At 45.1% G+C, this 127143-nt stretch overlaps 8 protein-coding genes and 2 long non-coding RNA genes across 12 annotated transcripts; 4 read left to right on the top strand and 6 right to left on the bottom strand.

The window, feature by feature from the left end:
• Nucleotides 1–8434: 8434 nt before the first annotated feature.
• LOC118725681 (olfactory receptor 145-like) lies at nucleotides 8435–9365 on the bottom strand. Its single transcript, XM_036449709.1, is given in 2 exon segments — nucleotides 8435–9341; nucleotides 9343–9365. Coding segments are annotated over 2 exon segments (930 nt in total).
• Nucleotides 9366–21578: 12213 nt separating this feature from the next.
• On the bottom strand, nucleotides 21579–22525 carry LOC118725680 (olfactory receptor 8B12-like). Its single transcript, XM_036449708.2, is given in 2 exon segments — nucleotides 21579–21910; nucleotides 21913–22525. Coding segments are annotated over 2 exon segments (945 nt in total).
• Nucleotides 22526–30401: 7876 nt separating this feature from the next.
• On the bottom strand, nucleotides 30402–31367 carry LOC118725679 (olfactory receptor 8B12). The gene has a single exon (XM_036449707.2). The coding sequence runs from the start codon at nucleotides 31356–31358 to the stop codon at nucleotides 30402–30404; it is 957 nt and encodes a 318-aa protein (XP_036305600.1). The 5' UTR covers nucleotides 31359–31367.
• A 6989-nt stretch (nucleotides 31368–38356) lies between these two features.
• LOC123652820 lies at nucleotides 38357–52785 on the bottom strand. Its single transcript, XR_006742319.1, has 4 exons — nucleotides 52547–52785; nucleotides 48191–48195; nucleotides 42131–42137; nucleotides 38357–38367 (listed from the first exon to the last, which is right to left on the bottom strand). It is a non-coding gene; the product is annotated as an uncharacterized LOC123652820 (long non-coding RNA).
• On the top strand, nucleotides 44652–45587 carry LOC118725360 (olfactory receptor 8A1). Its single transcript, XM_036449071.1, has one exon. The coding sequence runs from the start codon at nucleotides 44655–44657 to the stop codon at nucleotides 45585–45587; it is 933 nt and encodes a 310-aa protein (XP_036304964.1). The 5' UTR covers nucleotides 44652–44654.
• Nucleotides 52786–56694: 3909 nt separating the features above from the next.
• PANX3 (pannexin 3) lies at nucleotides 56695–63401 on the top strand. The gene is made up of 4 exons (XM_036449070.2): nucleotides 56695–56972; nucleotides 58971–59113; nucleotides 59848–60062; nucleotides 62718–63401. The coding sequence occupies exons 1-4, from the start codon at nucleotides 56792–56794 to the stop codon at nucleotides 63355–63357; spliced, it is 1179 nt and encodes a 392-aa protein (XP_036304963.1). The 5' UTR covers nucleotides 56695–56791; the 3' UTR covers nucleotides 63358–63401.
• A 1766-nt stretch (nucleotides 63402–65167) lies between these two features.
• TBRG1 (transforming growth factor beta regulator 1) lies at nucleotides 65168–71646 on the top strand. The gene is made up of 9 exons (XM_036449069.2): nucleotides 65168–65510; nucleotides 66812–66882; nucleotides 67424–67656; nucleotides 68436–68572; nucleotides 68853–68999; nucleotides 69533–69630; nucleotides 69879–69989; nucleotides 70399–70541; nucleotides 71322–71646. The coding sequence occupies exons 1-9, from the start codon at nucleotides 65379–65381 to the stop codon at nucleotides 71462–71464; spliced, it is 1215 nt and encodes a 404-aa protein (XP_036304962.1). The 5' UTR covers nucleotides 65168–65378; the 3' UTR covers nucleotides 71465–71646.
• A 949-nt stretch (nucleotides 71647–72595) lies between these two features.
• Nucleotides 72596–73734, bottom strand: LOC118725361. The gene is made up of 2 exons (XR_004989979.2): nucleotides 73066–73734; nucleotides 72596–72830 (listed from the first exon to the last, which is right to left on the bottom strand). It is a non-coding gene; the product is annotated as an uncharacterized LOC118725361 (long non-coding RNA).
• Nucleotides 73735–76230: 2496 nt separating this feature from the next.
• SIAE (sialic acid acetylesterase) lies at nucleotides 76231–113761 on the bottom strand. Of its 3 annotated transcripts, none has more exons than XM_045585480.1 (10): nucleotides 113633–113761; nucleotides 109806–110009; nucleotides 101329–101504; nucleotides 89424–89562; nucleotides 87221–87398; nucleotides 85860–85969; nucleotides 85191–85324; nucleotides 80067–80224; nucleotides 78330–78525; nucleotides 76231–76528 (listed from the first exon to the last, which is right to left on the bottom strand). In XM_045585480.1, exons 1-10 carry the CDS (start codon nucleotides 113697–113699, stop codon nucleotides 76277–76279), a joined length of 1614 nt encoding a protein of 537 aa, XP_045441436.1. In that variant the 5' UTR covers nucleotides 113700–113761; the 3' UTR covers nucleotides 76231–76276. The 3 variants fall into 3 exon arrangements, with proteins under 3 accessions (XP_045441436.1, XP_045441437.1, XP_036304961.2); XM_045585481.1 differs by having other exon boundaries at nucleotides 85860–85975; nucleotides 87221–87401; nucleotides 109806–109967; nucleotides 113633–113738; XM_036449068.2 differs by having other exon boundaries at nucleotides 109806–109967; nucleotides 113633–113737.
• A 76-nt stretch (nucleotides 113762–113837) lies between these two features.
• On the top strand, nucleotides 113838–125845 carry SPA17 (sperm autoantigenic protein 17). Its single transcript, XM_036449582.2, has 5 exons — nucleotides 113838–113993; nucleotides 115052–115232; nucleotides 121504–121574; nucleotides 123538–123606; nucleotides 125539–125845. The coding sequence occupies exons 2-5, from the start codon at nucleotides 115079–115081 to the stop codon at nucleotides 125680–125682; spliced, it is 438 nt and encodes a 145-aa protein (XP_036305475.1). The 5' UTR covers nucleotides 113838–113993; nucleotides 115052–115078; the 3' UTR covers nucleotides 125683–125845.
• The last annotated feature ends 1298 nt before the right edge of the window (nucleotides 125846–127143 follow it).

Raw genomic sequence — 127143 nt, 5'->3', positions numbered from 1 at the left:
TTTAAAAATCTTGCACGTTCCTCTCCCCGGCCCCACCCAGAAGGACCAGGACACAACCGGGACTTGAACACCAGGACCCTTGTTAGAAGCCAAGGCTCTGTTGTCCGGGAGGATCTGGTGTTGACATCCCTTTACCATACATGGCCGAGTTCCAATGAACACTGTCGCTCCAGCACTTCTGCACACCTGTGCCCCTCAGCCCTTAAAAAACCTTAACCTAGTCCAGCAAGCAAATGGATTGGAGGCACCCATAGGTCCCCCGCCTTCTTGGTTGGCACCTTTCCGATCAATAAACCTTTACTTCAAAGCCTGATGTTCTGAGTTTGGGCCTTTTGAAGCATCGGGGCCCTTGGACTTTGGGCGGGTAACGCTCTCTCACTTACGCCCCCAACGTGGCTATTCACAGCGTGCCTGTGACTATATCAGCTGCCCTGGGCTGATCATGAAGCTAGGCTAGAGATTCTTAGCGTGGGCAGCAAGAATTCGGTTCCCACCCCAGCTGGTTTGGCTCAGTGGATAGAGCATAGGCGTGTAGGCTGAAGGGTCCCTGGGTTCGATTCCAGTCAAGGGACACATGCCCGGGTTTGTGGGTTTGATCACCAGTAGGGGACGTGCAGAAGGCAGCTGATCAATGATGCTCTGTAATCACTGATGCTTCCATCTCTCTCTCTCCCTCTCCCTTCCTTTCTAAAATCAATAAAAAAATATTTTTTTAATAAAAAGAATTCTGTTCACCCTTGAGAGATGAGGAGATCAAATACCTGACTTGGCTGCCCAAGGACTCTCAGAAAGACACCCCAAGAGCCAGGCGTGCAACCCAAAGCCCACCGCTGTAGGATGTACGGGGAGCTCTTACGTCTCCCACTCTCTGCCTCCCTCTCCCAGCCAGACGTGGGGTCCTCTGTCCCCAGCTCACCTTCCTCCTAGAAGCCCCTTCGCTCCATCAAAGTCCGTGTTGGAGCAGGGGAAGGATCAGGACATCCTAGACCAGTTGGCTGTGGGTTGACAAGAAGCTCCTCTGGGAAGATGGGATTCAGACATTCTCCTTCCTTTCTCCTGGCTCCCTCAGTGCTGGGCCCTGGGCGTCTCTTTCTCTGTGAGCCTGGAGGAGAAGATGATGTCCGTGCCTAAAGCAGACAGCTCCAGGTATGGTCTTTTCCGATGCCCCTGGTGCTGAGGATCAGAGCTTCTAGAAACCCTGGTCTCCAGGAGCTCTAGAATAGACCAATAGTTGTGTGTGTGGATCTTCTCAGCTGGTCCACGTCTCCTTCAGGAGAAAAGAAATAGAACCCTCCGCTTCACCAGAACCCCGGCTACATATTAGGAAGAGCTTTGTGCTGCGGGATGGCCTCGGGAACCTCATTAGGCACCATCCCCCCTGGGAATTTCTCGGATGGTCCCTGCAGGGAAGGCTTGGCGCTCTTTGTTTATGGCTGGGATTATGGTGCTCACACAGCATCTTGGGACTCAGGTGTTGCGTTTGCACTTCCCTTTTACTTCAGGGACTTCCTGTGGAAGGTTGGGGGGGGGGGCTCACTTTTCCTCTCCTTCATTCATTCTAATACGTAATCTTTTTTAAAATGCATTTTATTGATTTTTTTTTTTTTTTTTTTTTTTACAGAGAAGAATAGAGTCAGAAACATGGATGAGAGAGAAACATCCACCAGCCGCCTCCTGCACACTCTCCTCTGGGTATGCGCCCACAACCAAGGTGCATGCCCTTGACAGGAATCGAACCCAGGATCCCCGAATCCGAAGGCTGATGCTCTATCCACTGAGCCAAACCGGTCAGGGCACTAATACCTAATTTTGACTTGAAGGAAGAGTGGTCCCAGACTTACGTTAGCCACTACTCGCAAGTTTTTTAAGGGAGTTTTGGGGATAATAACAAAACAACAACAAAAAAAAGAGTGAGATCAGAGTTGCAGGTGCTCCAGAGAGAGTATCTCAGAGGACGTGTTCCTAGCCCCATGAGCTGCTCAGAACAGGGGAGACACCACCACCACAAAGACCACCTGCACAGGCCTTTGCTCTGTCCGAGAAGATCAAAATGTTCCATGAATATAACACATTATACATGTAATAAAAAATTCCTCTCTAAAGAATACATTTTAAACCCAGATGTCAAAGAATGTTTTCCAGGTAAGCATACAAAGGTCATGAGCCCTTAATGGAAACCACTTAAGAAACACAAATTGGGCCACTGCGAATGAGAATTACCATGAAAGATGAACCACACGCTACAGAAACAGACCTGCAAATTTGCTAGGCTTATCAGGGACGGAATACAAATAAAAGCACTTAATCTGATCAAAGGAAAAAAAGGCAGGCTTTAAAAAAAACCAAATGTAACTTTTAGAATTGAAAACATGGTAGTTTAAAACTCTGTGAATGTGTTAAGCAGCCTATTAGACACAGGTGAAGAGAAAATAAGTAAACCGGAGGGTAGATCTAAGGAAATTACCCAGAAGCCAGCATCAGCTGAAGGGGGTGGGGAGGAAAGAGTGTGTAACTTAGAAATATAATTTAAGAAATATAATTTTTAAAATATAGAAATGGAGATGTTCCAACAGATATAAAGAGAGCATTTACCATATTCTGGGCCCTCTGCTTTGCTTTAAGAATAAAGTAACAAACCCTGACCAGTTTGGCTCAGTGGATAGAGCGTCATCCTGCGGACTGAAGGGTTCCAGGTTCGATTCCGGTCAAAGGCATGTACCTCGGATGCGGGCACATCCCCAGTAGGAAGTGTGCAGGAGGCAGCTGATTGATATTTCTCTCTCGTTGATGTTTCTAACTCTCTATCCCTTCCTCTCTGTAAAAAAAATCAATAAAATATATTTAAAATAAGAGAACAAAGCAACAATCAAAACCATTATACTCTTGCCTTTTCAAATATATGATCCAGATGGAGAAACCTAGAATAAACAGATACTTACACATAACTCATTACAAGTACAATACACATGCTAGCAAGAAGTTCTGGGAGGGCCTTGACACCATTTAACTGGGGTGTCCTACTGAGTCAGGAAACTCAGGGAAAACCCCCTGAGGAAGTGAAATTCAGGTTTAAAACTGAAAGGTAAGAAGGGGTACAAAGCCGAAACCGGTTTGGCTCAGTGGATAGAGCATCGGTCTGTGGACTGAAAGGTCCCAGGTTCGATTCCAGTCAAGGGCATGTACATTGGTTGCGCGCACATCCCAAGTGGGGGGTTTCTCTCTCATCGACGTTTCTAGCTCTCTATCTCTCTCCCTTCCTCTCTGTAAAAAAAATCAATAAAATAGATTAAAAAAGAAAAAAGAAAAAAGAAGGGGTACAAAGAGTTGCTTGTCCATGACTGTCCAGCACTGCACCTTCGTGTTTAGGGAGGAATACACATCCCTGGGAATGAACTCTTGTGTGAGCCTTGGGTGGAGCCAGGCCCAGGCCCGCTTCTGTGAAATCTCTCCAGAGAACACAAGACCTGGACTCAGCCAGTCCTGTTCCCGGCAGGACCAACGTGTGGGGCAAGTGATGCGAGTGTCCCCCCCACGTCTCACGTGGTTTAGGGTTCGGGTTCTGGAGGAGGCCATACACCAATGAAAGAGACTAGACAGGAAAATATATTTTTAAAATATATTTTTTTGTGTTTTTTTTTTTTTTTACAGAGAGGAAGGGAGAGGGATAGAGAGCCAGAAACATCGATGAGAGAGAATCATCAATCAGCTGCCTCCTGCACACCCCCCACCGGGGATGTGCCCGCAACCAAGGTACATGCCTTCGACAGGAATCGAACTTGGGACCCTTCAGTCTGCAGGCCGACGCTCCATCCACCAAGCCAAACCGGTTTTGGCTAGACAAGAAAATATGAATTTGGAAATTGGGGGCCAGGCGGGAGCCCAGAAGAAGACTATGCTTTGCTCTGGCCTTGCGATCCCTTTCATTCAGGCTTGGGATCCACCCATAGCTCTTAGGCAGGCGATTTCAGTAACAGCTCGATGATAGCCCAACAGCAAGGATTTACAAGGATGTACATGAGACTGAGAGGCGGAAGTTGCTTCAGCCACCATGGTCTCGACTAAACAGTTGGGCGTAAGGTTCTGACCCTTGCCAGAGCCTCAATGTTGACAAGCCTTCCAGACTCCTGTCCACCTCCTCCTGCCTGTGAAGGCGATGGGCAGCTTCCAACCAAGTGGCACAAAGAAACAGGAACATCTCATGTTGGCAAAGACAAAGACAACCTACCGATGGATGGCATATGCTGGCGCTGGTGGTGCCAGCAGGAGTGGGCAGCACGGACTGACCAGATGTCTCTGTGGTGTGACTTGGCTGCAATTCCACCCTCTGGCCTCCTGTCCATCCTTCCTGGCTCTAAGAGCTGGCTCCCCAGCTTGTTCTGAGAGCCTATGAACTGAGAGTGCCATTTCTTGCCAATTAACACTCTTATTTTTGGTCCCAAGTTAACCAGGACCTTCTCCTGCTGTTTGCAGTGAGCAACTCTGGATGGTATGATGGGGCGGGAGACGAAGGAGGCTGTGGGCAGGGAGTGGAGCCGGGCAACCTTCTCATGTCCCTCAGATGAAGGCAGACACACCTGTCAAAATCACCTTCTGAAAGGGGTGTAACAAACTCTCCCTAACCGGTCTGGCTCAGTGGATAGAGCGTTGGCCTGCAGACTGAGGGGTCCCAGGTTTGATTCCAGTCAAAGGCATGTACCTTAGTTGCGGGCACATCCCCAGTAGGGGATGTGCAGGAGGCAGCTAAACAATGTTTCTCTCTCATCAATGTTTTTAATTCTCTATCCCCCTCCCTTCCTCTCTATAAAAAAAAATCAATAAAAATATATTAAAAAAACCACAAAACTCTCCCTCAAAGTTTTGCTTTATTTTAAATGATCTTTCCCCTTCCAAGGACATGTTGTTCCGATGGGGTTTGGAGGATAAAATAGACGCAGATGTTAAATCTCAGAGACAATTGTTCATACTCCTGCACAACTGTTTTTAAAAAACAACATTCAATTCTTTGATGACTCCTCTTTGCTTTAATAAGCTAAATTACCCTGGTTAGCAGAACAAATAATAAGTTTCGATGCTGGATAAACAGAAATGCATTTAATGACTCATCTGGCTAGCTTTTTAAATGCAACGTAGGCTATACCAATAATAATAATGATGTTGAACATTTAAGGAACTAATGGCACAATAATTATTAAAAAGGTTTTTAATTTGTTTTGAGAGAGAGAGGAAGGGAGAGGGGGAGAGGAACATTGATGTGAGATCAGAACATCCACTGGCTGCCTCCTACATGCCCCCAACCATCTAAAAATATGCAACTCACAAGCAATTGGGCTGGGCACGGGGGAAGAGAAAGAAGGGCCAGAAAAGTGGAGTAAAAGGAGATGTTTCTCTCTTTGGAAATAACTGTAAATGAACATGCACTACTCAGTCAGCATCTATATGGGATGGACTGTAGAAATAATCTGATGGCGCATAATCATTTCCATAGAATCGGGCATGAGCGCAGAAGGAGAAAATGATTGTCTCAAGTTCAAACAATAAGTTTGTGGAAATGTCGGTAGCAGGAGGCAGAGGACCTGGCAGGGATGGGGAGAAAACTAACTGAGCACTTACCATTTCGTTGTCTTAGTAATTCTTAAAAAAAAAAAAAAAATTAAAGATAAAGGCGATGATGCTCAAAGACATCGAGTAACTTGGTTACGGTCTCATGGCTGCAGAGGAAGAGCTGAGAGTCCAAATCTGATTCTACCCTCCAGCTCCCAAGTCCTTGCTCTTTCTGTGTCTACATTCGTCTCCTTTCCCCACCACACTCACCGCATTCAGCGCTGCCCACAGATTCTGTGGTGCCTAAAGCCCTCTCGCTTCACTCTCATTCTATTTTTTTAAAAATATATCCCTATTGATTTCAGAGGGAAAGGGAGAGGGAGAGGGAGAGGGAGAGGGAGAGGGAGAGGGAGAGGGAGAGGGAGAGGGAGAGGGAGAGGGAGAGAAACATCACTGTTGAGAGAGAATCATTGACAGGCTGCCTTCTGCACACCCCACACTGGGGATTGAGCCCTCAACTGAGGCATGTGCCCTTGACCGGAATCAAACCTGAGACCCTTCAGTCCGCAGGCCGACGCTCTATCCACCGAGCCAAACCAGCGAGGGCCACTCTCATCCTTTTGAATTCATGTTTGCTAGGACTGACCTGTGCTATCCCAAAGGCAGAACTCTCTATCCATCCACACTTCATTTTTCCAGTCACAAGAGCATCTTCCCAACGAGAACCTGGTAAGTCGAGTATGTTCACAACATCTCACAGCAAGTGACCTTAGGTTTAAAACTGAAATGTAAGAAGGGGTAAAAAGAGCTGCTTGTCCATGACTGTCCAGCACTGAACCTACTTCGTGTTTAGGAAGGAATACACATCCCTGGGAATGTAGTCTTGTGTGAGGCCGGGTCCCAGGCCCAGGTCTGTTGGTGAGGAACAGAGTGACCTCAGGGAAGGTGCCCAGGGCGGTATCTCTTCTCAGAAACGTGAGGAAATGGAATGAAAAGATTCTTTAGGTCCTTGAAATGTATCCTATGGTCTTAAGAACATTTAAGAATTAATATCATTGCTTCACAAACATATCCACTGCGCCACCTGAGCTGTGATACAAGGCTCTCTGTGCTTCTGAAATCCTCTCCAGATCCTGAGCTGAACTGGGAGCGGTAGACTTCTCCCCCTCCCCCTCCTCCGACTTTACAAGCACAGCTTAAAATGGAGCAAAGAAATGATTGTGTGGCCGAAACCGGTTTGGCTCCGTGGATAGAGCGTTAGCCTGTGGACTGAAAGGTCCCAGGTTTGATTCCGGTCAAGGGCATGTACCTTGGTTGTGGGCACATCTCTGGTAGTGGGTGTGCAGGAGGCAGCTGATCAATGTTGCTCTCTCATAGATGTTTCTATCTCTCTCCCTTCCTCTCTGTAAAAAAATCAATAAAATATATATTTTTTTTTAAAAGAAAAGAAATGATTGTGTGGAAGTCATTCCCAAATCCTGTCCTTCATAACCTTGGCATATATTATGATAAGTGAAACAAAGCAGTCAGAGAAAGATAAATATCACATGGTCTCACTCATTTATGGAATATAACGAACAACATAAACTGATGAACAAGAATAGATCCAGAGACATAACCTTGGCATGCAGAAGGCCGTCCTCCCAGCACTGCCAAATCCCATCAGGTCCAAGTGCCCGGGCCGCACACCACAGTCTCAGGCGGTGCCATGAGTGACACTTGGTGAGTCCTGGCACCCCTGCCCCGCACACCCTGCAGGATCCTTCCGGAATGCGTCAGGTCATTTAGCCAAGACCGTCTCCACCAAATCCTGAGCCTCCTACTTCCTTGCAAAAATGGGATATTTAAAATTAGCCCTTGACTAATTTCTGTAGACAGGACTAGATTTCAGCATCGTCGCAGAGGAGCTCACGTTTGAAATGAGACCGCCTGGGGCTGAGGGAGAAAGAAAGGGAGCCAAAGCACGTGACCTTAGAAATCAAGAGCCTGGGTCCGAGGCCCAGGTCTGCTGGTGAGGAACGGAGTGACCGTAGGGAAGGTGCCCAGGCTGGTGTCTCTTCCCAGAAACGTGAGGGAACGGAATGAAAAGATTCCTCAGGTCTGCGAAATGTATCCTATGGTCTTCAGGATATTTAAGAATTAAAGGATGTTTAAAATGGGAAGGGTAGCCCGGCTGATGTGGTTCAGTGGTTGACTATTAACCTACGAACCAGGAGGTACGGTTTGACTCCGGGTCAGGGCACGTGCCCTGGTTGTGGGCTCGATCCCCAGCATGGGGCAGCCGATCAATGATCCTCTCTCATCATTGATGTTTCTCTCTCTCTCTTTCTCTCCCCCTTCCTCTCTGAAATCAATTAAAAATTTTATTTATTTATTTTATTTAAAATATATTTTATTGATTTTGTACAGAGAGGAAGGGAGAGGGATAGAGAGTTAGAAACATCGAGGAGAGAGAGTCATCGATCAGCTGCCTCTTGCACACCCCCACTGGGGATGTGCCCAGCAACCAAGGTACATGCCCTTGACCGGAATCGAACCCGGGTCCCTTCAGTCCCCAAGCCGATGCTCTATCCATTGAGCCAAACCGGTTTCGGCTATTTATTTATTTTTACTGATGCAAAATATTTATTCCAAGTTAGTTATTTTATGCAGTAGTTTCCCCCTCAAGACCTGGGATAACCACGTCTTTTAAATCTGTAAATAACATTATCAACATAATCTTAATCTTTGAAATCTCACACACACAAAAATATATATATTTAAAATAACAAAAACAAAATGGGAAAGAGTTGAAACGTCTCCCATGTAGCGAAGGAAACCTGGATCACGTATGGAAGGAAAACGGTCCCTTTCCTGCAGTCCCTATCGCCCCTTTGTCAGGAGAAAGGGTTGTTTATTTACTTTTTGTTTTGCTCCAGGTTTTTTTCAGAGCCGCTTTGACGTCCTTGTTCCTCAGGCTGTAGATTAAGGGGTTGAGCATGGGCACCACGCTGGTGTAGAACAAGGAGGACACCTTCCCCTGGCTCAGAGGCAAAAGGGAAGACGGCTTGAGGTACACGAAGGCCCCGGACCCGAAGAAGAGAGAGACCGCCGTGAGGTGGGAGCTGCAGGTGCTGAAGGCCTTGGACCTGCCCCTGGAGGACCGGATGCGGAGGATGCTGGAGAGGATGAGTGCGCACGAGACGAAGATGGTGAGGGTGGGCACCCCGATGTCGATGCCCACCACCACGTACACCACCAGCACGTTCACGCGGGTGCTGGTGCAGGAGAGCTCCAGGAGGGGGAGGATGTCGCACATGTAGTGGTCCACCAGGCTGCGGGCGCAGAAGGTCAGCCTGGCCATGCACGCGGTGTGGGCCGCGGCCCCGACCAGCCCCATGGCGTAGACGCCGGACGCGAGGAGCAGGCAGACCCGGGGGGACACGGTGGCGGCGTAGGCCAGCGGGTCACAGATGGCCACGTAGCGGTCGTAGGCCATGGCGGACAGGACAAAGGACTCCGAGACCACGAAGAAGAGGAAGAAGAAGAGCTGCGTCATGCACCCCGCGTACGAGATGGCATTCCTGTCCGAGACAAAGCCGGCCAGCATTTTGGGGGTGATGGCGGTGGAGTAGCAGAAGTCGATGAGGGACAGATGGTAGAGGAAGAAGTACATCGGGGTGTGCAGGTGGGCGCTCAGCCCGATCAGGGCCAGCAGGCCCAGGTTCCCGGCCGCCGTGACCACGTAGGAGCCCAGGAACAGGAGGAAGAGGGGCGCCTGCAGGCCCGGCTGGTGGGTCAGGCCTGCGAGGACAAACTGTCACAGAGGAATTCTCAGCCACCATCCTCCTTCAAGGCATGCTATGGGACAAAGGAGGAGCTGCTCAGAGGAACAGAGAGAGAGAGAGGGAGAGAGGGAGGGAGGGAGGGAGGAAGAAAGAGAGAGGGAGGGAGGGAGAGAGAGAGAGAGGGAGGGAGGGAGAGAGCGAGCGAGCGGGGGGGGGTAGATAGAGAGAGAGAGAGAGAGAGAGGGAGAGAGAGGGGGGAGGGGGGGGAGAGAAAGAGAGTAGGAGAGAGAGAGAGAGAAGGGGGAGGGGGGCTGCTGCCCTCCCAGTCACCTCCCCGGTCCTGAAAACTAGACCCGCTCAGACAGACACACTGAACCTCAACAGACAGGCTTTCTGGGGGCCTGGGGCCTGTTCTCCCAACATCCTGGACTCTGCCTCTGCAGGGGGGCCTGCCTCCGCAGTGAGAATCCCCAGAATGCAGGGGGGAGCCCCCAGATCTTTCCTTTGGTCCATTTATATTGTGTCCTTCCAGCTCTGGTTTCTGCCAGAGTTGGTCAACGCTGTGCTGTCTCTGCGGCGAGTCCTCTCGGGGGTCAGAGCCAGTCCCGCTGGCTGGAGCGGTCCCTCACGGCCAAGTTAGACGGCGGAAAGGAGAGGCGACCTTCCTTCAGGCCGTCGCCCCCTGAGGTGGGCGACTTCGGAAAAGTTCATCCCAGGTTGGTCACTCACCCGCCTTCAGCCTGCAGCTCAGCGGCGCACCTTCCCCTCAGCTGTTCAGACAGGTAACAAACCGGTCTCAGTGCCAACCCGGATGAAGGTACTGGGAAAGAAAAGAGCCACATGCTCACCTGACAAGCTCAGGGGAGGCCTGCGTGGCCGTCTTGCAGACTCAGAGACCTAAAATAACCACGAAAGATGGTTTGAAAATTAAATATCGAACTACAAACAGGTTATAGTGCGTAGTCATTGTCCTAGACCGATGTTTCACCTGACAAAGATCAACTTAGATCACATGTGTCAAACACAAGGCCCGAGGGCCAAATCCGTCCCGCCAGGCCTTGCAATGTGGCCAGCACCGCGCTGTCATCACTGCACTCCGCTGCGTTTCCATCACAATGACAGTTTATGACTGTTCAGTAAACCATTCGGCCCGCGATTTAGGCTGGATTTTAGATTTTGGCCCCTTCTCTGATTGAGTTCAACACCCCTAACTTAGATCTTCTTTCCTGAGCCCATCCCGCACTCCTGCCTCTAAGATAGCAAATCTGTGAGAAGTCTGGGTAACTTGTACAGTAACTTCCTTTTTACCCGGGACCCCTCAGGGCACAACCAATGGCCTCGAGACATTCCCTCATTGTTATGGTTATCAAGTTAATTGTCAACTGTTGATTACGTTAGAGTATCCTGTATCTGTCTCTGTAAGAGAAGCTCCATCATTTCACCTTGTACCCTATCCCAGAGGTTTCCCTGCTTTGCTCTGTCCCACCTCCCTAACCTACCACCATGAATTTCATGTAACTCATCTACGTCCCTTTCCTCTGATTGCAACGTATAAATAAAGAAACGTAACCCACCATTCTCCGGAGCATTATCTCAATCCGTTGAGGTTCTGCTTCCCGGCACATGTGGACAGTTTGGCTCAAATAAACTCACAAAAATTCTTTACAGGTTTCAATGGTTTAATCGTTAACAGTCCTAACAGCACCCCTTTAGCTTCTGTCCTGCTTGGGCTGACTTAGAATTCCTTCTGAGCTAAAGGAGCTAAAGAACGAGGTAGCTGTTTGAGGCTTTGCCCTGAGGCTTTTTCCAGCTTGGGGTGGAGAGGGAGGGAAGGGAGAGGGGGAAGCCGCATTCTCACCTGTGCTCAGTGCCAGCTGGGGACTGGGGACGGGAGAGAGCAGTTTTCTTCTGGGCTTAGAGATCTGGGGACCTGATTAGAAGCTGGATGCCAGAGGTTCCCCTGGGATCCCAGCCCCTGGAAACTAACTTTCAAAAGGAGGACTTTTTGCCAAGTCCCTTGGTAATACCCTGTTTCCCAGAAAATAAGACAATGTCTTATATTAATTTTTGCTCCCAAAGATGCGCTAGGTCTTATTTTCAGGGGATGTCTTATTTTTCCATGAAGAAGAATACGCTACACATTTATTGTTAAATGAAAATAAAGGAAATGTATTACCTGTATACGGTACGGTAGTACGGTAGTTGTCAACACAAACCAGACAAACTGTGAATCCTACAGTATCAAGAATTTCCTCATTTATTCAATGACAATCATGTCATCATCTTCTGGAACATCATCATAACAATTCAATTCCTGAATTTCCTGGTGAATTTCTTGTGACTCCATTTCTTTCAGAATCAGTGGACCAAATCTCTCATGTTTAGCAATAGCATTCTGAGACAGAGCCTAGGAGGGGACCTTATTTTCGGGGAGATGCCTTATATTCAGAAGGAGACCTGTAAGTAGGACTTATTTTCGGAGGATGTTTTATTTTCAGGGAAACACAGTATCTGAGCGGGGTTTTACGAACATTATTTGTTCAATGAACATCTGCTCGGTAAAATGCAAAACGCGATGCAAGAATAACCAGCTCTTGCTCGTTGCACACTTATATGCTCCCAGCATGCCTCCTGTCCTCACACTTAGATATTGACCTCAGCGTGCCGGGATCCATACCATTCTAATGTAATACTTCATTTTAACCCCTCCCCCTCAGTGCTGCTTGCCTGGTTTTTATCACTGCCATCTTAGAGGTGTAATTTAACAGATATGAAGCTAAATTCCAAATCAGGCATTCTTTTTTTCTTTTTAAAAAAATATATTTTATTGATTTTTTTACAGAGAGGAAGAGAGAGGGACAGAGAGCCAGAAACATGGATGAGAGAGAATCACCGATCAGCCGCCTCCTGCACACCCCCTGCCGGGGATGTGCCTGCAACCAATGTACATGCCCCTGACCGGAATCGAACCTGGGACCCTTCAGTCCGCAGGCTGATGCTCTATCCACTGAGCCAAACCGGTTTCGGCCAAATCAGCCCTTCTGAACAATGGCATTTAATGTCTCCCTGTGAGAAAGAATAGAATAGAACGTTGCCTTCAAGGCTCTGACATTCTCTTGGGAAAGATGAGAGAATACATAGAACTAAATATGAAAAAAAAAGTGTGAGATCTAGAAAGGGTAAAAATAAATGCTAGGTGAGTTCAAGGAGTGCACTGTCTGCACTGCGTACATTTCAGTGAATCCTAGGACTTGCCCGATCGGAAGAACCATCCCCATTCGTTAAGAACGGTTTCCCCCCAAACGGCTAAGTTTTGGGGATTCTCCTCCATGGGCCCCGCCCTCTAACCTCCCAGGACTCTCAGGGGACCCTCAGGGTGATGGACTTGTAGCTCCAGCAATGTTTGTTTCCCTGTCTTGCTTGCTTTGATCTGTTTCTAACTCCCCCTCTCCCATGGCGTATCCCTCTGTATCCCAGCCTTTTGGTCTTGGTTGAGCTCAGCACAGCTACATCACAGTTTTGGGGGCTTTGAGAAAAGAATTGCTAAGAGCTAGGTCATGCTGAGCAGGGCCAGAGGGAGGCTACTGTCAGCTGGGAGAGGAGCGCCGATAGAAGTTAGAGTTGCTCTGAAGTCATATCTTTTCTTTTTAAAAAAATATATTTTATTGATTTCACACAGAGAGGAATTGAGAGGGACAGAGAGTTAGAAACGTCGATGAGAGAGAAACACCGACCAGCTGCCTCTTGCACACCCCCCACTGGGGATGTGCCCGCAACCAAGGTACATGCCCTTGACCGGAATCGAACCCAGGACCCTTCAGTCCGCAGGCCAACGCTCTATCCACTGAGCCAAACCGATCCCAGCTTTTTTTTTTTTTTTTAATAAATCTTTATTGCTCAGATTATTACAATTGTTTCTCCTCCCCCAGCCCCCTATAGCTCCCTTCTACCCGGTTCCCTCCTCACCCTCTGCCCTTATCTTCTCCCACCCTCCTGCCATTGTCCTCATCCATAGGTGTACAATTTTATTATTTTTAAAAAATATATTTTATTGATTTTTTAGAGAGGAAGGGAGAGAGATAGAGAGCTAGAAATGTCAATGAGAGAGAAACATGGACCAGCTGCCCGCAACCAATGTACATGCCCCTGTCCGGAATTGAACCTGGAACCTTTTAGTCCGCAGACCGACGCTCTACCACTGAGCCAAACCGGTTTCGGCGATAGGGGTATGATTTTAATCCAGTCTCTTCCTGCACCCTCCACACCCCTTTTCCCCTGATAATTATCAATCCACTCCCTTTCTTTGCCCCTATTATAGTCACCAGTTTATTCTGTTCCTCAGATTTTTAATTCACTTGATTTTTAGATTCACTTGTTGATATATATGTATTTGTTGATCATAATTTTATCCCCCTTCTTCTTCTTCTTCTTCTTCTTCTTCTTCTTCTTCTTCTTCTTCTTCTTCTTCAAGTTCTGTCTTTTAGTTGTTGTTTTGAAATTGTTGTGCGAGGTGGCAGCTTAGGTGCTTACCTAGGCCGCCATCTTGGTTTCTCCTCTGAAAGTCATATCTTTTCTTCAGAACTGTATCTAAGGCCCATCTCTCCAGCATGCTTCATCCACAGTCAGGTTCATGGCCCTTGACTAGTTACCTTGTTCCTACTTCCTGTCCCACCGCCGACGCCCTATTTTTTTAAATAGCCACACTCTTCCATACCACCAAGGACAAACTACAAAGTCAGGAGAGGTTTCCTTGACTGTCTCCAAATCTCCTCTTTCTGTACCCATTTCTACTCTCAGTCAATGTTCCTCCTCCCCAAATACTCAAGAGTCCTGAACCCTGCTCTGCCTGTGATTCTCCAATAAAACCCGCTCTCAGGAAAAATATCTCACAAATTCATCAGCACAGCCTCATAAAGACTTGCCGAGGATCAGACACATTCCAGATGCTCTTCCATTCCTTAAAAAAGTGATAAAGAAGACAACATCTCTAACCCGCAAATAGATCTCTCCTGATGGAGTTTCACACTGCACCCGATTGATGAGTCAGGATGGGAGCGCTGAGCCATCATGAACAGGGTTGATAATTGAAGCCGTGTTGGCAGTGGCCTGCGCCACACGTGGAGAGATAATGACAACCCCTGTATCTGCCCTGGGCGTGTGCTGTATGTGAGCGTGTTGAGTGACACTTGCATGAACCCAGTGCTTGCCAGTCCCCCACACAGGGATCCTGCTTGGTCACTGCTCACCGGCAACAGGCCCAAAGCGGAAATCTGACCCTGAGGAATCTGCCACAGCCATGGTGATACCAATGCACCCCAACCCCTGCCGCCCAGTCACAAGGAAAGAAATCCTTATGACAGACCCACAGTAAGCCCCTAGGAAAAGGGCTCCCTGAGGTGCAGAGAGCAAAGAAGGCTCAAGCTTCATGACAAGTTGACTTTTCTCTCTGAAGCTTTGAAGGATCCTTGTTTGGATGACAGAACCACCAAGCAAAGTTCCTCTGGATTTATGTCACTTCAGAGCCCGTTGCCATGGGAACCGCATCTCCAAATCCTCTCCGCTGGGATTTTTTCACTCAAGTCATGTTCCCTAAAGAGCAGCCGAAGCCCAAGCAGGAAGCAGTGTGGGAAGCTCTATTCTTAACTGCGCTCCTTCAGCTACAGAACTGCCCTCTTTCAAAAAGTTGAATCTCTATATAGTGCTTCTCTGTTACTTATTTCCATCTCTTAAAAAAATGATGGTTTATTTATGTCATTGCACATGCAATGCATGGACATGCAACACCATGTCTCCCCTGCACAAGCGTTGACCCTCAGACTTCGGGTGGCCCAAGGTTGGCCTCAAGGGCATCGACCCGCGCTCACACCAGCTGGCCAAACAGAAGTGAGAACAGGCACAGACGTCGTTCCAAGGAGGAAAGATGGCAGCTGGGATGTCTTCCTTTGCAGTGGCCTCACTGTGCTCCAGAGAAAGCGTACATTAGGAGTTACGTGGTTCTGCATTATATTTCATCTCAATTGACTTTCAATAAACATTTTCTACTCCTTACCATACAAATCTATACATACATGATATATGTATTTAACATGGAATCCTAGAATTAGAAGGAATCTTGGAGGTCTACATTGGGGTGTAATGAACAGATAGTGAAGCCTATGCACCAAGCACTTTGCTGGTAGGTTTATGTAAATTACATGTATTATGTGTGTGTGTGTGTGTGTGTGTGTGTGTGTGTGTGTGTTTAAATATTTGTATTTATTTCAGAGAGAGATAGAAATATCAATGATGAAAGAAAATCATTGATCAGCTGCCTCCTGTATGCCCCCTACTGGGGATGGAGCTCACAACCCGGGCATGTTCACTCACTGGAGTTGAACCGTGACTTCCTGGTCGATGCTCAACCACTGAGCCACACCAGTTGGGCTTCCATGTCTCTTTTTATCCACTTGGTCAAATCCCTCCTTTGGCTTTTCACCTACCGTTTTGGGATTTGAAGTTCTCCAGCCCCAGCTATATTAAAAGTGAGTATGAGGCAGGATCGTAGGTTGAAATACTGTTTGACTTACACGCCTAATATGACACACCTAATACTGAACACAATGACACATGTGCAAACTGTTTATAGTACTTCCTAAGCTCAATAGAAAGAAATACAAATACGGTTCAATGAAAGCCCACCTTTGAAACCAGATAAATTCAGGGACACGTTTGCTTTTTATCTAATACTAAGGACTCCACCAGAGGTTTCCGATAAATAGCTATGTGGCAAACCCATTTCCAGGAGGTAAACAAATAATGTAGGGTTCCCCACATATGGTTTTACTGCAAAGATTTTTTTAAAAAATGTATTTTATTGACTTTTTACAGAGAGGAAGAGAGAGGGATAGAGAGTTAGAAACATCGATGAGAGAGAATCATCGATCAGCTGCCCCCTGCACACCCCTACTAGGGATGTGCCTACAACCAAGGTACATGCCCTTAACTGGAATCGAACCTGAAACCGTTCAGTCTGCAGGCCAACGCTCTATCCACTAAGCCAAGCTGGTTTCGGCCTACTACAAAGATTTTGGATGCCTGCAACATGCTAATGTTGACAGAAAACCGACAGTTGGTTAGAGGATGGCCCTTTTGGCTGTGACCTGCAGGGTGAAGAGATTTGGAGGCCAAGGACAGTCACCTGGTGTCAGAGAAAGCTGGACACCTTCCCACATCAGGAGCTGCCCAGAGCTCAGATTCATCGCAGCCCACAGTTTGGGGCTTTGAAAACAGGAATCCATTTCTAAGTGACATTTATCTAAGGTGTGTACATGCTATAAAAAGCACATTGCATTAACACCAGCAATACAAAATACGTGACTTCCAGGCATGTTAAGGGAATACCATGTTCTAAGTTTGTGCTGGAGGGAAAAAATGCCAAGAGGTGGTCTTACTTGAAGGCAATTTGATGGAAGGTAGGGTTATCCTAGGCCAGTGGTCAGCAAACGGCGGCTCGAGAGCCACATGCGACTCTTTGGCCCCTTGAGTGTGGCTCTTCCACAAAATACCACTGCCTGGGCGAGTCTGTTTTGAAGAAGTGGCGTTAGAAGAAGTTTAAGTTTTAAAAATGTGGCTCTCAAGAGAAATTTCAATCGCTGTGCTGTTGATATTTGGCTCTGTAGACTAATGAGTTTGCCAACCACTGTCCTAGGCAAAAGTGGGGATGTCTTCATTGACTTAAAAAAATTAATCCTAAAACTGCAGATTCACTAATCTTATTTTAAATAAATAAATAAATAAATAAATAAATAAATGAAGCAAAGAAGTTCCTTGCTGGACAAAGATGTCTCAGAAATCCTAACAGCAGGACGGTGAAGGCTCTGCTATTTTTTTCACATCTCTGCTGGTCAGGAAAGCCACGAACCCTCTGGAACGTGTTTTTATTTGGTCCTTTTCAAAGCTTTCTCTAGGGCTAAAGACTACTTTTCATCCCCAAGTCGTGCTGCAGTGGAAGTAACCAGGTTTAGGAGTCTACACATCTGGCTGTGGGACCTTGGGAAAGTAAACATGTTTTCAACCAGGTTTTCCTCTCTGCAAACAGGAGTATCCAACCTCCATCTGCCTCTAGATGGAGGGTGTAACACCCACCTGCTGCCTCCTGCACACCCCCTACTGGGGATCACATTTCAAGTGCTCGATACCATCTTATGACACAGTACACAGTACACAGTACACCCACCTCCCTCTTTCCTGCCCCCACTTGAAGTGCCTCACACTTCCAACCTCACCCTTCTCATCCCCTCAGCCCATGTAAATTCCCAGAGTAGTTCCATTCCTTCCTATGGTTTACCCATCCCCTATTGATGTGTTAATTGTGCATTAATTACCTTCAGTATTCCATTGCTGAAGAGACTCACACCTCCAACCTTTTATAGTCACAAGGAAAGGCTAAAGCAATGGCTGGAGGGAGTGTGCAAAGGGAGGAGTCCTCCTCAGGCCCAGGCTTCCTCGTCCTCCTGTCTTCAGGTCTGTTTCTTGGTGGGGGCGGGGGGGAGGGGGGGGACCCAAAATCTGCTCTGCTTCCCATGGGCTAGTATCATTTGCATCATCCACCCATGTGACCGGCATGAACTGGTGACACCCCCAGGCTCCACTGAAACCAGGTTCCATTATTATTTTTTATTTTTTATTTTATTATTTTTAAATATATATATTTTATTGATTTTTTTAAAAAATATTTTTTTCATTGATTTTGTACAGAGAGGAAGGGAGAGAGATAGAGAGTTAGAAACATCGATGAGAGAGAGTCATCGATCAGCTGCCTCTTGCACACCCCCTACTGGGGATGTGCCCACAACCAAGGTCCATGCCCTTGACTGGAATGGAACCCGGGACCCTTCAGTCCCCAAGCTGATGCTCTATCCATTGAGCCAAACCGGTCTCGGCTATTTTATTGATTTTTTACAGAGAGGAAGAGAGAGGGACAGAGAGTTAGAAACATGGATGAGAGAGAATCATCCATCAGCTGCCTCTTGCACACCCCCTACTGGGGATGTGCCTGCAACCAAGGTACATGCCCTTGACCGGAATCAAACCCGGAACCTTTCAGTCCGCAGGCTGACGCTCTATCCACTGAGCCAAACTGGTTTTGGCTAGTTATTATTTTTTATATGTTTTATTGAGTTTTTACAGAGAGGAAGGGAGAGGGATAGAGAGTTAGAAACATCAGTGAGAGAGAAACATCAATCAGCTGCCTCCCACACACGCCCTACTTGGGATGTGCCCACAACTAAGCTACGTGCCCTTGACCGGAATCGAACCTGGGACCCTTGAGTCTGCAGGCCGATGTGCTATCCACTGAGCCAAACTACTTAAGGCTATTATCAATTTATTATAACTCAATTATTAAATAACCATGCCAAACTCAAAGGCTAACGCGGGCCAAATAAACACGGTTTGGATGTATGTGGGCTACAAAAAAACATAAGCTTCCATTTTCATAGAAACATACGTTTATTTCAACAGAGATGCCGAATACAAAGAACTGAAATAAATAACTGTTCACATAAAATAATAGAACATTTTAATAAAAATCATTAACTTACCAGACACTGAATAACTGCATGAATTAATAAGCAGAACACAAAGGAACCCATTTTTCTTGTTCTCCGAAAGCAAAATATTTTCTGTTGTGCACACCATACAAGTCAGTCCCCGCTTCATCCGGAAGGTCCTCCGGAAGGATGTCCAGTCTAATTAGCATATTGCACTTTTTTATTATTAGAGAGTAGAGGTCCATTGCACAAAGATTCGTGCAATAGGCCTTCCTTCCCATGGCTGCAGGCACTGGCTTTCCTCCAGCACCTGGGACCCAGGCCTCTGCTCTGGCCACCACCTTCCATCTCCGCTCTGGCTGGAGCCTTCTGTTTACTCCAGCTGGAGCTTTCAGTGTTTACTCTAGCTGAGAGGGAAGCCCAGGTCTCGATCGCCAGAGTGGAGCTGGTGTCAACAGCCAGGGGAAGGAAGGTCTACTCTTTATTAAAAAAATATATTTTAATTGATTTTTTACAGAGAGGAAGGTAGAGGGATAGAGAGTTAGGAACATCAATGAGAGACATCAATCAGCTGCCTCCTGCACACCCCCTACTGGGGATGTGCCAGCAACCAAGGTACATGCCCTTGACCGGAATCGAACCTGGGACCTTTCACTCTGCAGGCCAATGCTCTATCCACTGAGCCAAACCGGTTTCGGCAAGGTCTTGCACTAATTTCATGCATCAGACCTATAGTTCTCTAAATAATTCTCTAAAAATAATCATCTTGGACCACAACCAAGATAACCCTTAAATGAGACTCTAAACTCTGTCTCAGCCTTGACCCTCGTGCACTGCTGGTGGGAATGCAGACTGGTGCAACCACTGTGGAGAACAGTGTGGAGTTTCCTCAAAAAACTGAAAATGGAACTCCCATTTGACCCAGTAATCCCACTCCTAGGAATATATCCCAAGAAACTAGAAACACCAATCAGAAAGGATATATGCACCCCTATGTTCATAGCAGCACAATCTACAATAGCCAGAATTTGGAAACAGCCTAGGTGCCCGTCAGCAGATGATTGGATCCAAAAACTATGGTACATCTACACAATGGAATACTATGCTGCCATAAAGAAGAAGGAATTCTCATCATTTGCAGCAACCTGGATGGAATTGGAGAACATCATGCTGAGTGAAATAAGCCAATCAATGAAAGAGAAACACCACATGACCTCACTCATTTGTGGATAATAAAGAGCATTATAAACTGATGAACCAAAAGATAGATATAGAGACAGTAAAGCAACAAGCAGATTGTCAAATTACAGCGGGGAGGGGAGGAGGATCTGGGGGAGATAATAGATCAACCGAAGGACTTGTATACATGCATATAAGTACAACCAATGGACATAAAACTATGGGGAGGGAGGGGATATGGGGGAGGGAGGGAGGGGGGCAAAAAAAATCATTAAAATATGTAAAAAAAAATAAATAAATAAATTTTAAAAAAAAGAAAAAAAAAAGAAAAAAAAAAAGAAAAGATGAAGGCATTAAGGAGGAGACAAACACCTCAGAGACACACGCATGATGGAGAGTGGGGGGAGGTGGGGGAAGGTAATGGTGGGTAAAGGATGGCGGAAGGAGCCTTGACGTGGGGTGGTGCACACACAATACAGAATGCGGATGATGTGTTATAGAATTTCACACCCGAAGCCTATATGTTATTAGCAAATGTCACCCCAATAAATTCAGTAAATCTAAGAAAATAAAAATGAAGAAATACAAAAGGAAAAAAAAAGAAAAAAAAAGAAAATACAACTCTGTCTTAGAATTAAGTTCCTTCTAGCAGAAGTTATGCGGTGCCCTGCGGGTTTGGCCAGAAGCTAAAGATTAACCTGCCGCTTAGCACGTCTTGCTCCGGAGGATCTCTGCAAAGTCCCTTTCCTGATCCTCCCCCATAGCTAGCCCAGGCCTTGGAATGTTACACCTTGGAATGTTACGCCACCCTGGCAGTTAGCCAATCCTGTGTTGTCAGATACCTTACCACCTTGTCACTCAGTGCCTAAACCAATTATACAGTGTCAAAGACCCCACTGCGTAGGCAACCCTGCCCCCCTTTGTTCCTGCTGTATATATACTGCCATTCCAAAAATAAAGTTTGAGGCTTGATCAGAAAAAAAACAAACAAAAAAAACAAAAAAAAACAAAACTCTGTCTCAGCCTTGATATGACACCTCTGCCAAGCATCTGTATACCCCATCAAACTCAATTTCTCTCCCCTGGAAGAAAGTAGCATGAGGTTACTGTTAATACGTTTGTAATTTGGACGTGCTAGGTCAACTTACATGTGAAATGAAATCTTCCAAGAAAGAGATGGGGAGAGAACACAGGACGAAAGGGAAAACAAATTGGCCTCGGATTCAAGCTGGAGAGTCAGTTCCACCTCTGCCACCAGAAAGCTTTATATCCCCGGACAACCTACAAATACTTAACTCTCCAAAGTGTGACGCATTATATAAAATTCTAGACTAAATGATTCTGAAGCACCATTCAATACTGGGTACTCTCTAATTGCTGAAACTATTTTCATAAAATAAAGAGGGAAGTTTTAGGGGATGAGAATGAGGGAGAATAAAACTATTTTGGAGAGTTAAAATGACCTTTACATATAGAATAGAAAAGCATGAAGCTTGAATTCCTTATCAAACATAAACATAGAAATACCAGCAGTCTAATTAAAAATCCCTCATCCATTGTCTCAATTCCTAATTTTTCTTTTCCAAAAGGATGTTATTCTGTCCAAGGATTTCTTCAGGGCCAATTTGACATCCTTATTCCTCAGGCTATAAATTAGTGGGTTCAACATGGGCACCACGATGGTGTAGAACAGAGAGGACACTTTGCCCTGGCCCAGGGGTAGAACAGAAGGTGGTTTGAGGTACATGAAAGCTCCCGACCCAAAGAAAAGAGAAACTGCCATGATGTGAGAGCTGCAGGTGCTGAAGGCTTTGGACCTGCCTTCCATGGAGCTAATGTGGAGAATGCTGGAGAGAATGAAGCCATAGGAGATAAAAATGGTAGCAATAGGCAGCCCACGGTCACGACAATAAAGACCACCAGCAAATTTACGTAAGAGCTGTTGCAGGCCAGCTCCAGGAAAGGAAGGATGTCACACATATAATGATTGACAAGATTGCCAGCACAAAAGGTTAGAGACATTATATTTCCTGTATGAGCGAAAGCCCCCCAAATCCCCATCCCATAGACACCCAGCAGAAGAGACAGGCACACCCGCGGAGACATGGTGACCGTGTACAACAGCGGCTTGCAGATGGCAGCATAGCGGTCATAGGCCATGGCTGAGAGGATGAAGGATTCAGAAAAAACAAAGAAGCAGAAGAAGAAGAACTGAGTCATACACCCTGCATAGGAGATGATGTTTTTTGAGACAAAACTCATCAGCATTTTGGGGATGATGGTAGTGGAGAAACTCAAATCTATGAAGGACAAGTTGAAGAGGAAAAAATACATGGGGATATGAAGGTGAGAGTTCAGCCCAATCAACGTGATCATGCCCAGGTTCCCCACCACAGTGACCAAGTAGAAACCTAGGAACAGAAAGAAGAGGGGGAGCTGGAGTCCTGGCCAGTCTGTCAAGCCCGAGAGGATAAACTCTGTCACCAAGGAGGCGTTCTCTGCAGCCATTCTCCTCTGGGAGGGTCTGGGAAGGAAAAGGAAAGGAATTGCTTAGAGAAAGAGAGGGGAAGAACCCCATTCTTGAGAACAGTATTCGAATAGTATTTGAACTTGAAAGAAGATGGCATTTTCTTGTACCTGCATCTGTCTTTATGGTCCCAAAGTGCCTTGAACCATGCTAGTAACTGTGGGTAAAATCTGCCTCCCAGATAAGGGTGAATCCAACTGAGGAGAAAGTCCACCGAGCCCCGCTGGGATGACCCTAAAGCCTGCCTCTTCCTTCCCTCTAAAGCCCTCACTCAAGTTCTGTAAGATCTTTTCTTGGGTGCTATTGAGAGGCTGAAGCAAGTTGGCCCTGCCTAGACCATCCACCTGCGGTCAGTGCTCATCAGAACAGAAAGATGAGGTCGTGTTGCCTCCTCTTTAGCTGGGATGGCTGTGGAATATTGTGGGAAAATAATACTGGAGTAGTATGGTAAAGTGATTAATTAAACCCAAGGAACACTGACCACACCATAACTCTGCCAGTGGCACTGTTTTAATGCTCTGGGGCGCTCTGATTAAACCCCTCTAACAGATGAAGACATTGGGCTTACCAGGAAGCTCCTTGCACAAGTCCCAGTCCTTCTAAGTGGCTCCCGGGGTTGGAGGTTAACCTCTCTGCTCCAGGACTCACCTGGCCAGGCAGGCACTCCCCTCCTTCTGCCTGGAGTCACAGTGCTGCACTGCGCTGGCTCCCACCCATTTCTCTCCTGGAGACTCAGATGGCCCTGGTGCAAAGGAGGTGACAATTCAGAGCTCAGACCCCTCTGCTTCTGCTTCCCTCCTTTAAAGATCAAAACCTCCAGGTGGCTTTGGTTCACCTCCAGAGCTGCAGAACACAATCCTGACCTGGTTTTTTCCTGAGCCTTCTGTCCAGCTTCTAGGAATGAGGCTGCACCTTGGCTTAACAGCGTTTTATCCAAGATAAGATGAGCATCTTATTCTGGAGCAGAGCCCGCAGTGACCTAGTTACAGAGGCTCCCTCAGGATCACTGCTCCCCAAGGAAGAAGGAGTGTTTTTTAGGCCCTTAATAATGCTTGCTGGGGCTTTTAATGGCCTAACCTGTCATTCAGGTTACATCTTTCCAAGTACAATTAAGAGCAGAGCTCTGTGGTCAAGATAATTCTTGGGCTTGTATTGAGCACTTACTATATACCTGGCACCCTCATCCAAAGGACTCAAAGCAATGCATAGATAATTTTACTGTGTTTATTCCTCACAACAGCCATATGTGTTAGGTCTATCAATCTCCACTTTAAAAGTGAGGGGCACAGAGAAACCAAGATGGCAGCATAGGTAAACAACTAAACTGCTGCCTTGCAAACCATATCAAAACTACAACTAAAAGACAAGACATGGAACACTGGTGCACTGCTGGTGGGAATATAGACTGGGGCAGCCACTGTGGAGAACAGTATGGAGTTTTCTCAAAAAACTGAAAATGGAACTTCCATTTGACCCAGTAATCCCATTCCTAGGAATATATCCTAAGAAACTGGAAACACCAATAAGAAAGGATATATGCTCCCCTATGTTTATAGCAGCACAATTTACAATAGCTAAGATTTGGAAACAGCCTAAGTGCCCATTAGCAGATGACTGGATCAGAAAACTATAGTACATCTACACAATGGAATACTATGTTGCCATAAAAAAGAAGGAATTCTTACCATTTGCAGCAACCTGGATGGAATTGGAGAACATCGTGCTAAGCGAAATAAGCCAGTCAATGAAAGAAAAATACCACAAGATCTCACTCATTTATGGATAATAAAGAAAATTATCAACTGTTGAACAAAAAGATAGATACAGAGACAGTAAAGCATCAAACAGAAAGTCAAATTACAGCGGGAAGGTTAGGGAGAGGTGGGGAAGATAAGAGATCAACCGAAAGACTTGTGTGTATGCATATAAGCATAACCAATGGACGCAAAACTATGGGGGTTTGAGCACATATATGGGAGTGGAGTGTGTGGGTGGGTGGGGGGGATGGTAAGATATGTACACATATAATACCTTAATAAAAGACAAAATGTGCACCATCCAGAACCACAGGAAAGCTGGCCGGGTGTAAATTATACAACTGTAAGAAAAGAGGAAAGCACATTGAGACTCAGAGGAGCTGCAGGAGGCAGAGGTCGGGAGACTTGCACGAGGAGAGGATGGTGGTGGCTGTGTGCACGGACAGCTGGCTTTCTAAAGCGGGAGGGAGAAGGAAGCTCCCAACTGCATTGAACTCCAGCCCCGGGTAAGACGCTGGAAAACCAGACTCACTTGGGGGAATCTGGACTGTCAGAGAAAGAGAAAGAACACTGAGACTCGGAAGCTGTGGAAGGCAGAGGTACGGAGGTGCGCGTGCACAGAGAGGACTGATTGCTGAATGCATGGGAGGCTGAGTGTGTGGCTGGCATTCTGAAGCAGGAGGGAGAAGGAAACTCCAGACTGTGCTGAACTCCAGTTCTGGGCAAGTTTCTGGGAACCCCAACTCATTCGGGGAGAAACTGGACTGTCTGGCAGCAGGTGAAACTCGGGCGGCTTTCTCCTAGAGGTACTTGTAGAGATTACCAAGGGACACTGAGACCCTGGGGCCTCCTAGGGCAGGGCTGATGGGAAACCAAGGCTGTCTGCTCTGTCCTGAAACCCCACCCCACCCAAGCTGAATACAGAGGCTTTTGCAATTTTGCAAGTCTTATCTCATAAGAGTGTCTCCAGCACAGTTCTCCCAATGTAGACACAGCTGATCCTCACAGCCAATTGGCCTGGAGGTCAATTCCTCCCAGTGATACCAACAATAATCAAGACTTAACTACAAGGCTGAGCACAGTCCACAAAGAGTCGCACCAAGAGTGTCCACCTCAGGTAACTGGGGAGGCTGAGCCACTGGGAGGACACCTACCACACAACGCAACTCTACCAACTCAGGAAGGCAGTGGAAATATGGAGATAAAGAAACCGATCACATACAAAATAAGTGGAGGAAAGCAAATGACTGGATATAGAGTTCAAAACCACAGTTATAAGGTTTTTCAAGAATTTCCTAGAAAAGGCTCATAAACTTAGTGAGACCCTTGAGGATATGAAAAAGGACCAACTAGAAATTAAACATACACTGATTGAAATAAAAAATATTATATATACAGAGACCTGTTATATATAACAGCAGACTAGGGTACCACAAGAATCAAGTCAAATGCTCGTCTGTCCAACTCTAAACATCACGGGGGCCAGGGGCCTTGCAGGGTTTCTTAGGCAAACACAGGCACTTGATGTGTGTTACTGACAGCACCCAATTTTGTCTCCAGGAAATAGTTCTGGCTACTGTGACCCGCACACATAGTCAACTGTCTAAGAGGGAAGTTCACTTATATAGGGACTAATACAGTTTAGTGTGGCAACTTTCAGTCTATACCCCTTACCTGGGTTTTATACATATTCAGGATGAAAGATTTAATATATATATATATATATATATATATATATATATATATATATATATATATATATTGAACTTAGAGAGAGAGGAAGGGAGAGGGAAAGATAGAAACACTGATGAGAGAAACAGCAATCGGCTGCCTCCTGCACACCCTCTGCTGGGGATCGAGCCTGTAATGGGGTATGTGCCCTGACTGGTGGGAATCGGATTGGTGACCTTTTAGTTCATGAGTCAACACTCAACCCCAGAGCCACACTGGTTGGGCAAGGATGACAGATTTTATAGCCAGTGGATTATATAGGTTCCATCCTACATTAATGGCAGAAGTCCCCTTGGGGAAGATAGGAAATCAAACCACAAAGGCAGAATCCATCTTCCTCCAGGCAAGTCCAACTAAAACCACTGCACACAGGCCTGTGTGTGTTTCTGAACGTGTGCAGGTGTAGCAGCGAGGACTTGCTCACCCCTAGATAAGACTCAGCAGTGATGGTGCCTCATCTGTCTATTTCCCCTGTTTTCACAGAGAATTGTCCACTACCCAGAGTAACTCTCATGGACCCCAATTTTTTTAAAAGTATATATTTTATTGATTTTTATATAGAGGAAGGGAGAGAGATAGAGACTTAGAAACATTGGTGAGGGAGAAACATCAATCAGTTGTCTCCTGCACACTCCATATTTGGGATATGCCCGCAAAAAAAGGTACATGCCCTTGTCCAGAATCAAACCTGGGACCCTTCAGCCCACAGGCCAATGCTCTATTCACTGAGCCAAACCGGTTAGGGCTAAGTTATGAAATTTTTATTAAGACATTTCTTACATACCATTACATTGTCTGGGCCACAAAAATACTCATTGTGGGATGCATGTGGCCCATGGGCCGTGAGTTTGACATGTTTGCCATACAATATTGGCCCAAACAGGTCAGGGACCCACGGTTATAAAACAACGTTTATCTTTACTAAATATATTCCATGGCATTGGAAGTGGTCGGCACAATTGATAGCTGCCAAATGCTTATGTCCAGCTCACACCTATGTCCTGCATTGTCAGCAGACTGTCAACAGACTGTCAGACAGACTGTCAGACATCCTCACCAGAATGTCTCTGAGACACCTAAGACTCAACCATGTGAAGTACAAGGATCCCTAAAATGTTCGTCTCCTGTGTTTGAATAAAGGCAAAGCACAAGATTAATAACTAAAATGAACACAATCTTTTTATTCTTGTGTGACTGACCTCTCCATCGATCCTGAAGTCATAGATGTTGATGATGGAGCTGAAACTTAACTTCTCAGCCTGTCACTCGTTCATTTGTTACCATAGGCAGAGCACAACTGCCTATTTGGCATGGATAATGAGAGACCACATCTTTGCCTCTTGGATCTTTTAACTTTCTTCTCTTTTTTTAATCTTTGAAAATTTTTAAAGTTTTTTTTTAAATTGATTTTTAGAAAGAGGGGAAGGAAGAGGGAGAGAAACAGCGATGTGAGAGCATAACATCCATCTGCTGTCTCCTGCATGCTCCCTACTGGGGATCGAGCCCACCACCCAGACATGTGCCTTGACTGGAATCAAACCTGCCACTTCTTAGTGTACAGGATGATGCTCCAACCAACTGAGCCACATCGGCCAGGGCAGTTGGGCAATATTTATAAGAGCTAAACATAAGCCTACCCTATGATCCAGCAGATCCACATCTAAGTGTAATGCTGAGTTCAATCAAAATACATGATCAAAATGGTTTCTAAAAGTGATAGAGATAGAATATTGGGAACCAGGTAGAATTGTAAGAAATATTAACCATGCTCTGTTAACCATGATTGTTTTGTTCTGATTAAAGAAGGCACATTCTCACCTGGTTGGCATGCGGGATCTGGGAGCTCACCTGGAAAGGCAGCCCATCCTCCCCTTTGCCTGTTCTCATGGAAAGATGAGCAGCCTTGTTACAGAACTCAGAATCGCCAGCCCTTCGAAGACCCCAGCCTGTGCATGTCACTAAGCCCTTTGAAGATCCCCCGGCCTCTGCTTACCTGTTAACTGCCCTTGGCATACCCTTTGGCTTACTTCCCATGTAATCTTTGTCCTTCTAGCCATTATAAGCAGCTGGCTTATGGGGGGCTGCAGAGCAGATTTTTGTGAGTGACCTGCTGCTCTCCCATGCTGCGGGCAGTATTGGGATAAATGCCAATATATGATTCAACTCTGTCTCTGCTAAATTGATTCAAGTAGTGACAGAAAGCACGAATCCATGTATTGTCCAGTTACAAACGCTGTATTCATAACAGGCAAAAAAAGTGAAAGCATTTCACTTTATTCACAGGCTAAGTAATTATATATAATGGAATACTACACAGCAATATAAAACAATAAATCTATTTATATATACTACAATAAAGGTGAATAACACAGGCTTTAGGCTTCCAAAATTCAGGGATCTATTCAATCTCATTTCAATGCTCCCTTTAGATGCTTATTCTTTTCTTTTTGGCAACATTAAGCAAAATCAAAGGGCAAAATTAAACAGTTAATCAAACTTCCTCTATTTCCCAACAGAAGTGAATATTCCTAAGGAGAAGTCCATCCATCAAAATATTTCCCAGCACTTCATTTGCCATTGCTTCTTAAAGAAACTTTTACCAATAATAGTTGAGTTTAGGAAAAAACTATCTCTAATAATAAAAAGTGCAATATGCTAATCAGACCAGACATCCTTCCGGACGACCTTCTGGATGAAGCCGAGGCTGCGAGGGAAGCCCAGGTCCCAGGTGCCAGAGGAGAGCTAGTGCCCTCAGCCAGGGGAAGGAAGGCCTACTCTTGCCTGAATTTTGTGCATCAGGCCTCTCATTCTCTAAATCACATGTGTCAAACACGAGGCCCGCGGGCCAAATCCGTCCCGCCAGGCCTTGCAATGTGGCCTGCACCACACTGTCATCACTGCACTCCACTGCGTTTCCATCACAATGACAGTTTATGACTGTTCAGTAAACCATTTGGCCCGCGATTTAGGCTGGATTTTAGATTTTGGCCCCTTCTCTGATTGAGTTCGACACCCCTACTCTAAATACTCTAAAAACAATGATTTTTTTTTTTTTAATATAAAGCTCCATTTTCTATTACTTAATATGGCAGGTTGATGACTTATCATGAGGTCACCATCTCTTACCCATATGCCTCATTATTACAATATCAAGGCTTCTTCAACCCCTGAAAATTCTACAGCAATTGCCTCTCCTAAGAAGCAACAGGTTGGTACCCACAGCCACCAAGGGCTGTGACATCCTCCAGACCGATGTCACCCATTGAAACAGAGTGCAAGCCACATATACAGTTCTGAACTTTCTAGTAGATACCTTAAAAGAAATAAACAGATAAGTTCATTTTAATTATCTATTTTATTTAACATAATATATCCAAAATGTTATCATTTCCACATGTAACCAAGTAAAAAGGTATCCATGAGATATTTTATATTATTTTTCATATTCTCCCAAGATTCAGTGTGTATTTTACATCTACTTTGCACACCTACAGAATGTCTCAATTTGGATGACCATATTTCAGGTGCTCAATACCATCATGACCCTACCAGATTAGGTATTGCAGTTTCCAATTGTCTTAGACCACAATCAAGATAGCCCTTGAAATGAGACTCTGAACTCTGATTCAGCCTTTATATGACACCTCGGCCAAGCACCTTTATACCCCATCAAACTCAATTTCTCTCCCCTGGAAGCCCTAGCTCAACTCACCGATGTCCCACTACTTCACCCACCAGTCCAGTGGTGGCCATACTTGCCTGTGAAACTTAACGCTCTTCCCACTTCCACACTACAGAATTTGCCAGGCCCTGATCTTGTCATCTTGCCAAGACTAACTCAACAAAAGTGTTCACTTCCCACTCTCTTGCAAAATGTGCTGTATTAAAATTACTTCGTGAAAGTAGCATGAGATTACTGTTAATACGTTGGTAATTTGGACGTGCTAGGTCAACTTAACGTGTGAAATGAAATCTTCCAAGAAAGAGATGGGGCAAGAACACATGACATAAGGGAAAACAAATTGGCTTGGGATTCAAGCTGGGATATCAGTTCCACCTCTGCCACCAGAAAGCTTTATATTCCTGGACAACCTGCAAATACTTCTGAAGTAGTATGTAGTATATAAAATTGTGATGTAGTATATAAAATTCAATGATTCTGAAGCCCCATTCAATATTGGATACTCTATAATTGCAGAAACTATTTTCATAAAATAAAGAGGGAAGTTTTAGGGGATAAGAACGAGAGAGAATAAATCCATTTGGGACAGTTAACATTTCCTTTATATATAGAACTAAAAATATGAAACTTGATTTCCTTATTGAGAGTAAAAATAGAAGTAAAATTAAAAATTCCTCATCTGTTTTCTCAATCCCTAGTTTTTCTTTTCCAAACGAAAGTGATTCTGTCTAAGGATTTCTTCAGGGCCAATTTGACATCCTTGTTCCTCAGGCTGTAGATCAGTGGGTTCAACATGGGCACCACGATGGTGTAGAACAGAGAGGACACTTTGCCCTGGCCCAGGGGTAGAACAGAAGGTGGTTTGAGGTACATGAAAGCTCCCGACCCAAAGAAAAGAGAAACTGCCATGATGTGAGAGCTGCAGGTGCTGAAGGCTTTGGACCTGCCTTCCATGGAGCTAATGTGGAGAATGCTGGAGAGAATGAAGCCATAGGAGATAAAAATGGTAACAATAGGCAGCCCAATGCCAACCGCCACGATAAAAAAGACCACCAGCAAATTTACGTAAGAGCTGTTGCAGGCCAGCTCCAGGAATGGAATGATGTCACACATATAATGATTGATAAGGTTGTCAGCACAAAAGGTCAGAAACATTATATGTCCTATATGAGAGACAGCCCCCCAAGTCCCCATCCCATAGACACCCAGCAGAAGAGACAGGCACATCTGCGGAGACATGGTGACCGTGTACAACAGCGGCTTGCAGATGGCAACATAGCGGTCATAGGCCATGGCTGAGAGGATGAAGGATTCCGAAAACACAAAGAAGCAGAAGAAGAAGAACTGAGTCACACACCCTGCATAGGAGATGATGTTCCTCTTTGAGACAAAAGTCCTCAGCATCTTAGGGGTGACGGTAGTGGAGAAACTCAAATCTATGAAGGACAAGTTGAAGAGGAAGAAATACATGGGGATATGAAGGTGAGAGTTCAGCCCAATCAATGTGATCATGCCCAGGTTCCCCACCACAGTGACCAAGTAGAAACCTAGGAACAGAAAGAAGAGGGGGAGCTGGAGTCCTGGCCGGTCTGTCAAGCCCGAGAGAATAAACTCTGTCACCAAGGAGGCGTTCTCTGCAGCCATTCTCCTCTGGGAGGGTCTGGGAAGGAAAAGGAAAGGAATTGCTTAGAGAAAGAGAGGGGAAGAACCCCATTCTTGAGAACAGTATTCGAATAGTATTTGAACTTGAAAGAAGATGGCATTTTCTTATACCTGTATCTCTGTCTTTATAATCCCAAAGTGCCTTGAACCATGCTAGTAACTGTGGGTGAAATCTGCCTCCCAGATAAGGGTGAATCCAACTGAGGAGAAAGTCCACCCAGTCCTGCTGGGATGACCCTGCTGCCTGCCCTCTTCTCCTGCTTCCTTCCCTCTAAAGCCCTCACTCAAGCTCTGTAAGTCCTTCTCTCAGGTGCTGTAGAGAGGCTGAAGCCAGTTGGCCCTGCCTAGACTGTCCACCTTCAGTCAGTGCTCATCAGAACAGAAAGATGAGGTCGTGTTGCCTCCTCTTTAGCTGGGATGGCTGTGGAATATTGTGCGAAAATAATACTGGAGTAGTATGGTAAAGTGATTAATTAAACCCAAGGAACACTGACCACACCATAACTCTGCCAGTGGCACTGTTTTAATGCTCTGGGGCGCTCTGATTAAACCTCTCTAACAGATGAAGACATTGGGCTTACCAGGAAGCTCCTTGCACAAGTCCCAGTCCTTCTAAGTGGCTCCCGGGGTTGGAGGTTAACCTCTCTGCTCCAGGACTCACCTGGCCAGGCAGGCACTCCCCTCCTTCTGCCTGGAGTCACAGTGCTGCACTGCGCTGGCTCCCACCCATTTCTCTCCTGGAGACTCAGATGGCCCTGGTGCAAAGGAGGTGACAATTCAGAGCTCAGACCGCTCTGCTTCTGCTTCCCTCCTTTAAAAATCAAAACCTCCAGGTGGCTTTGGTTCGCCTCCGGAGCTGCAGAACACAATCCTGACCTGGTTTGGTTCTGAGCCTTCTGTCCAGCTTCAAGGGAAGAGGCTGCACCTTGGATAACGCTGTTAGTTAACTGGGGATTGAGCGTCTTATTCTGGAGCCAAGCCCGCAGTGACCTAGTTACAGAGGCTCCCTCAGGATCACTGCTCCCCAAGGAAGAAGGAGTGTTTTTTAGGCCCTTAATAATGCTTGCTGGGGCTTTTAATGGCCTAACCTGTCATTCAGGTTACATCTTTCCAAGTACAATTAAGAGCAGAGCTCTTGGTCAAAATAATTCTTGTGCTTGATTGAGCACTTACTATATACTGTGTGTCTGACCTGGCACCCTCATGCAAAGGTCTCAAAGCAACGCATAGATAATTTTACTGTGTTTCTTCCTCACAACAGCCATATGGGTTTGGCCTACCAATCTCCCCTTTAAAAATGAGGGACACACAGAGCTTGTAGGTTCCAGAATCTTGAGCCAAATTCTGGTCTGTCCAATTTTAACCTTCCTGGGGGCCAGGGGCCTTGCAAGGTTTCTTAAGCAAACATAGGCACTTCATGTATGTTACCGACTGCACCCAATTTTGTCTCCAGACAACAGTTCTGGCTACTGTGACCCGCACACACTGTCAAATTATCTAAGAGAGAACTTCACTTTTATAGGGACCAATACAGTTTAGTGTGGCAGCTTGCAGTCTACACCCCTTACCATGGTTTTGTGTGTTTTTTTGTTTTTTTAACAAATTCAGGATGAAAGATTTTTTTTTATTAAATTATTATCTTTGTACATATACCATTGCCCACTCCCTCCCATACATGCCCTCCCTCCCCAGAGTTTAGGATGAAAGATTTAAAAAAATATATTTGTATTTATTGAACTTAGAGAGGAAGGGAGAGGAAGAGAGATATAGAAACACTGATGAGAGAAACATCAACATCAATCAGCTACCTCCTGCACAGCTCCTGCTTGGGATTGAGCCAGTAACGGGGCATGTGTCCTGACTGGTGGGAATCGAACTGCTGGAAATTGAACTGCTGACCTCTTGGTGCATGGGTCAACACTCAACCCCACAGCCACACTGGTTGGGCAAGGATGACAGATTTTATAGCCAGTGGATTATATAGGTTCCATCCTATGTTAATGGCACAAGTCCTCTTGGGGAAGAGAGGAAATCAAACCACAAAGGCAGAATCCATCTTCCTCCAGGCAAGTCCAACTAAAACCACTGCACACAAGCCTGTGTGTGTTTCTGAGCGTGTGCAGGTGTAGCAGCGAGGACTTGCTCACCCCCTGATAAGACTCAGCAGTGATGGTGCCTCATCTGTCTATTTACTCTGTTTTCATGGAGAATTGTCCACTACCCAGAGTAACTCTCATGGACCCCAATCCCTCTTGTCAATCCCACTGAAAAAAAAGGAAAAAAATAATTCCTTAAAATACAGACAGTCCTCGGGTTACATCAGAATCAACATATATTGTTTCGTGGTTATGTCATCATCTCCCATCCTATTTAATAAAAGAGTGATATGTAAATTGACTATCACTCCAACACACAAGATGGCCACCACCATGTGGTCAAAGATGGCTGCCCCCATGTGGACACAAGATGGCTGCCACAAGATGACTGGCAGAGGAGGGAAGTTGAGGGTGACCAGGCTGGCAGAGGAGGGCAGTTAGGGGTAACCAGGCCAGCAGGGCAGCTAAGGGTGACCAGATCTGTAGGGGAGGACAATTGGGGACCACCAGGCTGGCAAGGGAAGGCAGTTAGGGGTTACTGGGCCAGTGGAAGAGGGAAGTTGGGGGTGATGAGGCCTACAGGAGAGGACAGTTATGGGCAACCAGGCTGGCAGGGGAGTAGTTAGGCATCCATCAGGCTGGCAGGGGAATGGTTAGGGGGTGATCAGGCTGTTAGGCAGAAGTGGCTAGGGGCAATCAATCGGGCAGGCAGGTGAGTGGTTGGGAACCAGCAATCCTGGATTGTGAGGTGGATGTCTGACAGCCTATGGGGAGGGTGCAGGCTGGGCTGAGGGACACCCCCTCTACCCCCAATGCATGAATTCCATGCACCAGGCCTCTAGTTTATTAAAAAAAAAATTCTGTCATTTCAATGTATATACATATGTGCTTCATGTTTTCTTTTATTTACCACAAGTAAAGGTCAGGAGTTATCTTTCTTTTAATTTTGTTTTTACTGATTCACTTCATTACTGCTGTGTATGTGCTCCATTTGAGTGACATAGGTGCTTATGTAGTGGGTCCTGACTTATGGCAAAAATCATGTTATGTTACACCATAGGAATGGATCTCCAATGTAACCTGAGGACCTATTGTAAGCTCTTCTTGAGATCCAAGTGCAAAGACAAAATTGGGGGTCCTCTAAAAGCTCTAGGGGGATTTTGTGACATCAGAGACAGTTTCCATGGCAACCTCATTCCCAAATGCATCTTCACAGGACTCCTCTAAAGCCATGTTACCTGGCGCCTTGTTACAATACGGAATGAAAACAGCTCTTTGTCTTTCGGTTTGTGCAGTACTGTCACCTTCCCAAAACTGGAATCTTTGGAAAATGACTTCCTTCTTTATTTCTAACTGAAACCATATATAACACATGGCACATCACAGGCATGTGGAGATTTACATATAATAAAAGTCAGCATATATGTCTCATAACTGTGCATTAGGTCTTAGTCTTCTGGTAGATTATCAAAGTTGCATGAATATGGTACCAAACTCATCCCTACATACAGCATTCCCAGCTTTAAGAAGAAACACAAACCTGAGCAGAGAGATGAGACAGCAGCTGGTAGACCTTCATGTGAAACAGCTTCAATGAGCCCTGAAAGATTTTGTTCCCTTCCATGTCTTGAATTATCTCCTTTTGGTGACTTCTAAATCTGCATTTCAATCCACATCTAAACACCCAACAGACAACTAGAATTCTACATATTAAAAAAAATAATATCACTACCTTTCTTCTATATCCCCTCCTTAATAAATGATACAGTTTCCCACTGCTCAATCACAGTAATAAAGTCAAATTGATTCTAACTAAAGGAGTCAGGCCATTTCCCTGAAAAAAAAAAAAAAAATCAGTTCATGAAAGCGAATTCACCAACAGGTGATTTTAAATTGTTCAATTTAGCTGAAACCGGTTTGGCTCAATGGATAGAGCGTTGGCTTGGCGACTGAAAGGTCTCGGTTCGATTCCGGTCAAGGGCCTATTCCCAGTAGGGGGTGTGCAAGAGGCAGCTGATCGATGTTTCTAACTCTCTATCTCTCTCCCTTCCTCTCTGTACAAAATCAATAAAATATATTTTTTAAACTGTTCAATTTATAAGTTGTTTATAGATATGTATTTATTGCCATTTTATTATTCATATACTTGATCTTTTTTTTCTTTTTTAAGAAGAACCTTTAACATTTCTTGAACTACTAGTTTTGTGATGATAAACTCCTTTAGCATTTTCTTGTCCAGGAAGCTTTTTATCTGTCTTTTTAATCTAACGGGTAATTTTGCTGGGTATAATAATCTTGGTTGTGTTACTGGAATAAATAGGTTTTCCCATGGTGTCACAGGAAATTAATTTCATGTACATTCATTTAAGAAGATTTTGAGCACAAGTGGTAAGATTTATTAGAGCAAAACAAAGGAAGGCCTTAGGATAGAAGAGGCAAGATCACAGCAGCATGAGTGTGCCCAGATTGGGCTGCCTAAACTCAGGGAAATATATTATAGAGGCAACAAGGAGAGTCCTTAAAGCCCATTGCTTCTCTGATTGTAAGTTTCATGGAGACCCTTAGAGTTTAGGAGAAAAGAAAACAAAAGTGCAGTCCAAGAGAAGGAAGAGCACACAGGGCACAGATGTCCCCACAAAGGCTGCCACATTGGACAAGGCACTTCCTGGCACTCAGCTGGGAGACTGCGTTCACTACCACCAGGTATGCCATGCCCAGTGCCTCATCCACGACCAAGTGGTTCAGCTCAGTCTCGCTATGGAAGAAGTCCAGCTTCCAGGGATGCAATTTTGCATCTGTACTCACTAGGACCAAAAGGGTCAGTGCCCAGAGTTGCTATGCCATTACCCTGGCACCCAAGGCTTCAGCAGTCCAGCTCAGTCTCTGCTTCCAGCTGTTCTCTGGCTTACGTAGGTACCAAAAAAGAGACTGGGACCTTTGTTAAGCTTCCTTCTATTTCCTTGGGCCTGGGAGAAGAGAGTAGGCTTTCTTTCAAGCCATACAATCTCTTTCCCCAGATTTTCCCAGGTTTCTCTCATCCCATTTATGGTCACCATTTTGGCTTCTACCCCACATGCACAAGTGAAAGGACTTCCTCTGCACTAGTCTACTTAGTGGGGTGGACTCGCTGGAGAGACTATAAAGCTTAATAAGGCTTCTGATTGGTTCGCTCCTCATTAGAAAATCAGAAGTCACACAATGAAGGTTAATATCCAACTAACTGCCTACTATCACATTTGTACGTCCTTGCTTTTTATTACTTTGAATATTTTGTGCCAATCCTTTCTGGCCAGAAATGTTTCTGCTGAGAAATCAGCTGACAGTCTTATGGGAGCTCTCTTGTAGGTAACTAACTGCTTTTCTCTTGTTGCTTTTAAGATTCTCTCTTTGTCTTTGAATAACAGAGTGACATTCATTGATTCACCAAATAAATATTAAGTGAGAAACTATGTTTGGCACTGTTTTAGAAACCGTACTACACAAAACAAAGTCCCCTGCCTTTGTCGAGCTTTTACTCTAGTAGGGGGAAAGACAGACAATAGCATGAATAACTTATGCAATATTTTAGAAAATAATAGGAGCTATAAAAAAACAAAGAAAGGGGTGTGGGTTGTGAGTTGTATGTTTAAATAGGGTAGTAAATTAGGCAATTTAAGGAAAGTCTTGAGAGAGTATGGTCAGAGCTGTGCTGTTAACATCAACTACTCTAATGGACCCACAAGTGTACATACCACTCCTCCCAGGCAATGCATTATTATTGTCCTGGGCCTCAGTGAATGTCTTCGCCATAAGCACTGGCTCAGGAGAAGCCAAGGACCTTTCTGAACTTTCTTAGAAAATCAGAAGTCACACGGTGACGGTCACACCCCCCTTAATTTCCAAATCAGCTCTCAGGACGGGATCTGACAAACTCCTTTGTACAGGGACTAATTGAGCTGGTGTGTAGCTACCTTTACTCCAAATATATTCACACAGCATTGATGATGTTGTTAGCCAAAGGCAGGAGGGATCTCTGTTTGGAGAAACTCAAGCTTCAGTGAACAAGGGATTAAGCTATGTGCTTGTTTTTTTTGTGTGTGTGTGTGTGTGTGTGTGTGTGTTTTGTTTGTTTGTTTGTTTGTTTGTTTTTAATCAGGGCATCTCATGAGAAGTTTATGAAGTCATTCCACAAATGCAGAAACCCAGCTTCTTGTCAAGTCCAACTACAGTCACTATACCTATCTCTGTGCTTATGTGTGTGCCCACATCAATCCATGTCTGCTTGCTTATCCACCTCTGTGGGTCGCGTTTAGCTAATGCTCCATGATAATTGTGCTTAATTTGTAGATTTACACTTACGATTTTGCTGTGTCCTCCAGTGACTTTAATGAATCCCCACGCCTAAGCTTAATCCCACTACACGTAAAGTTAGAAATGGAGAAAAACAACGAACTATCATAAACTCTCTTAGGAATGCAACGGCAAAGAAGACCTCGGGGGTTCATTAAAAGTTTACTTTTCTCTGGGAGCCGTGGGGGATTCTTGCCTGTATGATGCAATACCAGGTAAACTTCTGTGGAGCTGATATCACTTCAGAGACCATTGCCATGAAAACTGTGCTTCAAGTGCATTTCACCTATGGCTTCTCCTAGATCAAGTTCACTGATGGCTTGCCTTAACACAAGCAGGAAGCAGTAGAGAAAGAAATGTTTCTGACTATGTTCATTTTGGCACGAACCCTGAATCTCTGCTTCATAGTTTCTTTGCTTTAGTTATTTCTAGCTCAGATCTAGTGTATATTTTTATTTCATTATATATAATGTAAATCTGATACTTAAACATGTTTACAATGCCTTACATATATGTTTCAGAGTCCATCAAAAGCACTAGCATAGACTTTAGTAAGTTGTTCATCACTCTTCACCAGAGAAACACAAAAACTCACATTATTCCAAAAATGAGGCTCTCTGGTACCTAACTTTTGACCTTGAAACACCATTTTACCTCTAAAAGAAACCAAGTTTCTGGAGGAAATGGTTATTTCCTGGCCTGAAGAATGAAACATGAGATGAGCTTGGAACATCTTGTCATATCAGATAGCAAGAAAGCAATTAGAGACTAATATAGCATTGTCAAAAAGACAGGAGGAAAACAGAATTCTGCAGGCCAAAGAATAAAGTTTGGCAACAAAACAATAAAAATTGCAGTAGAGCGAAACCATAAAATATGTTTAAATTAGTGAGAGTATAAATATACTAAAAAACAAAACAAAACTGGTCACTGGTGACCTTTGGAGGATAATAAAAAACTAAAACATTATCTATACTAATAAAAGGGTAATATGCATATTGGTCACAATGCCCTCATAGTAACAACCGAATAGCAGACTGCAAGGGGCAACCAGGTCGGGAGGGTTTAGGGAGGGACAACCAAACGACTGACCAGCAGGCTGTGTGGGGCAACCAGGCCAGGAGGGGGGTTAGCGAGGGATGACCAAATGACTGACAGCAGGCTGCATGGGGCAACCAGGCAGACAGGGGGTCAATGAGGGGTGACCAGGTCAGCAGAGGGGATCAGTAAGGGGTGACCAGGCCAGCAGAGGGGGGCAGTGAGGGGCAACCAGGCCAGCAGGAGGGCAGTTGGGGGCAACCAGACCAGCAGGGGTGGCACTAAGGAGTGACCAGGCTGGTGAAAGAGGGCAGTTAGGGGCAATCAGGCTGGCAGGCAGAGGCAGTTAGGAGTGATCAGGCTGGCGGGGGGTGGGTGGGGAGCAGTTAGGGGTCATCAGGCAGGAAAGCTGGTGAGCAGTTAGGAGCCAGTGGTCCTGGATTGTGAGAGGGATGTCCAACTTCCTGTTTCAGCCTGATCTCTGACAACCGGCAGTCAGACATCCCCCAAGGGATCCCAGATTAGAGAGGGTGCAGGTTGGGCTGAGGGGACCCCCTCTCTCCCATTCACGAGTTTTGTGCACTGGGCCTCTAGTTTTAAATATTATAAAATGAAAGCAATGTGTTTTTATTTGAGCTGTGTGCATACATGAACCTATGCATGCAATCAAATTGCATCAATTACATACATATACAAATGAGTATTGGCAAAACTGGGGAAACCTGAGTAAGATCAGTGGATTGTGGCAATTTGCACTATCCTGAGTGTAAGGTTGTAGTATAATTTTGCAAAATGCCATCCCTTGGGAAACTGTACAAAAGGTGCAGAGGATCTCTCTATATTATATCTTACAACTGCATGTGAATCTACTTATTTCAAAACAGTTCAATAAAAATCTTCATTAGCAATATTTTCATGAATAATGTTACTGAATGTATTTTTTCTTTTGTTTTGTTTTTTTCTGAATGTATTTTTGAAAAATGCATTTTCTTATGAACATATTTCTCTTATGAATGAGGATATATGTATGAAGAGTTCTTATACGTCTACTAGAGGCCCGTGCACGAAATTTGTGCCCTTGGGGGGTGTTGTCCCTCAGCCCAGCCTGTGCTCTCTCACAATTCAGGAGCCCTCGGGGGATGTCCAACTGACGGCTTAGGGCCTAAGCCGTCAGTTGGACATCCTTAGCACTGGTGCAGAGGTGGGAGAGGCTCCTGCCACCACTGCTGTGCTCGCCAACTGTTAGCCAGCTCAGGGCTTCTGGCTGAGTGGCACCTCTCCTGTGGGAGTGCACTGACCACCAGGGGGCAGCTCCTGCATTGAGCGTCTGCCCCCTGATGGTCAGTGCACGTCATAGAGACCAGTCGGTCCACAGTTCGGTCAATTTGCATATTAACCTTTTATTATATAGGATTTTCTTGTGTCTCTCAACCTTCTGCCATTCTATAGTGTCAGAGTGTAGGTATAACGCCAGGGTGACAATTTAATGTTCCTTATAAATTCACATTGCTTGGCTAAAATCGTATGGTTGGTTTTAGTAAAATATTTGAATTTGCTTAAAGCCCCTTTAAGCCTAGTTAATTATGTGTAATAAAAACTAATCATAATGATATTAACTGATGATGATGTTGATGGTAATGACTGAGTTGGTTTTGGTAGTGGTGGTGGTGGTAGTGGTGGTGGTGATGGTAGTGATGGTGATGATGGTGATGATGATAGTGATGGTAATGATGGTGATTATGGTGATGGTGATGGTGATGATGGTTGATGGTTGGATTGTTCGTAAAATCTTTGAATGCTAGCATTAGATTCTAAATCTCCCAAGCTGCAAGATGACTCTATCAAAGGAAAATTACCACACCTGGGAAACAAAACGTGCTTCACAGCAGAGATGTAAATCAAGACTTAATTGTTCCTTTAGCAAGGACTCCAGTCTCTGAAGTGGCTGCATCCCATGAGAGGCTCTGCGGGACATATAAACGTACACCCAGGTCTCCCATCCTCAGCCCCCCCCCTTTTTTTTTTTACAACTGCAATAGCCCCTTTGAGTAAATGTACGTCTAGAAATAAATCTGTATGGTTCTCTCATTTTTCTGACGTTTATTTCCTGATTATTGAAACCAAAGCATCCTCTAAAATTTCCAGGAGACTTCTAGTCTTCATTGGCACAGGTATTTACAGATTTAAAGCAATTTTATGGGGGGGAATATATATATTTCATGAACTCCTGTTTTTAAATGTGTGATATTTCCACCATGTGGTTTCCTTCATCTCTAAGTGTTTTCTCTTTGTGTGTTCTCATCAACAGCAGTTCTGAGCCTCTGCTGGTCTACTAAAACTAGAGGTAATAATTGTAATAGCTCATATCAGATATGTGGGTCATATTTTTCTATTTATACCATTAGATGACTATGGGAGTAAAAAATGAAAACAATTCTGTCTTGTATTTTCCATCTGCTCTGCTTTGTAAAGCACTTTGAATTCTGGTGATGGAATATTGAAGGTGGATTTTCTATCTTTCGGATTGTTTTAAGAGTAGAAGGGGATATATATAAGAATTTTTAATCTATTTTATCTAGAGGAAATTTGTTTTTGTTTTTGTAATAAATAGAAATAATATTCAAATAATCTTAGCTACCTCTGGTTGTAGTTATCATGAAGTTAAATTGCTTCTTAAATACCTCACCACGAATAATGTAACAAATAAAGTTTAAAATGCAATGCAGGTTTTATTCTCTTAAATCCTAAGGATTTAAAGATTCCTACACCTAGGAAAAAATAAGTACAGTTAGTGTTGGCGCTATTAATATAGGATCCAAATGAGACAGTGTCTTTTAAAGTGCTACATTAAAAACCAGGCTAAAATGTTTTCAAAAATACATATATACCTATACACATGTAAATGCATATATGCACTGAAAAAATCGAGAAGGGTAGTCATTACCAGCGATAAGTCTCTAAGGAGCAGGAAAGTGGTATTTTATTTTTTCCTATTTGAACATCTATTTTTCTACAATGAACATATACTACCTGGGTAATTTTCTTACCTGAAACCAGCAATACAATCTTTCCTCTACCTCCCAAAGCTCAATAAATTACAAAATGATAATACATTTCTACACAGAAATAAGTTACAGCAAAACAACACAGACTGGGGGTGAGAAGTTCTGGGTGTTAGGCCCAGTTCTGCCTCTTTTAGACTTCATTTTCCTAGCGGATGAAAAATAGCATTCCTCTTTTTTCTATGCCATGCACAACCCAAGGCATCAAGTGTCAAGCATGTTTAACTACAACATTTCTTAGAGCTGCTGGTGTGCAGATATGGAAGGCTACACAGTAGGGCCAAGAAAAGAAGCTAATGACCAAGAGAGAGCCGTCTGAGCCCCAAGTCCCAGCAATGGAGTCTGGCACTCAGTCTTCTCAATAGGAAAACGGGAAGGGAAATCTGACTCTGAACACCTTCTCCTCATAGCCCAAATATTAGGAGGAGTTAATAAGATGGACCTTTGAAAAGCATTATAGAAAAGTTAATAATTATATAAGGAATCATTAAAATAGAGTTTGTGGTTTTCTTTCTTTTTTTAAAAAAAACAAAACCCATATTTTTATTGATTTCAAAGAAGAAGGGAGAGGGAGAGAGAGACAGAAACATCAACGATGAGAGAGAATCATTGATTGGCTGCCTCCTGCACACCCCACACTGGGGATCAAGCCCCCAACCCTACCATATGCCCTGACCAGGAATCGAACTGTGACCTCCTGGTTCATAGGTTGATGCTCAACCACTGAGTCACACTGGCTGGGCAGTTTATGGGTTTTTGCTTAAGAAATACATCGCAGGGACAGTATGTCTCTCTATAGGTATTATATCCAGCAATGATGATCCATGCTTTTTAGGTTCATGTCTATAATTGGAGTCCTTTGCTAGTAGGTAGGTAATGGGGCCATGGTTTAACATTATGATCTGGAAATAATAATGGTAATGATGACGGTAATAATAATAATGATGGCTGTTGTGCCAAGGCCCAGGCTGCACCACAGATCAATCAAACAGAGCCTCTGTTGGTGGAACGCAGATATCATTCCCTCCTTTTTAAATGCGTCAGGTAGTTATAATATACAGTCAGTGTTGACAACCAGTCTTATGGGCTAAAGTTTAGTAAAGAACAAATTCTAGATACCCAATGATAACTCACGTTTTTATAGCAACTGAATACTTGCAAAAAATATTCTAGCCCTAACTGGTTTGGCTCAGTGGGTAGAGCGTCAGCGGGTGGACCAAAGTGTCATGGGTTCGATTCCAGTCAAGGGCACAGATCTCGGTTGCAGACTCCTCCCTGGGCAGGCCCTGTTTGGGGCTCATGCACGAGGCAACCAATTGATGTGTTTCTCTCACATCAAAATTTCTCTCTGTCTTCCCTTCTCTTTTTCACTCTCTCTAAAAATCAATGGGAAAATATCCTTGGGTGAAGATTAAAAATATAGTTTCTAAATGGGCTTTATCTGATATTAGTTTCATGCCCACTCTGAGAAATGCGACCACTAACTTCTTTATCTTTCAGATACAAATGGATTTATGCTCAGGGACACGGTTGCCCTGTCAGTGCCTCCATTTGAGATAGGCATCCATACATTCACATTCAGTAAATATCTAAGAATTGCATAGATGACAGTGACATTTCATTTTTTAAGCAAAACGCATCACCAACTATAAAATATGAAATACACCGCTTGTTACCTACAGGGCAGAGGTTCTCGAACTTTATCATGCACTGGCATTGCCTGGAGGGAACGTTATGCCCAGATTGCTGGGCCCCATCCCCCAAGTCCCTGACTTGGCAGGTATGCGGTGAGGCCTGAGAGTCTGCCTCTCTAACGTACAGGTGACGCTGAGGAGGCTGGTCCTAGGACCACACTTTCAGAAGCAATGCTCTAGGGCAGTGGTCAGCAAACTGCAGCTCTCAAGCCACATGCTTACCATGTAGCTGGAAGCTGTGAGGATTAGGCAATTGTGGCATATTGTGTGCAAAGAGGTAAAGGGTAGGGTATTTTGAGAAACATAAAAGTGTTAAACAATCCAGCTCTTGGTCCCTTTTTCCTCTCATCTCTTTGATCTTTGAAACACCCAGGATCTGGTCTTCCTTCCCAGCGAACAGCAGATGAGGGAAGGATGCACCAAGAAAGAGCCCACGCCCAGGTGGTGTGGCTCAGTGGCTGAGCGTCAACCTGTGGTGAACCAGGAGGTCAGGGTTCAGTTCTTGGTCAGGGTACATGACTGGGTTGCAGGCTCAATCCCCAGGGTGGGAAATGCAGGAGGTGGCCAATCAGAAACATCACGATTGATGTTTCTATCTCTCCCTCTCCCTTCCTTCATGAAATCAATAAAAATATAGAAGGAAGGAAGGAAGGAAGGAAGGAAGGAAGGAAGGAAGGAAGAAAGGAAGGAAGGAAGGAAGGAAGGAAGGAAGGAAGGGAGGGAAGGAAGGGGAAGGAAGGGAAGAAGGAAGGAAGGAAGGAAGGAAGGAAGGAAGGAAGGAAGGAAGGAAGGAAGGGAGGGAGGGAAGGAAGGAAGGAAAAGGAAGGAAGAGGAAGGAAGGAAGGAAGGAAGGAAGGAAGGAAGGAAGGAAGGAAGAGAAAGGAAGAAAGGAAGGAAGGAAGGAAGGAAGGAAGGAAGGAAGGAAGGAAGGAGGGAAGGAAGGAAGGGCCCAGGATTATTAGCTGCTCCATATGCTGACCACTAGCTTCACCAGGGAGTCCCAGATGCAGCCTCTCACAAGCTCTCTCTCCTCCCCACAGGGCTCCCAAACAAAGGAAAATGGCCACGGAAAATCACTCCATGGTGGTGACAGAGTTCATTCTCCGGGGCTTGACCAATCGGCCGGAGCTCCAGCTCCCCCTCTTCCTCCTCTTCCTGGGCATTTACTCCGTCACCATGCTGGGGAACCTGGGCATGATAGCGCTGATCCGCCTGAATGCTCAGCTCCACACCCCCATGTACTACTTCCTCAGCAACCTGTCGCTCGTGGACCTCTGCTACTCCTCCGTCATCACCCCCAAAATGCTGGTGCACTTCGTGTCCACGAACAACAGCATCTCCTACGCGGGGTGCATGTCACAGCTCTACTTCTTCCTGGTGTTTGTCATCGCCGAGTGCTACATGCTGACCGTGATGGCCTACGACCGCTACGTGGCCATCTGCAGGCCTTTGCTCTACCACATCGTCATGTCCCATCACGTCTGCTCCCTGCTGGTGGCTGTGGTCTACGCCATGGGGCTCCTTGGCTCAACCACAGAGACCGGCCTCATGCTAAGGCTGCCCTACTGTGAGGTCCTCGTCAGCCATTACTTCTGTGACATCCTCCCCCTCATGAAGCTCTCCTGCTCGAGCACCTACGTTGTGGAGGTGGTGGTCTTCTTCCTAGCCGGATTCAACATCATCGTCACCAGCGTGATGGTCCTCTTTTCCTACGCCTTCATCTTCGCCAGCATCCTCCGCATCAGCACCGCGAAGGGCAGGTCCAGGGCCTTCAGCACCTGCAGCTCCCACCTCGCGGCTGTGGGGATGTTCTACGGGTCCACGGCGTTCATGTACCTAAAACCCTCCACCGCCAGTTCCCTGGCCCAGGAGAGTGTGGCCTCCGTGTTCTACACCACGGTGATCCCCATGCTGAACCCCCTCATCTACAGCTTGAGGAATAAGGAGGTAAAGGCAGCCCTACAGAGGACCCTGCAGAGAAAAATGTTTTGATTCAAAAGTCATTCTTCTTCATTTTGAAAAATACGGTAAGTTGTTACAAACGCCAGTGAGAAGCCTTCCGAATGCCCAACCACAATGGGAACAATCACTTTTCCCTACTTTTTAATTAAAAAAATATATATATATATTTTATTGACTTTTTACAGAGAGGAAGAGAGAGGGATAGAGAGTTACAAACATCGATGAGAGAGAATCATTGATCAGCTGCCTTTTGCACACACCCCTACTGGGGATGTGCCTGCAACCAAGGTACATGCCCTTGACCGGAATTGAACCTGGAACCCTTCAGTCCACAGGCCGACGCTCTATCCATTGAGCCAAACCGGTTTCGGCAAGAAGTCATGTCTTTACACCCATCACTGGGCAAATCAACAGGTAAACGGCAGTGGAGGCTTTGCAGCCGTTAGAAGCAAAGGATTAGCTACAGGCTACGTAGCTCAGAGCCATCGTGCTCTGAGAAAAGCGAGGCAGATAAAGAGACATAAAACACACTGGGATGGGCAGTGGCCTCGGCGGTCCCCAGGCCTGTCTCTTGCTTCCACAGTGTTTCGACGGAACAGACACGGGGATGCCCCTTCTTCCATCTTCCAGCCTCCGACCACCCTCCAACCTCCTTTCCAGTCACCGCCTTCAGAACCACCTCAGCCAGCCTCACCTCTGAGGCCAGCCAACACTGTTTATTTATTTATTTGTTTGTTTGTTTATTTTCTACCTTAACTCCTATTGCCGAACAGCCATGAGCTCCCAGATTCATCAGAATCATTCAACCCCTGGCCAGCCTGCCTCTGCGGGCCCCACACCTACCTCTCTTTGGGCTCCCGTTTCCGTCGCGAAGATGTGGCTCTGGAGAGGGAGTTGGTGGAGAAGAGGCTGGAGGGCCCTGAGCTTCTTAAACATGCAAAGCCAGCGAGGCGGCCACATTCCCTCCCAGGACGCGCTGAGGCCTCCCAGGGTGAGCGGGGTGGCCGTGGAGGGGAGCCTGAGCCAGGCCCCTGTGGAGCTGCAGGCCCGGGGTCCGCCCGCGCACCCTCCGCTCTGTGACTTCCGGGAGAACCACTTCCGGGGTGAGCAGGGGAAGCGCATCAAGAAGGTGGGCAGCACCTGACTCCCCTCCGCAGGCGGCCGCCCCGGGCTGGGCTGGGCGAGTGTCTCTTCGAAAGTCTCTCCACCCCCCACCCCACCCCTCACCCCCCACAGCACGACCAGGAGCCTGTGGAGCCCAGAGGCCTTTGAGGGGCCCCTCTGCGTCCCCTGGTGCCTGCCTTTTGCCTGAGCCTCTCCCTGAAACTACTAGCCATTCTTTTAACCCCCCTGAAGCCCTCTCCGGTGCACTGCACCGAATGGAAACAATAAAGCTTTTTGCAGCAAAAACAAACAAAACAAATTTTATTCCAGTTTTCTCATCCCCCCCTCCCCTCCCCCAACACACACACCTTATCATGGGTGTGATGTAGTGTTTCCCTAAAAAGAAAGACTGTGAGAGAACATATTTCATTAGCTTCTTATTCCGTTTTCATACCACTGGTGCAGAAGAAATACGGACGCGTGGAGCATTCTCTCACACCTCTCCTCCGGGAAGTACACTCAGCCTAAACTTCACAAGGTCTCTCTCCCTTTTTGGCCGATGGTTAACAACACTGTATTAGATACTTAAAAATTTTGATTCTCGATCAGGACACATGCTCATGTTGCGGGCTTGATCCCCCCCCAGTGTGGGGCGTGCAGGAGGCAGCCAATCGATGACGTTTCTCTCTTATCAATGTTTCTATCTCTCTCCCTCTCCCTTCCTCTCTGATATCAATAAACATTTATTTAAAGTAAATAAATAAATAAAATTTCAAAAGCAATTTATGTGCATGAAGAAAAAAATGAGATACTAAAAACACCGTATTTCCTCTAGCTAGTGATTACCATTCTTAATTACTTGGTATCTATCCTTCCAGATATTTTTGTATGGATACGTATGCCTTTTTCTCTGAACTGGGACATAAAAACATACATATAAACATACATTTATAACTTGCTTTGGTGTGTTGCATTTTTAAATACATGGTTCCATATGAGCCCCTCCCTTCCAAAAATACCTGCCCTAACCACTTTCCTCTAGGCTTCAGATTGCAGCAGGAAAGAGAGAAATCCACGTGGCACAATAATCCTTCTACCTTAAATGACAGTGCCAGACATGGCACCCTTTATTCATAACTATAACTCATTGAGTTGTGTTTATTACCTCCATTTCACGATAAAGGCTTTAAAGATCATAGAGAGGTTAAAAAAAAAATGGACCATCCACCTAGGAAGTGGCAGAGCCAGGATTTGCATTAAGATCAGACCGATCCCAAAGTTTATTCTCTGAATACTTAGTGGAACCGTATAATTTACCACCAACTGGGGTATTTCTGAGAATTACAGGGGACGTCAGCAAAAATGGCAGAGGAGGAAATTCCCAAGTGTCCTTCTATCCCGAAAAGCAATAAATAAACTGGCAAAAACATTCAAAATGGAACTCTGGATACTAATTAAAAGCTTGCCACAACCCAGGGGAGCACAAGGGGGAAAGTTAAGCCTCAGTCAGAGCTCTGTGGCTTTTGAACTTGTTCTGGATGTGTCTCCTGCTCCCAGCTGGGTGCTGCTGGCCTTGAAAACAACAGCCTGCATTCCTGGTAACAGATCCTGCTCTCCAGGAATTGTGGTTGTGTGTTTTGTCCCGTCTGGTGGCTCTCTGGAGGACCCGCTCAAAGGGATTGCCTCGGTTTTGCCAACCTGGACCTCTCCCAGGGCTGAGGCAGCTTGGGGGGGCGGGTGGCGGGGGGGGGGGCCCATTTTAGAAAATGTTTAAAGGTGAATGCATTTGTCACTGCCCTCTGGGGCAAGGGGCAACAGTTGGGGCAATAATAGGTGAACCAAAACGTTTGGGAGGAAAGACTAGGGAATGAGACGCTTGGAGAAATAAGCTCTCACACATTCCTGAGAGCCCAAGGACCACACCCAGACGGTGTGCACAGGCTCAGAAAAGACCTGAGAAGACCGGAGGCTATCACCTCTGACTAACCTTCCGGCAACACTGTTTATAACTGCTCCTAAGTGGGAGCAATGCAAATGCCCATCAACTGATGCATGGATAAATAAAACGTAATACATCCATACAATCCAATGCCATTCAGCCTGAAAAGGCAATAAAGTACTGCCACAACACAGACAAACCTGGAAAATATTATGCTGCATGAAAGAAGCCAGACACAAAAGGCCACATAGTGTATGATTCTGTTTGTAGGAAATGACAATAGAGAAAACAGATTAGTGGGTCCCAGGGGCTAGAGGCAGGAGGGAATAAGGAGTGACAGCTTCTGGCCTGGCCTTCCCTTTGAGATGATGGGATGTTCTGGGACTCAGTGTTTCCCAAAGTGTGGTACACGTACCCCCAGGGGTACAGGAAGAGTTTGGTAGGGATACGCACTGCACCGTGCTTAGCTGCGCCTAATTCTACTTTCTCATGAGTACGAAGGGTGCTCAGCGTTACGAAAATTATAGAAGGGGTACACATATGTCAAAAGTTTGGGAAACACTGAGGGTTGCACAGCACTGTGGATGTATGAGGAGCATTGCATCTACGCCTGAAAATGCTTTCAATGATGAATTTTTAAAATGTCACGTGACTTTTACCTCAATAAAAAGTAAAAATAAAACGGAAAAAAGGAGGGGGGAGTGTTCTCATAGCTGAAATGCAGCTTCCCTGGCAATTGGCATCAGCTCTGAGCATCTTTCCTTGGTGTTACATCATCCAGACAAAGAGCCCTCAGAGGTTCTTAGAGAAAAGTCCACTTTTAATGAACCTCTGAGGTCTTGTTTGCTCTTCAGTCCCAAGGAGAGTCTGTCTTACGGGGCTTATTTGAAGTTTGTGATAATGAATTGCTTTACTCTATTTGTAAAATTCATTAGTGGGATTGAGGACAGGGATTGGGGTTTAGTAATGAGACTGAGGATTGTAGCAAACCTCTAAGTGAAAACCTCGCCATAAGACACCATCACTGCCAAGTCTTGGTTGAATGTGGGCTATAGAGAAAGACCAGCAATCACTGATTAGTGTACACGTGCATACGCTCATAAACAGGCCTTTAAAAATGGAGTTTAGCCGAAACCGGTTCGGCTCAATGGATAGAGCATTGGCTTGGGGACTGAAGGGTCCCAGGTTCGATTCCGGTCAAGGGCATGTACATTGGTTGCGGGCATATCCCCAGTGGGGGGTGTGCAGGAGGCAGCTGATCGATGACTCTCTCATCGATGTTTCTAACTCTCGATCTCTCTCCCTTCCTCTCTGTACAAAATCAATAAAATATTTTAAAAACTTAAAAATAAATAAATAAAAACGGAGTTTAGTCTCTATGTTATGATTTCATAACTTCTCCAAAGGAACTAACTCCAGCTTATAACTCTGACCTAAAATATATCTAACCCACCTGCTCACTGAATCTTGAATTTCTCCTAATTGAGATTTTTTTTTCCTTTTGCTGAAAAGTCTGTCTTCGTTAAAATAAAAGTGTCCCTAATAAGGAATGTGGAGTACAGGTGATCACATACCAGCTCTAGTCATCTGTGAAGGACTGACTTTACCAAATCCCTTCCTGAAGCCAATGACAAAGTGAATGGAATTTAGAGCAGACTGAGCTGGGTGCCTGAAGAGCAGAATTGGGAATATACAGGTGCCTTCATAATATGGCCTTTGATTTTTAAAAAATGCTCACAAAAAGCCTCTTGCTCTTCTAAACTCTCAATATACATCTAAAATATCCTTCCTTACAGCAGTGCTTTGGGTGAAGGTATGGTTACTAAAGTGCACGATAAAAGGTTCTGCCGGAAAGCAATGTTTCATTGAACCATGTTTACCCAATAGGACGTTAGAGTAACTGATGTTACTGAACAAAACTCTGGCCATGTTTTCTTCAAGTAGTATTTGCAACTTCAAACCACAGGTCATAAAAAGCACCGTGGCTTCCTGTTTGCTCTCTGTCTTGGATCACCTGCTCTGGGAAAACCACCTGCTACGTTACCCGAGGAAGAGACCCTCCTGATGGGGAACTGAGGCCTCCTGTCAACTCCTGTCAACACCCAACAAGGCACTGAGACCACCAGCCAATAATCACTGGATGAGCTTGCAAGATGACCCTCCAGTCCCGGTCAAGCCCTGAGATGTCTGCTGCTCCAGTCAACATCTTGTTTGAGCCTCAAGAGAGACCCTGGGTCTAACAACCCAACTGAGATGCTTCTCAATTTCTGATCTACAGAATTTTTGAGATGTCTGTTGTGTTAAGCCCTTCGTTTCAGTGCAATTTTCCTGCACCATTAGAAGCTACTGTATTTCAGCGAATAGAAGTTAGAAAGCCTGACTAGTCAAATATTTATTAAAGAACTTGAATCTACTAAACTAGATGCCTTCACCTGTAAATTCTTCCAAAAATTTAATAACTGACACGAATCTTGCACAAACATTTCCAGAGAATAGATAAAAAGGAAATACTTCCTAATTCTCTTAGTGAGGCCAGAATAACCTGCCAAATCTTTACAAGAAAGGAAAATAATATCTGGCTTGCTCATTTCAAATCTTTACAAGAAAGGAAAATAATATCTGAAATGCAAAATTCTTAAAAAAAAAAAAAAAAGGCAAACTGAAACCACCAAAAATGAAGATAATGTATCAGAATCAAATAAAGTTTTTTTTTTCCAGGAAAGCAAGACTTGTATAACATTCAAAAACCAATCAGTACATTTCATCACAATAACAACTATAGGGAGAAAAAAGTCCTTTGAACATCTCAAATTATACAGAAAAGTACTTTTAAAAATTAAACATCCATTCAAAATAATCACACTTAGTAAACTAGGAATATAGGAGTTTGTAAAAAAAAAAAAAAAAAAAAAAAAAAAAAAAAAGAGTATCCAAAGACAGAGAGAGAGAAGAAAAACAAGATAAGGATACTTACTATCACTACTTATATTCAGTATTGTACTGAAGGTCCTGACCAGTGCAATAAGGCAAGAAAAATAAATTTTCAAAAATAAATTAAAGACATAAAGATTAGAAAATAAATGATCACTTTTCACAGATTATATGGTTGGGTAGACAGAAAATCCAAAAGAATCTACAAACTATTAGAACCAATAAATGAATTTAAAAGATTTTCAGGATAAAATATCAATATGCAAAAATCAGTTGTAGTTCCTTGTATTACAACAAGTAGAAAAAAAATTTAAGTACTCTTAATAATATTAACAAGAAATATCAAATACTTAGGAATAAATCATAACAAAAGATGTATAGGACATCCACATTGAAAACTAAACATCACTAGGAATAGAAAATACAGAAGACCAAAATAGAGTGATATATTGTGTTCATAAATTTGAAACCTCAATACTGGAAGGATATTAATTTTCCTCAAATTAAGCTATAGATTTAGCAGTCTCAATAAAAAAATTTTGAAACTGATAAGCTGATTATCAAACTCATATACTATGTGTACCGGTTAGTAATTCGGATGTTTTGATCAAAGAAAACACAATAATTTCAAGAGAAACATCAAAAGTGCTTTATTCAAAGTTAATGTCCATCGCTAGCTACACATTTCCCCCATCTTTCAGGTAATTTGTGGGTATTGTCCCAATAGAACTTTTCTCGTTTTGCGGCAAACCATTCAGAGACTCAATTTTTCACTTCTTCGCACATTTTGAAGTGCTGCTCAGAAAGTGCGTGCCATCGATTGGAACAAGTGGTCATCTGAAGGAGCAAGGTCTGGTGAATACAACAGGTTGATTAATACTTCCCGGGCAAGATCTTTTAATGTGTCTTTAACTGGTTTTGAAGTGTGTGATGGTGTGTTATCATGAAACAAAATTACTTTGCTGTGTCTTCTGGACCATTCTGTTCGTTTTTACGATCAAAGTGTGGTTCAAACTGACCTGGACATTCTTTGTCTTTCACATCAAAATCATCACTTTTAGAGCGTTTAAACCAGTGTGCACACGTATCTTGAAATGAAGCATGTTCACCACAAGCTTCCTGAAGAATACGATAACTTTCAGCAGTACTTTTATTCAAAATAAAGTAATGAATTAAAACTTCCCGCAAATGTTTTTTTTGGCACGAAATTCAACATTTTTAAACATAAAAATATCTAAGATGTTAACACCTTCAGAAAATTTGACATATGAAGTTTTGAAGCTTGTTGTCAATACAACAAAATAGCATACATATCAAATTGCATAAACAACCCAATCAAAAAATGGGCAACGGACCTAAATAGATACTTGTCGAAAGAAGACATAAGGAAGGCCAAGTGACATATGAAAACATGCTCAAAGTCGTTAATCATCTGAGAGATGCAAATCAAAATGACAATATGGTACCATTTCACACCTGTCAGAATGGCTATCATCAACAAATCAACAAACGACAAGTACTGGTGAGGATGCGGAGAAAAAGGAACCCTCGTGCACTGTTGGTGGGAATGCAGACTGGTGCAGAACAGTATGTGGAGAACAGTATGGAGCTTCCTCAGAAAACTAAAAATGGAACTCTCATTTGACCCAGTGATCCCACTTCTAGGAATATATCCCAAGAAACTAGAAACACCAATAAGAAAGGATATATGCACCTCTATGTTCACAGTGGCGCAATTTTCCATAGCTAAGATTTAGAAACAGCCTAAGTGCCCTTCAGCAGATTAGTGGATTAAAAAACTGTGGTACATCTACACAATGGAATGCGGTAAAATAAATAAATAAATAAATAAATAAATAAATAAAATAAGGAATTCTTACCATTTGCAACAGCATGGATGGAACAGGAGAGCATTATGCTAAGGGAAATAAGCCAGTCAGAGAAAGATAAATATCACATGATATCACTTGTTTGTGGAATAAAACGAACAACATAAATTGATGAACAAAAACAGATCCAGAGACAGGCAAGCATTGATCAGACTGTTAAACCTCCGAGGGAAGGTAGGGGAAGATGGAGGTAAGGTGGAGAGGTCAACCAAAGGACTTGTATGCATGCATATAAGCCTAACCAATGGACACAGACAACAGGGGTTTGAGGGCATGTGTGGGGAAGGGGGGAGGGGGGAATGGGGTGATAAGGACACACATGTAATACCTTAATCAATAAAGAAAAAAATTAAAAATTGCATATATACAAACATATGTGTAACACCATCTATTGAAAAAAAAAAAATCCTCATTATTAACCAGTACACAGTAGCCAGGAACTAGAAACCCAATTATCCATCAATTGATGAAGATAAACAAATTGTTGTATTTCTACACAATAAAAGGAATCAAAATTTGATATGCACAACAACATGGATGATTCTCAAAAATATGTGGAGCAGCCTAGCTGACATGGCTCAGTGGTTGAATGTCCACCTATGAACAGGGAGATCACGGTTTGATTCCCGGTCAGACCATATTCCCAGGTTATGGGTTGGATCCCCAGGGTTGGGCATGCAGGAGGCAACTGATCACTTATTCTGTCTCATCATGGCTGTTTCTATCTCTCTCTCCCTCTCCCTTCCTCTCTGAAATCAATAAGAATATATTTTAAAAAATATGTTGAGCAGACAAAAAAAAATGCATACATGTAATTCCATTTATATTAAGTCCAAAACAGGCACCAATAGATGGTTCTCTTAACTATGATGTAGAGCAAAAGAAGCCCAACACAAAAGAGCACATACTATGATTTCCATTTTTTGTAAAGTATAAGGCAAAAATAGCTATGCTATTAGAAGTTATGATAATGATTACCCTGTGGGAAATGGTAGTTATTACAAAAGAGCACAAAGGTAGTTTCTGAGGTGCTAGTAGCATTCTGTTTCCTGATCAGATGAAAGCTGACTGAACTGTACACTTAGGATATGTGCTTATGAATGTATGTTTTTTATACTCCAGTAAAGATGTACACTATTTTTTTTTTTTTTTTTTTTTTTGCCCTGGCTGGTGTTCAGTTGGTTGGGCATAGTTCTGCACAACGAAGGGTTGCCAGTTCGATTCCTGGTCAGGGAATGTACCTGGGTTGTGGGCTCAATCCCTGGTGGGAAATGTGCAGGAGGTAGTAATCAGTGTTCTGCTCTTATGTTGATGTTTCTCTCTCTCTCTCTCTCTCTCTCTCTCTCTCTCTCTCTCTCTCTCTCTCTCTCTCTCTTCTTTCCTCTCCCTCTAAAAGTCAATAAAATATCTTTTAAAAGTAACTATTTTTAAAAACTAAAACAAAATATATGGATACAAACCAACTACACACGTTTGGCAAAAACACACATGTTGAAAAGATTCAGAAACGAGAGTGTGGAGAGGCTAAAGGGAGATGAAACAGAGAATCCCTTTTCTTGCTCCCATGCCGGGTCACTCCCGGGAGCGCTCACTGGGCAGCTCTGAATCAGAGCTGGCCTCCAGCCTGGGGATGGGGAGAGAGACAGGTCCAAACCAAACGTTTGTGGGCCCAGGAAAAACAGTTCAAATAGAAGCCCACATATCATGTATCTAAAAAATTAAATGTTACAAATAAAGCTAGAAAACCGATTTAAAGAAAATACATTCTGTCGGCCCACCTTGACATATTTACACACACACACACACACACACACACACACACACACACACACATACCCCTTCATAATGACCTGAATGTCAGATTTAAATTTAGAATCTTCCCAGGCCCCTTCTTCCCAACACGGCTAAGTCCTCACATCGCAAGAAGCCTCATAATTGCATGTGTGTGCATCCCGGGTTTCTAAATCCCCTCCAGCTCCCTCAAGGAGCCTTTTCTTCGTCCTAGGGGTGCACCCCAGCAGAAAGATGTGTAAACGAGCCGAAACCGGTTTGGCTCAGTGGATAGAGTGTTGGTCTGTGGACTGAGGGTCCCAGGCTCAGTTCAGGTCAAGGGCAATGTACCTTGGTTGCGGGCACATCCCCAGTGGGGAGTGTGCAGGAGGCAGCTGATCGATGTTTCTCTCTCATCGATGTTTCTAGCTCTCTATCCCTCTCCCTTCCTCTCTGTAAAAAATCAATAAAATATATTATATTTTTTAAAAAATCTGTAAACAGGAGGGTACACCAAGGAAAAAGCCTGCACAGGCCCTGGGGCCATCTGGGCGGGGAATTACAGTGTCCCAGGTGCCAGAGGGGTGGTCTAGAGTAGACTCTGAATGGGTGCATCCCTTTGGTCCCATGGACTCTGCCTTGTGAGAAGGCACAGCCAAAGGGGACCCGTGTGAAGGCCAAAGTCGGGGCCTCTCAGGGCAGACGCCCTATGCCCCACTGACCCAACCCCACAAGATGGATATAAGAGTTGATAGTTACCCTACACTTTACAAAATACCTTCACCTGTAATCCTCTCAGTCAATCCTCTCTATCTTGTAAGATGACAACATCAAGCCATCGGATGGGTGAGACTCCTGGCCAAAGTCAGGCAATAAAAATGAGTACTTGCTAGGTCTCCTGTGGAAACCTTTCCCGCCAAGTTCCAAAGGTCACTGCTTTCCACTATTCAACGCTGCCAGCCACCCCTCAGTTTTCTAAAGAACTGATGAAGGCTAAAAGAAAAAAAAAATTAAATTAAATATTATATATGGAAGCAAAACACCAAGAGCAGAGTCCTTTCTGAGAAAGAGCCTGAGAGCAAAGCAAATCTCATCACTGGGACAAAGAACACTATGCAGTAGTCTTAGTCATCCCAGCTGAGTCCAGGGGTCCCTACCTCCACCCCAAGCCACAAAATGAGCACCTTCAACACAATCTCCACCCAAATTCCACACCAATTACATGGGAGCCCCGGCCTCGCAGCCCGCCTCCTCCCCACCACCCACTAAAAATACTTTATTAATAAGAGGGCAGCTTAAAGCCACGGACCTCCATCGGCTCCAGGACAAGCCAGAGAGCAGCCTGACACCAGCCCCCGCGGACACCCGACCCTCCTCCAGTGAGGACCCGCTATGCCAGGCCTCCTTCTAATTACCAGGTGTCCGGCTCGGGGGGCCGGCGGTTATTTAGAGAACCAGCGCCTGCTCCTGGCACAGATGTCCCAGAGGCTGGGGCTGCAGGCTCTCTCTGCTCCGTGCCAGCTGCCTGCAGCTGCCATCTCCTCACTCTGCTACCCTGGGACCCCTCCTGCCGCCTCTGCACCCCAACGCTCAGCGGCACCATGTCGCTTGCACACGCAGCTGCGGAGTACATGCTCTCAGACGCCCTGCTGCCTGACCGCCGGGGCCCCCGCCTCCAACGGCTGAACCTGGAGCTCCCCCTGGACCGCATAGTCAAGTTCGTAGCCGTGGGCTTCCCCTTGTTGCTGATGTCCCTGGCCTTTGCCCAGGAGTTCTCCTCCGGTAAGTGGCTTCCCAGGCGTGGTAGATAGGAGACTAGACTTTCTCTCCTCCCTCCCTCTCTCTCTTACTCTCTCTGGAGAGATGTGCATACTGTTGATTTCAGAGAGGGAGAGGGAGAGATATAAACATCAACGCGAGAATCATTGATCGGCTGCCTCCAGCATGACCCCTTGCTGGGGATGGAGTCCATATCCTGGGCATGTGCCCTGATCAGGAATCAAGCCGTGACCTAGCTCATAGGTCGATGCTCAATCACTGAGCCACGCCCGCTGGGCAGGACCTAGGACTTCTAAAGGTTTTTGCCATCCATGCTTTGGACAAGTTTCTTACCTTCTTGGAGCCTTCTTTTCTTTTCTTTTCTTTCTTTCTTTTAAAATATATTTTATTTATTTTTTACAGAGAGGAAGAGAGAGGGATAGAGAGCTAGAAACATCAATGAGAGAGAAACATCGAGCAGCTGCCTACTGCACACCCCTTACTGGGGATGTGCCAGCAACCAGGGCACATGCCCTTGACAGGAATCGAACCTGGGACCCCTCAGTCCGCAGGCCAACGCTCTATCCACTGAGCCAAACCGGTTTTTGGCTGGAGCCTTCTTCTTACTCCCTACCTCCAGGGTTACTGACTTAAGAACTTAGGTTAGGTGCCTGACAGAGCTGGGAACATCACAGGTGAATAAACCCACTCATTCCTCTCCACACACATGAACAAACACATGCATGCAGTGTCCTAGATGACGGGTGAACTCAGCAAGTCAGCCACCTCCACTGAGAGAGGGTGGGCTTCCCATGAACGAGGGTTTCTGGCTTCCTTTTCTGGCAGTGTGATTGCCTCACTACACCTCCCAAGGACGTGTGTAGACTCCCACTGCCTCTTCTTTTACCTGCAGATGGGAAGAAGTATTGGGTCCCACTTCTGCCTCTGTCTAGAGCCATTAAGTTTAAAAAATGTGGCTCTCAAAAGAAATTTCAACCACTGTACTGTTGATATTTGGCTCTGTTTACTAATGAGTTTGCCGAACACTGATCTAGAGAATGATGGGAAAACCCAAAACAAGACATTCTCCCTCCAAGCTCACTTTCCTTCCAACCACCACTCCTCCACCTTTTCTCTCTCTCTTTTTTTTAAAATATATTTTATTGACTTTTTACAGAGAGGAAGGGAGAAAGATAGAGAGCTAGAAACGTTGATGAGAGAGAAACATCGACCAGCTGCCTCTTGCACACCCCCTACCAGGGATGTGCCCGCAACCAAAGCACATGCCTTAGATGGGAATCGAACCCAGGACCCTTCAGTCCGCAGACCGATGCTCTATCCACTGAGCCAAACCAGCTTCAGCATCCACCTTTTCTCTTGATTTGGGCTCTGAAGTCCTGGCAACTCATCCTCTAAACTAGGGGTGTCGAACTCAATCAGAGAAGGGGCCAAAATCTAAAATCCAGCCTAAATTGCGGGCCGAATGGTTTACTGAACAGTCATAAACTGTCATTGTGATGGAAACGCAGCGGAGTGCAGTGATGACAGCGCGGTGCGGGCCACATTGCAAGGCCTGGCGGGACGGATTTGGCCCGCGGGCCTTGTGTTTGACACATGTGCTCTAAACGTTAGGACCCAGGTGTCAGTGCTCTGAGAAAGGAAATATTATCATGAAACTGCAACCTGCGGGTGCCAACCTGCGAGAGTGCAGGGACCGTCTACACACATACATTCACCACACCTCCCACCCCTGACCCCCTGCTGCCTGCCTGCCCGGGAATCCAGGGGGAGCCCAGAGAGCAAAAGCCTGGCAGACATCAAAGGCAAGTCAGTCAGGGGCAGGCCTGAGTCAGAGCAGAGTGCTGTCCAGCCTTGCTCGTCCAACAGGCTTGCCAAACCCAAAGAGTGGGGCGCGGGAAGAAGGAAGTGCCTGCCGGGCACACAAACTGGCAGAGCAGTGGAGGTGGGTTCCCGTTCCTCACTCGGACTCCGGGCTTCCTCAAAGCCGTGTTCCCCTTTTAGGGTCTCCCATCAGCTGCTTCTCGCCCGGGAACTTCAGCGCCCGGCAGGCCGCCTACGTGGACAGCTCCTGCTGGGACTCGCTGGTTCACCACCAACCGGATGAGTCTGGGCGGCACCAGCTGAAATCCCTCTGGCCTCACAAGGTAACGCAAACCAGGCTCCATCAGACTGAGTGGGGCGGGCCTGGGGGGCATCACCATATTCTCTCTTGTCTCTTGGCCACCCCTCCACTTCCACACGCTGGTCAGGGACTCGTGTTTCAGGCATTCATCAAAGGCCTGGCGATCTTGTTTCCCACTTTTATCTGATTGGAGTTTTGTGCTGATGGATGACGCCTGTTGGCCAGCATTCCTGAATTGAAGGAAATTCTATGTCGGAAAAGAGTAAAATCTCTACGAGTGAAGAGGAATGTTATTTTTTTTTAAGACAGGTGTGAAAAGGTTCTCGTCTAATACACCTTTCGGAAACTCACACCCTCTCTCTCTCTCTTTCACCCACACTCTCCTGTGATGCCAGAACAACTGCTGTTGGCCACGACTTCTGGCTAGCTCCTCACATTATGGAGTGATGACAATTTACAAGGCTGACATGCATGGGGGATGGGGAGTCCTCTCTACCCACCCCAGCCCTGATCCCTCTCTTACCCCTTCCTCCCTCTCTCCCTCTCTTTCTGCCTCTTGCCTCTGCCCTACACAGACCCCAGATCAGAAAAGTGGAGCTGGGGAGACCGGAAATCCCTTCTTTCCCGGGCCTCACTGTATTCGGCCCTAGTTCCTGGGCCTGTGGGAGCTCCCTCCCCTGTAAGGCTGGGGGAGGGAGCTACCGCAGAACTCTCTCCACCCTGGGCCCCCCAGCTCAGCTCACTCTCATCCCGCAGGCCCTCCCCTACTCCCTGCTGGCCCTGGCGGTGGCCATGTACCTGCCAGTGCTGCTGTGGCAGTACGCAGCCGCGCCGGCCCTCAGCTCAGACCTGCTGTTCATCATCAGCGAACTGGACAAATCCTACAACCGCTCCATCCGCCTGGTGCAGCACATGGTGAAGATCCGGCACAAGAGCTCGGACCCCCACGTTTTCTGGGATGAGCTGGAAAAGTGAGTTGTCTCTTCCGCTCCTTTCTGAAGGGCTCCTACCGGCATTTTAAAAATATATATATATATTTTATTGATTCTTTACAGAGAGGAAGAGAAAGGGACAGAGAGCTAGAAACATCAATGAGGGAGAATCATCGATCAGCTGCCTCCTGCACCCCCCACCCCACTGGGGATGTGCCCACAACCAAGGTACATGCCCTTGACTGGAATCGAACCCGGGACCCTTCAGTCCGTAGGCCGATGCTCTATCCATTGAGCCAAACCGGTTTGGGGAACCTTTTTCCTGCCAAGGACCATTTAGATATTTATAACATCATTCGAGGGCCATACAAAATTATCAGCTTAAAAATTAGCCCCTGTATTTGGTCAAACGTTTAATTAACTCACCCCTAATGCCTTGGCAGGGCCAGATCAAATGATGTCCTGGGCCTTATATGGCCCAAGGGTCAGACATTCCCCACCCCTGCTCTATACCATCCTTCTCAAGATGGCACAACGGTGAACACCTCCTCTTATTAACTTCCTACCACGTGTACCGGGAGAGGAGAACGGACTCTGCCTCCAGTTTGCAGAGGAACATGGTCAGAAAGGGATTAATCACCTTAACCAGTTTGGCTCAGTGGATAGAGCGTCAGCCTGCGGACTGGAGGGTCCCAGGTTTGATTCTGGTCAAGGACATGTACCTTGGTTGCAGGCACATCCCCAGTGGGAGGTGTGCAGGAGGCAGCTGCTCGATATTTCTCTCTCATTGATGTTTCTAACTCTCTCTCCCTCTCTCTTCCTCTCTGTAAAAAAATCAATAAAACATATATATTTTTAAAAAGGGATTCATCACTCTAAAAACGACTTCATATACCACTTCCTGCTCAGAAACCTCCAACAGCTCCCCTCCTGCATATAGAAAAAATATTCACATTCCCCCAAGGCCCTCTACATACTCTGCCACCAACTGCTTTTTCTTTTTTATTTGTTTGTTTTTAAATATATTTTATTGATTTTTTTACAGAGAGGAAGGGAAAGGGATAGGGAGTTAAAAACATTGATGAGAGAGAAACATCGATCAGCTGTCTCCTGCATTCCCCCCCCACGGGGGATGTGCCGGCAACCAAGGTACGTGCCCTTGACCGGAATCGAACCTGGGACCTTTCAGTCCGCAGGCCGACGTTCTATCCACTGAGGCAAACCGGTTCCGGCACTTTTTCTTTTTTTAAATACATTTTTATTGATTTCAGAGAGGAAGGGAGAGGGAGATAGAAACATCAATGATGAGAGAGACTCATTGATCGGCTGCCTCCTTCACACCCCTACTGGGGATCGAGCCCAAAACCCGGGCATGTGCCCTGACCAGGAATCAAACATGACCTCCTGATTCATAGGTCCATGCTCAACCACTGAGCCATGCCGGCCGGGCTGTTCTGGGTGCTTTAGATGTGTGTCCATGTGTGTACTGGGGGGCAGAGGTAGGGAGAAGACAAAGCTACACCTCCCCATGTGGGCTTATATTCTACCAAGGGAAGACACACAGCGAATAATCATAAACACATAATTATATGGTGGAAAATAAGTGGCGGGAAGAAAAACGGTAGAGCAGGGGAAGGGTGGGGGTGGTCAGGAAAGCTGCGAGGCTGTGGAGTGGTATGGCTTTAAATAGAACGGCCAGGGTGGGCCCCACAAGAGGATGGTTGAGCTAAGATTTGAAGCCATATTCTGTTTCAGGATTACGCACACACTCTTTTCTGAAACCTATCTACCCTCTTGAAGGCCACGTCTAGGACAATATCCTCCATAAAGTTTTCTGAACATTCCAGCCCCTACGGTTCTTCTCTCTTCTAATTTACAACGAGCATGGTTTGTAGTCATCATTTTAACGACAAACCAAGAGCTGTTTTTGTTTCATGTATGCGTAGCTTATCTGCCTCTTCCCCACAAGCCAGACTGTAAGCTCCTTCCGAACAGACTGGCTTACATATTACATATACCTGAATATCACAGCTCTCTACCAGTACTTTCTAGCACACTTATTTTTAAGGAATTTTTAAAAATATATTTTATTGATTTCAGAGAGGAAGGGAAAGGAGAGACAGAATCATCAATGATGAGAGAGAATCATTGATTGGCTGCCTCCTGCACACCCCCTACTGAGAATCGATTCCTTGACGGGAATCAAACCCGGGACCCTTCAGTCTGCAGGCCGACACTCTATCCACTGAGCCAAACAGGCTAGGGCGCACATTTATTTTAATAAACTAAATGAATTGGCATAAAAATCACAGAGTATTCAGAACAAGAACCAGAATAGGCTTATGTAGACTCCCAGTCTGGTGCTAATTGAATAAGCCTTACTGCTTCCTAAGGATCCCACTTCTTTTGCTCAGAGGTTTACTCCGCCTTGCTGGGCAGAAATCCATTGTGGCAATTTATCACTCATGGATCGTTCACTTGGTTGACTGCAGTGCACTCACTGCTCAGAGAATGAAGATGTACTTGCTTACCGCCTCCTTTTGGGAGGAGGGTGGTGATGCCGAGAAGGCAGGTTTTCACGGTTAAGAATGCCATCCCGGGTACACAGAGTCTGGTACTTTTCCACGTGGCTCCCTCAGGATACAGTTCTCCACAGACCCCTCCTGACCCTGCCTCCTCTCTTCCCCTGCCCAGGGCCCGTGGAGAACGGTACTTTGAGTTCCCCTTGCTGGAGCGGTACCTGGCATGCAAGCAGCGCTCACACTCGCTGGTGGCCACCTACCTCCTGCGGAACTCACTCCTGCTCCTCTTCACCTCGGCCACCTACCTGTACCTGGGCCACTTCCACCTGGACATCTTCTTCCAAAAGGAATTCAGCTGTTCTGTCAAGACGGAGCTGCTCAGCGATGAGACCGACGTCCCCGATCTCATTACCTGCCGGCTGACCTCCCTGTCTGTCTTCCAGATCGTCAGTCTCTCCACGCTAGCCATCTACACCCTCCTGGTGCCAGTGATCATCTACAACCTCACCCGGCTGTGTCGGTGGGACAAACGGCTTCTGTCCATCTATGAGATGCTCCCGGCATTCGACCTCCTCAGCAGGAAGATGCTGGGGTGCCCCATCAACGACCTCAACGTGATCCTCCTCTTCCTCCGAGCCAACATCTCGGAGCTCATCTCTTTCAGCTGGTTGAGTGTCTTATGTGTGCTGAAGGACACGACCACCCAGAAGCACCACATTGACACGGTGGTCGATTTCATGACTTTATTAGCTGGCTTAGAACCCTCAAAACCGAAACACCTCACTCGCCAGATCAGTGATGAGAACCCGTAGTTAAGAAACCATAAAGCGCCCTAACCGGTTCGGCTCAGTGGATAGAGCGTTGGCCTGCAGACTCAAGGGTCCCAGGTTAGATTCGGTCAAGGGCATGTATCTTGGTTGCGGGCACATCCCCGGTAGGGAGTGTGCAGGAGGCAGCTGATTGATGTTTTTCTCTCATCGATGTTTCTAACTCTCTATCCTTCTCCTTTCCTCTCTGTAAAAAAAATCAATAAAATATTGTGGTTGTTTTTTTTTTAAAGAAACCATAGAGCAAGAAATTTTACTGGTAAGTCTTTCTCCTTCCTCATAAGCCTCACACACTATCACAAAAAATATATATCTACTTTAAAATTGCTAAGCTTGGATTCAGCTGAATTATAATATATCCTGTAGTGTGTTATCCTAAAGGTGAGAAGAGATGATCAACACATGGTAACAAATCTGAAAATTAGAGCTGAAGAGTCAAAGAACTAAAAAATTAGACCTAGAGCACTCTAAGGGGGGAAAAGCCAGAACTAAAATTATGGACATTCTATGCAGGCAGGTTCTTCTCTCTATATGCACTCCATGGTCCTTCAGGGATATGTACTCAGCAGTGGGGTGAGCTGGTAAGAGACTAAAGATATGAAACCCAAAGAAGAAAACAAAAAATAATATATATATTAATATATATATATATTATTTTTTGTTTTCTTGTGTGTGTATATATATATATATATATATATATATATATATATATGTATATGAAATCCCTGAGAACACTCTGGTGTGGCCTGAAACCCTAGGATTGTGCCCAGCTTGTTTTGTGATAGTCATCAAGTTTGGCCAGGACCCCTGTGCCCTGCAAAGTGGGCAGGAGGAAATTATGGCAGGGACTTGTAACATGCATTTGGGGGCTGAAGGACAGTATAGAACAAGAACAGGAGGGCACCTTGGGCACTGGGGACAGCATATTCTAAGGCTATGCTTCTCATGATCTTAGAATATGCTGTCCCCAGTGCCCAAGGTGCCCTCCTGTTCCTCTCTCTTCAGTCAGTCTGGGCACATTCAAGAAGCCTTCCCGCCCAACTGGGGTGGCTCAGGAGTTGGACATCGAACTATGAACCAGGAGTTCACGGTTCAATTTCCAGTCAGGGCATAAGCCGGGATCGTGGGCTCGATTCCGAGTGGGGTGTGCAAGAGGCAGAGGCTCAGTGATTCTCTCATCATAGATGTTTCTGTCTTTCTCTCTTCCTCTTGTTTCCTCTCTAAAATCAATAAAAATACTTTAAAAAAATAAAAATCCTTCCCTAATTGGGTGCTGCCATATCATCCACTACCTGCCTGAGATAAAACTGACTCCACTGTATTAATATTTCCTTTTTATCTGTGTGGCCCTCCCTCTTAAATAAGTTTCCTAAACATCCTGCCCTGATAAGAACTACATATTCTTCTGGATAAATCAGTGACCGGATGAGTTGCTTGATAACATTACACTGTCTGGAGCACAGAGACCCAGCCTCTGAACAATTCTGTATGGAAAAAGCTTTGTGCACGAAGATGCTCTCTGCAGCAATTGATGACCAAAAAGTCAAACAACGTGGAAATAAATATGCAAAATTACTATCCCGTAACTGAAAGATTGCGGGTACCCAGTGTAAAAGCTGGTGTTGACAGCCGTGGGCTGTGGGAGCCTGAGGTTCGCGCTGGGGGAGGGTTTCCGCCGGTTCCAGCCTCCGCCCTACCTTCACAGTCGCCTGCTACGCACGCGCTGTCGCGAGTGACTGAGGGTTACGTCATCCGGCGCCGTGCTTTACGTTAATCGGCGCCGTGACGCAACTTCCGGGCAATGTTACTTCCGGAGCTGCGGAGACGGGAGGCGCTGCCTGTAGCTGTGGGTTCCGGCCTAGCGCGCCCCTAAGAGCGTTTTGGAGAAATCGGTTCCTCTGGACCCGCTTCCACCAGCGCAGACCCGCCGAGCCGGGCGCCACGCCGCCCCTCGGCCGGACGCCGATGCCCGCCGAGCCCGGGAGGCCCCGCAGCGGGGCCGGGCCATGAGCCTGCTGGGCGGCCTCGCCCCCTCGCCGTTCAGGGCCAAGATGAAAAGGCTCCCGAGGCGGAGCCAGAACGAGAAGTACCGGCTCAAGTACCTGCGGCTGCGAAAAGCCGCCAAAGCCACGGTGTTTGTGAGTCTCACGCCGCCCGGCCCTTCGCCTCGACACCCGAGTCCGCGAAATGTTTCCCCAAACCGTTCCCTCCCTGGAGAGTTGGGGGTGGCCCAGGGTTAGCTTTTGCAGTATGCGTGGCTTCTCCGTAGCCCTGTGTCCTTGGACAGATCACGTTATTTCTGTAACCCTGTTTCTTGTCTGTGAGATTGAATTATCTACTCTGTGAAGATTAAATGAGGAAGGGAAAAGGTTTGGTGTCTCGATGTGTCCGTAAGTTTTACCCAATATCGTTATAACCGCAAAACTCTTGGAAATGCTTTTGGTTTTCGAGAGAATCCTGAGAAGGAGGCACTTTTTAAAAAAATAACATCGATGCCCAGTGAAATGATGTGCTTGAGGGCGCTGAGTCAGAGCCCTAACCAACTTAGACACCGCGATTCTAGTTCCTTCATTACTTCCAACGAGTGAATGAATGAGGCTTGGGAAATAGATGGAGTCATCAGTATAGACCAGACAGTACTTGGATAAGGAAGTTTAAGCATTTTACACACTGGAGTTGATTTTGTTCCATCCCATTTTTCTCTTTAGGATTCATATTATGTGGGATGCTTTGGGTTAGGTTGGTTTTCTAAGCCCCTCAAAGTGGATATTCATATTTTTATGAATTAAATTTAAGCATCTGTGGATTTAAGCAGTAGTCCCTTTTCTCTGCTAAAGGCTAACCGACTTACATCTTGGTTTGCCTAGAACACCCATTCTATATAATGAAAGCCTAATATGCAAATTGACTGAACAGCCGAAGACTGGCAGCTATGATGTGCACTGACCACCAGGGGGCATAGGCTTAACACAGATGCTGCCCCCAGCCTACAGGCTCTAGATAAATGAAGGCAGGTGCCAGTGGGCACCCCTGGTTCACCCCCACAGAAGGAGGTGACTAGTGGTGGGGGGTGGGGCCAGTGATCAGGCGGTGCCAGGCCTGCCAAGGTGGGTGCCAGCAGGGGCCCCACAGATCAGCCCTGTTTGCTGGCCAAGCCTAGGGACCCTTCCCATGCATGAATTTTGTGCACTGGGCTTCTAGTAGTTTCCCATACTGTCTTAGTATAATCATTAATAGTGCCCCCTTTTTACTCAAAGATACCCCAGTTTTGATAAATTCTATTACTCTGACCATTACCTAGATTCTTTTATAGTTTGCAAGTAGAATATTTCTTCCTTCTTATCTAGCAACAAAGACAACTTTGGCTTGAAATAGAATTCTTCTTCCCAGCATAATACTTTTATTCATTTTATGTGATTATATGTTCCTTTTTTTAAAGGAAAATGCTGCTATTTGTGATGAAATCGCTCGTCTTGAGGAAAAATTTCTTAAAGCAAAAGAAGAAAGACGGTGAGCTGACTTCATTTTGTGTTCAGAACCGCAGTTTTGGTGATTGAAACGGGGTTATTACTCTGGGGATTTTTCTCCAGTGGGAGTTTTGTGCATTCTACAGCTCGTTGGCCGCTGACCAAGTATAGAGAAACCTACAGCCTATGGTTTGGTTCCTGTTCACTCAGATCGTGTTAGATCAATAGTGATGAGGCAGCTCCTCTATTTATTTCTCTGATAAAGCCCTCTTGCTCCAACTGATGAGTAATCTAATGATAACTCCACCAAAGAAACTCTCTTATTCTGTAAATATTTACTCTGTGCAAAGCACAATGAGTATATATACATATGCAATTCATGGTAGATGCCCTTCAGAAGCCTAATACCTTCCAGATGCAAAGAGATACACTGCAATTCTTTATCTAGGCTCCTTGAGTATTCCCCTCTGGAACTTGATTCAGGGTCTAATAAGAATATCTTTATATATAGTTCTGGCTTCCCCAGAACTTAAAATACTGACCTGAGATGAAAGGCAAGTTCATACATCTCCTTCCCACCTCAGGTACCTGCTGAAGAAGCTCCTGCAGCTGCAGGCTCTGACTGAAGGGGAAGTGCCGCCTGCCACTCCCGCTCACAGCTCCAGTCTGCCCCTGGCTTACGGGGTGGCCAGCTCTGTGGGAACCCTGCAGGGAGCTGGGTCCAGTTCCGGGCCTGGCACTGGGGCTGAGGAACCATTTGGGAAGAAATCCAAGAAGGAGAAAAAAGAAAAAGGCAAAGAGAACAACAAACTGGAAGGTACCTCGGAGGACATACCCGTTGCACCATTGGCTCAGCAATTATTGACAATGACCTGATACTAACTGGTAGACACTCACAGCCACAGATATCCTTAAACGGTCCTTCAGCAGCCCTAATAGCCTGGGAGAAACAAGTGGATCAGAGCCACTTTGAGTGGAAGAGTTCCAGTTAGACCTGGTCAAATGCGAAGGGAGCAGCTAAGGCTTCCGCCTTCTTCCCTATCCCCCCCTCTCTGGGTTGCCTTCAGGTCTGTCTTTCCTAGACGCGGGGAAATGACCGACGAGGCCTTTAGAGCACACTGCTGGCTTGGGAAACTTCTGATCTTTAAAAGTGAAGTAAGAGGCCTTAAAAGGCTTGCCTGGCTGGTGGGGCTCAGGGGTTGTGCGCTGACCTATGAACCTAGATTCCCAGTCAGGGCACAAGCTGGGGTTGCAGGCTAGATCCCCAGTAGGGGAAGTGCAGGAGGCAGCCAATCAACGATTCTTTCTCCTCACTGATGTTTCTATCTCTCCCTTCCTCTCTGAAATCAATAACAATATATGTATTTTTAAAAGTACAAGGGTTTTGGATCCTAAGCAGTAATATGAAAAGTGGTTACTGCTAGGTGGGTGGGTTAGAAAGATACTTGAAGCTTTGGAGAAAAGTCCCATGTGCCCATTCATTGAGTGTGTAGAACCAGGGTTGGCTTATTGCTCTTGGCACTTACATGTAAAGTTTTCCCTTCCCCTCAGCATTGGGAGGGGCCTAAAGTGGGTGACCCCAGATTTGCGTTTCAGTTCTGAAGAAAACATCCAAGAAAAAGAAAATGGAGGGAGGTGCTCGCAAGCTGGTTCAGCCCATTGCCCTGGATCCCTCAGGACGGCCCGTGTTCCCCATCGGACTGGGGGGTCTAACAGTGTATAGCCTGGGGGAGGTGAGTGAGACCAGCGATAACACAGAGAGGCGAATCAGAAATACGGGAATGGGGTTGAGCCTTCCCTCCCTCTTCCCACTAGTAGCAGCCCCTGGCTGTTCCAGACCAACCCCAGAAAATCTCGTCCCCAGGACCAGGTGGGTTTTGTCTGCAACATAGCCTACACTCTCAGTGTGACTTGAGTCACTCTTTGCAGCCCCAAAGTGGTTCCAAAAGCTACCTGTGGACCTCAGAATTCTCCAGTGACCTCAACTGCAGGTTGGGGGCATCTTTTTTCTAGATCATCACCGACCGCCCTGGCTTCCATGACGAGAGTGCCATCTACCCTGTGGGCTACTGCAGTACTAGAGTGTATGCCAGCATGAAGTGCCCGGGCCAGAAGTGTCTGTACACCTGTCAGATCAAGGATGGTGGTGCGCAGCCTCAGGTATTTCTCTTCGCAAAAATGTATCGAACTTTGTAGAAAACCGGTCGAGGAATTGATTGGAAAGCCCTTATTGCAAAAATACTTCCTTGGCAAAAATTCGTATTAGTATAATTTTAGTTTAACAGTTTTTTAGTAAATAGTCAAGGTGTTTTGCAATTTAAGAAATACAGAAATTGAAATGGGGGTTTGCAGTTAAAACGGCCTATACTCCTCTTGGATGTTGTAAGAGGATATGGAGAACGACTTCACATGTTTGTAAGATGGCAGTTGCATTTGCACTTACAGGTGTAAGCAGATAGAAAGGGGTCTGGAGAGCAGTCAGGCCAGGAGTACTGAATTGAGACAGTTGAAGGACTTTGATTTCTTTGACTTGTGTGAATTTTAAATGGCTCTGTAAGGAATTGTACCCACCTCCGGTATGGTTTACATCAGCTTCAAGTCCCAGAGTGTAGAACACTTACAGGGCTAGCATGACTTCCTCTCTACTACTTTTTCCTTGAAAAGTGCTCTCATGGCTCCTTTCTCTTTCTCAGTTTGAAATCGTTCCTGAAGATGACCCTCAGAATGCCATTGTCAGCTCTTCTGCAAACGCCTGTCACGCAGAACTGCTCAAGGCCATAAGCGCTACTACGTAAGTTGACCAGCAGCTTGAAGACAAAGATCACTTTGGTAGGGGGAGGCTTTTTCTCTTGCTTCTAATGAGCAGAGATCCCTATTTTATCAAATGCTTCTTTTCATCCTTCAGATGTCTTAGCAGCTAGTCTCCAGAGTGTCCAAGTCAAGAAAGCTTACTCTGGGTGTTCATGCCCACCTTCCATCCCTAAGCCCATCTCATCTCCCTCTACGCGCTCGGATTAAAGTTCTTCCTCTCCTGTTTAGGGGGAAATTAATGTCTAACCTGCTTCCATCTGGAGCTGACTTTTTTGGGTTTTCTCATCCGACTATCCACAACCTGATCCAGAGCTGTCCAGGAGCTCGAAAATGTGTCAAGTAAGTGTGGTCAAATCCGTTCCATGATCAGTGGCCCAGGGACCTAAACTGTTTGGTTCATTTGTACATTTACGGAGCTGCTTCTGCGCACAGCATGCTTGTTCCTTGACTACCGTACCTCAGTATTGTCTTAGCCTCTGGACAGGGAAGCAGAAGCCAGTACCCCATGTACTGTAATTGTCATTTTTTGTGTTTACCATGGCAGCAAAGAAAACCTGAAGAATAATGTGTTACTAAAAGAAGCCTTTCCATCTTTTGAAAGTTTCTGGATTTTTTTTAGTTAATATGTTATTAGGAACATACTGGAGAGAGCTACAGAAAAAAACAAAACACCTGATCGAATTGGGAGGAAAGACTGGGCTGTGGCTAGCAGACAGCTCTTAACTAATGATCCCCTTTGATCCTGCAGTTACCAGTGGGTGAAATATGATGTGTGCAGACCTGGAGATGGGCAGCTGCCCCAAGGACCGCTGGAGAATGATGCAGCTATAAGCTTTGAGGCCTTTCAGAGACAGACCTTTGATGAAGATCATAGTGATCCTATTCTACAAGGTATCTGTAATCTATAATAATAAAAGTGTAATATGGTAATTAGACCGGACAGCTAAACGACCTTCCGGACAAAGCCAGGGCTGCAAGGGCAGAGCCCCTTGCACGAATTCCGTGCATCGGGCCTCTAGGCTTTTAATACCTTTCTGGTTTGAAGGTTTTCCATATTTAGGCCCTTTTCATTCATAGCTGAGTTCCCCAAATGTCTGGGCAGTAAGTGATTCAGGCTTTCACTAGTCCAGTCTTGGAGAGTCCTGAGCCAGGAGGACCTGTACAGTTCTCCAGCAGTGCCCACAGAAGTCACAGAGCACGGCTGTGATCATAGTAAGGCAGGGCCCACCGAGAAACTAGAGTTTCTCATTTTCTACTGAGGTTAAGCCCTGAGTGGAACTCCAGGGGAAAGTTTATGATGCAGGACTAAGATTCCAAGTGGGCTAAAGGGGATCGGGTCAAGGCCTTGGTCCTGCCTCTGTTCCATGGATTCTCTACCATAAGTGGAAGGAGCAATTGGGATTGACACTGGGATCATAGGGAGGGCCCTGAACTGGAAATAAAAAACAACAACAAAATGCTCACTCTGCCTAATATACTACAGATCCTTAGGCAAGTCACTTAAATCTACTTCAGCCACAGTAAAAGTAAATATCTGTCCTATCTTACCCAACAAGGAAGAAATTGGGCTGACAGATGCAAGGATGCTAAGGATTTGAAGGAACATATATGTGTCTGATCAGCCTCCTGAGATTTCTAGGCAACACTGAAACTTAAGGAATTTCCCCCCAGGATCCCTGGACCTCCCGGAGCTTCAGCCCACAGCCTTTGTGTCTTACCCGCCCATGTTCCTGGCAGACGAGCCCCTGGTAGAGGACCACCTACAGCACCTGAAGTCTCCGTCGCAGTGCAGCCCAGCACACTCTTCAGATTGACCGAGAATGAATCTGGATCAGATACCACTTTTTCATCATGATGACTTTAACTTCAGCTAAAACTTAACATACATGGAAAGAGGCAGCAACTTAAAAGTGAAGATTAACACATTTTGTCGTGGAGTTTTCCCTGAGAAAAACTTCACCTGCTTTATTTTTAGTAATAAACTTCTCTTGACAACTCTGCTTATTTTCATCTTGTCATCAGGATATGATCTGTTTTGCTTAGCTCTGCCTCAGGTAGAGTAAACTTAAGTCCTGTAGTAACCAGAGTGAGAGATGGCGGCTGACTTGTAAAGGAGTGAGACCCCGACAGCCTTCTACCCTTGACTCTGATCCTAGTTCAAGGAATGTTAAGTCCCAGCCCCAGCACTGGAAATGGCTGTTCTGTTTCCGTGTCGGTGTCATCAAAATCAAATCCTCATCCCCACGCTGGAGAGTCCAGCCCAAGGCACACTCCATCCATCTCTTCACATGCACATACCCTTGGAGGGGGTCAACATGTTATCTTTAACACTTTCTCCATCCGCTTTGTGACTTCTTATTGGAGAAGGTGCTTTTAACTAAAGTACACTGAAACTCATGATAGCAGAGTTAGACAGGATTGGGGATTGGCTCCCAGCCTCTAACAGACTCACCCTGTCATTTCATTAGCCATGTAATAACTGCACTCAGAGCGACTGAACTGTCTGCGTATGGCATTAGGTGAAGGCTCACCACATCACCGCATCCTGACCACAGCAGCTGGTTGGATGGCAGCGAGGCATCCCGGTGAGGATCATCTCAGTACCAGGGCTGGCTGGATGGGAGGAACAAAGGACCCCAGAAGTAGAAGATTGGGGAAGGAGTGGTGAGGACTGGGTTGTTACTGCACTACAACTGGGGACAACGCAAATGGGATTCAGATTTTATAGGAATGAATCTGGCCAGCAGAGGGAGGGGCCCAGCAGCGTTGAGAGCACACCACACATCACTATAAAGTATCAGAAGCAAGAAACATTAATTTTATAATTCTTAGTTATAGTCTTTTTATATTGTGTATAGCTTTTACCAGTCCAAAAATTAAGTATTAGACTTTGGAATATGGAAAATCAAGGGTAGAATTTTACTTAAAGCTGTTAATGTCTTAATAGTTGCCTGATGTATTGTATCTCTTACACAGAAATGACAGATGTAATTTTTATCATATAGAATAGAAATTATCTTTCCATTCCATTACTGCTTGAGCAAAACATATTAAAAGAGAAGCTCGTTTTAAGAAAGACTTTTTTTTTTAATAGTGTGCATTTTATGCTTATTAAAGAGTTCACTTTGTAGCTTTCCAAAAACAGAAAGAACCTTAAACTTAGGGACTCAAGATGTACACCTTTTAGCTGGGACTGGTTTGGCTCAATGGATAGAGCATCGGCTTGGGGACTGAAGGGTCCCGGGTTCGATTCCCGTCAAGGGCATGTACCTTGGTTGCGGGCATATCCCCAGTGGGGGTGTGCAAGAGGCAGCTGATCGATGACTCTCTCTCATCGATGTTTCTAACACTCTCTCTCTCCCTTCCTCTATGTATAAAATCAATAAAAAATATATTAAAAAAAAAAGATGTACACCTTTTAAAATAAAATAATTAGAATATATTGGAATGCATTGCATGTCAGAAAATTGAAACTTTGGTATTGATTATGATGTGTATATATGTATATAAATATCACACATGCATTCACATGTATGGAGATACATGGAATGTCCAGTGTATTTCCTGTGGGTCATTTTTAAAAACTTGAAAACACAGCCTTATTATACTTAAAATATCTTTTCTGAATTGTTCAAGAATTTTATGGATTTGACAACATGCAATATCAATGAGTATAAAATAAAAAATGGGACTGTACGTTGTTGGAAATGTAAACTGTTGATCCGTTGGGAGGAGAAACCTGTTGGTATCAAAATTTTAAATATTTTTATCCTAAACCTGTTAATCAACATTAAGGGCCCTCAGGAAATTAAGTGTGATGTGATGTTTGCAAGTAACAATGATCACAGTATTAAGTGATACTGCAAAAATTGGAAAAAAACAAACTAGATGTCCACTAATGGGAAATTAGTTAAAGAGTGGAGCTCCCATCCCTGGCCACTGTAGCTCAGTTGGCTGAGAGTCACCCTATTCACTGAAAGTTCGCAGGTTCGATTCCCAGTCAGGGCACATAACCAGGTTGCGGGTTCAGTCAGTTGGGGGGTTTGTGTGCAGGAGGCAACCAATAGATGTTCCTTTCTCAAAAAATCAACTGAACTTTTTTTAAAAATGGGGTTTCCGCCCTAGCCAGTTTGACTCAATGGATAAGAGTGTTGGCCTGAGGGCTGAGGGGTCCCGGGTTTGATTCTGGTCAAGGGCACATGCCCAGGTAGCAGGCTCATCCCAGTGAGGGGGTGTTCAGGAGGCAGCCAATCAATGATTCTCATCATTGATGTTTCAATTTCTATTTCTACCTCTCCCTTCCTCTCTGAAATTAATAAAAATATTAAAAAATAAAATGGGGTTTCCACAAAATGTTACACACTAAATCTATATTCAATTTACATAGGAAAATTGTTAGAATAAGTGAAAAACAGATTAAAATAATACCCAGTGTAGTATTTAAAATATGACCCAAACAAATCAAGTGACTGTTCACCAAAGTATTAGTGTTTCTCTCCAAATGATGAATTTTGGGGTGATTTTTACTTGCCTACACTTTTTATTAGCATCCAAATCATCTACAGTGATTATAAATTTCATTTTTCAAACAGCAAAATGTTATTTCATTTGAGAAATAAGCAGAGTTCCCACGGGATGTTTTCAATTACTGAACCATTAAAAATTAACTTATATGATTTCATTAATATATCCAGTCCCCAATCCTCATTTTTCACACTGTGTGCTCTAGGTTTTCGGGGGGGGGGGGGGGGGGGGAGAGAGATAAAAGGAACCTGAGCTTAATTATCTAGTTCATAAAGTCAACAAGTTACAGTAAGCGAAGGTTAGTTTATGATTGAAGAATATTTCATGTTCATTTAGAGTAGTCGTGCATATGCTGTCCTGCCTTCACATTCACTCACCACTGACTTCACTGACATGCGGAGCAACTCCCGTCCTGCCAGCTCCGTCCATGGTAAGTGCCCTGCACAGAAGCACCATTTTTTATCCTTTAACCATTTTGTTACCGTGCCTCTCGTATGCCCAGTACACTAATACCACTGCGTTAACACTGCCTACGGTAGTCCAGTAACATGCTGTATGGGCTTGTAGCCCAGGTTACACCATGTAGGTTTGTGTAAGGACGCTCATGTTCACATGACAAAATTGCCTACTGAGGCATTTCTCACTCTATCCCTTCAAACAATGTGTGACTTACACTTTTATTTCCAACTTATAACAGACAACACACAATTGTCAAGAGCTGTGAGCTGTTTTTGATCAACCAATAAATAGCGTTGGTTCTTAATAGTACACAAAAGAGCCCTCTTTTACGTTTGTCCCATGGGATGCTTTTTCTAAATACTTATCAAGTAGCTTCACTGTCCTTCACTTTCAGCCTTGCTTTTTTCTTCCATCTGGATTATCGATTTTTTAGTTAAAACTCTTACCTTTAAAAAGCCTGACAGTTTTTTTTGTTTGTTTGTTTGTTTGTTTTTTATCCTCACTGGAGGAGCCCTAACCGATTTGGCTCAGTGGATAGAGCGTCGGTCTGTGGACTGAAGGGTCCCAGGTTCGATTCTGGTCAAGGGCATGTACCTTGGTTGCAGGCACATCCCCAGTAGGGTGTGTGCAGGAGGCAGTTGATCGATGTTTCTCTCTCATCAATGTTTCTAACTCTCTATTCCTCTCCTATCCTCTCTGTAAAAAAAAAAAAATCAATAAAAAATATTTTTAAAGATCCTCACTGGAGGATATTTTTTCCATTGATTTTACAGCAAGTGAAAGAGAGGTGGGAGGGAGAGAGACGAGAGAAACATCCATGTGAGAGAGCCACATCAATTGGCTGTGTCCCACACAAGCCCCACAATAGGGAAGGGGAACCTGTAACCCAGGTATGTGCCCTTGACCAGAATCGAACCCATGACCCTTGGGTTCATGAGCGGATGCTCTGATCATTGAGCAATGCTGGTCAGGGCCTGAGACTCATAATTATCTCTAACGACCTGCCTGCTGCTCAGCGACCTCCAATTCCCCAAATGCCTACACAAGGTTCTGCTTTGTTAGCTTTCACCATCCACATTATTATTGGAACTGAAAGAGCAGAACTTGGCTTAGGGAGGAACGTCTAACACTTTGTCCTCTTACACCCAGAGCTGAGGAAACGAGGGTTGGAAGAAACTTCAAGGCCATGTGGGTCAGCTAGACGTTTCACTCTCAGTTAGGAGGAAGTGAATGGCATTGAGGTCCAATTTGCTTGTAGTTTGGCATGAGTCCAATACAGGGACCAGCCCAACTAGAGGACAAATGGCAGGCATTTCATTGTTTACCAGCCCTGGCTCCTCTCAGAACACAGACACAGCCCCAGGCTAGCTGGGAACTCTCCGATGAAGTTTTTCTGTTAATTTCCTTTAAAAGCAACAGTTGTCATCATTGAAACTCCTAAATGCTCAAATCAAATTTTTAAAACATGCAATACCTAACTGTTTAGTCATGGCATTGACCTCTTTTCCCTTAGATTGCCAAATTAAAAACACACCCAAAGGCCAGCACAATAATAGCTGTTGGTGTGAATGAATCAAAATTATATCTTTTCTTGTGGTTGTTGTCATTTACTTATGTCTAAGATCTGCTTCTACTACACTAAATCACTTAGCAGCCTTGCTCTGATGACCAGGCATCTGGTCTGCAATAAAAGCAACGAAGGGAGGGGCCGGCAGGGAACTGCTGGGGTGGTAGAGGGGACACTGTTTATATTCACAGGGCCACGAGGCCCAGGCGTAGCGGAGAGCAGCCACGGCGCCGGGACAAGACCTGATATCCAGGGCCAGGGTCTGGGCGGAGGACGTGTTCATGGGCGCTGGAAGCCACTTGCATTGATGGTCACCACAGCAGGAGATCTAACGAGAGAGTCATAAACAGGAAGGGTCAGGTCAGGCAGAAGGGTGCTCTTAGAGGCTGGGAACTGCTCTCTGAGGCAGACAATAGGGAGAGAAAGCCACTTTGGGCCAAGAACCCACTTTCTACAGTAACCAGAGCAGATCCGAGTCAGTCTGGTCACTACAGACACAGGTGGACAATAAATGTTCACGTGACGAAACAAATAATCAACAAAGCCTAAACTACCGAGGGAGACGGGGAAGCACAATCACATGCAGCATTTGGGGACGGTTCCCCGAACATCCTTGCTGTCACCTTCCTGACAAAGGGGAAAGCTGCTGCTCCCCGTGGCCCTGCCACGGAGCTGAGGAATGAAGAGAGGCCGCAAAGGAACTCTGGGTAATGAGGCCTTCTTAAGTCAGACAGCAGCCCGGGGGAGGGAACATAAATGATCCGGTGCCCAAGCTTAAATTCTGGCCTGACCGCAACTGTGATTCCGGGTCCAGATGATGGACGGACTGCCAGATACTGACTAACGTGGAGAACAGAAGGCAGAAGCTCCCTGGGAGCTAGAATTCCCCTAAAACCCAGGGCCCAGAAGGTAAGTGGCATGAGCATTGGCCAATCACTTGGGGCGGGTAGATAAGTAGGTTCTGTAGTCAGGGTTCCAGAGGAGAAGCTGCCCTAGGTAAACTCCCGTGTGATTGAAGTTGTTTTAAATACTCTTTCAGCTGAAACCGGTTTGGCTCAGTGGATAGAGCATCAGCCTGCGGACTGAAAGGTCCCGGGTTCGATTCCGGTCAAGGGCATGTGCCTTGGTTGTGGGCACATCCCCAAGCGGGGAGGGGTAGGGGGGGGTTCAAGAGGCAGCTGATCGATGATTCTCTCTCATCGATGTTTCTAACTCTCTATCCCTCTCTTATCCTCCCTGTAAGGAATCAATAAAATTTCAAAAATACTCTTTCATCTCCTCCAGTGCCCACTTTTCAGATGCCCCAACCCCGGCAATGGCCCCTTGGTTCCCAGACACCCGTGGAAACGTTCCATCCACAGAAGAAGCTCTTCAGTCAACAGCCCCGGTGCCACAGTGCAACAATCCTCAGGAGGAAGTGCTTTCATTAAACAAATTCACACTAAGCCCCACATCACCACGTGTAAGCCTCTTCAAGGGGACACTAAACTCAAAAGGCTATCCGCATTTAGGATGAAGGAGACATCTACGGGTGAGGGAAATACTCTGGAGCAAGGATCCTTTTCAATAGGCAACCTGCAAATAAACCTGCAGGCCCTGCCCAGAACAAAGATGGCTGCCTTGGAGGGAAAATACAAAAGGAGCATCCTTTAACTATGGACTCATTTCCCCTTCCTTGATTGTCCCGTCTATCAAAACTGCCTCTAAGTCAGCGACTGTCTTACCGGTGTGCCGCATGAATTTTTAAAGCATGCAATACCTGGCTATAGAATCAGGGGCACTGACCTCTTTTCGCTTAGATTGCCAAGTGGAAAAATGACAACAGCCGACACAATAGCCATGTGTGTGTGAATGAATCAAAATCATACCTATTTTTTTTTTTTGTCAGACTGGGGAAAAATAATAATTTTAGTCATTAGTTGAGGTGTGCCAGGAGATGAAAAGGGTTGCAAGTCGCCGCTCCAGGCAAATCATTAAGAGCTGTTCATTTGCCCCTCTAAGACCAACTCAACCCCCCACCAACCAAGCCCTGCCTCGAAGTTACGTTAAATGGAAGAGGCGGGCCTCCCTGGGGAGGAAATCCTGATCTCCCCATTCGGAGGAAACCCCATGGTTCCTGCTATTCTCACCTCAAATATCTTGTCATCCTGCCTCCGCACCTCGATGTGCTGGGAATATGTGAGGCTGAGCAGCCCCGGGCCGGCCCAGAGCTCCATCTTCTCGGGCAGGGGTCCCTGGAAGGTCAGCGTCTTCTCCCCATAAGCCACCGCGCGGGCCCCCAGGTGCAGCCGGTAGGCCACAGTCTGCTTATCGCGAGGGTGGATGCTGCAGGACAAACAGGTACAGAGCTTTGGGTTTGAGCTCAATAATAACCAGATTTTTAAAAAATGTATTTTTATTAACTTCAAAGAGGAAGGGAGAGGGAGAGGGAAACATGATGAATCATTGATCGGCTGCCTCCGACACACACCCCCTTACTGGGGATCGAGCCCACAACCCAGGCATGTGCCCTTGACCGGGATTGAACCCAGGACCCTTCAGTCCGAAAGGCCAACGCTCCATCCACTGAGCCAAACCAGCTAAGGTAATAACCAGATTTTTTAAAAAGAAAATAACATACAAAGCACCCCCAGAAGGTGAGAATAAAGTTGACCGAGTCTAATAGCCAGTGGCTGGTCAACTTAAAAGAAATGGTGAGTGGCAGTCACAGCTGGGACTCTGGGCCCTTTATGGGCTGAAAACCTTGAATAACAGATGACTTGGAAAGAAGAAATAAAGGGAGGGAGTGGAGGATGGGAGGGAGGGAACGATGGAGGGAATGATGGAGGGAAGGAGGGAAGACGAGAGGGAGGGGGATGGGTGGATGGATGGATGAAGGGAAGGTGGGAGGGTACTAGGAGAGCTAACTCATAAGAGTATTCCAAAAACAGAGCCTGTGTTTCATCTGAACCAGCTACTCATTACTTGGTCCCCTCCAGGGTTTATTTGTTCATTCAATAAATACTCATTTATTCAAAAATAAATAAATACTAGGTCAAGCTCTTACTAGAATCCAGACACTGTGCATTGGGCTGCATTGAAACCCTTTTGTACCTTGCAGCTAGCATGTGGTGGTCATCCGAACCACTCATAAATATTCCACTGCTCCTCCTCTGAGGCTACGGCAGAATCACCTTTCCATCTCCCTGAAGCTGGGCCTGGCCACATGACTGCGGGTGGACAATGCAATGTGGGCAGAAGTGTCTTGTGTTGCTTCCAGGGAGAGCACTTAATGTCCATGAGGGACTGTAAGGTGACTGTGGAAGCACAGATGGACTCGGGGCCTCTATTTCTCTGGATCTGTGAACGACCACGATGGCAAAGCCTTGTGAACAAGATATAAATTTTTGTTGCATCAAAGCACTGAGATGTTGAAAGTCCTTTATTATTATTATTATTATTATTATTATTATTATTATAGCACATCCCAGTGTAAATGACTTAGATAATGCTTCTAGGGTCCAATCCTTAGGCCATCTCTCTCCCCTCTCACAAGTGAACATCACAGTGAAGTTCACAGATAAGGAACATACACTGAGTGGCCAGATTATCATGATCTCTGAATGCATAATAATCTGGCCACTCAGTGCATATCCTATATAATAAAAGGCTAACATGTTGTCCCCTTGATCAGGAGTTCAACCAGCAGGCAGGCCTGCCAACCACCCATGTCCCCTGGCCAGGCTGGCTGGACCCCACCCATGCACAAATTCATGACATACACACACACCACACACTGAGTGGCCAGATTATTACGCATTCAGAGATCATAATAACCTGGCCACTCAGCGTATATTATTCAAACAAAGCCCAAGAAGCACCCGTACCTGCCGAAAGGCGAGTCCCTGTCACCGAGGTCCACGGCTACAGCCATGAAAGTGTTGGGCATCCTTGGGTTGGGGACATAGCCAAGGTCTGCTGTTTGATGCCAACGGATCTGGGAAAATCCATCATCTGACTCTTCCTCAGTCAAAACTGCAGACAACTAGGAAGGAGAGAGATTGCTGCGTCAGAGTTTTATTGGCATCAGAATCCTACACTGGAGTCTTTTCACAAGCAAACCCTGGTTCTGCTTCATTCATTTGTTCTCAAGTTCATCCAACAAGCACCTCCTGAGCTGCTCGCTGTTGAGGCAGAATGCCTCTCTCCCACCTGCCTCAGTGGAACTCTGCCACCGCTCTCTCCACCAGGGGGAGTCGATGGCTCCGCCCATGGAATGTAGGCTGTGTGTGTGATGTTCTCTGACCAACAGAATGCTCAGAAATTATGTTGGGCAGCTTATAAGTTGTTGTTTTTTAAATGTCTTATTGATTTTTTACAGGAAAGGATAGGGATAGATAGTTAGAAACATCGATGAGAGAGAAACATTGATCAGCTGCCTCCTGCACACCCCCTACTGGGGATGTGCCTGCAACCAAGGTACATGCCCTTGACCGGAATCAAACCTGGGACCCTTGAGTCCACAGGCCAAGGCTCCATCCACTGAATTAAACCGGTTGGGGCAACTTTCAAGTTTTTGCCTCAGGAGCCCGTGCCTTCTGATTTCATTCTCCTAGGATGGCCAGTAAAAACCAAAGTCTAGCTACCCTCCTGGAGGAGTGATGTAGAGAGAGGGGCCTTGGGAACTGGAAGATCATGACAGAGATAGGCATTTTGCCCCAGCAATCCCAGGGTTGCTCAGTGGTTAGAGCATCGGCCCACACACCAAAGGGTCTCAGGTTTGATGCCTGGTCAAGGGCGCGCACCTGGGTTGCAGGCCTGATATCCGTTCGAGGCATGTGCGTGGGAGGTAACCAATTGATATGTCTCTCTCACATCAATGTTTCTCTCTCTCTCTTTCCCTCTTCTTCCCTGTCTCCCTTCCACTCTCTCTAAAAGTCAACGGGGAAAATATCCTCTGGTAAGAATTAACAAAAAATAAAAATAACTAAGTAAACTCAAAAATTCCCTACGGGTTTGGACATTTTCTTTTTGGTTTTCTTAATCCTCACCCAAGGATAGGTTTATTGATTTTATAGAGGGAGGAAGGAAGAGAGAGAAAACACATACCTAACACATCAATGTGAGAGAGAAACACTGATTCCTCCTGTAGGAACCCTGGCCAGGGATTGAACCTGCGACCTTTTGGCATCGGGGACAACACTCCAACCAACTGAGCCACCCGGCCATGGCTGGACATTTCTTGTATCGACAGTACGATGTGGGATGTAGGTGATATTTCCAAACCTCTTATTAAAATCTCTTATGCAAATTGTCTTTAATCTATGAAATGATAAAAGGTGGTGAAGCTGAGACCGGTTTGGCTCAGTGATAGAGCGTCGGTCTGCGGACTGAAAGGTCCCAGGTTCGATTCCGGTCAAGGGCATGTACATTGGTTGCGGGCACATACCCAGTGAGGGGTGTACCGGAGGCAGCTGGTCGATGTTTCTCTCTCGTTGACGTTTCTGGCTCTCTATCTCTCTCCCTTCCTCTTCTCTGTAAAATAACAATAAAAATAAAAAAAAAAAAGGTGGTGAAGCTTCATAATGGAATGTCATGAAAACTAGAATATTGGATTAAAAGATCCGTGAGTAACCACCCCCCTCCCCCACTTCTTCCCACAAGGCACCTGTCAGTGCCGTGATGGGGATCGTGGTAACAAAGCTACCAGAAAGGTCTAGGGTAAGTGCCAGCCTGACGTACAATAAGGAGCAGTGCCAACAACAGTCACTCGTGCCAAGGAAGTTCCTCAAAATGGCAGTTTTGCTGAGAATTCCTGCAGCGGTTCTCCAATCCCATTTCATTGGTTGCACTAATACATACTGGCCACATGGGGGCACCAGCACACTCCACAACCAAACTTTTTCCTAAGGACACAGCGGAGTGTGCTGTTCCGTCTCCCATGGCGATGAGTAGAAATGCTGCTGCTTATGAGACATAGAATAGCCAAAGAATAGAAAGTGGCCACATCCACAAATAACATGCTGTAGTTTGCAGTCTGTTCCCCTGGTCCTCCAAACCCCTTTTTAAGACTCTGCCCCCGCCATTTTTCAGGTCACCTCTCCAGGAATCCTCTCTGACCGATGCGTCTGGCCCTGGTCTATCTGCCGAGCTTGAGTCCTGCATTGCTAACTGCTCCAGTTCCTGCAACCATCACTTCAAACCCATCGTTCATCTTTCCTTACAGACCACTGTCCCTCCAGATTGTGTGGCCTCTCTCATTAATAAAAACAAACACTGCCCAGCAGGCATGGCTCAGTGGTTGAGGCACTGACCTATGAACCAGGAGGTCTCGGTTTGATTCCTGGTCAAGATGTATGCCCCGGCCCTAACCCGTTTGGCTTAATGGCTAGAGCGTTGGCCTGTGGATTAAAGGGTCCCAGGTTCAATTCTGGTCAAGGGCATGTACCTTGCTTACGGGCACATCCCCAGTAGGGGGTGTTCAAGAGGCAGCTGATCAGTGTTCCTCTCTCATCGATGTTTCTAACTCTCCCTTCTTCTCTGTAAAAAAATCAATAAAATATATTTTTTTAAAAGAAAAAAGATTGAGACCCAGTTGTGGTCCCAATCCTCAGTGTGGGGCATGCAGGAGGCAGCCAATTCACGATTCTCTCTCATCACTGATGTTTCTATCTCTCTCTCTCTCTCCCTCTCTCCCTTCCTCTCTGAAATCAATAAAAAATAATAAATAAAAATTAAACAAAAGCAAACACTAACTTTATCTGGCATGTGCCAAGCTTTCCATGGATTAACTCACTCACTCTTAAAATAACAAAGGAGTTGGATATCTTGTTCAGAATCACATAACTGAAGAGCCGGAGTGGGATCGGAATCCAGACGGGCCAGCCTCGATCTGAAGGCAGCTTTGGTCCGGCATCTCCTTTTGAAGGCAGAGGTTTATAGTCTCAGTTGGAAAACATGGTTTTGTTGATGACATCAAGGTAAGCCCAGAACCTAAGGGGATTCTACTCATACGGACGGCCTCGGTGCCAGGACCAGGCCTCTGTTTCCAGCTCCCCACACAGCTGAGAGCACATCACAAGCATGCAGCACATGCTCCTGGGTTGAGCTGGCTGAAGTCACGTTTACATCAGCAAGCACACAGGTTAGGAGACAAAAAAAGTACCTCGAAAATCCAAATGTAGTTCCACCAACAGTAACTCAGAACTGTGACAGGAGTTGCTATTTTGATAATAATGAGCAGAATAATCTTGTTTCAAAGTCAAAATAAATGTTAAGAAAGGGGATGATTGTAAAGGAGTTCTAAGTGCAAAGAGTGTCTATAAAAATCTGTATCCCAAAAAAGTATGGTGAAGTAGGACGAGGTGGAGGAGGGAAATCGTGGACACCCAGAGGCAGCTGTCTGGGAGTGTGATGTCCAATCCAGAGGCTAAAGCCCATCCCATCGCTCCATCATGAGTTGGGTCTTGGTCTTATAACATTTTACTTGTTTTATTTCCTATGTTCCAGCAAAGTCAGAACTACCACCCTACTCAAACTTTGGTAAGTCACACAAGGCTTCCTGAGTGGTATCCAGCCTGAGACCTACAGGAGAAGTGAAAGTTAGCTGGGAAAGTGTGGGAGAGGAAGATTATTTCAGGCGAAGAGCATGTGCATTGGGCTGGGAGTGCGAGAACGAGGTCCCTTCCATAAGGAGTGGCAGGGATCGCACCCCGTTAGGGAGGGTGTGGGGAAGTGAGCATTCTCACACGTTGTTGCTAAGGGTACACATTTATACCCGCTCCTAAATTCCTACAGAGAAATTTGGGAACATGTTTAGAGCCTTAAAAAGTATTCAGGCTGAAACCGGTTCGGCTCAGTGGATAGAACGTCGGCCTGTGGACTGAAGGGTCCCAGGTTCGATTCCTGCCAAGGGAACATACCCTGGTTGCGGGAACACCCCCAGTGGGGGATGAGCAAGAGGCAGCTGATCGATGTTTCTCTCTCATCGATGTTTCTCTCTCATCAATGTTTCTAACTTCTGTCCCTTTCTCTTCCTCTCTGTAAAAAAATCAATATATATATATATATATTTTTTTTTTAAATATATATATTTTTTTAAAGTATTCAGTTTAACCTAGCTATTTCATTCCTGGGAATTTATCTTACGGAAAAAATTAAGCATGCATGTAATGATTTAGCTACAAGGTCTATAACCATGCCGCTGCTTATAAAAACAAAATGTTTAAAGCAACCTCGGGGCCCATTTATCAAGGCCTCGTGAAATAAATTAAACTATAACCATATTTCAGAGTACTCTGTAATCATTATAAATTGTGCCCAAGATTAATATTTATTGGCTCAATAGTTGAGTATCGACCTATGAATCAAGAGGTCATGGTTCAATTCCCAGTCGGGACATATACCCGGGTTGCGGGCTTGATCCCCAGGGTTGGGTATGCAGGAGGCAGCCAATCGATGATTCTCTCATTGATGTTTCTCTCTCCTTCTCCCTCTCCCTCCCTCTCTTCCTCCCTCTATCTCTCTCTCTCTTCTCTCTCTCTTCCTCTCTGAAATCAATAAAAATATTTTAAAATAAATAAATTTAAGTATAATAAGTAAAATATACTTATTATAATAGCATGAAAAGTGTTCACAATATAACATTATGAGAAAGAAAAAGCAAGATATGGCACAATATTGCTGTATGGATCCTATTTCACAAATAACGAGTAGAAAAGTCTGCTTATTTCTGGGTTGTGGAATTATAAATGTTTTTAGCTTAACTTTTTCCTGTTTCTTTAACAAACATGAGGTACTTTTTTTAAAAAAAAATAGGAAGACCTGTCAGTTACTCATTAACTTTTTAAAAGACTCACTTGTCCCAGCAGTGAACAGAGATGAATTAAGTCATGCATTCAATTCCCAACCAGCGGCTAGGAGGGTGGAAAAAGAATACGGATCCCAGGAAAGAGCTCTCAGCAGCACATCCCCACGGCAAGTCCGTACGCCCCCCTCCCCTCAGCACCTACCTGGACAAACCCAAACGGGAGGCGGCGCTCCGTCTGCCGGTGGGAGCCGAGGTGGAAGGTCTGGCGCCAGTCCTCAATGAGCGCGGGGAACGTGCAGTTGTACAGGTTCCTGTTAAAATCGATATTGGCCTCCCCTGGAAGCAGTCCAAGTGGGGAGAGGAGTTTGGGGTAGAAGCAAGAACGGCCACAAGATACTCCCCACCCTCTAGCCCTGCCCTGGGAAGTGTGGGCCTTCCTGCCGTCTCTCTGGACTGGCCTTGCTCGGACCGACGGGCATCAGCACACATGACGAGACAAGCAGATTTGCAAAGTGCTTCAGTTTGGGGGTCTGCTCTCCCTCGATTCACCTGGAACCCTGAATCTGTTACATAAACAATGAATAAGTCTGAGCTCTCTCCCTGAAGGATGGGAGGCCATCTGAGAGCCACGGAGCCCCAGCCGGTAGACAGCTCCCAGCCAACCCACGTGGAAGAGAGGCCCACCTGTCACCCGGCCACCAGAGAACCTGCCAGGCGGCCCAAGACACATAAAGGTCCCAGCGGACATCAGCCCAAGCAGCCCAGGGAGCTCCATAAAACTCTTCTTGTTGTAAGTCACTCCATTCTAGGATGGCTTGTTACGCAGCAAAGCTGACTGACACAAAGGAGAAACAGCAAATGGGACACTCACCCTGGTACCATATCACGCCTTTCAGAGTCATATTAGTCAGTGGATGGATCATGGCATTCCAGAGAACAGAGTGCTCGCTGGGACCACTTATAGTCATCGGCCGGATGAACCTGAAATCGATAAGGTGCACAAGAGTCAGGAGAGAGGCAGCGATCGATCGCATTATGATCCCTCACCTGGGTCTACCCAGCTTTTACTCGGGGCAAATTTCCGATGAAAGCAAACACAGAATTACATGGAACCACCTGTCTCACATGGACTCGGGTGCACGGTCTCTGAGTTTCACCTCCAGGGTCTCCCCAGGATAAGGGTGTATCAGTCAGTTTTCTGGGAGTGCAGCGTTTCATGTGAGATGTGCAATAAAACACTTCTCGTGGTTTCATTAAAACCACGAGAAGTGTTTTATTGCACATCTCACACATAGGGCACTAGATTTGTTTGACTAGTCCTCAATGAATAGACACTTTCCAGCCTTTTGCTTTTGTAAGCAATGCCACGATTCTCTTTCCTATAGCTTAATCATTGCAGACAGACTTAAGTATTTCGTTAAGATAAATTCCCAGATCTGAAACGGCTGGGTCAAAGGGCATATTTATTTATTTTTAATATATTTTGATTTTTTTTTTTATAGAGAGGGAGGGAGAGGGATAGAGAGTTAGAAACATCGATGAGAGAGAAACATCAATCAGCTGCCTCCTGCACACCCCCTACTGGGGATGTGCCCACAACCAAGGTGCATGCCCTTGACAGGAATCAAACCTGGGACCCTTCAGTCTGCAGGCCGACGCTCTATCCACTGAGCCAAACTGGTTTCGGCTGGCTTAGTATCTTTTTAAATATATATTTATATATATTTATTGATTTCAGAGAGGAAAGGAGAGGAGGTAGAAACATCAATGATAAAAATCACGGATCAGCTGCCTCCTGCACGCCCCACACTGGGGACGGAGCCTGCAACCCAGGCCTGTGTCCTGCCCGGGAATCAGATGGTGACCTCCCGGTTCATAGCTCGACGCTCAACCACAGAGCCACGCCGGTTGGGCTCAGACGTGGTACCTTTCTCCGCGATATGTTAACAGCGTCTACATTTCAAGAGACTGTTGTATTAAACGAGTTGCTATATATAAACTACTTACAACGTTTTTCAGCATAAAGCTCTCGGTAAGTATTAGCTATAATTATTATTAGGAAAAAGACTCATAATTGCTTCTTGTACTGTTCCAGATGGCTGGGGTGGTGGTGACGGTGGAAATAATACCTTACCGTGCACGGAATAAGTTAATACATGTTTGGACACTCGGCGCTCCTCTCTTATCTAATTTCCTGGCAGGCTTTCTCCGGGACCACAGGAGTGTTCTTACCCTTCCTTAGTGACCCCACAGGCCTTCAGGGACCTTTCAGATGACCAGGCTTCGATGGGGGTCCCACCCCACGAGGAGGACACCAGCCCAACGGGATACTGCAGCGTGTCGTACAGATGGCGCCCGAAGAGCCAGCACACTGCCGACATGTACTCGAAGTTCCCGTGGCCTAGGTTTTCTGTTCGGAAAAAGAGAGTCAGGTACCGAGCAGAGGGATACGGAGGAGGGGCCTAGGGGAGGAAAACTTCCCAGGGCGGGATAAGATGGAGAGGCAATGATCTCACTTGCAGAGCGCCAAAGCTCCCTGGCAGGGTGAGTAGTGTCCCCCCAACCCCCCGCCCCCATGCTCCCCTATCACTACAGGTTCCTAGGAATATGATTAGTCCTCAACAGGTGAGGGCAGAAAGGCCATCAGGCCCTTCACCTCTCCTCTCTTTATGTCGCCATTCGTTCCCACTTTGCTCCGTGGAAAGAGATGAGCAAGCACACAGCATGTGGAGAAGAACATCACTGAAATGCTGCCTTTCTCACTAGGAATTCCATGGCCGCTCTAAGCTGGAAACCACTACCTACCCCAGACCCCACAAGTCTCTACGGACTGCCTTCCCTGGTGGATTTATTCAGTGTCATTAGCCTGTATCACCACCTAACCTATCCCTAACCTATCCCAAACTTATCTGGTGCCCGAGTTCAGAGAGGGAAAGGGAGGTGACAGCAAGGTATGCACCCCTTATCCAAACCTAAGTGATTCCCGAGTGTTGGATAACACATAGAGTGAGAGTTCACAGACCCAAAACATTCCGCCAAAATAGACCAAAATAAATGTAGCTCCTAAGTTCTTAGAGGGAGAGCTCAGATAGCGTGAGACGGAATAACATCAGGTACTTCCTAGAGAGTTTGCTGATTTTATGATTCATTTTCTATGTCCCCCTGCTCTGGAATACCAGCTCCGTGAGATCAGCTGTGTTTGCCTGTTTTGTTCGCTGCTATACCCCCAGCACTGAGACTAGTGCCTAGCACATACTGGGCACTCAAGTATTTGGTGAGTTAATTAATGAGGGAACAAGCGAGGTTTCTGAGGTAAAGCATGTACAGATCAAGAAGAGCAGGGACTGGAGAGGTCACCAGGGGTCACACTGGAGGAAGGAACTGGAGGAAGCAGAGACCTAGGCAGAGAAGACGCGGGAAAGGAAATACCACGCAAGCGAACAGGAGTGTGCGGCTCCCCAAAGGGGCGGTGGGCAGGGTCGAATGCTTACAGGTATTACCAGAGGTTCTATCACGAGAAGGACAGGAGTCACTCTGAGGTGAATACGTTGTTGAGGTGGAAGCACAAGGCAGATAATAAAGGGTTAAAGAGTGACTGTATGGAAAGGCAGAGGAAAGAATGAGGAAAAGAAGATGTTCCAGAAAGTTTTAACAAAGCAAAGGGGAGAGCGGAGGCACTGTGTGAAGGGTACCTGTTCTGTTCTCTTTTGCTCTGTTTCGTTATAAAGGAAAGCTAATCTCTGAGAGCAGGGACTGTGCATGCCTTGCTCACTGCTCTTCCCTTGAGGCTGTGCACAGAGCCACTTGGATGGGGCACAGAACAGAGCCTGGTGGGCGAGAGAAGGCCCCAGAGGAAGTAAGAGCCTGGTTCAGAGGCAGCTATGAGATGACCCCAGTCAGTTGTGTTCAGACACGGACACAGAGCATTGAGGCACGGAGGAGGGATGCCTGAGGAGTCATGCTGAGCGGCCTCCGTGTGCTCAGTGAGGCTGAAGGTGGAGTCACTGCTCACAGCAAGGAAGAAAACTTGGCAGTGGGGTCTTGGGAATAAACGTATGGAATGGCTACCATCAGGAATAGGGTGCAGAGTCAATCAGAAATGAAAAAGCCCTGGCTGGAGTGGCTCAGTGGTTGAGTGTTGACCCATGAACCAGGAGGTCACAGTTCAATTCCTGGCCAGGGCACATGCTTGGGTTGTGAGCTCAATCCCCAGCAGGGGGGCATGCAAGAGGCGACCAATCAATGATTCTTTCTCATCATTGATGTTTCTATCTCTTTCTCCCTCTCTCTTCTTCTCTGAAATCAATAAAATGTATTTTCTTTAAAAGATAGCTGCATCCTAATAAGCAGATAAGAACCCAATTCAGGGTCTCAGATCCCACCTGGGGCGCTGACACTCCGTGCAGAGATGGCACCCGCTCCAGCACTCACTCACCTGCGGTGGGCTTAGACCACGGCAAGTCCACATCGGCGAGGTCCTCCAGCTCCCGCTCTGCCTGATTGAGAGACACAGAGAGGATGCGGACGGACTGGTAGGCCTCGGTGTTGGCCAGCTCCTGTGTAGCATTAAATATCTAGAGAAGAAACAGGAATGTCACTTCTTACGCCAACCTATCTGGTGGGTGGTCAACTACCCAACTGCTTCTTAAACACCATGAACTGCGGACCAAAAAAAGGGGTCCACCCTAAACCTGACAAGCTCAGAGGAGGCCAACCTAGTGGGCCCTACAAACCCAGAGACGGAAAGTAACCACAGAGGATGGCCTGAACATAAAAATTCCTAACTAAAGCGAGGCATGGCGGGTAGTCCATTCCCAGGCCTGTAGCTCCCTTGACAAAGGTCAGCCTTTACCTGAAGTGAGCCTGTCCATTGTCTTTTGCATCTCAGATAACATACCTTTGAAAGGTCAGCGTTATCTCCTTGTCCAGACCTCTGGTGCACACCTATCGCTCCGAGCAGGGCGCCATGGAACCCCTGTCATCTTGTTCCCCGAATGCCATCTCTACGTACACGTTAGTTCACGATCCTTTACTCACCGAGGTGAAAGGAGTGTGTGTCTGTTCATTTTACTCTTGATCTGATTCCAGGTGTTTCCTCGCTTTGCTTTCCCCCCGCCCCCTTAACCGATTGATCGCCAGTGGATTTCATAGAACCCGCCTTGTCTCTCCTCCTTTCCTTCGCCATTCTTCGGAGAATTTTCTCAATCCATTGAGATTCTGCTGCCTGACAACTGTTGTGGGTTTGGCTCACATAAACTCCCAAGGATTCTCTACAGGTTTGGATGTTCCTTATGTCAACAAGGTCTTCTGAGCGCCTTATGAGCCTTCAATGCATGGATCTTAAGTGAGTAACCGAAACCAACGATGGGGTGGTGTAGGTCACCCTGATCTACCTTGTCCAAAAGAGATCATGAAGAATCATGTCCCCGAGATCGCAAGGAGCGAGTCTGTACTGGATGGGAGGAGCAATGGTGTGGTGTAGGCCAGTGGTCGGCAAACCCATTAGTCAACAGAGCCAAATATCAACAGCACAACGACTGAAATTTCTTTTGAGAGCCAAAATTTTTAAACTTAAACTTCTTCTAACTCCACTTCTTCAACGTAGACTCGCCCAGGCCATGGTATTCTATGGGAAGAGCCACACTCAAGGGGCCAAAGAGCCACATATGGCTCTCGAGCCGCAGTTTGCCGACCATTGGTGTAGGCTAAAGAAGAGCAACTGCCCATAAGACCAACTGCAATATCTTGAAATGAAAATATTTCTATTCAGAAAAAGTATCTGAAAACACAAAATTCTTTTAAAAATGGAGCCCAAAAGGCCTTGGGGAGGTAGATTTGTGTCATGCATATCACATAAGAGAAGCATATTAAAACACTCACACACACACACGCCTGAGAAATGATTGCTGAACTCCTGAAACATACTGAAATCAGCCTCAACACGCTTATGTTCTCATCTGGGTCTCAGCAACTCACATACACACACACAAAAAAAAAACTTGGGAGAAAATGGCAATTTAGAAAGTAGTGGCCAGGGTCACTGCTGAGAAGAGTCCCCAGAAACGAAACAAAGAAAAGTGTCCATCCCGCTCTAGCTGGTATGGCTCAGTGGATAGAGCGTCGGCCTGCGGACTCCAGGGTCCCGGGTTCAATTCCGGTCAAGTACCTTGGTTGCGGGCACATCCCCAGTGGGGGGTGTGCAGGAGGCAGCTGATCGATGTTTCTCTCTTTGATGTTTCTAACTCCCTATCCCTCTCTCTTCCTCTCTGTAAAAATCAATTAAATATACATATTTTAAAAAGTGTCCATCCCAAATCGCTTTATGAACCCACTGCTGAGAGCATGCCAGGAAGGACGTGGAGTTTTTCTGGACAAGAACGTGTGTGGACAGTACTGTGTACATGCACTGTTGGTCCTACTGGGCATCATTCCTTTAGGAGCTTTTGCATAAGTGCTATTTCCTTTAATCCTGGCTTCTTTGCTAAAGAAGCTACTGTAAATACATGATTTTGCTTTGTTGTTGGTTTTTTGGTGGGTTTTTTTTTTTTTGTAGCTTTGTTCTTTCTCGTCTTCTCTCTATCCCCCTGGACTGGTCTGGTGTTCCCAAACAAAGGGCTAAGGGAGCATCAGGAAGCCCAGTTACCCCTGGCCTCAGGGAACCGCGCTCCAGCTGAGGCAGCCAGGCGCGGGCACAGGAGGCTGGCCGCCTTCCATTGGCCGCCGCGGAGCGCGCAGCTGGCTCGCCTTCCCTCCCGCCCACCACGGAGAAGGCAGCTGGCCCTCCGGCCCACGTTGTAAGATGAACGATGATCGGGCTGCCAGATTGCCCCCCATGAGCGTCTCCCTGAAACAGGCTGCCCCCGGCCCCCGCCCCCGCCTCGCCTCCAGACTGGCCGGGCGCTGGGCCTGCTGCGGCCACTCAGACGGCCAGACCCACATGGCTCTTCTGGTCCCCGGGGCGGCCACAGCCTGAACCGCTCCCTGGAGCTCTCGCCCGTCAGGGTCCTGGGTCTTCCCACTGTCAGGACACACGTCACCTAGAGTCTCGGGCAAATTCCACAGGAAACCCACATGGGTGTGTTCGGGAGCGAGTTTAATGTAAAACAACAACAACAACAAAAAAAACCATCAGGCCAAATCCGGTCTGGCTCAATGGGTGGAGCGTTGGCCTGCGGACTCAGGGGTCCCTGGTTCGATTCCGGTCAGGGGCATGTGCCTTGGTTGCGGGCACGTCCCCAGTAGGGGTTGTGCAGGAGGCAGCTGATCGATGATTCTCTCATTGATGTTTCTGACTATCCCTCTCTCTTCCTCTCTGTAAAAAAAAAAAATCAATAAAATATATATTTTTAAAAATCAGTGCGTGAGGACAGGCCAGCACACTCACAGTCTGTTCTGGCAGGGGCCTTGTTTCTCAGCAGCAAGTACCTGCAAAGAGTCCTCTCCCCTGGAATCCAGTTCCTCGCCAAGCGCGAAGGCTTGTGTGCCGCTTCCATGGAAACCGCGGATGGAGCTGCCCCCATGCTCTCCGCCCACAGCGGCTTCCGCAGCGCCGGCCGCGAGGAACCCAGCGCCTCCCGCAGGAGCTGCCACTTGTCTTTTACACCCGCCGCCGCCACCTCCGAGGGCTGCAAGGCCAGCGACGCCGGGGCGGTTGGCGTTCTCCGAGACTGTTCCCGGCGCACAGCACTGGGTCTGAAGCGCTGGCTGAAAAAGTCTGTTTTCAAACTCACGTTGGTGTGTTATCTCAAGTCAAAACGTGAAAGCCACGTGAGGTGGTGACAAAAATGGGGGTGGGAGCCGTGGCCGGTGTTTATCAGTGGGTAGAGCACTGGCCTGCAGACTGAAAGGTCTCAGGTTCAATTCTGGTCAAGATCAAGGGCACGAACCTGGGTTGCAGGCTCCATCGCTGGCCCTGGTGTGTGTGTGTGTGTCTGTATTTCATTGATTTTTTTACAGAGAGGAAGGGAGAGGGATAGAGAGTTAGAAACACCGATGAGAGAGAAACATCGGTCAGCTACCTCCTGCACACTCCTTACTGGGGATGTGCCTGCAACCAAGATACATGCCCTTGACAGGAATCAAACCTGGGACCCTTCAATCCGCAGACCGAGGTTTTATCCACTGAGCCAAACTGGTTAGGGCTCACATCGCTATTTCTCTCTGTCTCTCCCCATCCCTTCTATTCTCTCTAAAAATCAATGGAAAAATATCCTCGGGTGAGGATTAGCCAAAAAAAAAAAAAAAAAAAGGGGGGGGGGGATGGGAGAAAATTCTTGCTGTACCCGACGACAATGGCTTCTGAAGCTGGCATCCTTTCCCTGCATCAGCGAGCCTTTTGGATGGATGCGCCTCCTTAGGGATGTTGGCAACAAACTTAGGAATAAAGAGGTTTCAGGAAGATTTTCATTTAAATGACACTTGGTTTCCCTGCTGATGAAAGGGGAAGCCTTCCTCCATCTGCTGAGATCAGACCTCATCTCATCAAACACCTCAGTGTAATTATTTCTCTACCGCGTATGGAAATGAGGATGGAAATGAACGCCGAGGTGTTTGAAGTCATTAGGGCTGCTGGGCTGAGAGGGAGCAACGCCCGCCTCTCTGGGGAGCCGCAGTTCAGCATCAAAGCAGCTGCTCACCAGTGTTCAATTTGTAACCTTTACACCGCATGCTTGAATTAATGAAGAAGCGTCAAGATCCTAATTCCTCGGAGAATCTTGGCATGGGGTCTGCAGGAGGAGCAAGGCCTGTGGGGTGTGTGTGTGTGTGTGTGTGTGAGAGAGAGAGAGAGAGAGAGAGAGAGAGAGGAGAGAGAGAGGGAGAGAGATTTCTGTATTTGACCTTCTACAATTATAGGGGAAATTAGGGTCTAATTACTGGGTGGTTAGGGGTGGGGTCCTTACAATATCTCCAGAAAAGAACTTTCTGAGACTCACACGGGAGGATGTGATTTTTGTTTGCGTGGAATGACACCCCTGGTTTTCCAAAGTCCCATTCAGGTCCTGGAAGAAGTATAGCTGAGTTTTCAGTAAAGCTAGGAGCAAAGCCAGTGCCCAGTGTTGTGTGTGTGTGTGTGTGTGTGTGTGTGTGTGTTTTCCATGTTGGAACCAGCTCCAGTTGAGCATCAGGCTAGCAGCGGTCCATTAGTCCATCGTGTTGGAGTCCGCATGGCTGTGGGCCATGTGGGTGAAGACAGGAGAGCCATGCCCGAGCCAGGAGCCAAGAGTGCCCAAAGAGGAGATTTCTTTGTGTACGGATTCAATAACCCACATCTCTCATCCTTGCAGTGGCCGCGCCCACTCTGGTCAATGACCTGTTCCCATGTGTGACTGACAAGTACCTTACAGACCTCACTCCAACTTCACTGGGCAGGCATCTGTTCTCCCCCCTGGGGTGTGTGTAAAGCTTTTGCTTCCTGGTGAAGTTGCCAAAATGACATGCCTATAATATGTGGCCTTCCCTTTGCTCCTATCCTATGTAATGAAATATGCAGATTGACCATCACTCCAACACACAAGATGGCTTCCCCCATGTGGTCAAAGATCCTGCCCCCATGTAGACACAAGATGGCCACCACAAGGTGGCCAGCAGGGGAGGGCAGTTGGGAGGAACCAGGCCTGCAAGAGAAAGCAGTTGGGGGTGATCAAGCCTGCAGGGGAAGGCAGTTAGGGATAACCAGGTTGGCAGAGGACAGAAGTTGGGGGTGACCAGGCCTGCAGGGGAGGGCATTTAGGGGCTAACAGGCTGGCAGGGGAGCAGTTAGGCATCAATCAAGCTGGCAGGGGAGTGGTTAGGGGGTGATCAGGCTGGCAGGCAGAAGGGGTTAGGGGAAATCAGGAAGGCAGGCAGGTGAGCAGTTGGGAGCCAGCAGTCCTGGATTTTGAGAAGGATGTCCAACTGCCCGTTTAGGCCTGATCACTGGAATCAGGTCTAAACAGGCAGTCGGACATTCCTCAAGGGGTCCCAGATTGGAGAGGGTGCAGGCTGGGCTGAGGGACACACCCCCTCCATGCATGAATTTCGTGCACCGGGCCTCTAGTTATTAATAGGTAGTTAATGGCAATGGGATCACCACTACAGTATAATATAGCAGTTTTAAAATTGAGGAAATAACTATAAATAACCTACCCATCATTACTCCTGTGAGTCTTTTATTGTCATGTGCTAATATCCCTTCTCTTCTGGATTGTAATTTTTCTTCTCGGAAAGTAGGAATATAGGGATTGCCAAGATATTGAGAAACGGGTTTCCTGTCTGACATTGGCCATCTTCTTCTGAGCTTGACTAGAAATATCCAAGTCTTAAGACCTACCCTGTCTTAGGAGGCGACAGATGAACATTTAGACTTTTCTCCATTTATAAACATCTCACTCCGTGTTATAAATAACGCTTGATTTAAAAATTCCACTTTACCCTAACAACAAGATAGGCATACAATCTGCCATTTCCTTCATTTGAATGTTATAGTGGAAACCTTACCTCCTCAGAAAAGTCACATGGAGGGAGAAAAGGGGAGAGGGGGGAAAAGAGACAAACACCCTGTGTGTTGCAGTGGGGGGAGAAGGGTATCTTTGAAAGAAAAGGAGCAAAAGGAATATGGAGGAGTCACATACGGTATCCTTTTGATAAAAAATTAAGTTCTTGCCGAAACTCGTTTGGCTCAGTGGAGCCAATGATTCTCTCATCGAGGTTTCTAACTCTCTATCCCTCTACCTTCCTCTTTGTGAATAATCAATAAAATATATATATATTTTTTTTAAACCAAAAAAATAAAGAATGAACACTTGGCTGTGTCAGATGGAATCTTTCTACCCCCACACTCAGCCTCCTATATCTCAGAGCTTGTAGCCTTCCTTGAAAAAAAAAAAAAAAGATGATAAAAGAGAAGATGATGAAGAGTAAATTCTAGGCAGAAAGAATGTGTTCACTCTTACTGAAATCTTGTTACCAGGGTGGGATAAGAACTGGGTGGAGGAGGGCAATGGGGGAAAATAAGGGGAACATCTGCATTATTCTCACAATAAAGATAAAACTTTTTAAAATACAGTTTTATTGATCTCAGAGAGGAAGGGAGAGGGAGAGAGACAGAAACATCGATGATGAGAGGGAATCATCAATCAGCTGCCTCCTGCACAGCCCACACTGGGGATCGAGCCCACAACTCAGGCATGAGCCCTGACCTCGGGCATTGAACTGTGATCTCCTGGTTCACGGGTCAACACTCAACCACTGAGCCACACTGGCTGGGCAAGATAAATATTTTGAAAATCTTATTACCCTAGGCAACTAGATGTTAAGGAAGGAAGCAAAGGGAATGGGGCATGAGCCTGTTTGCTTCACCAGGAAGGTATCTCAGCATTGCCCTGCCAAGGATTAACGTCCCTCCTTTTCCCCTCTGGTACCAGATTTTTATTTTTTTTTTTGGGGGGGGGAGAGGGGAGGACAGTGAGCATATGAGCAAAAGAAGTCAAAATGGTGCAGGGGTATATGCTTGACCATAGAGGCCTGTCAGTCTAGTCAGGAGGTGGGCCCATCAGAAGCCAAGAAAGCTTGGTAAGTTGGTTGGTTATTTCAAAAAAGCTCCTGATCATAAGTCAAGGAACAAAAAGGAGCTCTCTTGCGCGGTGACCTATACTAGTTTCATTTGTTTGCAACCTCTCTCGCTCGCTCGCTCTCTCTCTCTTTCTCTCTCTCCTGCCCCCCCCCCCCACACGCGCGCGCGCGCGCACACACACACACACACACACACACACACACATGCACACACAAACATGACCACTCAGGTCTAACAACCAGGCCATGGCAGACTGTGTGGACTCTAAAGGACTAAGCTTTCATTTGAAACAGAAACTCTCGACACTGGCCTTTGTTTTGGACTTTTCCATGGTGGGATGGAGGGAGACGGGACACTGGAAACCCAGAGGCAGCTTTCTGGAATGAATTTTGTCACATCACAATCCCCCGTGCATGGGTCCCTGGAATGCTTTCCTCATGATCCCGTGGAAAAGGACCCCATTTCCACCAGCAACTATCCGATTTAGCTCCACAAAAAGTGAGACGAGATCCCCTGGCATAGACTGCTATTGAGAACCTGACTGTATAAATAAAAATAGATCTGGCCCGGGCCTTTCTTTGCCAACAGAGAACTGCAATTAAAGCATTAGGAAAGTACTGTTTTCCTTAACGAGTTAACAGCAATTCTACTTCTATACAAAGCCATGCTTTCTATAGAGAGCTAAAATTTCACTTTTGCTGCCATTCACTTTAGTTAAAAAGGAATCCAGTTAAAGTTCATTTTAAATGTATTTTTGTTGATTTCAGAGAGGAAGGAAGAGGGAGAGAAACATCAATGATGAGAGAGAATCATTGATTGGCTGCCTCCTGCAATGCTCCCCATTGGGGATCGAGCCCGCAACCCAGGCATGTACCCTGACTAAAAATCAAACCCAGGACCTTCAGTCCACAGGCCGACACTCTATCCACTGAGCCAAACCAGCTAGGTTCATTTTAATAAACATTTACATTCAAAAGTTTTTCATATAATTAAGTAGGGCAGGAAGCAAGAGCAAATAAAATATTGGTTAGGAAGACATAAATGCAAGAATTTGGATTTTGAATTAGAAAACTAATAATGAAATGAAGTATATAGGTGCAGAGTAGAATCTTTTTAGTAGCATTATTTAGCAATTCGTTTGAAAAAAAAGAAAAAAAAGAAAGAAACTATAAATGGTAGAAGCAAAATAAGAAATAAGCAAAATAAGAAATCATAAAGTATGTTAAAGGATTTCATTTTATAATAAAAAAAAGGAAATTCATTGAGATCATGGTCTAGTTATAGATTTTAAAATCTCAAATTTAAATGTTCTCAAAGAAAGAGAAATAGGTAACAAAGTAAGGGTAGGAAAATAAAAGTCAACTTGAGAAGAAACTGAGTTTTAGAGAAAGAGCTAGGGAAAACAATAATATTTCCAAGTTCTTAATCTATTTTAGTGATACCATTGTTATTAGCTAATTATTAATAATAAATCTAGTCAAGAAGATAGAAGATACCAAAAACTATAAAACACTGCTGGAAAAAAAGTAAAGACATTAATGGAAAGACATCACATGTACACAATAGAAGTTAAAATGCCAGCACTACCCAAAGAAATCTACAGATCCAAACACAATACCTATCAAAAATCCCAGCAGCCCTTTTTCCCCCCAGAAATGGAAAAGCATGTTCTCACATTCATATGGAATTGTAAGAACCCTGACTAACCAAAATAATTTTGAAAAAGAAGGACACAGTTGGAGGACTCACACTTCCCAACTCTGAACCTTACTACAAAGCTACAGTAATTAAAACAGTGTGGTCCTGGTATAAACAGAGACCTGTGGATCAATGGAATTGAATAGAAAGCCCAGAAATAAACCTTTACATATTAATTAATGGTTAATTAATTATTGACAAGAGTGCCAAGACCACTTAGTGGGGAAAGGACAGTCTTTTCAACAAATGGTGTGGGGAGAACCGGATATCCTACTTCAAAAGAATGAGGTCAGACCCTCGTCTTACACCATGTACCAAAACTGACTCATAAAGAATCAAAGACCTAAACTTAAGAGCTAAAACTATAAAACTCTTAGAAGACAACACTGGGGAAAACGCCCATGACATTGGATTTGGCAACATTTCATGAATATAATACCAAAAGGACAACAAAAGAAATAAAAACATAAATTGAACTTTATCAAAAGAAAAAAAACCTTTTATGTATCAAAAAACACCCTCAGGGAAATGAAATAACAATCTAAAGAACGACATAAAACATTTTCAAATCCTTTACCTGACAAGTGATTATTACCTAGAATATTTAAAGAATTCCTACAATTCAACAACAAATAACCCAATTCAAAAATGGGCAAAGGACTTGATTAGACATTTATCCAAAGAAGTCTTACAAATGGTATTCAATGTCATTAGTCATTACAGAAATGCAAATCAAAACCACAATGAGATACCTCTTCATACTTATTAACATGACTATAATAAAAAAAATTTTTTAAAGGGAAAGTAACACGTGTTACTGAGGACATAGAGAAACTGGAATATCTGCATATTGCTGGTAGGAATGCAAAATGGCACAGCCAGTGTGGGAAGTGGTTTGGTGGTTTTTCAAAAGTTAAACACAGCACTAACAGGTGACCCAGCAATTCCTCTCACAGGTACTTTTCTAAAAGAATGGAAGCAGGGAGTGGACCAGGTATATGCACACCAATGTTCATAGCAGCATTATTCACAAGAGCAGCCCAGATGTTCATCAACAGGTAAATGGATAAATAAAATGTGGCATATAAAATAGAATGCAATTCAGCCATAAAAAGGGGTAAAATGTTGATATATGCTACAACACGGATGGACCTTGAAAATGTTATGCTTGATAATCCAGACACAAAGTCAAATATGATTCCCCTTATGTGAAGTAACTAGAATAGGCAAATTCATAGGAGGAAAGCAGACTAGAGGTTACTCGGGGCTAGAAGAAGAAGGGGAATTATTGCTTAACAGGTACAGAGTTTATGTTGAGGATGAGGAAATAGTTTTAAGTAGAGATAAAGTATGGGTACACACAGTAGGGTGAATAAAAGGTGGGACAAAAGTAGGTTTACAGTTTGAGTGAGGGAAACACAATGTTTTGTTTTTCTTGTATTATTATTTATTACTAGAGGCCCGATGCATGAAAATTCATGCAAGAATGGGCCTTCTTTCCTCTGGCTGCCGGCACCACCTTTGCTCCAGCCTGGACCTGCCTTTCTGCCTTTCCTCACTGCCCAGAGGCTCAGAGCAGCTGGGGTGATGCAGAATGCCTACCTACATCGTGCAAATTAACCTACCATCTTTGTTGGGTCAATTTGCATACTCACTCCTGATTGGCTGGTGGGTGTCGCAAATATACGGTCTATTTGCATCTTACTCTTTTATTAGTGTAGATTGTATTATTTTCCATATGAACAACTGTAGACCTACTTTTGCCCCACTCTGTATATTTAATGGTTAAAAGAAGAAGTATATTTTTAAACACATTTTTATAAAGTATGTTTTAAAAACAAAGTCTCCAAAATACCAAGTGAGAACACAGCTGCACCAGCGGGGGATGGGGAAGAGCTGAGTAGGCAGAAGCACCTGGGGATAAAGGATGGCTGTTTCAGTTAACAGCAATGGAAAACGATGATTCCATAAGAGCAAGCGTGAACATGGGCTGCATTAGTAGAAACACAGTTCTCAAAACAAGGGAGGTGACCATCACATTGGCCAGACCACTGCTGGAGATGCGAGCTTTGTGTGGGCCTCACCCCAGAGAGGACAGTGGCATCCTGGGTTGTATTTGGGGAAGACTGACTAGCATGGTGAAGGATACGGAAACCCAACATCTAGGGATCAGCAGAGAGAGAATAGAATAAAGAATGTCTTTTCCGTTTAGCAGGACCTCATAGTTACCCAAAGAACCAATCCTGACAAAAAGAACTTGAGGAAAGCAGGTTTTTTGCTCAGCTTAAGGAAGAACTTTCATTTCTCCTTTTTCTTTTCTACTGTTTTTTTCAAACTGTCCACCACCCCCAGCATCTAACATGCCTCCTCACAGCAGCTGCAGACATTTTTAGTTAGAATATAATATACTTATCTAGTTCAAAACCGAACCAACCAATTAATAAGCAACCAACCCACCAACAAAACAAAAAGAGAGAGAAGAAAAGAAACAAGTGATTTTCTCTAAGCCATACCCTAGTAAAAGGCTAAGCCAACATTCAGTCTTATTTTTTCAATCTCCATGACAACGGAAGACAAGTAGTGTATCAGTTGCTCAGCATTAAGACAAAATCTAATTGTTTTGGTTCCCCAGGCTGCCTCCAGAAGCTCATCTTCCAGGATCAATCAAAAAAAGAAGAGTAATCTCCTTCGTCTTCAATTTGTGACGAAACCTCTGTTACCATCAGATACACTCTAGCTTCTGCCTGTAGCTCAGGACGGTGAGACAATGCCTGGCACACAGACCGTACATTCACCGTGACTGAGCAAGCAGCTCTGGAGTCGAATCACCAGGTCCTGTCCCGGCTCCACTATTGACTGTGACCTTGGGCAGGTAATTGAATCTCAGCGATCCAGCTTCCTACTCGGTGAGCTATGAATGCAGTTCTTACCTCATAAAGTGGCCAACTCAAACAGGCAAAGCACTTAGAACGGATCTCGGCACAGGGTCAAAAGGTTTCTCTCTCTTTCTCCTCCTGCTGCTTTCTCCTCTTTCCTTTCCTTCTTCCACAACATCAGCATTATGTATTAGCACCGAGACTCTGCCAATTACCTGTGACACCGTCATCTGCATGTTGCTTTGCCCACTGCAAAGCCAGACATCTCCGAATAAGACACCCTGAACTGACACGGTCAAGTTCGTTTTTCCCAAAGTCAGCTGTGCCATCACTTCATAAGGTCCGCCAGGCTTCATGGGATCCAGGACCACCATCCATTTATTGGAGTGTGCTGAAATAATAACAAAAAGGCTCCAAGGAATTAATCAATTGATTAAAATTAAATTAAGGCCCAATCCTGTCACGCATCATACTCATTTGTGGCCATTCCCAGCTTCGGTGATCGAATGAATTCGAATCTATGGAAACTGGCCACATTTCAGACAAGCAAAGAGAAATGACAGCAGCTGCATTTCTATCCTTAATCTGTGCCAATCCCTTCTGACTTTTAACTGAAGCGTTTACAAGAGGAAAAAAAAAAATTAGCCAGTTGTAATCCTAAACGAGGACGGACAAAAATACAAAAGAAATTAAAACTCAGGGGAGTTTAATAAAAGCAAAATAGAAATTCTTATTGGACTATCCAGCTGTCGATATTAACGTAACCATAATCTAATACATTTTCACAGTGCCCCAATTAGAGAAAACCATTTGTAATCTGAAACTTCCCCTTGCCTGACAGAATCATCTTTATTATCAATACCCCCACCTCCTCCCCACATTGCTACCAAGGATTAATACTAGCAGTAGTTCTGGGTTCTCCTGTCAACAGTTAAATGGGCGAGTGGAGAAAGTGTCACATGTAGAAGGATTGAAAAGCATATAAAGTCGTCTCTCTGGCCCAGCCTGGGTGGCTCAATGATTGAGCATCAACCCATGAGCCAAGAGGTCAGTGGTTTGATCCCTGGTCACAGCACATGCCCGGCTTGTAAGCTCGATCCCCAGCGGGGGTTGTGCCGGAGTCAGCCGATCCATGTTCCTCTCTCCTCAATGTTTCTAGCTCTCTATCCCTCTCCCTTCCCCTTTCTCTAAAGTCAATAAAACATTTTTTTTCAAAATTGGACTCTCTATGAAGAAGACATTTAGGCTTGCCCAATTAATTACTTTCAGAGTTATCTACCAGACTGAAGGTTCTCCGGCTCAATTAAAGCGATGAAAAGTTACCCAAAACCTTATTTCAGAAATTCCTAGCATATTCCTTAGGAACCACCTCCCTGCCACCTTCCTACCTCTCACCCACTCACGCCACCACCTCTGCAAACATCATGCTCAGAAACTTAAAAAAATATATCTTCAAAGTGGCAAAATTATGCCTAGGAGAACCAAACCACATGAACCAAGTTGAAAAAATGAGAGTGAGAAAATAGAGGAGCAATCTTTTAAAAATAAATCTTCTTGGCATAATGCAGAAGAATAGGAACTGATTTATAATTTAATGTAATTTCAATGGGAAAGAATGGTTAAGAACTGGAAATGAAGCACTCCGAAGTTATTATACTGTAAAATAATAATAATAATTATAATTATAAAAATACTACCCAAGCCGAAACTGGTTTGGCTCAGTGGTAGAGCATCGGTCTGCAGACTGAAAGGTCCCAGGTTCGATTCCAGTCATGAGCATGTACATTGGTTGCGGGCACATCCCCGGTGGGGGGGGTGCAGGAGGCAGCTGGTCGATGTTTCTCTCTCATCGACGTTTCTAGCTCTCTATCTCTCTCCCTTCCTCTCTGTAAAAAACCAATAAAATATATATTTTTAAAAAAATACTACCCAAGGGACCACTAGGAGCCAGACAGGGTGCTGAGTTCTTTCTAATCAGCAAGAGCTAAGCAGAAGCAGAAGTCCAGATGCAGGACAGGAGATCAGTAAAAGCTCAACCTATCGAAGACGGCTCATTATTGGGGGGAATGTCCAAGACCCCCCCGAAGGCACCAGGGAAGGGGTGCATGATGGCTGCTCCAGGAAGCACAGCTGACTCATTGGCAACCAAATGCCCGCGACTGTTTTTATACCACTGAGAGCCAGACAGCAACATAGCATACATATAACTCACCCAGAGCAGGAAAAGCGCTGCTCTGGAAGCAGTGGGCAGCGGGCACAGACTGTGTCACCCAGGTGCGTGCGCTCCGTGCGGCTCACACTTCCGAGCAGGCAGACACGCCAATCTGTCCCAACGGCAGCCTTGCCAAGGTCTTTCCAGGCTCCCTGCACCGGCAGAGCTCCCTGAAGCTCTGCCCTGCCTCCGCCAGCTTTACTCGTTTATAAGGATAAAGTCAATCCCCAGGAAAAAAAGGACAGGACTATCATTTACCCTTCTATGACTAGACAATCCATTCCTCCCCACTGCTGTTAACTGGATATTCACTCCACCTCAATTCAGGCAACATGGCTGGTGAAGAGGACAGCCTTCACCAGAGTTTCTCAAAGTTTTGCTGCCCGGCAATAGGAAGATTCATGAGGGAAGGGGGCAAAACATCATGACAATACCATTCCACTACAGCCAAGAGGAAGAGCTCCCCCTGCAGGAAGGGAGGAGAACTACAAAGGAGGCCTGAGCCTGATTGCTAAGCACTGGTCTGAGGAAATCTCTCAGCTGACTTGGAGACCTCGGAGAACTTCCTTCTGTTCTAGCCCTCATGTTCTTTTAGTTTCTAGCTCCTACCCTCTCCCATCAACAGAAACATAAACTCTGGCACAGTAAGGAGTGTGAAGTTAACTGCCAGGCATGGATCTACTATAGAGAGGTGACTAATGGTCGAAGGAACTCGGAAACAAGCCATTGAAAACAACGAGGACTGCCCAGCAGGCTCAGTGGTTGAGCAGTGACCTATGAACCAGGAGGTTCATGCGCATGCTCGGGTTGCAAGCTCGATCCTTAGTGTGGGGTGTGCAGGAGGCAGCTGATCAATGATTCTTTTATCATTGATGTTTCTAGTTCTCTCTCTCTCTCTTCCTTCCTCTCTGAAATAAATAAAAATGTATTTAAAAAATAAAACAACGTGGACTTACTCCGATGTAAGTATATTCACAGAAGAGCAGCCACTGTGCAGACTCTTTCTTAGATCAAAGGCAAGTGGGATTATCAAGGCAGAAGCCACTTTGTTTCCCAGGAGAAGTGATGAGTCCTTGGCCCGTTAGGCTGGGACTAGTTCAAGTGCAGCTCGTCACAGGATGATGAAATTCAGCTGTACTTTTAATTTTATTTTTTAAACGTATTTTCTTGATTTTTTACAAAAAATAAAAAAGAGAGAGGGACTGAGAGTTAGAAACATCGATGAGAGAGAATCATCTATCAGCTGCCTCTTGCACACCCCCCATCAGGGACATGCCCGAAACCAAGGCACGTGCCCTTGACCGGAATCGAACCTGGGACCTTTCAGTCCGCAGGCTGACGCTCTATCCACTGAGCCAAACCGGTTTCGGCTCCAGCTTTAGTTTTTAGGAACTGTGTGCATCCACTTGAGTCACTCACCACAAAGAGTTCAAGTTTGCTGTCCAGTGACATTGGAATGTTCAAGTATGTGACTCATTCTCAGAACCAATGGAAACCCTGCATCATCTGTTTCTCTTTTGCAGACCTGCCGATGCCCTCCTGGGTGACACCTGAGCCCAAGGTGAGGCCTGGAGGCCTGCCTGGTTCGTGAGATGCTGTAGGTCCTGTGTCCTCCCTGGGGAGTTCAGGGCAAGAGGGTTCAGGGGCATTTCCTTCACCAGGAAGTGGTCACCATGACGTTGTCATGTCCCATGCCTTTGTGTCCTTCCCACTGCTGATGACCCTGTGAAGTGGCTTTTGGAGAAGGTCAGAGGGCAGAGGTGGCCGGGGAAGGGGAAGGAAATGCAGTCTGGCTCTCGGCCTGGGCAGGGCCTGTGCTGAGCTCAGGGCTGGCCACGGGATGTCCCACACAGCCAGGACAGAGCTGGCCTGCCCGGAGATCTGTGATGCCGTGTGTTTTAATTTCCTCTGTGTGCAAACGTATGTATTGATGATTGTGAGTGGGAGGGGGGAATGTCTGACTTTGATGTTCAAAACAGAACTGTATTTTTTTTTTGCCTTTAAAATCCAGTAATATAACACAAACAAATGTCCCTATCTTTGTAAAAAAAAAAAAAAAAAAAAGTTCACTGTCCAGCTGACTTCCTGCAAATCCTGGGAGGCTTTCTGAGCAACAGTTTCTCTGGCTCCTTCTGGGCCCTCATCACTCGCTATCTTGTCCCTCTTTCCTCATCCGTTTGCAGGTCTCTGTAGATCTTCATCACATTCAGATCTCTGCTTCCTCAGATCTTTCTCCTCCCACCTAGGAAGGTTCATCTCCTTCCTTCGTCACACAGCTACTCAGGGTGTGCCAGGCACTCCACCATGTAAATGACAGACAACCTTCCCCCTCCCCCACCGCTACACACACACACACACACACACACACACACACACACACCACTGTGATACCAACAAGAAAGCCTTGCAAACTGACTGGGGCTTTGTGTGCCCATGTCTGACAGCATATCTGGTGGCCTAGTTGCTGCTCTATTTCCTCTCCACATCCCAGTAAAAGACACAGGTGAAGAACACTCTCTCTCCATTTCCTCTACATCTCCCCAACCATCCCCCATCCAAACATGGGAAGAATAAACAATCAAAGAGGGGGGGGAAACTAAAACAATTTGTCTTAGAGACAATTTGCTTAGCCATGACGTGCTTTCTTTTTCCCCCCCTTCTTGCTAGTCATGTCAGATGTTAATTATTTTTCAGGCGGCGGTGCCAAATCTCAGAAGTCAAGAACAGAAAAAGGAAAAGGATTCACAACCTTTCCCTTCCCACAGGAGACACCTAGGGCTGGAAGAAACCACCCCGTCACGTCCCTCACAGGATCCTGGCATTTCACCAGCTGCCAAGTCCCTTTCAAGATTGTGGAAGTGACTTGGAGGTAGAGGAAGCTCCACAGGCCCCCTTCCTACCTGCATTTAGTCTGTGTCAAGTCCTCCTCCTCCTCCACCACCAAATATAAATGTTAAAAACAAAACAACACACAGGCCGAAACCGGTTTGGCGCAGTGGCTAGAGCGTCGGCCTGTGGACTGAAGGGTCCCAGGTTCGATTCAGGTCAACGGCATGTATTTTGGTTGCGAGCACGTCCCCAGGAGGGGGTGTGCAAGAGGCAGCGGATCGATGATTCTCTCTCATTGATGTTTTTAACTCTCTATCCCTCCCTCTTCCTCTCTGTAAAAACTCAATAAAATATATTTTTTAAAAAACAACAAACAAACAAAAAGCACAACACAAAAAAAAACTTAAGTACTGCTTCAGTACGTGTTTGTCAATAAAACTGTTTATGCAAGTTACTTAAACTGTAGCATGCTGTGGCAGACACCCCCTACGATGACCCCCAATAAGGCACATCCTTGTATAATCCTCTCCCCACTAAGTGCAGGCAGAATGTGTGATTTGCTTCCAACCAACAGAAAATGGCAAAGTGGATGAGATGTCATCCTCATGATAAGGTTACATGACGTGGAAAGCATAAAAGGGTTTTTATAGATGTGATTAAAGTCCCTAATCAGTTGACTTTAATAAAAAGGGTAATTATCCTGGGTGGACCTGACCTAATAAGGTGATCCCTTGAAGAGTATCTAGAGCCTGTGTGGTATGGTTCAATGGTTAGAGCATTGGCCCATGAGCCAAAGGGTCACAGGTTCTAATCCCAGTCCAGGGCATGTACCTGGATTGCAGGTTCAAGCCCTGGCCCTCAATGGGGCCCAGTAGGAAGCAACCAATTGATATGTCTCTCTCACATCAATGTTTCTCCCTCCCCCCCCCCCCTTCTCTCTTTTCCTCCCTTCTTCCCTTCCACTATCGCTAAAGAAAAAGAAAAATCATTGGGGAAACTATTCTTGGGTGAGGATTAACAACAACAACAAAAGAGTATCTGGAGGTCAGAGGTGAAAGGAACAAAGATGCAGCCATGAATCCTACAGGCGCAAGGAAATGAATCTGCCAGCAGCCTGGAGAGCTTGGAAGAGGCTCATTCCCCAGTTGAACCTCTGGATGAGAACACAGCCCACTGATGCCTGGATCCCAGTTTGTGTGACCCTGAGAAGGGCACCCAGCTAAATAACAGCCAGGCCTCAGGTCTACAGAAATTGTGAGACAGCAAAGGTATGTTGTTTCAAGTATCTGAGTCTGTGATAATTTATTATGTAGCATAGAAAACCAGTGTGCATGCTAACACTGCAACCAGGAACTTTTTCTTTTCTAAGTTAGAGACAATATATCTCTTTGCAGACACACCCTCATTTTATCATCCACATCTGCAGCCCCATGTGTCAGAGTGAGAGGATATATGTTAATATCCCCTATTTTATTCCTGTGTCTGAATTACTGCACATCATTTGACAACTTGAATAGGCCCGGTACCTGACTATAGTCCCAACTGTCCATCAAGTTTTAATTTTCCCAATGCTGTCGTGTCAGTCTGCCAGACAAAAACCTTTATGTGATTAAATTCCACTTTGCTGTGGGCACCTAGGGAATACAGGTAATAAGTTGTATGCTAACAGTGACAGACAGTGGCAAACTGAGGTTAGTCTGGCTGAAAAACTCAAATATCACTGATATTTAAATAGACGTCAAGCCTTAAACCCTGCAGCATCTCCTTTTGGGAAACATCTTCTTTTTGCCCTGTGGAATTTCCTACATATCTACCTTCTTTATTCCAAATAACATTGTATTCGTTTTACCTCACAGGGCAGGACAAAGCAAGATGCTGTTGAAATGGGCTTGTGGGTCTACACAAACTAAAACACTGCCTTCGCTCTCTGCCAAGCAGATGAGGAAAGCCTCACAAACAGATCCCCGCCCACCATCTTTCTCTCTTTTAGACAGAGGCTCCTTGGTGAGGCTGCTAATTCTCAACGTCTTGAACATCCTTACAGCAGCCACCTTGGGTCAAACCTTCCCTGAACATCACAAAGCCGGCTAACAGGTCCCACCGCTTCTAGTCTGCTCGACCTCCAATCAATCTCCCTCAGTGCTGCCAGAGTCATCTTTCTTTTCTTTTTTTAAAATATATATTTTATTGATTTTTTTTTTTTTTACAGAGAGGAAAGGAGAGGGACAGAGAGTTAGAACCATCGATGAGAATCAGCTGCCTCCTGCACACCCACTACTGGGGATGTGCCCGCAACCAAGGTACATGCCCTTGACCGGAATCAAACTTGGGACCTTTCAGTCTGCAGACCAACCCTCTACCACTGAGCCAAACCGGTTTTAGCAAGAGTCATCTTTCTAATAAATGAATCTGATTATGTTATTTCAAGCTTAAAAACCCACCCATCCAATACTCCTTAACAATGACAAACAAGCTTCCTTATATATCCTAACGTGTCTCCTGTCAGCCAACACCAGTCACGTACCCCGGTGTTCCAGGCAAACCTATCTATTGGCCATTTCTCCAATGACCCTAGGTCACGAGCGCCTCCATGCCTTTGCCAGGAGAGTCCTTCTGCCTGGTTTGCCCTACTTACCTTTCAAGATAAACCCTAGACTAAGTTAAGTACCCCTACTCAGCACTCCCACAGCACCTGGGACTTCCCCACGGCGGCACTTGCCACACTTCCCAATAATTGCTATTATTTTTCTGTCTCCTTGCCTAACCTATTAGCTTCATCAGGGGAGAGACCACATCTGTTTCGCTCATCACTATATCACCAGGACCTAACACAATATCTGCCACATAGTAGTCCCTCAGTAAATATTGGAGTGGTTGACTTAAATAACAATAATAACCATAACAGCTGTAACCAGCTAACATGTATTCAGCACTTACTGTGTGCCAGGCACTGCTCTAAGCACGTCACATGTGTGAATTCATTTAAAATCCACATGGTCTCAAATACTATTACCTCACTTTACAAATAAATACATTGTGACCCAGAGATATTCAATAGCATGCCCAAGGTGATACAGCCATGAAGAGACAGAGCCAGGACCTGAGTCCAGAGAGTGAATTTCAGAGCCTGGGTTCCAACCACTCCTCCATACTGCCTCTCCTTTATATGCGATTCCGTTCAAAGGCCACCTTCTGTGTAAACCTTCCCTTACCGCCCACTCAGAGGTAGACGTTTCTCTTCTGTATCCCATGGCACCCATGTACGCCTTCATCACAGCGGTTACCGCACCGCACTGTGTAACTCAGCGTCTGTTCTCACTATTCCATGGGCTCCCTGAGAACAGGCCCTTTTACTTAGTCTTAATTTGTATGCTCAGTGCCCAGCACATGGTAAATACACAAATAGCCTTTATGGATGGATGGATGGATGAATGGGTGGATGGGTGGATGGGTAGATGGATGGATGGGTGAATGGGTGGATGGATGGATGGGTGAATGGTGGATGGGTGGATGGGTGGATGGATGGATGATGGGTGGATGGGTGGATGGGTGGGAGAATAACTGGAGATGGAGAGTAAGCGTTCATTTTCAGATAATCCAGCAGGTGGCAGAAGAACACAAAAGCTACATAGAGAATGGGGGCTGCCGTACCTGGCACTTGAGTCACTTTCTTCATGATGGTTTCTTCCTCTCGACAAAGAGTCACTGTCACTGTGGCTTCAGACAGGCCAAAGCCCCAAATCACGGCCCCTGCAGGCTCCTTCTGCAGCACCATGTAGTCACCCATGTATGACGCAAACCGAAAGTCAGCTCCTCGAAAATTCAGCAAACGGGAAGACTCATCGTGGATGGAGTCTGGTTAAAGAGCAAGGAACATACGGTCTTTATACAAGAAAATTCGAATAGACCCAGTCCCTTCAATCTCCCAAAACCAGATCTTATTCCTCCTAATGAGGAAAGCAGCATAACAAGAACAGTTCCAAGACCAATAAAGAAAACTCCAAGAGCCTGGGGCCGTGGTCTGCAAACTGGGGCTCTCGAGCCACATGCGGCTCTCTGGCCCCTTGAGGGTGGCTCTTCCACAGAATACCACGGCCTGGGTGAGTTTATTTTGAAGAAGTGGCGTTAGAAGAAATTTAAGTTTAAAGAATTTGGCTCTCCAAAGAAATGTCAATCGTTGTGCTGTTGATATTTGGCTCTGTGGACTCATGAGTTTGCCGACCACTGGCCTAGGGCAACCCATGATCTACGGGCATCATCCTCTTCAGAACTTTGGCCCGCCTCAGCTCTCAGGCCTGGCCCTCCTGCTCGACTCTCTCCTCCTAAATCATTAAGATGCTCCTTTCATGCACCTACAGATGGTGTTTATGAGAAGAAGAAACCTCTTCCTTCCTCTACTTCCCACCCCCACTCCCACTCCCGAGGAGCAGGGAATTAAGCAGCCTGCATGTCTCCAACACGGCGCTCTCTCCTCTCTCCCCCCTTCCCACCCCACCAGTGTGAATTTCCCTCCATAATCCCCCTTAGGATGGCTTTCTGACAACCCCCTGCAAATGCTAAAGAAGCATTTATGAATATCTGCGACAAACCTGCTCCCTTCAATTCAGATAAACGAAGACGCCAAAAAAAAAATAATAATAATAAAGTCGGTGAGAGTGAGAAGGTCTCGGTGTCCTCACCAAGGTCTTTGGTCACCATTGTACCCATCCCACCGGCTAACATATGCACAAGGAATGAGAGAAAGAGCACGCAAAACTGTGGCTTCTATTCTAGAGCCACTAACAAGACGGAACCAGAACTCACTTTAACAAGATCGTTCCTATTTTTAACACTCAGCCTATAAAGAAGTGTTTCATTAGTAACAAGCATCGATCCACATTATCTCAGCACGCTTCTCATCAAAACTTAAAAGAGTGGGGGGAAAAACACAAAATCTGACATCTTTGTCTCAATAAAAGACCCCCAAAAATCCCTAGAAGAAAATAATGAACACTATTAAAAAAATATATATTTTTTAAAGATTTTCAACAAAAATGATAGGCAGGAGAGAGAATCAGGCCTAACAAGGTTGACATTTCCCTCCTGAGAAGCTACATACGATGACGGCCCCTCAGGCAATACTTAAAGGAGCAGCACACTAATGGGGCCTCCTCCACAGGCTCGGTGGCCTATTTGTCCTGCACTCGGAATAAGAACCCGTCCCTAAACACCCTCGGCTCGCTCTGATGAGTCCGTCCCACCACGAAGCCTACGTGACAATCCCAAGTTCCTGCAGGACAGCCGCTGGGCTGGAGATGCGTGGCTGGCTGCCTGGAGCCAAGTGCTCTGAGACTCCCGCACAGGGGGATTGATTGCATAAGCACATGGCAGCCCGCGGGAGGGAAGGGGGCAGGCATGTGTGTGGGAGGGTCTTGTCTTGGGTAGGTGCCTCTTGTGGAACAAAACTGAAAAACGAAAGGTCTAAAAGCTAAGCAGAGAGGGGGTGGAGGCGACGGAATGGAGGGAGGAAATCTGGCTGCCGCTGGCATAGGAGCCGGTGCAAACGAAGGGCCCTAGACGTGAGCAGCAGCCACCTGAGGCTGAAGGAAACACCTTTGCAAACCAGTCTGTCTTCTCCGACACGCACGTAAGGAACCTCTTTGTGCGTGAACCTAGTCTGAGTTAAAGAATAGAGGGAGCCCAGCTGGCATGGCACAGTGGCTGAGCATTGACCCATGAACCTTGAGGTCACAGTTCCATTCCCAGTCAGGGCACAGGCCTGGATAGCCATTTCGATCTTCAGGGGGGTGGGGGTCAGGGGGGCATGTAGATGACAGCCGGTCAATGATTCTCTCTCATTATTGATATTTCTCTCTCTCTCTCTCCCTTCCTCTCTGAAATCAATAAAAGTAAAAAGAATTTTAGAGGTAGAACGATCTTTCATACCCAGGGTTTATAATCATGGTATTTACTGACCAATAGACTGAGACCCAAGTAGATTAGGTAATTTAAAAATACAGCTTACAGCCGAAACCGGTTTGGCTCAGTGGATAGAGTTTCACCCTGCGGATTGAAGGGTCCTGGGTTCGATTCCGGTCAGGGGCATGTACCAGTAGGGGGTGTGCAAGAGGCATCTGATCAATGATTCTCTCTCATCGATGTTTCTAACTATCCCTCTCTCCTCCTCTCTGTAAAAAATCAATAAAACATATTTTAAAAATATATATCTTGCATATTAATCCTTGAACTCAACAAATATGGATCGATGCCTACTATGTGCTAGGCACCATTTAAGCATGGAGAATATAGCAGTGGGGCGGGGGAGGAGGGGGAGAGAACAAAATCCTTTCAGGAGGGAGCTTACACTCTATGAATTCACTTGCTGGTGGCAGGCGCTGTGCTGAACGCACTGCAGACATTGTTTCTTTGGCCACAAATGGCACAGGGAGTTTATGACAGGACTAGAGACCCAGCCACTGATTCCAATGTTACTGCCACTTCACTCAGCCACAGCTCGAAGCTGGTGGTAAATCGAAGGTCACGTTCCCTGTCCTTCTAAAGCTTTCATTCCAAACTGAGCAGCCAGTGGAACACGTCAGAGGGATGGAGCAATGGACAGAACAGCAGGCTAAGGAAGGAGGCAGCACCGGTAAATGTTGGTCAAACAAGAAACTTAGGCCTAATATTTAAAAATATATATATATATTTTTTAGCTTTTTCAATTTTTCCTTCATTTGGGTATTAGATTAAAAAACAACAGGAATCAGTGTTCTGAAGAAGAGACCATCATTAAAAGTACCCTATGTGAGTGTTTGAAGGGGGGAAAAAATAGGTCCAGCATTATCGCTTTCACTTCGCACTTAGCAGATAAGATCTGGGTTTTCCCCCAGTTGGGACCCAGGGTCCAGCCTTAAGTAGACCAATGACAGGGTCTGACTTGGACCACAGTCAGGGAGTCGCCCTCCTCCCCCAATGCCCCACACATATTAATAGTACCCCCCACCACCACCAGTATATCTGTAAGCTGCACCAGAAACCAAAGCTGAGCCTTCAATATCCTGAGCCAGAAAGGGAGTGGTACCTCACAGCCCTATGGCCATTTCAACTAGCAAAATGTAATTCCTCGCCGAACACAAATCCTCCCTGGGGTTCCACTGAGAGGGTTTGCATGACTCTGGGCACCTGTTCCAAATATATGACTTGCTTCCTGCACCCCAACCCCCCAATTCGAGTTCCCCCAGCCGTTATTCAAAGGCCCCGAGGGCCACCCCACTCAGATAAACCCAACTCTCCATCTGCCCCACGCGCTGGACGGGATGGAGGAAGCGGAAGGGCAGAAGCCATATGGCCCAGCGGAACTAGCGGTCCAGGTCTGGCTTGCAGACCCCTTCCCGGCCCTTGGGTGGGGGTGCGGGTGGGGAGTCCTGCCTGCGAGCACGCGGGAGGCCGGAGCCCGCGTACGCTGACGGGCGGGGTCGGGTCCTGCCAGGCCGCCTCACCTGCACGCACGTGGGCCCGCAGGGCAAATAGCAGGAGCAGCCCCAGTGCCACCCCCAGCGCCACCATGCTGGCCAAGTTCCGTCTCCCCGCGCGGGCCCCGTAGCCCGGATCCTGGCGGGGGCGGGGTCTGTGACGGGCGGGGCCGGAGTGGGCGGGGCTGCTGTGGGCGTGGTCACAGGCCCCACCCGCTTCCGGTCCGCGCTGTCCGCGAAGCAGTCTGCGGCCGCCGGAGAGGACGCGTCTCGTCCCTTCTCGGCCGCCGTAGTGGAGTTGAAAAAAAAAAAAAGAATAAAAAACGGTTCCTCAGCAACGAGAACAAACAACTGGAACCCCCGGCACCAGCTCTGGGAGAGGCAAGAGGTGAGGCGGTTTACCCCTCTTCCTCTCCAAAACCGAGGCCTCGCCCTTTCCCTTCGCCTCCCGTGTTCTCTCCGGATCCCCGACACATCCCGGGGAGCCCCGGGGGGCCGATGGGGGGCTGGCGGCCGTTGTGAAGTCCCGGGGCCTCGACGTGCGGCCCCCGCCCGCCGCCCTCGCCCTCGCCCTCCGCCCTCCGCCCTCCGTTCCTCACATCGGCTCAGGGCCACTCCGATCGGGTCAGGGCCTCGCCAGGCCGTGTCACAACCTCAGAGGATCCCATACCTCATCTCCTGGTCCTTCGGGCAAGGGGGTTCAAGAAACCTCCGCCGATCGGGCCTCGTGAAACCATCTAGTCCCCCCGCCTGGAGGCCCCGGCCCCGGCCTCACTTGGCGGCGTTAACCGTCACAACAGGCCGGGCCCAGTGGGTTTTGCAGACTCTCGTCCCCCAGGAAAGACAAGATCTCTCCCTTGTCCTTCGTCCAGCCCTTGGGTTCCTAGATGGGAAGGCAAGACCTGGACCAGAGAAAAACCAGAAAATATAAGAATCCCAGAGACCTTGGGAAGCTGGGGTTGCAACATCCTGACCGCCCGTGCCTTCCAGGGAAAGACTTCAGTGTGAAACGTACTCATTTAACAAATCAGAATAATTTCTAGAACCGAGGCCAGATCTGACTTTTAAAACAATTTTGTTTTTAGACCTTAAACAGGGTCTATTCAGCAATTTATGGTGAAGTTTTAGCAACCTTTCTCTCTAAATTCCTGTGAGATGGCAAAACTTAACCTCACCTTTTAAAGAGAAAGAAAAAGTACTTAGGATGATAGTGAAAATCTGTGATTTTTTTTTTGTAATGAAAAGAATGACCTATTAAGTCTGTATTGGTAATATTCTAATTAATAACGATGCATTGTTCATGACGAATTCGGAAGAAAAAGATGGATTTGGTTTGGGTTGGGGGGAAATACTGAAGTTTGGTCATCAGAAATAATTTATCGCCATAGTTGTGATTATGTAAGTATAAGACAGATTTAAAGACAGTACTCTTTGGTGAATCTCCAGGTACAATAGGCAGTTCCTTCCAAGAAGATGTCGATTCCATTCTCCAACACCCACTACCGAATTCCACAAGGATTTGGGAATCTTCTTGAAGGGCTGACACGTGAGATTCTGAGGCAGCAACCGGAAAACATACCATCTTTTGCAGCAGCATATTTTGAGAGTCTTCTAGAGCAGAGAGAGAGTAAGCTTTAAAAAAAAAAATAGGCATCTTTAAAAAAGTAGAGAGACTTAAGTACTTGTTTAGGGTGAAACTTGCTTAAGACCATCCCTATTCCTCAGAAAGCCTCGTACGAGGCAGGTAGCTTCGTCACAGTTCTTGGTGTTTGAAACAGCATACGCCTTTTTGGCAGGTTTGCTCAAATCACGTTATTTCACATTATTGAAGATGACCGGTTATGACCCAGACCTTCTTGCTTACCCATTGGGTGGAAGGTGACCCCACAAGGTCATTTAGGATAGCTCTCCATTTCCCAGCAGGCTGTTCGCATACACCCAAGCCAGCGGACATCTGTTCTCACTGGGAGGAGAGTTTGTGCTTTTCTTTCTTTCTTTCTTTTTTCCTTTCTTTCTTTCTTTTTTTTTTTTTTTTAAATATATTTTATTGATTTTTTTTACAGAGAGGAAGAGAGAGGGATAGAGTTAGAAACATCAATGAGAGAGAATCATCGATCTGCTGCCTCTTGCACATTCTCCATTGGGGATGTGCCAGCAACCAATGCACATGCCCTTGACCGGAATCAAACCCGGGACCCCTCAGTCCGCAGGCCGACGCTCTTATCCACTGAGCCAAACAGGTTTCGGCGAGTTTGTGCTTTTCTCTACATTTTTGCTCTTTTTACTTGAAGGTATGTTAAGTATGGTAAAAAAATAAATAAATAAATAACCCTACACGCCTTAGATTATATAAACTGGTATTTGCTGAGGGATCTGAAACTCCTACAAGAAAGGCATGGAGAAAAAGTGCTTTGAAAAGTGAACTTCCATTCTCCCGAGGTTCCATCCTGCTCAGACTAAGGCTCAGGCTAACCCTGACCCTCTGGTTGAGAGCCAAAGCAACTCCTTCACGTTCAGAAATAAAATTTCCAGATTCCCCACCTGGAAGGTTCATCAAGACCCTACCTAATGGTCAAATGGGGATTGTTACAGCTATCATTGTCTATTTAAAACGTGTCACTAGAGCCACAGTTTTTATTTATTTTATTTATTTATTATTATTTTTTATTTATTAAATTATCTGTGTACATATTTCACAGTTTTTAATATAAGCTATTATCATTACTTTTTATTACAGTCTTCTAACAGGGTGGTAAAGGTGCCCAGAGACACCACAAATAAATAAACATTCAATTTTAAATCTTTTTCGAAGAAGGGAGCACAAGGCTTGAATTAAAACAACTCCCATACACACTGTGTAGCTCTCCACCCGCTGTCTTTGCTCTACCCTGGCAGAGCTCAAAATCTCTGCCGGTTTCCTGACTGTTGCTGATCTTGCCCATATCCAGTCACTGAATATTTGTTGCCCAATCTGAAATGTAAGTGCCACTAGAAAAGCTAGGGAGAGAAATCCTTTAGGGCAGTGGTTCTCAACCTTTCTAATGCCATGGCCCTTTAATATAGTTCCTCATGTTGTGGTGACCCCCAACCATAAAACTATTTTCGTTGCTACTTTATAACTGTAACTTTGCTGCTGTTATGAATCGTAATGTAAATATCTGTACAGCAACGAAAATAGTTTTATGGTTGGGGGTCACCACAACATGAGGAACTGTATTAAAGGGTTGCAGCATTAGAAAGGTTGAGAATCTCTAGAGCACATGTGTCAAACACAAGGCCCGCGGGCCAAATCCGTCCCGCCAGGCCTTGCAATGTGGCCCTCACCACGCTGTCATCACTGCACTCCGCTGCGTTTCCATCACAATGACAGTTTATGACTGTTCAGTAAACCATTCGGCCCGCGATTTAGGCTGGATTTTAGATTTTGGCCCCTTCTCTGATTGAGTTCGACACCCCTAGAGTCTAGAGAGTAACAAACATTAATTTTGTTGTTATAACTTTATTTTATAAATTAATGAGTAAAATTTCTTGAGTCATTTATTTAAATTTAGACCTTGAAAACATCCTATTACAAAACATTTGAGTCATTGTTACTGGATCAGGAAAATTAAAGCAATTGGTGATTCAGAGTAATGGTCTCAGAATACTAACTCGAATAAAAATGGGTAAGACTATTTGAAAAATTTGAAGAAGTTTTAAGCATCATACCCATTCTCACTTATGTAACCACAACCGAGTTTTCTAACTGATACAAGTATTAGGATTTAGTCTCTCCAAGTGGGAAGAATGAAGTCCTCTAAGCCAGTCTCTCACACAGTGCAAGCATTCCTCATAGGTAATTACTAGTCTTAATTTTTATTTTTGTGACAAGACGTATGTTAGTAAATTAAATAAGTGGCATCTTAAAATCACTCGACAAAAGGTGGGCTTTTATTAAATGATACAATAAAGATGGAAAAAGTTAAAATTTTACCTATTCCTTACATGATACACCAGGATAAGTTCCAAATTGATCAAATATTTAAATATTTTTAAATGAAACCTACAAATACTAGAAGAAAATGTGGATAAATTTTCTCTATAACATAAAGGGGGAGAGGGAGGGGATTGCTAACCAAGTTGCTATAATTACTTAAAAAGCAAAAAGCAATTAGGGGAAAGATGGAGATAAAATTGACAATATTACGTGACAAAAATTGCCATATGGAAAATAAAACTACAATGACAAACTGAGAAAAAAAAATGTTTGCAATTTATATCTCAACTGGTTAATCAGCCTAATAAATAAACAGCTTGTAAAAACAGTGAGAAAAAAAGCCCAACACTGCTACATAAAAAAAATGGGCAAGTGATAGGAGTTTACACAAAAATACATGCAAATGGCCCTGGCCAGTTTGGCTCTGTTCGGTAACATCCCATGCACCAAGAGGCCACTGGTTCTATTCCCATATCAGTCATGCCAGTAGGGGGCATGCAAGAGACAGCCAATGAATGTTCTCTCTGCATCTCGCTCTCTCAAATCTATTAAAAAATATTTTTAAAAATAAATGCAAATGGTCTATAATATATTAAAACCTTCTTAAATTAACCCATAATAATAGAGGCCCATATCAAAACTACGCTGAGGTACCACCATCCCACCTCAATACCTCTACTCATCAGATTGGCAAAAAGCCAGAAGTTTGCCAATTCCGGTTAGATAGAATCCCAAGGAGGGGAAATAGTGCAATGACCCAGAAATTCCACTTCTTTACTTTTCATTGCATTGTTATTTGAGGAAGCAACCCAAATACCCATAATAGGTACTTATTGAATAAACTAGAGTATATCTACACAATAGAATAATACACCGCTTTAAAAAACAAGGAGGAAAAACAATGAGGAAGATCTCTAGATGTTGCTATGGAGTGATACTCAAGATACATTAAGTGTAAAAAGTATGTGTAGTATGCCATTATCTAATAAAGGAGTGTTGATATGACTGCATAACTTCATTTATATTTTAAATATTTTAAAATTAAAATGACGTTCACCTCTAGAGAGAGAAGGGACAGAGTCGAGGGAACAAGATGGAAGCGAGAATTCTCAATATATCTTGAGTTCAAAATCATAAATGTGAACATAGTAATAAAATAAAAATTTAAAATTGTTAATTTCTAAAATGTAGAAGCAAAATGCAACAGACATAACTAACTAGAATTGAATGGATAGCATAACCACACAGATACAAATTATTTTCAGTGACTTTATGACACTAGGGCCCAGCACACAAAATCGCACAAGACCCAGCATCAAGTCCCACCAGCACCACGGGACTGGCCTTTGATCATTACAGTGTTACAACCACTGGGTTTTTATTATGTAGATAATTTGTACATCCCTGATGGCTATAGCCTTAAAACAAAATGAATTTTAACATATCTTAAATTATTTTTAGTAATTCTTGTTAATATTATAATTTAGTTATCCTATAATTATTTTTTACAATTGTAGGACATAGCAAATAAGTAATTCTCCTACTGTAATTAGAAATAAGATTTATAATGTAAGAAAAATGATTTACAAATATAAAGTTGATAAGATCCTATAATCCTAAACTTGAATTGAAAATGTAAAATATGAAACATAAAAATAAAGTCATCTATAATAATAAAGGAGTAATATGCTAATTAGACCGGACAACCTTCCAGGTGCAGCCGGACTGCGAGGGCTGAGGCAGCACCGCCACTGCCTCGGGCAGAGCCCCTTGCATGAGTTTTGTGCATCGGCCTCTAGTATAAATATAAAAATAAATGTATTATGTATATAAAAAAGTAAATAAAATCCTGTAATCCTAAATTTGAATTTAAAAGTATCAGTGTGACCTCTGATGTACCAGAGGTCACACTGATACTTCTAAATTATAAATATATATATATATTAATAAAGGAAGTGCCCTGGCCATTTGGTTCAGTAGCATGTTGACCTATGAACCAGGAGGTCAGAGTTCAATACACAGAGCACATGCCTGGGTTGTGGGCTCAATCCCCTGTGTGGGGCATGCGGAAGGCAGCTGATCGATGATTCTCATTATTGATGTTACTAGTTCTCTCTCCCTCTCTCCTCCTCTCTCCAAAATCAATAAAAACATAAAAAATAAAATAAGTGTCTTTTAATTCCATACATTTTCATAAAGGCCTCAAAACAAAGACCAGCCCAGTCCCAGTGAATACCTGGCTCAACACAATAGGCTCTTCCTTCCATTTCCCCAGGAAACGGGCTTCCTGGAGAACTAGGTAATTTCTCGAACTGGGAAGAAGAGCCTGAATTTTTTGCCATCCCAGAAAAATAAGGAAACTGTCATAGATTACTAGAGTTGTTTCCAAAGGACTCCAGAGCATCTAAGAACCCAAATAAGCCCCTACTGGACAGTTTTGGATAACAAGAGCATCAATAAGAATAATAAATGTGCTCTAGCCAGTTTGGCTCAGTGGATAGAGCCTTGACACGTATCATACCTTGGTTCAGGCCCCTCCCCAGCCTAGGTCTGGTTGGGGTTTGTGCAGGAGGCAACCAGTCGGTATGAGAGAAACATATTTCTCTCTGTCTCTCCCTCTCCCACTCTTCAAAAATCAATGGAAAAATATCCTTTGGTGATGATAAAAAAGAATAATAAATGTAATGAGTTGAAATTTATCCAATTTGTTAAATATTCATGAGTTCATAATGATAAAAAAAAAATGAAGCTCCTTAAGAGAATTCTAAGAAACCCACTGATTATTGTGAAAAGTGGTAAATAAAAGAATCAAACCTTTAACCTACCTTTTCTGTAAGAATTGTATTTCAGGGTAACCAAATAGTTGATGAGGAAAAGTTTTTTGTTTTTTATTGAGTACTCTAGAAATGAAGTAATAATAAAATTAGAACCCTGCCATTATGCAACACCTAAAGAAATTATCTAAAGATTCATCAATGGGTCCATAAAAATTATAAAGAGAGACAATCAGGTACTATGTATCTCCTGACAGTATTATACTGCACTACCGATATTCTTGCCTAAAACAATCAGACATGAATCAGATCAAACTGTAGATCTAACTAGCAGCATTTGGAAAGTTCAAAGGCAAAGGAACTTGTTAAAAAGCATCATGGGAATGGAATAAAAACTATCTAAAACTTTTGGGTCATTTTCCTTTGGAGTTTTCCATAGGAAAATGACCCAATTTTATCAACAAATAAATTGCAAGGAAAAATTATGGGGTGGGAGGTAGGGAGCTTTCCATGAGCAGAGATGTAAGACAAAATGTTCTCATCCTGTGGAAACCGGTTTGGCTCAGTGGATAGAGCGTCAGCCTGTGGACTGAAAGGTCCCAGGTTCGATTCCAGTCAAGGGCATGTACCTTTGGTTGTGGGCACATCCCCAGTGGGAAGTGTGCAAGAGGCAGCTGATAATGATTCTCTCTCATCGATGTTTCTAACTATCCCTCTCTCTTCCTCTCTGTAAAAAAATCAATAAAATGTATTTTAAAAAATGTTCTCATCCTTCACTTTTCCAAACCTCCTTACTATTTAGCATTTATTTGTATACATTTTTCTGTGTTTACTAATTCATGCTTATACGTTTCTATACTTATATTTTAGTATTGGCATTTTTTTTCTCTCTCTTTGTTATAGATTTTGTAAAGGCAGTTTTTTACTGCCTTTCTAAATATACCCAATGGATCATCTAATGTTTAATTCATCAGCATGTATTTAATGATCACTGCTTATGTCTGCAGTGCTAAGCTATGTATAACAGCAGTAAGACTTTCAACTGGTATCAATGAACCTGTGATTTGAAAAAGCTTATTTTGTGTTACTTTAGATGGACTTTAATGAACTAAAAATAAGTCCAAAATTAATATATTTTTATTGTTTAGAAACCAACTTCGATCCAGCAGAATGGGGAAGTAAGGTGGACGACCGCTTCTATAACAACCACGCATTCAAGGTATGGATGGTCCCGGGAAACTAATGGGTTTGGCTATCTCTTTTCCCTGCCTCCAAACAGAGATTATTGGGATCTCCCCAGACTCATACAAATTGTGAGAGGCAGCCAATGTATCCTATTAAAGCTTCTTAATTGTAATGTTCTTTCAGATGAGACATTCTTTTCCAAAGTATCTGAATCATACCAGATACATAGTTTAAAGATGATCAACAGGAAGAATGTAATCAAAGTTATAGGATAATTAGTCTCATTTATTCAAATTTTATTGGGCATCAGTGCTTAGCAGTAGCAGATGATAAGTATTTATTGAATTAATGAGTGGTATTTCATAAAATAAAACACCGTTCCTCCAGTTACTTCATTGTCATTGCACTTTACAAAAGACTGAATAGAATTAAAGATGGTAGTGGTGGATAGAATTTTCTGTATAAAACTAATCTGTTCAGAGACTGAACCTGTCTTTACTAGCATTTTTAGAACCAGTCTTTCTCAGCCAAGGTACCTTAAAATAATTAAGTCCTGCCGAAACCAGTTTGGCTTGCGGACTGAAGGGTCCTGGGTTCAATTCCGGTCAAGGGCATGTACCTTGGTTGTGGGCACATCCCTGGTGGGGAGTGTGCAGGAGGCAGCTGATCAATGTTTCTGACTTTCTGTCCCTCTCCCTTCCTCTCTGTGGAAGATCAATAAAATACATTTTAAAAAACAATAATAATAATTAAGTCCTAACTGGAAGGCACACATTTCCTATAAGGAATCAATGTCTCTTCTTTGTATTAAGAATGTTTCATCATTTCACCATAGTTAATGCATTCTTTTGGAGAGAAGTGAGACAATAATTACTTAAAATATTCCGTGTTCGAGGGCCAGAGAAGAAATACTGGTTGAGAAAAGCTGTGTGGAACACAGTGTCACTGGCATCAACTAGAAATGGTAGAAATTCATTCAGTCTAGAACCCTACGCAGGTCTACAAATCAGATGTTGAATTTTAACAAGATCCCCAAAGGTAAAATGTAGGTACATTAGAGTCTGAGCAAGCACTACTCTAGAAGCTGTGATCAACCATTAGCCACAAAGCACCCACACATATTTGAATGAAAAGGAATGAACACAGTTAGTGTTCCACAGTAGATTTGGGAATTTCCTGGGGAAATATCTGTCACCTATTCCATGAGTTCAGAAGTAAATTTCCATCCATTTGTGCCTGCCAGATAAGATAAATGTTCTGTTTATTTCCATTTAACTAGATTCTCTGTGTTCGTGCTTTATTGGAACCAAAGGAAAATGTTGGAAATTTTAAAATACTGGGGCTATATCAGCTGTTTCTTCTCTTTTGAAATCTAAAGACTTTATTTGATTAGCCTATTTATCCTTTCTATTTTATGCATTAAGGAAGCTAGTCCCATAAATTGGAAATTAGTAATGTCTCTATTTTGGAAAAAGATTCCATAACTATGTAAAAACAGGCAGAGCTGGCTTCCCTTTTTCTATGTAAATCATCCCCCACAACAAAACTTACTCTTTGACTTAGATTTAAATCTACAAATGTCATTAAAAAGTCAACAGGATTCTACACTATGCAACACAATGACATTTCTTTTGTTTCTATTTTAGAAACTATTGGCACTTCTTCTTTATACTGTTCAGGATTCATTACAGCATCTTATTGACTTTTAGTATAAGACAATAGCTTGTTTTGAATATAAAACAATGTCATATACTTTCCAGAAGCAAAAAAGCAACTTTTTTTTTTTTTTTACCAATTCCTTCATCTTTAATACTTATGCATATTCCCTTGAGAGTTTTGTTCTTTTTCCACCCATTTTCCTTGTTAAAAATCAGTATGTGTTTAATTACCACTTTTTCTCAATAACTTAAAGTAATATTTCATTACCTTTAAGCAGCTTGATCCATGATTACTATTTTTTGAAATATTGCCTATTTGGTCCTCTCCCGTCTCTCCAGGAGCAAGAACCAGCTGAGAAAGAAAAGACTCAGGCAGCTGAGAAAGTGGAGACACCAGGCACACCCTTAGTAAGTTAAATTTGCCATGCACTATTAGAAAAAATATCACTCAATTTATAATCATACTCTAAATATGAATCTAGTCTATTATCCATGTTGTTAAAATTGTGATTTCGCTTTCTAGATAGCTAACATCAGTAATAAACTATTGTAACTGGTGGATCACTTTTAGTCGTGCCTCTTATAAAGAAAAAATCATTCTTCCCTTTAAATATAAAATCTTATTTCTCAAGATTATCAACAGATGGAAAAATCTCCTCCAGAGGAAGAACAGGCAGAACTCACCAGCCTCATGCTTGGCCCTTTAGATTCACTTTCCTATTGGGGAGCTTTTCGCTCAGTGATGATGTGACTCCAAGGGAAACCCACAGGGAATTATGCAACCAAATGAAATGGCTTTACTCAGTGTGTCTTGCCTTCCATGCATTGCCCTCTGCAAAAACTACTTCCTGCCTGACAGCCCACATCTAAGTAGGGGACCTGGGTACATGCCTCTGTGAGTCCTCTAATCACTAGTGTGCTAGAGCCAGCTTTCACCTTCCGGGAGAGGATAGTGTGCATCTCTCCACAGCCCTGTGCGTGGTAATGTCACTTCTGTAGCTTGAAATCAGCCATAGAAGGAGTATTAAGACCATGACAGCCAAGACCGGTTTGGCTCAATGGATAGAGCATCGGCTTGTGAACTGAAAAGTCCGGGTTCGATTCCGGTCAAGGGCATGTACCTTGGTTGCGGGCACATCCCCAGTGGGGGATGTGCAAGAAGCAGCTGATCAATGATTCTCTCTCATCTATGTTTCTAGCTCTCTATCTCTCTCCCTTCCTCTGTGTAAGAAATCAATAAAATATATTTAAAAATATAAAAAATAAATAAAAATGACTTCAGTTATAAAATTAAAAAAAAAAGACCATGACAAATGGAATGAATCAGGATCCATTCCCCCACCCCAGAGCATTTACCAGCATATCACTATAATTTTCATAATGCAGACTCAAGAGGACCAAGCCTAGTGAGAAAGACGAGCTCATTCTCCCCAATACTGAAGGCCAGACTTTTGAGTTCCTTTTCATGTCCCAGGTGGTTACTCAATAATTGACACCTAAAATAGACTTCCCCCTGAAGGAATACCTTACCTCCTGCCCATGGGGCATAACTTTTCCCTATAGCCTTAATAAATTATTCCAGAATTAAATCAGTGCAACTTAGCCTAACATTGGCACAAGACGCAGAGGGAGATGGGAAAGAAGGAAAGGAGTTTTGTTTCCTTACATCTTCACTAGGTGCCCTTCCACAGCTCTTCATGAGTCTGAGCTGGGATCCCATTGATTTCCAACCTCAGGATAATTTACTTGCCCGTATTGAGCCATCATCTCAGAGGACTTTATACCATTTTGTTTGCATTTAAAAGTTTGAGCCCCAGCTGGTATGGTTCAGTGGTTGTAGCGTCCACATGTATACTGAAGGTCACAGGTTCAATTCCTGGTCAGGAGTACATAACTGGGTTGCAGGTTCAATCCCCAGACCCTGGTGGGGGCATGTGCGGGAAGCAACCAGTCAATGTGTGTCTTATATATCTTAATTGTTACATCCCTAAATTGATTAAATATATGCAGTTTTTTTTTGTATACATTCTTTTTTATAGCATCAAAATAGTGTATGGAGCCCTGGATGGTGCTGCTCAGTTGCTTGGGAGTTTGCCGATTTGATTCCCAGTCAGGGCATGTCCCTGGGTAGAAGGTTCAACCCCTGGTAGGGAGCATGGAGGAGGCAGCCAATCCATGTACCACTCTCACGTCAGTTTCTCTCTCACTCCTTCTCCCTTCCCCCCTCTCTGAAAATCAATAAAAATATTTTTAAAATAAAATTTAAAAATTAAAAATCTTAAAAAAAAAAAAATACCGTGTGGGATGTTTACAAAGTCTCTTTTTCTCCTTCCCCTGCAGGAATCTTCTGATGACGATAAGGACAAAGAGGAGCTGGCTGCCGTTAAAATTCAAGCAGTGTTCCGGGGACACTTAGCCAGAGAGGAGGTGAAGAAAATGAAACAAGACGATGAGCCTGAAGAGCAAACACAGGAAGACAACTGAGGAGACTGGTTTTGCCCCCCCAGAAACATGAACAAGTAACTCAGATCCATCAACCATGTGATTGTCGTTCTTTTCTTCGAGGTTGGATGCAGTGGAATAGCATTGGCTGCTGTTGTGAAAATCTGTCATCAGCATTTGTTTAATAAACATGCCATTGAACACATGCTCTAGAAGATTTCTCTGAGATCATAAGTCTTATTTATACTTCTCCGAGTCTATGTATGGAGACCCTTGGATGTAGACCGGAATGTATGAGTTTTCAGAGATCTCAGAGTCATGTGTTACCTAATGAACAAGTCTTCTCTACCACATCCCTGACAACAGTCTGATTTAGCTCCTGTTTCATGCATCGTGTTAGAGAATCTCACTGCCTTTCAAGGGCAGTCCAGTTAATTTTAGAATAACTTGAATTATTAGAAGATAAAGCTGAGTCAAACATCTGCCTCCTTGTAAGTTTTCATCTGGCATGCCTGCATTCAACCATTCATTAAAAATGTATTGAGCAGAATTCGTGTGCTGTGGTTTGGTAGTGAATATCTGTTCTCACATTTATGCAGCTGACATCTTTTATTATCTCACTCTCCAGAATGACACAGAATAAGACTAATGCATCATATTTGAAAAAAACGAAAGCTATTATAACATCATAAATACTCTCTTCTTCAGCTAAAACTTCCCACACTTGTTTTTAAAAATATATTTTTTATTGATTTCAGAGAGGAAGGGAGAGGGAGAGGGAGAGAGAGAGAAACATCAAAGATGAGAGAGAATTATTGATCAGCTGCTTCCTGCATGCCCCCTACTAGGGATCGAGTCCACAACCTGGGCATGTGCCCTGACTACGAATCGAACTGTGACCTCCTGATGCATAGGTTGTCACTCAACCACTGAGCCACACCAGCCAGGCCTCCCACATTTCTTTAATGTAGAAATGGTAATACGTTCATCACAAAATCACAAACTTTGGCAAACCAAGCCTGGTGCCTTATTTTTAGAAAGTTCAGTCTCTCCTTTTTTGAGGCCTCCCTGCCTCTGAATATTCAAGAAACTGTAAGGCTCATGTCTTACACTGAAAGATACAGTTCCTTTTCCAAAGGAAAATAAAGGGAAAGCAGACTCCTACCATATAATGCTGTTGCCTTTTACCTCAAAGACGCAGCCTCGTCAGGCAGACGACGTGGTGTCCTGGCTGGTTCAGGTTCCGGTCTGCACTATTTTGGATGTCCCGGGCGTGGGTTCTAGCTTTATACCTCTCTTGGTCACAGTCACATCGCCATTGGTCCCCAGAACTCACTAGCCTGCCTGTGGCTCGTCCTTGAGCAGTTTCTACAACAGCCACAGGTTATGCATAATGAGTGGTCTCCCACAAACTCCTAGATCTCTGTCTTAAGCTCAGACTTTCTCTTTCTGCAAAGCAATGTTTTTTTCGGGTCCCTGTAGGCCTTCCCTGTCACGGAGCCC

The sequence above is a fragment of the Pipistrellus kuhlii genome, unplaced genomic scaffold (genome assembly GCF_014108245.1).
Source record: "Pipistrellus kuhlii isolate mPipKuh1 unplaced genomic scaffold, mPipKuh1.p scaffold_m20_p_20, whole genome shotgun sequence".
Classification (NCBI taxonomy): Eukaryota; Metazoa; Chordata; class Mammalia; order Chiroptera; family Vespertilionidae; genus Pipistrellus; species Pipistrellus kuhlii.
Note: the sequence above shows the minus strand (reverse complement) of the source record. Positions and strands in the feature narration are given on the sequence as shown.

What these genes read in the sequence shown, in the direction of transcription:
- LOC118725679 (XM_036449707.2), bottom strand. Translation starts at nt 31,358, where the DNA reads ATGGCTGCAGAGAACGCCTCCTTGGTGACAGAGTTTATTCTCTCGGGC.
- LOC118725360 (XM_036449071.1), top strand. Translation starts at nt 44,655, where the DNA reads ATGGCCACGGAAAATCACTCCATGGTGGTGACAGAGTTCATTCTCCGG.
- PANX3 (XM_036449070.2), top strand. Translation starts at nt 56,792, where the DNA reads ATGTCGCTTGCACACGCAGCTGCGGAGTACATGCTCTCAGACGCCCTG. An exon ending in TGCCCAGGAGTTCTCCTCCG is followed by an intron (nt 56,973 to 58,970) that starts GTAAGTGGCTTC and finishes TTCCCCTTTTAG; the next exon opens with GGTCTCCCATCAGCTGCTTC. An exon ending in AATCCCTCTGGCCTCACAAG is followed by an intron (nt 59,114 to 59,847) that starts GTAACGCAAACC and finishes CTCATCCCGCAG; the next exon opens with GCCCTCCCCTACTCCCTGCT.
- TBRG1 (XM_036449069.2), top strand. Translation starts at nt 65,379, where the DNA reads ATGAGCCTGCTGGGCGGCCTCGCCCCCTCGCCGTTCAGGGCCAAGATG. An exon ending in AGAGAACAACAAACTGGAAG is followed by an intron (nt 67,657 to 68,435) that starts GTACCTCGGAGG and finishes TTTGCGTTTCAG; the next exon opens with TTCTGAAGAAAACATCCAAG. An exon ending in GGAGCTCGAAAATGTGTCAA is followed by an intron (nt 69,990 to 70,398) that starts GTAAGTGTGGTC and finishes TTGATCCTGCAG; the next exon opens with TTACCAGTGGGTGAAATATG.
- SIAE (XM_045585480.1), bottom strand. Translation starts at nt 113,699, where the DNA reads ATGGTGGCGCTGGGGGTGGCACTGGGGCTGCTCCTGCTATTTGCCCTG. An exon ending in TGTGGGGTCACTAAGGAAGG is followed by an intron (nt 85,970 to 87,220) that starts GTAAGAACACTC and finishes TATCGATTTCAG; the next exon opens with GTTCATCCGGCCGATGACTA. An exon ending in AGGGACTCGCCTTTCGGCAG is followed by an intron (nt 78,526 to 80,066) that starts GTACGGGTGCTT and finishes TTTGTCCTGCAG; the next exon opens with CATCCACCCTCGCGATAAGC.
- SPA17 (XM_036449582.2), top strand. Translation starts at nt 115,079, where the DNA reads ATGTCGATTCCATTCTCCAACACCCACTACCGAATTCCACAAGGATTT. An exon ending in ATAACAACCACGCATTCAAG is followed by an intron (nt 121,575 to 123,537) that starts GTATGGATGGTC and finishes CCGTCTCTCCAG; the next exon opens with GAGCAAGAACCAGCTGAGAA. An exon ending in AGACACCAGGCACACCCTTA is followed by an intron (nt 123,607 to 125,538) that starts GTAAGTTAAATT and finishes CTTCCCCTGCAG; the next exon opens with GAATCTTCTGATGACGATAA.